The 144,179-nt window shown below is 39.9% G+C and overlaps 3 protein-coding genes across 3 annotated transcripts in view; 2 read left to right on the forward strand and 1 right to left on the reverse strand.

Moving 5' to 3' along the window:
- The first annotated feature begins 1,099 nt into the window (after positions 1-1,099).
- tspan14 (tetraspanin 14) lies at positions 1,100-51,075 on the forward strand. The gene is made up of 9 exons (XM_028795154.2): positions 1,100-1,212; positions 2,343-2,449; positions 27,935-27,985; positions 41,594-41,740; positions 42,082-42,252; positions 42,331-42,456; positions 42,601-42,645; positions 49,367-49,486; positions 49,653-51,075. The coding sequence occupies exons 2-9, from the start codon at positions 2,366-2,368 to the stop codon at positions 49,719-49,721; spliced, it is 813 nt and encodes a 270-aa protein (XP_028650987.2). The 5' UTR covers positions 1,100-1,212; positions 2,343-2,365; the 3' UTR covers positions 49,722-51,075.
- si:dkey-191g9.5 (rap1 GTPase-GDP dissociation stimulator 1) lies at positions 50,886-102,897 on the reverse strand. The gene is made up of 14 exons (XM_028795153.2): positions 102,764-102,897; positions 102,287-102,394; positions 94,215-94,337; positions 74,900-75,025; positions 71,354-71,482; positions 68,772-68,897; positions 61,176-61,331; positions 60,953-61,084; positions 57,091-57,225; positions 53,300-53,425; positions 53,016-53,155; positions 52,724-52,850; positions 52,135-52,263; positions 50,886-51,847 (listed from the first exon to the last, which is right to left on the reverse strand). The coding sequence occupies exons 1-14, from the start codon at positions 102,765-102,767 to the stop codon at positions 51,705-51,707; spliced, it is 1,704 nt and encodes a 567-aa protein (XP_028650986.2). The 5' UTR covers positions 102,768-102,897; the 3' UTR covers positions 50,886-51,704.
- A 37,993-nt stretch (positions 102,898-140,890) lies between these two features.
- The window catches only part of chchd1 (coiled-coil-helix-coiled-coil-helix domain containing 1), a 4,940-nt gene continuing 1,651 nt past the window's right edge, over positions 140,891-144,179 (forward strand). The window contains exons 1-2 of the mRNA XM_028795155.2: positions 140,891-141,065; positions 142,089-142,207. Coding sequence (XP_028650988.1) covers positions 140,924-141,065; positions 142,089-142,207 — 261 coding nt within the window. The 5' untranslated portion in view covers positions 140,891-140,923. The remainder of the gene's footprint in view (positions 141,066-142,088; positions 142,208-144,179) is intronic.

Below are 144,179 nucleotides of genomic sequence, written 5' to 3' on the forward strand. Positions count from 1 at the left end.
TTCTACGCGGTGGTGTGCTGGGGAGGCAGCATAAAGAAGAGGGATGCCTCACGCCTGGACAAACTGGTGAGGAAAGCAGGCTCTATTATAGGCACGGAGCTGGACAGTTTGACAACTGTGGCAGAGCGACGGGCACTGAGCAGGCTCCTGTCAATCATGGAGAATCCACTGGATCCACTAAACAGGATCATCTCCAGACAAAGGAGCAGCTTCAGCGACAGACTGCTGTCACTTTCCTGCTCCACTGACAGACTGAGGAGATGAGGAGATCCTACCTCCCGCACACTATGCGACTCTTCAATTCCACCCGGGAGGGGGGTGGGGGGAATTGGGGGGGGGGGGGGGGGGTAAACGTTAACATTATTCAAAGTTATGGTCTGTCTGTATACCTGCATTGTTATCACTCTTTAATATTTTCTTTATCAGCATGCTGCTGCTGGAGTATGTGAATTTCCCCTTGGGATTAATAAAGTATCTATCTATCTATCTATCTATCTATCTATCTATCTATCTATCTATCTATCTATCTATCTATCTATCTATCTGTCTACCTGGAATAGGTAAGCTCACAGACATTAGGTGCAGCCTCTTTAAACAGAGCGCCATCTCGCGTTTTTACTTGAGTCTTCTAAGCATTGTTGTGGGGTATTGAAATTTTATACACAAATTCTGCACCTTAGTAATTGAGTGCATTCCCCCCTTAAAATATCAGGACCCGCTCGGCTTCTTGTATAGGAGTTTCTGTTACGATCGTGTTTTATACTTTATACCCTGTGTAAATACGACTAGTGATTAGAGATTTTGAAAAGGGAGGCGATCGAAAAAAAGTAAGCGGGCAATAAAATGACGAGCTGGTTCAATGACCTTTTTTGTTATTGTAGACGGCAGAATACACTTATTTTTGATCACATAAGCATTATTAAAATGATGTTAAAATGTTTTCGTGTTCTCCTGAATTAGGGTTTCACTTCAGTGAGTTAACCCAACGATTACTGAGGTTCCACGACGAATCTTGAGACTCGTCATTAAGCATAAAAACATTTTCTCTGACTCCCGACTTTTTAGTGCTCTGTTGCACGAGATATTACGGTAAAAAAAGCGGGCGCGACCTTGGCGCGAGTAGCTACGTAACATCTCGAGAGGAAACGACAGAACGTAGAGGTGGGGTGAGTGCCGTGGTGGACCACAACAGAAACAGAGGCAAGATACTAGGTGAGTATACTCAGGGCTGTGTGTTAACTGTAACTCGCTCAATATAACCAGTTAAGTTGAGCTTATGTGGAGCAAGTTGTTTAAAAAAGATGCTGCGATGTGCTGAGTAGAGCGCCGTAACTCAGGCGTCTTTTTTGAATTGCTGAGAGCCATTGTTTGTTTGGTAAGTTCTTTACAGAAGTCTTTCTTATCACCGTTTCCGGGAAAGTTAAGCTGCAACGATATCATAAGTGTCAGTCACTCATTTAGGGTACACTAGCCTGACAGACGCTTCGGTGTCGGAGTTAAGACATGGTTAGTGGCTTGAAGGGGGAAGTCAACCCATTTCAAAATACTTAAGGCCAGCAGAGAATTGTCTGCGATTTGATGGAACAGAAGGAGAACTGGAACATTTGTTAAAGCGTTGGAGATGCTTTGGGGTTTGACAGGATAAGGGTGAATAGGAACTACTAGGAGAGTAGTGAGAAATATGGATTCTATAGGACGTGATCAGCCGTGTGGGTAGGGTCTGGTAATTGAACAATAGAATAAGGGGGGCAAGAGTGGAAGGATTCGTCAGCTGGACTGTAAAAATACGGATAGAAGGAGTGGAAGAATTGAGATATTGGACAGTAGCACGTAGAAAGCAGTAGTGGGAGACTTGGGGAATTGAACAGAAGGGAGGATTCTGAAGTAGAAGAGTTTCAAAATAAAGTGATGTCCAGGGGATTGGTAGAGGGAAAATGAATAAGTGTGCAAGAAAAGAAGAGGTGGTAAACCGGAGTATAGAATGTGAGATCTGACAATATGTTGAGAAAGAAAATATGTTTAGGAGCTAGAAGAGTGGATTGTTGGAAGTTCAGGATGAAGAGCTAGTACAGATTAGTAAGCAAGAAGATGGGTAAATGGAGAGGAGCAATTATAGAACAAGTAAGAGAAGAATTAAGAGTATTGTTACAAGACAAAACACTTAGTAATTTAAAGAACATTCTAGAATTAACAGCATGATTAAAATTTACTGTCCAGCTACTTTATGCACATCTACTTTGCAAAATTTTTATGGTCCTACACCTGTTTTGTCTTAATTTAGCACTATAATAATGCGTCTTCCGTTGTCTTCTCTCACTCGCCTGGTTTTCATTGTTTCCTAGCCTTTGGTTATTCACAGTCAAGCATGTACTACTACCGATATTCTCAACCTACCGAGGTCAGCTGCTGCTATAAATACATGATGTTCAGCTACAACATTGTCTTCTGGGTAAGTAACTACATAAGAATTGATGAAGTCTAGACAGTCATTTTAAAGATTATTCTTTTAGCCTGTTGATGTATTTGGGCAAGTATGTATTTATGATGGCTTGGTGCCCTGTGCTATGTGTTTCCTGCCTGGCGATCAGTGTTTCAGGGATAGTGACCCTGTAGTGGATAAGCTGGTGTGAAAGGATGGATGGGGGTGTGTATTTATGAACATGGGATTTTCAATTCTGGGGCTACTTTTCGTTTTATTTCTTGAGCCTCTTTCACAGTTATTGGTATGGCTATGAACCACATAACGTTTTGGAGGTTTTATTAAAAGAAATACTCCTCCCAAAATGTTTTTTATATGTTACCCCAAGAACTGGTATAATCATGTTTTGGGGGAGAAAGGACATAAGAAAGTTTCTGATGGAGTGGGATTAAATATTGACCAACTTTGGGTAATGGCAAACAATATAAAAAAATCCATTGCAAAAAAAAAAGCTCCTTATGCCAAAGAATTTTTGAATTGAAAACCTGCCTTTCCTCCTTAAGCGCCTTGGGCATGGGAAAGGCACTATATAGATAAAATGTTTTATTATTATTTTATTCATTAGTCAAGAGTCTTGTCTTCAGTTCAGAAAGCCTTTACAATGATGCTTAAGTTTCCTGTATATGATTTGTTCTTTTTATTCCAGAAGTTACTATTCCAACAATAATTTAGCAAAGAAGCATACTTTTTGTGTTCAGCATATGACTGTAAAACTGACATGTAGATTATGCAACTTGAGTCTTTTTTTCATGGACAATTTTCTTTTCATACCATTGTCCAGTGTTTTACACACTACTGGGACCTGTTCCATCAGAAACTTTATCCTTTCACCAAGAAAACATTAGTTTAAAATTTATTTTCAGCCACTACTTCAAACTAACATGAGGTAACACACCAAAAATATAATCTTTAGGGTGAATACTAGGGGGCTCCGCCCCCTGCTCGCTTCGCTCGCCAACCCCTGGTGTTGGGAATGACAAAGAGCGTGATGTATGAATGAGATATAGAATAGTGTGACGGTGTAGATGATGCAAATAGAAAGCAAACAATAAAGTGTGTGGCACAGTGTAAAGGTTTATTGGAAAATTTCTTTGTACACGCCGTTTAAGTGTAAAAGGTAATTCCAGGTCAGAACTTGTAGGTCAATGAAGATGGTCATTATCGTGATCAGAGTCAACTTTGTCAGAGCTTAGAAAGAGTTGTGTCTCTCCAGGAAGTAATGGAATGACTTGGGTATTTATGTTTTCCACATTAATATTTTTTTGGACATAATATAGTGCGTTGTGTTAAAAGGGGCATTTGGTCTAATGAGATTGCTGTTCCAATCTCTCTGTAACTAAGTCGTCGCAGATAAAGGCTTGAGGAATTGTAATAATATGTGGCTGAAGTCCATCTGTATTGGTGAGTGTACCATCTCTCAGTTGTAATAAGCAATTGTTATGATCTGGTTCTGGACATCGTATCTTTTTACTAACTGTATCTTTTGAAAGCAATGCCAATTGTCTGCGTATTTTAAGGTGCACTGAACAATAGCTGAGTGCATGGCATCTGGAAGAATAGCTAATCACTGTTTAAAATCTCCTCCTAATAAAAGTACCTTTCCTCCAAATCGAATATTATTATTCATAAACGTTTGTAGAAGTTTATGAATGGTGTTGAGTAAGTGACTTCATGCATTGTACATTCATCAATAAACAACATTTTTTGAAGACGGATGTCACGTGCAGTGCACCGTTAATGTTCATAGTGGATACCGATTTGTAGGATCTAATGCAGTTGATAAAGATTTCACTTTCAGGTACATCATCAGTTAGAATCTTCTGTAGATATTCAGTATATGAATGTAAAGAAGGCAGTCTAATTTGACCCTTTTGACAACAACGTCTAAATGTATTACTTGTATTGCCAGTTGTTTCTTCAGGGAAGTGAACTGAATGACAATGATTGCAAATGACATTCATTAATCCGAATGAATTTTCCCGGTGTATGTTTTGCTTGTGCCGTTTGAGAGGCGCGTTGTTGCATATGTAGTATTTGGGACGGGTTGTTTTTGAGCTGTAATCGATTTGCCTGTGCTGTGTGAGACGCCCGTTGTAGCCTTCCTTGCCGTTAACGTATGTCTGAGACGGGAGGTGTTTCGTTTTGAATCCGTGCCTGTTGCGATGCAGCACGTTGATTGATAGTTTGCGTCATGTGGATCCAGGATGTAGATTTGTGCATATTTGCGTTGTTGATTTGTTTCAGGGTGCACTGTTCCAATGCGATGCAGTATTTGTGCACATATGGGAAAGCAGTATGGGCCATTGCCTTTTGGTGGCCTGATATTTACTAAAAGCAAATGAACTATTGTAGGATCTAACGCAGTTCATAAAGTTTTTACTTTTAGGTACATCGTTAGTTAGAAGCTTTAGTTGAGCTTTGCGTTTTTGGAGTCGAGACATTTTTTCTTTTAGAAATATGGATAAGTAATAAGGAGTATTGCACTCACTGTTAATATGGAGACTTTTCTGCGGTTGAACGGTTAATAGTGCCTTATTGTAATGAGATCCACCCATGCTGCATAGCCGTGTATTTTGTTGTTTCTTTCGTGTTCGTGTGTTTGTTCCTGTTATCATTTCCTTTTCGTTTTGTACCTGTGACCGTGTATTCATGACTTGTTTCTTTCTCAGCATCCGAAATATGGATAAGTAATAAGGAGGGTCGCAGTCACTGTTAATATGTTTCCTTTTCTGCAGTTGAACGGTTAATAGTGCTTTATTGTAAGGAGATCCACCAATGCTGACACCTATGCTGTCTAGTGTGAAGGTGCTGACGTTCACTTTAGAATATGTGGCTTTGGGTGTGACTTCTTATGGATGTGGGGGGGGGGGGGGGGGGGATTGTTGAGGATTGTTGTTGCGCGAGCGTCTTCTTTCTTTTTGTGTTCCTGTGTCTTGTTGAATCCCCCTCTTTGTGTGTGTCCCGTCCCTCGCTTGTAGGGTCTGTGGGGTGGTTTTGTGTTCTTTTTTTTGTGTTCCATGGGCTTGTTGAATCCCCCTCTTGGTGTGTGTCCCGTCCGGTGCCTGTAGGGGGGGGAGGTGCCTTGCTGTTGTGCGCGAGCCTCTTTTTTTTTTTTTTCGGGTCTAGTTTCGTGTGCAATGTGTTTCGTGCTTTTCCTGCGTTTGACTTTGCGCCTCATTTCTCCTTTTTGTATGTGCTCACTCCTTTTTTCTGTGGTCTTGTCCGCCACTCGCGGCCCCTCATCCGCCTTTGTCGCCCTCTTTTCTCCGCCTTTCTCCGACTCTCGCGGACTCTTTTTGCGCCTGCGCCTCTCGCGGCCCCTCATCCGCCTCTCTCGCCCTCTTTTGTCCGCCTTTCTCGGCTCCTCAGCTGACTCTCGCGGACTCTTTTTGCGCCTGCGCAGTACATCTTTTTGCAGCTACGGCCCATGGCCGGATGTGCCTGCGTCCATCATCCGGTTTAGCATTCTCGGTTAGTAATATGGATTCCTTTAAGACCAAAAATGTACATGTGAGGATGTTTCATTTTTATGTGTTTATGCATGTTGCTGAAAAGATGACCTAAACTACATGCGTATTGGAAGTGTAAACATTTGAAATATTTCTAGAGTCAGACACGTAACAATTAAGAGATTTTAAATGTATGTACATTCACAAAACTATAAAATGCTAATAAACAGGATGGGAAGTTACAGCCTTGCAGTGCTGATTTAAGTGTACTTAAGTATTTAATTAATAAAGCCAAGAATGTCTTTTCTTATTTCATGTTTGGTGCATCCTGAGAGATACAGATATGCTATATGTACAGATTTATGCAAGCAGCAAACATATTGAAGTTTTTAGTGTTTGTAATTAAAACTGTACAACAAAGAGCATTGTAGGTAATACACTGGTTAATAATAAACTGATGGCTTGAAATCTGAAGATTCAATGTACCTAAACTAATGTACAAACACTACACAGTAAAATCATTTTAAATACACATCTTTAGTAACTTTGACAGTTTACACATCACAGATACTGCTACTTTTAAATTCTTGGGTTAATATGTGCAAAATAATTTAAACACCTTCCAGAGTCATTCCTATACAGCTGTTCTTGTGATGGCTTCCAGAGATTTGGTATAGTTATTTTATACTGCCTTGTTGTGTTTCAGTTTAGGTAGTTGGTACATTGAATGCTTACTGAAGTTGTTTGTATATGATCCTTTGTCATCCAGCCATTTAAAAAAACGCTGCAATCAGGTTGCTGAGTGAAATGTCCATTATTACAGAAGAAGATGGCTGCAAACTCGCAATGTTATTGTTTTAACAAGACATGTCAAAGTGGTAATAGGGTGAAGGGGCACATGCAAAGTTATATCTTGGCTTCTGGCGCTTTATTTGTGTTCTCAGTGTAATGACCTTTCGTTGGGGTGGCGTCTTGCTAATAATAGGGTGAGCTAAGCTACCATGTCATTCCTTCAAATTTCACACACATGTATTATTTAGTAAGCAGTCTTTCTTAGTTGTTGCAAAAATATTTAGTCTTTTTAAAATTACTATAATACAGTATAATCCCTTTTAACTGGCCAACGGATTAACCGGCCTGTTAAAATAAAATGTTTGGTTTTTTTTTAATCCTGAGTTGTTCTTTATATTAAATGTATGCACTTCTTTCCTGGAAGGTGAGAGCGTCCTACACTCAGAGTGATTTCCGTTTACATATTCCTTTATGAATTTTCCACGGTGCCTTCTTCTTTCTACCTGGTGGCTCCGCTGCTTCTCCCATCGGGCTTCGCAACAGGGGAGTCACCCTACCTGCAGGTGCAGCTGCCTTCCACACTGGTCCGGTAGCCCTCCGATCCCTGGCTACGTCGGGCTTCATCCGGACCGAGACTTGGGTTCTTTCCCCAGCGGCCAGGGCGCTCATGCTGGGGCTAAACCAGCCCAAAGCCTCCACGACTGCCGCTGCCTTTTGACGGCCAGTCATCTTCAATACCAGTCACTCCAGTTCCGTGATCGCTGAGCTGGGGCGACCGCTTTCTTCAGCCCCACTGACTGTCGGCCAAACACTCATCTGCAGGGGTTCACCTCCCAGCTGCCTGCCTTTGCTCCATCAAATCTGCTCTGTCTCTCTTGCTCGCTCTCCTGCACCGGCTTTTCTCTATCTGCTTCCTTCTCCATTAACCTCCCGTTCTTTCCTGTTCTCTCCTTAGCTGCCTCGCGCTTCTATTTATCACGGGGACGTAGATCAGATGTGGCAATTAGCAGTTCCCGGGAACAATTATGGATGCGGACGACTCCTCACCTGTGCATTTAAGCTAGGATCGTCCGCATCATGAATTCCCTGGGAACCGATCGGCCACACATACTCGCTAAGCCGTGAGTGTGGCGATTATTTATTTAAAAAGTGGCCTTTTTGACTTGAGCTGTGGACCCGTTACACTACACTGTCCAGTCGTTGTACGAGAAAAAAACCTGTATGCGAAATCATGGATGAAGCCTTGTGGATATGGTTTCTTCAGGAACGTTGAAGAGGTTCAGTACACACCTTAGAAATATTTTTCTACATGAAAATAGATATGCGTCGGATTAACCGGCCAAAATAGCAACCAGCCATGGTCCAGTCCTGAGGTGGTCGGTTAAGAGGGATTGTATTGTGTAGCTGTGTTTTTCCAAAGTTACCAAAGTTCAGCAGCTCTAACTCAAAAAATGGGATTCAGCAAAAGCCTGACTCATAGAAATGATTCCACAGACAAAATATCTTTGTTTTTAAAAGTTTTGTTAAAATTCAAAGTAAAACAGTTCACACAAAAAAGAAAATTAAGATGGCAAAAAAAAGAAAAATTCTTATTAAGAAAAGTTCTGTTCAAAGCTTAAATCTTGTTACATCTCAAATCGTTACTATTTGCTTAACATTTATGAACCATTTCAAAATGGTCAGAAAACTGTATGCCTATCCTATCTCTGAGTAGAAAATGGGTCTTTTAAGTCCCTATGTACTGAGACCTGTCCTAAACACAACTGAATCTATTATCACACTGTTTCTCAGTTATAGCAAGAAGGTTCTACTGTATCTCTTACTAACTTATAGGGGGAAAAGACTATGCAATTGTCTATGACTATGGAAGAAATTTATCTTCTATTCAAATTAAGCAAACATTAATATGAGTTTAACTCAAAACTTTAACTTTCTAAAATTGGCTCTTACATACTGTTACAATTTTTACAGTTGTGCCTGATTTGTTACTTATGAATTCATTTTTCATTGTGTATGTTTTATTAAACTCATGTGGATAGGATGTTAGCTTACCTGTTGCAGTTGTTCTTTGTTTGGCTGTGGAATATGGCGGTTTAGTAGAGTTGTGCAACTGCATGGAAATCAAGAATATGGTGCACGATGCCCTTGGTTTGGGAAAAACTTGACTAAACTTGCTTCAGCCTGTTTTTAGACAGTTTAACAATGTTCTTGTGCTAAATAATCCAAAAAACTTTTAGTGAATTTATATTCAGTTTTGCTCCCTTTTTTGACAAACTGACTACTGCCAATTTGTGGCTTCACTGAGACATGTAATTATCATTTCTTTAAAATATTTATGGTGGGCTAACTGCCTTTAAATCTGAACCTGAAAGTTAAATTCGGTGACAAATTCAAACAAATAAGAAGTAGTACTCAAGGATAACTTTCAAGAAAATGGGCAATAAGTATACCCACGGCTAAGGCAGCCACCTATCTCTGAAAAGGACATTTGAGCAGAAATATCAGGGCTTTCTATGATGCCTTTTCCTAGGTTAAACACAAATTCACTATTACTGTATTTTCTCTTATGGTGTTTAGAAATGCCCTTTGATTTTGGCAACAGTTCATGGTAATCTCAAGTAAATGTGTTATGTTCACTGGAATATGGCAAGCCAAATTAACATTTAGAGATATCTCAAAATGAATTTTATGATATCTGGAAATGCATTTTAGATATCTCAAATTGAATTATAGATATCTAAAAATACATCTATTTTAAGATATCTAAAAAGAATTGTATGATATCTCAAACAGATTTCAAGATATCTTGAAGTGATATGCGGTACATTTTCAGATATCTGAAATGCATTTCAAGATATCTTAAATGCAATTTGAGATATCTTGAAATATGTTCATGTGCATTTTGAGATACAACAACAACATTTATTTATATAGCACATTTTCATACAAAAAGTAGCTCAAAGTGCTTTACATAATGAAGAGAAGAAAAATAAAAGACAAAATAAGAAATTAAAATAAGACAACATTAGTTAACATAGAAAGGAGTAAGGTCCGATGGCCAGGGGGGACAGAAAAAACAAAAAAAAAACTCCAGAAGGCTGGAGAAAAAAATAAAATCTGTAGGGGTTCCAGGCCACAAGACCGCCCAGTCCCCTCTGCAGGCATTTTGAGATATCTGAAATACATTTTCAGATATCTTAAAGTAACTTCCTGCATATTTCAAGATATCTCAATTACATTTTCAGATATCTTAAAATCACTTCCTGTAAAATTTCTTATACTTTCAATGGAACTTCCTGCCTATTTTAAGATATCTTGAAATGCATTTAAGATATCTCGAAATGCACAGGAAGTGATTTTGAGATATCATGAAATGTGCAGGAAGTCATTTTAAGATATCTTGAAATGTATTTTAGATATCTTGAAATGTGCAGGAAGTCATTTTAAGATATCTGAAAATGCATTTCAGATATCTCAAAATGAATTTGGGATATCTTAAAATGAGAAGGAAGTTATTTTAAGATATCTCGAAATATAATTTAGATATCTTAAAAAGCATTTAAGATATCTTGAAATTCATTGTTGTTTCAGATATCTGAAATACATTTTTAGATATCTAAAATTAATTTCATGATATCTTAAAATGGGTCTCTGCTCTATTTCAGATATCTAACAATGTATTTCAAGATATCTAAAATTGTATTTCAAGATATCTAAAATGCATTTTAAGATATCTTTAAAAGGACACTCAATTATTTCAAGATATCTCAATAGCACTTTAAGATATCTACAATACAATTTAAGATATCTCAAATACATTTCCAGATATCTCAAAACAGCTTCCTGTCCATTTTCAGATATCTCAAATACATTTTCAGATATCTCAACATCACTTCCTGCTCATTTCAAGATATCTCAAATACATTTTAAGATATCTTATAATAAACAAGAAGTCCCATTGAAATAATAGGCAGTTTTACAGGAAATGACTTTGAGATATCTTGAAATGCATTTAAGATATCTTAAAATGCATGAAAGGTCAATTTAAGATATCTGAAAATTCATTTGAGATATCTTGAAATACAGACACAATTATTTTGAGATATCTGAAACTGTATTTGAGATATCTTGAAATGCATTTGAGATATCCCGAAATGTATTGCAGATATCTTAAAATGTAAAGGAAAGTATTTTAAGATATCTCAAAGTGAGTTTCAGATATCTTAAAAAGTAAATTACATTTTAAGATATCCGAAATTCATTTTGAGATATCTCTAAATGTTAATTTGGCTTGCCATACTGGAAAACTAATAATAGTCTGAGTCCGTTTCAAAACTGTTTACTCCATTTCAGAGGAGAAGGGAGCAAGAGCCTATCCTAGCAGCATTGGGCACAATGCAGGAAAAGGCACAGACAGTGGTACTAGTTTATCACAGGATCCACTTGCACACATACTCATGTTTGCAGTGGAGGCCACTTAACCAGAAGTGCACAGCTTTGAGAAATTAGGAGGAATACTGGCATACCCGGAAGAATAGCGCAGAGACACACAGAGAGAGCATACCAACACTCAGTTGCTGGATTTTTACGTCATATGCTTGATCTGTAAAGTGGTAATGCTAATCATCATATACTGGATCTGTAAAGTGGCAGTGCTAATCATTGTGCGCTACTGTGCTACCTAAACAGTGAATATGTTAACTATTATTTCAACTGAATATCTCAAATTTCTTTAATGAACAATATTCACATTTACAGCCTTATGACTACTCAGCTGTCTTAAAGCTACAGAAAATTATACTCTTGACAGGAAAAAACAGTATGGTATGGATGGAAAATGTTAAAAATACATTAACTTAGCATATTCTACTTTACATTCTGTAGATTGATTTGCATTACTCTTGTAATGTTTCCGTGGCAATCTGGCTTTTTGGCTAAATATACAGTTAGGTCCATAAATATTTGGACAGAGACACCTTTTTTCTAATTTTGGTTCTGTACATTACCACAATGAATTTTAAATGAAACCACTCCGATGCAGTTGAAGTGCAGACTTTCAGCTTTAATTCAGTGGGGTGAACAAAACGATTGCATAAAAATGTGAGGCAACTAAACCATTTTATAACACACTCCCTTCATTTCAGGGGCTCAAAAGTAATTGGACAAATTAAATAAATGGAAATAAAATGTTCATTTCTAATACTTGGTTGAAAACCCTTTGCTGGCAATGACAGCCTGAAGTCTTGAACTCATGGACATCACCAGATGCTGGGTTTCCTCCTTTTTAATGTTCTGCCAGGCCTTTACTGCAGCGGCTTTCAGTTGCTATTTGTTTGTGGGCCTTTCTGTCTGAAGTTTAGTCTTCAACAAGTGAAATGCATGCTCAATTGGGTTAAGATCAGGTGGCTGACTTGGCCATTCAAGAATTTTCCACTACTTTTCTTTAATAAACTCCTGGGTTGCTTTGGCTGTATGTTTTGGGTCATTGTCCATCTGTATCATGAAACGCCGCCCAATCAATTTGACTGCATTTAACTGAATTTGAGCAGACAGTAGGTCTCTGAACACCTCAGAATTCATTCGGCTGCTTCTGTCCTGTGCACATCATCAATTAACACTACTGTCCCAGTGCCACTGGCAGCCATGCATGCCCAAGCCATCACACTGCCTCCACCATGTTTTACAGATGATTTGGTATGCTTTGGATAATGAGCTGTTCCACACCTTCTCCATACTTTTTTCTTGCCATCATTCTGGTAGAAGTTGATCTTGGTTTCATCTGTCCAAAGAATGTTTTTCCAGAACTGTGCTGGCTTTTTTAGATGTTCTTTAGCAAAGTCCAATCTAGCCTTTCTATTCTTGAGGCTTATGAGTGGCTTGCACCTTGCAGTGCACCCTCTGTATTTACTTTCATGCAGTCTTCTCTTTATGGAAGACTTGGACATCGATACGCCTACCTCCTGGAGAGTGTTGATCACTTGGTTGGCTGTTGCGAAGGGGTTTCTCTTCACCATGGAAATGATTCTGTGATCATCCACCACTGTTGTCTTCCGTGGACGTCCAGGTCTGTTTGCGTTGCTGAGTTCACCAGTGCTTGCTTTCTTTCTCAGGATGTACCAAACTGTAGATTTTGCCACTCGTAATATTGTAGCAATTTCTTGGAAGGTCTTTTCTCTTTTCGCAGCTTAAGGATGGCTTCTTTCACCTGCATGGAGAGCTCCTTTGACCGCATGTTGTCTGTTCACAGCAAAATCTTCCAAATGCAAGCACCACACCTCAGATCAACTCCAGGCCTTTTATCTGCTTAATTGATAATGACATAACGACGGACTTGCCCACACCTGCCCATGAAATAGCCTTTGAGTCAATTGTCCAATTACTTTTGAGCCCCTGAAATGAAGGGATTGTGTTAAAAAAATGCTTTAGCTGCCTCACATTTTTATGCAATCGTTTTGTTCACCCCACTGAATTAAAGCTGAAAGTCTGCACTTCAACTGCATCTGAGTTGCTTCATTTAAAATTCATTGTGGTAATGTACAGAACCAAAATTAGAAAGAAGTTGTCTCTGTCCAAATATTTATGGACCTAACTCTAAGTGGAAAGGTCTGCATGCAAAATAAAATAATTATTTATTTAATGAAAAAGTAAAATAGCAGAAATGACAAATTTTTTAAAGACTGGATAGTAACTACTCAAAAATTTGAGTCTGAAATTAGTTTTAATTGTGCACAATTACAGTTGGTGTGGAGGCTGCACATTCCTCCTTTGTCCCTATGGGATTTTCTTTCAGATCTCGGACATGCGCATGTAAGGGTGAATGTTGACTGTGAATTCACCAGTATTCCCATATTGGACTAGTAGCCCTTAAAGAATTGGTTCCTGCTGGTGGTGTCAGGGTAGTTTGTGGCTCCCACAACCCTGAGTTATATTAAATGAAGTATAGAAAATAGATGCATATATTGTATTTTTATTTTTTTCCAGTTGTGCTGCCTTTTATGGTACCTCTTCATACATTCTGACTCGTATGTATGCCCTTCTGCAAACTAAATTGTTTTCCAGGTTTGAGTTAGGCCTGTACTTCCCTGAAAGATAACACTTTTAAGGTTTGTCTGCATCTGTTTCTGTGAAGATAGCATACAGGATATTACTTTTATTTCCTGTCAGTGTCAAGCTTAGCAAGCAACAGGATACTCTTCAGCTGAAAGACATAGGCTGGGTTTATTTAGTAGATCTCTTGTTATGCCATAAAAAGCTGACAATTTATGGATGTAATAATGTATGCTTTATTTGTTTTGAAAAATAGACAAATCTTACAGCTGCACAAGGAAGCATTTGTTCCTTTTGTATTTACTCAAACATATTCCAGATTGAATATCCCTAATCTGAAATTTGAAAATCCGAAATGTTTTGAGTATAGACATAGCACCAAAAGTGGAAAATTCCACACCTGACCTCACTTGTCCATGTGGGAGTCTAATTTGGCACTCTGTTGGAGGCACTTTATCAGCCATTGTCACAATCAGACCTACATGCATTAATCACTTGTGTTTTTTGCTTATTCTCCGTGTACAGTAAAGTTTTAATCAAAATACAGTACTGCCAGTGGGTACTGAAAGCCTGCTGTTGTTTGTTTGTGCTGTTCTTTAACAGCTGATACAGGTGTTCCGCTGATGCTACTATGCACAAACTGTTTCATGCACACAATTATTTTAAAAATTCAGGCTATGTATAAGTTGTATATGAAACATGAGTTTTGTGTTTAGACTTGGATTCCATCCCCTGCTATCTCGTTATGTATATGTAAATATTCCAATATCTGAAATGCAATATACTTCTGGTCCTATGTATTCTGAATTAGGGATGCTCAACCTTTATTGTCTTTGTTTTGAATTTTAACATAGCTTCTTAGCAGGTATTAATAATAAAAGGTACCTGAAGGAACAAATAACTCCAACTTTTCATACTTTTTTCAGATATAAGTATGTAATCAAATATACAGTGTCCTTTTTTTGAAAACAATGAACACCTCTAGTAATTAAAATAAAAAATGAATGCTTATTGAGCAATCAGGACCAGTTTAAGGGAATGTTACTTTTAAAAGTAACTTAGTTATGTTACTTGTTACTTTCAAAAAAAGTAACTAAATGGTTATACAGTTACTTATTGTAAAATTGAATGTGTTACAAATAGTACATTACTTTTGCTTTACTTTTTCTTCTTTTCTATTAAAAACTTTACTGCCCAGAATGTTATTAAATCCTAATCCCAGAGCCTGTTTATGCAAATGTTTTGTTGTGTGCAGGCAAAAAATCTGCACCTTCATATGTGGAAAGAAAGAAAAATATTTTTGATATTTTACATTGCCAAGGGATGAGTCACCCGTAGTGTGAGCTGGCATCTAATAGTGTAAATAGGCCACTTCAGTGGCAGCTGTGAAGGAGCCAACAGCAAGTGCGCTACCTGAAAGAGTGAAGTAAAAGAGCAATAATCCATCTGCACTTGTTGTCGGCAAGCACGAGTACAATATGAAGTAAGCCAATGGTAATGATTGTACCTTTGTCATGACGGTTTAAAGCAGCATGCTGTGTTAGTGTCTGAACAATTTAACATACAGGTGTCATTTTGATAATGATACACAGCCATAGACACATGTATAGAAAATGTAGTATTAATTAAAATGTTTGAAATGTAAAATATTGAAGGCACCTTTTTCAGTTTCCACCATTGGTCTTTGTGTGTCAAGCACCTTTGCACCCACCACAAACTGGTACTGCCTAGCCCCATATATTAACCTTCATGAAACTGTATGGAACCTCAGCCAATTTGGTTAATTTCTTTGCATTTTATGTACATATTTTTATTTTCATTCACCATAAAATAGAGATATGGAAGTCATAATCAAAGTAAATGTATTTCTTTGAACAAAGTGAAAAAGACTTATCATTGCTACTCCATTCAATGGAAGGATGATAGCATAAAGCAGGATCAAATGCTATTCATTTTATCATGCAGCTTTTAGTGCTACATATTTTAAGCCAAAATAAAATTAATATATCTACTTATTAAAAGCAATGCTACATTTAATTTATAGTGCTGCTGACATACTGTGTTACTTCAGGCAAATGCAGAAGAGTTCAAAAGGCATGGAGAGTTCTTTTCAATGTTAAAAAGAAAAACAAACAAAAAAGTAATGTTTTTTTTTGGTTTTGTTGTGTTTTTTTTTTTAATAAGGTAACAAAGGTATTTTTATTTAAATAAAATAAGTCTTGTTACTTTAAAAAGTAACATGACCATGTCACAAGTTACTCATAATGCAGAACTCTCAACACTGATCAGACCAATATTTTTCTATATAAACAGACAATACTAATGTTATGAATAAGTTCCATTCCTGACGATGCTCAAAATGCAATTTTGGATCTAAGCCGGAAAATGTCCAATAATGGAAACCCAAATATTTTTGGCTTTATTACACTTACTAATAAAATGACAGTTAAGCAATATTACTGTACTTATAATCACAAACCACAAATCAATTTAAACTAATATGAACCATAGGTATATACAGTTGTATTTCTACCAAATGCTTAAACATCCTGCAGTCTTTGATAATTATACAGTATCTCATAGTATTGAAAAAGGCATAATGATAGCATGAAATGCCACAACTAACAAAAGACTGATTACTCAGCAGAGATGTGGTGTCTTTACTGATTGGTCACTAAGGGAGTCACTCTTCCCTCCTAGCACCTGTATTCCCTGAAACAACATGGCTGCAAGGTGTCCGTAGGATGCTGGGAATTACAAGTATCAGGTTCTGTCTCTTCTCTGCTAAACAGACAGCTATCTGTCTAGTTGCTTACATGTGAAAGAGCTCATTGTGTTGCTGGTTACACTGAGTGATGTATGTTGTTTGCTGAGTGTTTGCAAAGAGTATCCCCTCCTTCTCCCAGCAGCTGTCATCCCTTACTCAGTACATCTGGGATGCATACTTGGGACGCTGAAAATCAGAGCCAGCAGCCAGTCAAGCTGTTTATCTGTGGCTGAACTTACTGCATGGCTGCACCTACTGCCAGTTACATTCTGTACTATGATTGCATGAAAAAAAAAAAAAACATTGAAAATGGTGCATAGTTATATTCCTTACCATTAGTGATGGCTGTTATTTCTTCATCTCCATAAAAAAGAAAAAAAAATAAGGCACTTTGTTAATAAGTATAAATCTGTAGTGTTGTAGAAGAAAGTCAGTTAGAATTTAGTAAAAAACAAAAATTCTCGGGTTTCAGTGTGGCAGTGATTACAATACCATTTCAAAAGCTGTGGAGCTCCAGTAATCTTGGGCCCATTACCACAGAGCAGTTAAAGCTGCTTCATTATTCATTTTCCTCGTTCCCTGTTTGAATTGTTCCCACATATTGTACGTCATATACCTGTGAACCTGTTTACTTACTGTAGGCAACATTTTTTGCCTGTGGAGCATTTAATTACATGAAAGACAAGTGTATCTAATAAAGTTGACTCTTAAAGTATTTTTACTCAACTGAACAGACACTAACAACTGCGGCTGGAGTTACTGACAGAGAATGCATACTCTTTTCAGATTTGTAGTACAGTTGTGTGTGCATAGCACTACGCTGATGCAGAAATGTTCCATGCATGTAGCACTGGCCTTCTTTTTGAATGCTTTGCTTAGCAGAATCACCATTGACACATACAGGACAGCACAGATACGAAAATCTGAAGGCACATGATTGCAAATGAGCATACCTATGCATATTGATGGCTAATGAAACTTACATTGAGTGCACACTACCTAGACATGCAATGGGTAAACTGGCTTTTAGCGTTTTATACTAGGTTTTTTTAAAAAAAAAAAAAAAAAAATGTTGTTTGGTGCCTCCTATGTACATTGAATACAACCAAATGCATGCAAGCAATATTAATACTAAAGCTTATGTTTGTTGGACATTAGGTACAAATAGCTATATGGAATGCTCAACAAATGATAAAGTGTAATATTTTGTCAGAATGTGTTTTTTTATTTTTATTAAGAGTATAAAGGATTTAAAGTGTTAATTTGTAAGATATTAAATGCATTCTGATCAGTCAGTAGTGGACTCAATTATAAGCAACTAATTTTTAGACTGATTCCTTAGTAGAGATGAATGTCCCTATAAACTCTTGAGTTTTCAGGCTTAAATCTAATTCCACAATACTTTTAAAGAGTTTTTGTCCTTATATTAGATGTGTTGTTTGAATAGTTGTCTCCTACAAGTAGTATTTAGGGCTGCGCTGTCTTCTGCACTTCGCTGCTTTGAGAGGTAATGCGGCTGAAAGATACATGCACTCCTTTCACTTCAATGTAGTGCATTATCAGTCTGGTGAGTGCCACACTAAAGTCATTTTGCAGTCCATTAAAAATGCAGAATGTTTGCAAGTAAAGTGAATGGAATAAAAAAAGAAAATGGGCAGCAAATTCAGAAACTGACCAAGATTATTTTTAGGATTTTATTAATCTACCACAGACTTTAAAGTAGTGAGAAAAACAGAAGAGGGTTAAAAAAAAAAAAAAAACCTTCAAAACTAGTACGTCATTACATTTTATTTTTTTTTTATAAATAAAATTGTTTTTCTTTAGTTTCTCATTGAAGGTGTTTATTTATTCCACAACTTGGACTATCGTGCCATTCACAGAATTACTTTTGAAAGCATGAGTCAAACATCAATCAAAGGTTGAATTACATGGTGGCACAGTGTCTCATACATCAGGCCACTTGGGTTAGAATCCAGTATAGTTGGATATTTCTAGTGTTACAGTCATTGCTGCCAGAACAGGCTTCAGTTTTCCATAGCTCAAAATGAAATTAAGTGGAACTGAGAAAGTTGCATTATCTTTGTATATAATACGCCACCGTGGCTGTTCGTTTGTCTGTCCAGGATTTAAAATCACCAGTAGCTTGCAAACTGTTTGACCTATTAACCTGAAATTTAGTACACATATACTAAGTGACATCTACTAACTACTTTTGGGGTGATGATTGACCTCCAAGGTTTTTGCTATTTTTATTTTTATTTTACTTTATTGTAGAATCAACCCTCAGCAGCAGCCAGCAGGGTGGCCGTGTGGTGCATGCATATGGGCGCCTTTCTCATCCCTACCACCTTCGCCTACACTTTCCGTACCTCTTCATATCTTAAATCACTAGGGGGATCCGCCCCCTGCTCGCTTCGCTCGCCAACCCCTGGTGTTGGGAATGACAAAGAGCGTGATGTATGAATGAGATATAGAATAGTGTGACGGTGTAGATGATGCAAATAGAAAGCAAACAATAAAGTGTGTGGCACAGTGTAAAGGTTTATTGGAAAATTTCTTTGTACACGCCGTTTAAGTGTAAAAGGTAATTCCAGGTCAGAACTTGTAAGGTCAATGAAGATGGTCATTATCGTGATCAGAGTCAACTTTGTCAGAGCTTAGAAAGAGTTGTGTCTCTCCAGGAAGTAATGGAATGACTTGGGTATTTATGTTTTCCACATTAATATTTTTTGGACATAATATAGTGCGTTGTGTTAAAAGGGGCATTTGGTCTAATGAGATTGCTGTTCCAAATCTCTCTGTAACTAAGTCGTCGCAGATAAAGGCTTGAGGAATTGTAATAATATGTGGCTGAAGTCCATCTGTATTGGTGAGTGTACCATCTCTCAGTTGTAATAAGCAATTGTTATGATCTGGTTCTGGACATCGTATCTTTTTTACTAACTGTATCTTTTGAAAGCAATGCCAATTGTCTGCGTATTTTAAGGTGCACTGAACAATAGCTGAGTGCATGGCATCTGGAAGAATAGCTAATCACTGTTTAAAATCTCCTCCTAATAAAAGTACATTTCCTCCAAATCGAATATTATTATTCATAAACGTTTGTAGAAGTTTATGAATGGTGTTGAGTAAGTGACTTCATGCCATTGTACATTCATCAATAAACAACATTTTTTGAAGACGGATGTCACGTGCAGTGCCACCGTTAATGTTCATAGTGGATACCGATTTGTAGGATCTAATGCAGTTAATAAAGATTTCACTTTCAGGTACATCATCAGTTAGAATCTTCTGTAGATATTCAGTATATGAATGTAAAGAAGGCAGTCTAATTTGACCCTTTTGACAACAACGTCTAAATGTATTACTTGTATTGCCAGTTGTTTCTTCAGGGAAGTGAACTGAATGACAATGATTGCAAATGACATTCATTAATCCGAATGAATTTTCCCGGTGTATGTTTTGCTTGTGCCGTTTGAGAGGCGCGTTGTTGCATATGTAGTATTTGGGACGTGTTGTTTTGGAGCTGTAATCGATTTGCCTGTGCTGTGTGAGAAGCCCGTTGTAGCCTTCCTTGCCGTTAACGTATGTCTGAGACGGGAGGTGTTTCGTTTTGAATCCGTGCCTGTTGCGATGCAGCACGTTGATTGATAGTTTGCGTCATGTGGATCCAGGATGTAGATTTGTGCATATTTGCGTTGTTGATTTGTTTCAGGGTGCACTGTTCCAATGCGATGCAGTATTTGTGCACATATGGGAAAGCAGTATGGGCCATTGCCTTATGGTGGCCTGATATTTACTAAAAGCAAATGAACTATTGTAGGATCTAACGCAGTTCATAAAGTTTTTACTTTTAGGTACATCGTTAGTTAGAAGCTTTAGTTGAGCTTTGCGTTTTTGGAGTCGAGACATTTTTTCTTTTAGAAATATGGATAAGTAATAAGGAGTATTGCACTCACTGTTAATATGGAGACTTTTCTGCGGTTGAACGGTTAATAGTGCCTTATTGTAATGAGATCCACCCATGCTGCATAGCCGTGTATTTTGTTGTTTCTTTCGTGTTCGTGTGTTTGTTCCTGTTATCATTTCCTTTTCGTTTTGTACCCGTGACCGTGTATTCATGACTTGTTTCTTTCTCAGCATCCGAAATATGGATAAGTAATAAGGAGGGTCGCAGTCACTGTTAATGTTTCCTTTTCTGCAGTTGAACGGTTAATAGTGCTTTATTGTAAGGAGATCCACCAATGCTGACACCTATGCTGTCTAGTGTGAAGGTGCTGACGTTCACTTTAGAATATGTGGCTTTGGGTGTGACTTCTTATGGATGTGGGTGGGGGGGGGGGGATTGTTGAGGATTGTTGTTGCGCGAGCGTCTTCTTTCTTTTTGTGTTCCTGTGTCTTGTTGAATCCCCCTCTTTGTGTGTGTCCCGTCCCTCGCTTGTAGGGTCTGTGGGGTGGTTTTGAGTTCTTTTTTTTGTGTTCCATGGGCTTGTTGAATCCCCCTCTTGGTGTGTGTCCCGTCCGGTGCCTGTAGGGGGGGGAGGTGCCTTGCTGTTGTGCGCGAGCCTCTTTTTTTTTTTTTTTTTTTTTTTTTTTCGGGTCTAGTTTCGTGTGCAATGTGTTTCGTGCTTTTCCTGCGTTTGACTTTGCGCCTCATTTCTCCTTTTTGTATGTGCTCACTCCTTTTTTCTGTGGTCTTGTCCGCCACTCGCGGCCCCTCATCCGCCTTTGTCGCCCTCTTTTCTCCGCCTTTCTCCGACTCTCGCGGACTCTTTTTGCGCCTGCGCCTCTCGCGGCCCCTCATCCGCCTCTCTCGCCCTCTTTTGTCCGCCTTTCTCGGCTCCTCAGCTGACTCTCGCGGACTCTTTTTGCGCCTGCGCAGTACGTCTTTTTGCAGCTACGGCCCATGGCCGGATGTGCCTGCGTCCATCATCCGGTTTAGCATTCTCGGTTAGTAATATGGATTCTTGAGGCAGATTGAAGACTTAAGTGCCAGCTTAAGTGAAAAATTAAAGAAACGTAGAGAGAAAGAGCATGTTCAAGTCAAGTGTATTCACTGCACAATCATTTATGTTAGGTGGAATGCCTAGAGGGGGCTGGGCGGTCTCGTGGCCTGGAACCCCTGCAGATTTTTTTTTTTTTTTCTCCAGCCATCTGAAGTTTTTTTTTTTTTGTTTTGTTTTTTCTATCCTCCCTGGCCATCGGACCTTACTTTTATTCTATGTTAATTAGTGTTCCCTTATATAATGATAGACAAATAGTTTAAGAAACTGTAAGTTTGTGGTATAACAGCAAAAATGCATTACATTGATGTGCTTCCTTTACAGTACAGTTCATGTTGGTTGGGAGCTCTTTTTTACAGCTTTGTTATTTTCCTTCCAAATGTAAACTTAATACATGCATTTAGTGGCAGTAGACCCATTAACCTAAAAGGAGTTACATTTTGGTATACCCATAAATTCATTTAGATAAGGTTGCTTGGGAATTGGAGTTTGAGTTTACTTTTATGATTAATACTGTATTGAAATTCTGTTTGCCTTCTAAGGCATCTTGCAATGGTGTATGGTGTTAAAAGCTTTAAAGAACAAATTAAGTGATGGCTTAGTTTATAAAATATATAAAAGCCAAGCAAAACGACACCTTTTATTGGCTAACTAAAAAGATTACAATATGCAAGCTTTCGAGGCAACTCAGGCCCCTTCTTCAGGCAATGGGGCCTGAGTTGCCTCGAAAGCTTGCATATTGTAATCTTTTTAGTTAGCCAATAAAAGGTGTCGTTTTGCTTGGCTTTTCCCTACATTCATAATGGCTAATACGGTACAACACCCTAGTACTACTAAAATATATAATAAATTGATTGCTTATTTATGCGAGATGTGACAATTTTTAATTCCCAGAATGCACCTTTAAAAAATATACATGTGGAACTGTACACTAGTGGTTACTGTCACCTTCAAAGTACTCCCATTGTGCATCTATACACTGACTTAAACGACGTTCCCTTTTGTGGAAGCAGGCCTGAAACTCATTTTCCGAAATACTGTTGTCTCACATTCTGTTGGATATCAGTTATATTAGAAAATCTTTGTCCTTTCAGAGCAGCTTTTAATTTTGGAAATAGCCAAAAATCACAGGGAGCTAAGTCAGGTGAATAGGCAGGATGATTTAATTGGATAATCACTTTTTTGGCCAGAAAGTCTTTCACAATGAGTGCACTGTGACTTGGCACATTGTCATGATGAATGATCCACTTGTCAGGCCACAATTCGGGTCTTTTTCTTCTAACAGAATCTTGTAATCTCTTCAGTACCTCTAAATAGCATTGTTGGTTGATTGTTTGTCCCTGTTAAGTAAATGCTTGGTGGACTGTTCCCTTGTGATTGAAGAAAAACGCCAGCATGGCTTTAAGCTGTGAGTGTGACATGCATGCTTTTTTAGGGCACCGTGAACCTGGGGATTTCCATTGCATGCTCTGTCACATTTTCTTGCCCATCTTTGAACCTCTTATGCCTCTCAAACACACTCGACTTTTTCAAAGCATCTTCACTATATGCCATTTGCAACAGTTGTAACGTTTCAGTAGCACATTTGCCGATTTTTCACACAAAATTTAATATTAATATTTTGCTCTAAATTTTGATCACTTATTTTTATGCCAAAGTGTACACACAGATAGCTATTGGGAAGGTAACAGATAACTAACAACTGACTCTATCAGCTTGCAATTTATGCATGTATTAGTTCAATCATGTTCAAACACGAATACTCGTGTCATTATAATACATTTACGTCATGAGTGACACTACATGACCATTCTGGGAATTAAATTGTTCAGGGATCAATTTATTAGGAAGACATGTACACCTGCTGCTTCTTCTTCTTCTTTCGGCTACTCCCGTTAGGGGTCATCACAGCGGATCATCATCTTCCATATCTTTCTGTCTTCTGTATCTTGTTCTGTCACACACATCACCTGCAAGTCCTCTCTCACCACATCCATAAACCTTCTCTTGGGCCTTCCTCTTTTTGTCTTGCCTGGCAGCTCTATCTTTAGCATCCTTCTCCCAATATACTCGGCATCTCTCCTCTGCACATGTCCAAACCAGCGCAATCTCACATCTCTGACTTTGTCTCCCAATCGTCCAATTGGATCTGACCCTCTAATGTACTCACTTCTAATCCTATCCATCCTCGTCACACTCAATGCAAATCTTAGCATCTTTAACTCTGCTACCTCCAGCTTTGTCTCCTGCTTTCTGGTCAGTGCCACTGCCTCCAACCCATATAACATAGCTGGTCTCACTACCGTCCTGTAGACCTTCCCTTTCACTCTTGCTGATATCCGTCTGTCACAAATCACTCCTGACACTCTTCTCCACCCATTCCACAAAGGGCTCAGAGCCGATCCCTGATGTAATCCCACCTCCACCTTGAATGCATCCGTCACTCCCACCGCAGACCTCACCACGGTCACACTTCCCTCGTACATATCCTGTACAACTCTTACGTACTTCTCTGCCACTCCTGACTTTCTCATACAATACCACAACTCCTCTCGAGGCACCCTGTCATATGCTTTCTCCTGGTCCACAAAGACGCAATGCAACTCCTTCTGGCCTTCTCTATACTTCTCCATCAACACCCTTGGAGCAACCATTGCATCTGTGGTGCTCTTTCTTGGCATGAAACCATACTGCTGCTCACTAATCATCACCTCACTTGTTAACCTAGCTTCCACTACTCTTTCCCATAACTTCATGCTGTGGTTCATCAATTTTATCCCCCTGTAGTTACTACAGTCCTCCACATCCCCCTTATATCGGCACCAGTACACTTCTGCTCCACTCCTCAGGCATCCTCTCACTTTCCAAGGCTTCATTAAACAATCTGGTTCGAAACTCCACTGCCATCTCTCCTAAACACCTCCATGCTTCCATAGGTATGTCATCTGGACCAATGGCTTTTCCATTCTTCATCCTCTTCATAGCTGTTTTTACTTCCTCCTTGCTAATCTGTTGCACTTCCTGATTCACTATCTCCACATCATCTTCTCTCTTCTCTTCTCTCTCTCTCTCGGTCTCTTCATTCATCAGCCTCTCAAAGTACTCTTTCCATCTGCTCAACACACTCTCCTTGCTTGTGAGTACGTTTCCATCTTTATCCTTTATCACCCTAACCTGCTGCACATCTCTCCCAGCTCGGTCCCTCTGTCTAGCCAATCGGTACAGGTCCATTTCTCCCTCCTTAGTGTCCAACCTCTCATACAACTCATCATACGCCTTTTCTTTAGCCTTCGCCATCTCTCTCTTCACCTTGTGCCTTATCTCCTTGTACTCTTGTCTACTTTCTGCATCTCTCGGACTTTCCCACTTCTTCTTTGCCATCTGCTTCCTCTGTATGCTCTCCTGTACTCCCCATTCCACCACCAGGTTTCCTTTTCCTCCTGCCTCTGTCCAGAAGTCACGCCAAGCACCCTTTTTTTTTTTTTTTTCTTCTGTCACCTTGCTGTCTTCCTTTTTCAACTTCCACCATTTGATCCTTCCACCTGGCCTTACTCCCCCTCCATTTAGTCTCTTGCACGCACAATATATCAACCTTCCTTCTCTCCATCATATCTGCTAACTCTCTCCCCTTACCAGTCATACTGCCAACATTCAAAGTTTCTACCCTCAGTTCCACTCTCTTTACCTTCCTCCTCTCCTCCTGCCTCCGGACACGTCTCCCCCCTCTTCTTCTCCTTCGGTCAACAGTAGCCCAATTTCCGCCAGCCCCTTGTTGACTAACAGTACTGGTGGCAGTCGTTGTTAACCTGGGGCTCGACCAATCTGGTATGGAAATTTGTATTGTTGTCCGCATGTTGATTTGGCAAAAATTTTACACCGGATGTCCTTTCTGACGTAACCCTCCCCATTTGTCCAGGCTTGGGACCGGCACGAAGAAACACACTGGTTTGTGCATCCTCTGTGGCTGGATTACATGTACACCTGCTTTTCCTTGCCATTATTTAACGAACCAATCATTGCAGCAGTATAATGCATAAAATCATACAGATACAGAATAGGAGCTTCGGTTAAAGATCACACCAAACACCAGAATGGGGAAAAAAAAAACAAGTGAACTCCGTGTTTTTGAGCGTGGAATGATTGTTGGTGACATACAAGCTGGTATGAGTATTTATCAAAATGTTGATCTTCTGGGATTTTTTCACACAGAGGTCTCTAGAGTTTACTCGGAATGGTGCAAAAAAACATCCAGTGAGTGACAGTTCTGTGGACAGAAACACTTTGTTGATGAGAGAGGTCAGAGGAGAATGGCTTGACTGGTTTTAGCTGATAGGAAAGTATTTGGCAACATAAATACCCACTCCTCTACAACTGTAGTCAGCAGAAAAGCACCTTGGAATACACAACACAGCCTACCTTGTGATGGATTGGCCACGATACCAGAAGACCATGTCCGGTTCCACTCCTGTCGGCCAAAAGCAGAAAGCTGAGGCTGCAGTGGGCTCAGACTGACAAAAAACTGGGTTTTCTAATGATTCCATCATTAGAAAGACATTGGGCAAAAATGGTATCCATGCCATATTCAACATACAGCATATCTTTTATCCTCGTGAGTGAAGAAATTAAATAATCATATTGCTTGAATAGTTTAAATATTAATCACACCAGTTAATAAATACCTTCTCAAGTGAGTTCTATAATGCGTAAAAATTATTACATATGAACAGGTAGTTATTGCATAATTATAAGTAGTGCTCACAGGGTCATGTAACTTAATATTTTTGCTCACGAAGAAAAATTTTTGCTCATGCCTACCTTGATCCTTAGAGAAAACTTTGGTCACATACAGAATCTACAAAAGCATCATTCTCATTTTAGTGATCGGTGAAGGTTAGCATGCCATCTTCTGATGCTAGTAGCTGAGAAATCTTGATAAGAAGTAGTCTTCATCATTATGCATCTAATAAGTGAAGGATATATGGCGGTAGACTGAAAATCTAATGGAATCCCAAGTACTGCTCCTTTGACCAATGTTTACCGTTTTTCAACTTGAGGACAAGGATTGTGCCAATGTAAGTCAAAGAAGCCATTATGAGGCTGAGAAACAAGAATAAAACCATTACAGACATCAGTAAAACCTTAGGAGTACCTAAATCAACTGTCTGGAACATAATTAAAAAGAAAGAACGCTTTGGGGAGCTCAGTCAACACCATGGAAGACCTCCACCGCTGATGACAGAAGTATCCCTACTATGGTGTAGAAAAAGCCCCAAATTCTTGTCCGCCAGATTACAGTTTGTGAAAAAGTGCTTAAAGGACCCAGAAGAATTCTGGAAAAAACGTTTTGTGGACAGACAAGAAAAAGATGAACTTGTATCAGAATGATGGCAAGAACAAAGTGTGGAGATAAAAAGGAACAAGATCCAAGGCGTATGGCTGCTACAGGTACTGGGCACACTTACTGTATCTTCATTGGCAATGGAACTGCTGACAGCAGTTGCACAATTAATTCTGAGGTTGCTGCTTAAGTTCAAGTAAAATCCTCCAAACCCATTGGACAGCACTTCATCCTACAACAAGATAATGATCTCAAACATACTGCTAAGGCAACACATGAGTTTTTCAAAGCTAAAAAATGGAAAATCCTTGAATCGCCAAGCCATTCACCCAGTTTAAATCCATTTGACCATGCCTTGCATATGCCGAAGAAAAAAAATTAAGGGGACAAGCCCCCAAAACATGCAGGACCTAAAGATGGCTGCATTAGAAGCTTGGCAGAACATCACCAGAGAAGATCCACAGCACCTAATAATGTCTATGAATCGCAGACTACTAGGTAGTCATTGCATTCAAGGGATATGCAACAAAGTACTAAATATGACTGCATTAATATACCTACCATTACTATGTGTCAGTATTATGGTGCCTTGAAATGAGTTGACCATATAAAAAAAATAGATGTAATTTCCACATGGTGTGAGTGATGTCTATGCAAATATCCTTAAATTAAAATCTGCAATGTGCACTTTAATCACATCTGAATTGTTTGACTTATAATTTTAAACTGTGGAGCATATGAGTAAATCAAGGAAAAATGTCATTGTCTCAAACATTATAGGGTACTGTACATGTCTATATAATGACGATCTTCAGTCTTACAGGTTATTTTGAGAACATAACGAGAAATTGGATATCTCATTTTGGGTTGAAATAACTGTAATATCAATATTAGTCCAAATACCAAGCCCTAAAAATAAAGTGACATCTTTTGTTTTTTTTTTTGTATTTGAATAGATGAATGATTTTGCAGGAGAGAAAGAGCCTTAAATGTAAATGAATTAATATTTGACAATTCAAGAAATTGAAGTTTAAATTGCTCTCTTGTTGCTTTTCACAGCTAGCTGGAGCAGCTTTCTTGGCAATTGGATTGTGGGCATGGAGTGAAAAGGTGAGATTATTATTAAAGATATGCAATTTTTGTGAAGAAGTCAGGCATGTTCTATTTCTTTGCATATGTCGTACTCTGGCATGGACAGTGTTAATGTGTGCTGGTGATTGCATTATGTTGTATTTGTCAGAAGAAATCATGATTACTCAGGGTGCAAGCATATTTTTTTTGAAGAATTATCTTGAGTATTTCACTAGAATTCTTTTGAATTTTGATTTGCTGTTTATTAACCTTTTTTCTTTCCTGCTTAATATCTAAACTTTTAGGGATGTCACACATACAGTATATTCAAATTCATTTTGCCTTTTTAAATATTCTGGATTGAGTGAAAAGTTTCAGATCTGTTCTCCTGTAATCATGTTGCGCTAGATCAGGGATTCTCAATTTGCTATTTTCCTCACTGTTGCAACTCGTATTTGTTAACACTGACTACAAGCAACCCTTCGTATCACATGTCTCAGTGTATACTTTCCCACTACAGCAACTCTAAGCTTTGGATGCCCATCATCTTTGTTGGACCCAATCTGTAATGCTTTTTTAGATTTATATCAAAAATAAAAATTTCAGATGTTGTGGAAGTCTTTACATGAGGAAGTTGCTCAACATTAGAATCACTTAATTTTTTGGAGTTGGTCTCGACCGTTATAGGAGATGGACGTGTGAAGCAGAGCTCTGCTTGCAGCGGCTTTAATTTCCCACGTATTTCACTTTGTTTAGAGGTATCCTGTATTTAACCCGACCAAGGAACTTCCACTACAATATACAAGCATGAGTAACAAGAAGAAAAGTCAGAAAGAACCGGAAAAGAAACTTAAAGCTGCTTCAAAGTCTGGACAGACATCCGGCCCGAGTGTAAGGTATGGCCTCTCGGAAAATGACTTGGAACAGTCAGACGAAGGCGCAGATCTCCTGGGACCCCGCTCCATTGTTTCGTCTCCAGTCGAGAGTGAAAACGGGAGCGAAGGTGCAGGTGATACAGGTCGTGCTGGATCGCCGATTTCTGAGGTTCATTCGAGACTAGAAAAGGCCCTGCGGGATGTGCTTTCATCTACTCATCGCGAGCCTGCAGCACCTGCCGTAACAGGAGATGCACTTCAACTCGCAGAGCATGAAATCCGAAGCAAACTGTCCGAACTGAAAGAGATGATTGCTACACTGGCTACGGCCATAAATGAGCTTAAGAAGGAAAACAAGAATGATCTTATGAAGTCTAACATTGAGCTTAAGAAGGATAACAAAGACCGGGAAACGCGTCTATTCAAACGTTTTGACGTGAACTTTAAAGGCATGTTTGAGAAATTAGAAGAACACATCGAAGAAAATAGATTCAACCTGAAAATGCTTACCGACCAGATTAAAGACGTTACAGATCAGCTGGATGACGTTAAGCAGGCATTCACAGCTCCAGTTGAAACAGCGGAACAATTGGCGTCTAACGCCGATGAAAAAGCCACATCTGCGAATTCCGAATGCAAAAAACTCGGAGACAGACTTGCGGCCCTGGAAGATGGGCACAGAAGAAATAATATAAGAATTGAGGGTATACCTGAGAAACGAGAAAGCTCAAGCCCAGTGAAATTTGCCGTAGAATTACTGTCTAAAATAATTGGAGATGATTTTAAACTCGACAGTGAGATAGCAACTGCTTATTGCACATACAGTTCTAGTACCTCTAAACCCAGGTCTTTTCTTGTCCGCTTCGAGCGACTATGATGTAAGCTTGATGTGATGGCACTTCTCAGACACAAGCAAGAAATTATATTTGAAAATAATCTTATTCGTATTTTCCCCGACTTCTCACCATCAACAGCTGCAAAATGTGCAGCCTACTCTGACATTAAAAAGTTGCTACGGGAAGCCGATATCAAATACAGCCTCTTGTATCCCGCCAAACTGAAAGTGGAAGTTCAAGATCAATATTATATTTTTTCAAGCAAAGAAGAAGCCAAAAAAGAATTAAAGAAGCTGTTTCCGACACTCTTTTGAAAGTTAATAAGGAGCCGTATTCTATCAAGGCATGGGAAGGACCTGTCATCTGCTCTCTGGATCCATATTTAAAGAGACTGGTATTATAACTATACATCCTTTTCCTTATCTGGACATTATATGTTTGTGTCTTAATAGACGTGAGTGTGGAAGTGTGGCAGTAATTAAAGTAGGATTTGTTTTTTTTATTACCTTAAAGTAGACTATTTAACATCATACACTTGGTTTATTGCTATTTATACTATTACATTATACTATTACAGTAGGAATTACCATGTTTATCCTAGACTACTTTTTAAAATCATTCCCAGGGTTCATTATTTTTTTTATCTTAATATTTTAATTTTTAAAATTGCTGAAGATTATTTTAAGCTTAGATTGTTATTGATTATATTTTCGGCAGATAGTATTAAGAATTCAGCTGCAATAGATATCTCTTTGTTTCAATTCTCTAAGGCCGCTGCGGGGTGGTGTTTGTTTTGTTTTGGACGTGCTCTGTTTCTTCGTATGTCAGAGGACCGGGATATCGTGAAGTGGGATCAAGCCTCATGTGGGGGGGGGGGGGGGATAAAGGGGGGAGAGAAGGAGAGCAGGCTATATCTAATCTATTCTTCTAATCCCTATAACTATAAATATCAATGCAACAATAGGCTAAAATGCAATAACTCATGGGGAAATTTTTAACAAAGATTGAAACTGCCTCATTACCAGTTAAAACTATAAAATGACATTAAAAACTCAGAATCAATGTCTCCATGATGGGACAATTAACTTTGTGAGCTGGAATGTTAAAGGCCTGAATCACGAATTAAAGAGAAAGAAAGTATGCTCTCACCTAAGAGGCTTAAACGCTAAAATAGTATTTTTACAGGAGACTGCTTACTAAGCAAGGATCAGTTCAGACTACAAAAAGACTGGACTGCCCAAATGTTCCATTCTAGCTTTATAAAGAAAACTAGAGGGGTGGGAATTCTCATACACAGAACAGTTCCATTTGTAGCATCAGATGTAGTATTGGACCCCGAAGGGAGATATGTGATGGTCATGGGCAACTTATATAACAGTAAAATGATTTTGATAAATGTTTATGCACCCAATGCTGATGATAAGGAATTCATGCAAAATCTATTTGCATCCATTCCCAATGTGAACACTCATAAAATTATAATGGCTGGGGACTTTAATTGTGTTTTAAATCCACTCTTAGATAGATATCGTCCCCCCTGACACAGGAGTCCTAATACTGCAAAGACAATTACACAGTTTTTAAATGATCACAACTTATCAGACCCCTGGAGGTTTCTTAACCCAAACTCAAGAACATATTTGTTCTACTCACCAGTGCATTATAGCTACTCAAGAATTGATTATTTTTTTATAGATAATAATTTCTTGTCTACAGTTAAATCATGCAAATACGACACAATTGTTATCTCTGACCATGCACCTCTAGTCTTGGAGCTAAAATCAATAAGCCCCTCACACTCACCTCGCAGATGGCGCCTTAACCCTCTTCTACTGGCAGACGAGAACTGCACAGAATTTATATCCAAACAAATCAGCTTCTTCCTAGAGACAAACACGCCCACAGAGGTCTCCGCAGGAACACTCTGGGAAACTCTAAAGGCCTTCTTAAGAGGACAGATTATTTCATTTGTTTCCCACAGAAATAAATTAGAAACCAAGAAAATATCAGAGCTAAGAAGCGAAATTACTAGAATAGATGAAGAACAAGCCAGGCGTCCAAGCGAAGCTCTCCACAGGAAAAGGCAGGCCCTGCATACAGAACTTAACATCTTAACAACTAAAGAAACTGAACAACTTATTTATAAGTCTAGACATCATTACTGTGAACACGGAGAAAAAGCTAATAAGCTTTCAGCTCAACAAATTCACAAACAAGAAGTTCGCAATGCAATATCAGTAATTACCAACACGAATGGAGAGGAAATTTTAGACCATAAAAATATAATGCACACATTTAGAGATTATTATAAATCCTTATATTCTACCGAGCTCAAAGAAGACAACACACAATCTAATGCATTTCTGGATACATTACAGACACCACAAATAGATGCTTTAAGTGCTGAGGAACTGGATAAACCTCTAACGCTAACAGAATTACTAGATGCTATAAAGTCACTACAAAGCGGGAAATCAGCAGGCCCTGATGGCTACCCCGTAGAATTTTATAAGAAATTCTCCACTCAGCTAGCTCCCCTCTTATTGGCAACATTTACAGAAGCTAGAGACAACCAAATACTACCTCAAACATTTCGACAAGCATTAATTACCGTCTTTCCTAAACAAAATAAGGACTTGTTACAATGTGCATCATACAGACCAATTTCACTCCTGAATAATGATGTTAAGATACTCTCAAAAATTCTAGCTAGAAGTATGGAGAAAGTGCTGCCCTCGGTAATATCACAGGATCAAACTGGATTTATTAAAGGCCGACATCTATCTTCCAATCTCCGACGCTTGTTTAATGTTATATATTCACCAGCAAAATCAAACACCCCAGAGATATTACTATCATTAGACACAGAAAAAGCATTTGATATGATTGAATGGAACTACCTTTTCACTGCATTGGAGAAATTTGGGTTTGGCCCAAATATTTGTGCATGGATCAAACTACTGTATACCAATCCAGAAGCTCCAGTTTGTATTAATAACATTTGCTCAGACTACTTTAAGCTAAAACGTGGCACCAGACAAGGATGTCCCTTGTCACCACTGCTGTTTGCAATCGCCATTGAACCACTGGCGGTTCACTGCCGAAATTCTTATCAGATAAAGGGGATTGTCAGAGAAGGACTGGAACAGAAAATTTCTCTATATGCAGATGATATGGTTTTATATATATCAGACCCAAAAACACTGTCCCTGCAGTTCTAACAGTACTAACAGAATTTCAAAAGATATCTGGTCTTAAAATTAATCTGAATAAAAGTATACTCTTTCCAGTGAATTCACAAGCATATAATATCAGATTGGACACCCTACCTTTTACCATAGCAGATCAGTTTAAATACCTAGGGGTAAATATCACAAGTAAACATAAAGCTCTTTATCAACAAAATTTTGCCGTCTGTATGGAAAAAATTAAGCAAGACTTAGATAGATGGTCAACCCTTCATCTCACTCTAGCCGGAAGAATTAACGTTGTTAAGATGAATATCCTTCCTAAACTTCTTTTTTTATTTCAAAACATTCCAATATATATCAATAAATCATTTTTTAAGCAATTAGATTCAACAATAACCTCGTTCATTTGGAACTCAAAACATCCACGTATCTGAACAGCAACCCTAAAAAGACCTCAGGCAGAAGGTGGCATGGCCCTACCTAATTTTCAGTTTTATTACTGGGCAGCAAACATACAAGCCATAAAAACCTGGACACAAATTAATGAGCATACACAGGACTGGTCCGCAGTAGAAATAAAATCCTGTAGTACTTCTTTATACTCCCTGCTCTGCTCTCCAATAAATGCAATAAAAGTTATCGCAAATATACTAATAACCCAATCGTGCTTTACTCACTTAGAATATGGAACCAACTTAGAAAGCATTTTAAGATGGAAAATCTTTTATCGGTGGCACCTCTGCAAGAAAATCACCTCTTTCAACCCTCGCAGACATATCCAGTATTTAATACCTGGAAAAGTTTTGGGATTAAAATGCTCAGAGATCTTTATATAGACAACATATTTGCATCTTTTGAACAATTACGTTCAAAATTCAACCTCCCAGCTACACATTTCTTTCACTATCTTCAAATTAGAAATTTTGTTAAACAGAAATTGCCCGATTTTCCCCACCTCGCACCCTCCACAATGCTGGAAAAAATACTGCTCATTGCCGAGGAATTAAACACCATTTCCGCATTATATAAAATCCTATTAGAGTCCCTACCTTTCAAAGATCCAAGAGGACATTGGGAAGAAGATCTCTTAATCAATATATCAGAAAAGGAGTGGAAGGTAGCAAAGCAGAGAATTCACTCGAGCTCCATATGCGCAAAGCATAGAATTATTCAGCTAACAATTATGTATCGAGCTCATCTCTCTCGCTTAAAACTGTCCAAAATGTTTCCAGGGCAAGATCCAACCTGCGAACGCTGCAACCAAGCTCCTGCCTCACTGGGTCACATGTTCTGGGTCTGCACCAAATTAACATCATTTTGGACAAAAATTTTTAAGTGCCTTTCAGACAGCCTTGGAGTCACAATCCCTCCTAACCCACTAACAGCTGTGTTCGGTGTTCTTCCAGACGGACTTGAAGTGGAAATGGACAAGCAAAAGGTGATTGCATTCACTACACTTTTGGCACGCAGACTTATTCTGTTAAATTGGAAGAATCCTAACTCTCCTCTGATAAGTCAGTGGGAAACCGATGTTTTATATTATTTGAAATTGGAAAAAATCAAATTCTCAGTTAGAGGATCTGTACAAAATTTTTTCAAAACCTGGCAGGATCTGATCAATATTATTTTAGAATAAGAGAAATAACTATTACCGCATTTAATTCCCTTCTCCATCTCTTATTTACATATATACTTATTTCTCCCTTTCCTTTGCTTATTGTTGTCTTATTAAAAAGCCCTAAGCAATTCTCCTTTAGCTAAAATCTCCTTCTCAGGGGTGGGGTTTGATTTGTCTTTAATTTGTTTGGTTATAAATTGATCTATTTGTATGGAATGATTACAATAAAATTAATAAAATAAAGATTAGAATAACTTAATTTACCAAGAAACAAGGATTACAGAAATAAACATATATGTAATAAAATGAGAGAGAGAAATACAAGACAGGACACAAAACAGACAATCATATACTAATTTATCTTGGCACAGATTAACTGTTTTTTGGTACCAAATCTTTAAGGATAATGTAAAGTTGCTGCTGTTTTTTGAACTGGGTTCAAGTGAAAGATTTGTCTTACTTTGGAGTGCACTCTTTCTCTTTGTGATATGGTCCATAGTTTGTGTTGTGCTGTGCTTTTCTCAGTTTGTCTTTTTACTGTGCCTTTGCAGTTTCACAGGGGAAAATATTATTCTTTCTGGGACAAGAAATTAGATGCTGAAATTCCCTTCTTGAAGTAATGGCTGCTTCTCAGACTAGGTTCAGTTACTGGCACACAGCTTGGCTTGGCATGCTGGCCAAGAGTGAATATCAGCTTTCAGGTCCACATAAACAAGAGATGGTTGGCTTTCAGCTCCCAAAAAAGGGAGCACACCATTAAGTTTTAGGTCACAGAGGAGTGGGTTTCAGAAAGTGCAAGAGGTCATTTCAGAGAGTGCTCAGGAGAGTTCTTCCAGAGCAACAGTTCTCAAACTGGGGTCCGCGGTCCCCTTTCGGTGGGACTGTGAGAAATGATTGCATATTTATACTATTTTTATAATTATTAACCTTTACCATCCGAGGGGAAGTAAGTGACTGAGCTCCGTCGTTACCCCCCCCCCCCCCCCCCCCACCTAGACCCGACAACTAATCCACTGTTCCGTTATTCGCTGTCACCTCATTGTTTTCCCACCGTTATCGCTCTTATTATTTTTATTATAATCAAAAATTACTGATTCTTTCATAGAATCAAAACACTCGCGAACAGTTTTCATATATTTTAGAAGCAAATAAGAGCGCTAAAGGTGGATACAGATAATTAACAAACAACATATTTTACATTTTTTGTGTTTTTAAGTGGTGAAATTGCCCGCTCAACGCAAATGGTTAAGGCAAAGCAGATGCATCCATCCCATTAAAATTTTAACTTAAATTTAATAACTAAGATGTACGTAAAGGGCAGCATGGTGGTGCGGTGGGTAGCGCTGCTGCCTCACAGTTAGGAGACCCGGGTTCGCTTCCCAGGTCCTCCCTGTATGGAGTTTGCATGTTCTCCCCGTGTCTGCGTGGGTTTCCACCAGGTACTCTGGTTTCCTCCCACAGTCCAAAGACATGCAGGTTAGGTGCATTGGCGATTCTAAATTGTCCCTAGTGGGTGGGTGTGTGTGTGTGCCCTGCCCGGGGTTTGTTTCCTGCCTTGCGCCCTTTGTTGCCTGGGATTGGCGCCAGCAGACTCCCGTGACCCTGTAGTTAAGATATAGCGGGTTGGATAATGGATGGATGGAAGATTTACGTAATATTTTCTGAATAAATAATTGTTTGTAAAAAAATGTTCTTTTCACAGCAGCCTGTACCTATGCAGTGCCACGCAGTGAGTATGTGGCACCCTTGTACAAAGTATTTGGTGCCCCCAATTTTCTTGAAATAATATTGATTTTTTAAATTTTTAATAAAAGGGTCCGCGAGCCATCGAACAATTTTTAAAGGGACCGCCACTCAAGAAATTCTAAAGAAGTTTGAGAACCGCTGTTCCAGAGTGATGAGTGCAGCTAGTTTTTGAAGGAAAATGTAACCTCTCATGATTGGGTTAAAGTCACTTCCAGTTACAGAACCAGTATATGCTTATAGGACCACTACTTTGTCCTTCACCGTTGTAACTTGTTAAATTGTAACTCTTTATTCAGACTGGGTTTCTGTTTGGCACCTTTAGGTCTGAAAGAGGCCTCTGCAAAGATGTTAGTTCAACCCTGCTTTACACCTTACTTTTCATATTAAGTCCAGCACTGAGACTGATACAAACTGTAATTCAGCCTCTTTTTGGAATGCAAGTAGGGGTTTGGTACAGATAGATGTACCATACAGGACTTCTGTGTCACTAAAGCCTAGCAGTATGGGCAATGCCCACTTTGTCCTACAGTGGTCTTGGGTTGTTGACAAATAGGGATGAGGACCTCATTTAAAAAAAAAAAAAAAAAGTGTGAGAACTAGTGCTGGGCGGTATACCGGTTCATACTGAAAACCATTTTTTATTTTTGTTATGATATGGATTTCTCTTATACCGCAACACCGGTTTAAATAGCCTAAACAACATTCGGAACGTGCCGCTGCGGGAAACTGTTTAAGGGAGACCTTTTTCACTGCTACACCGCTAAACACATGCAACGGAGTACATGTGTTAGTGGAGGTGTTGCGCGGGGGCTCTTTTTCACTGCTGCACCACTAAACATGTGCAACGGAGTATTACGCGGTGAAAATGGACAGAGAACATTCTGAAACTGAAGCAGACGATAAAGTTGAACATAACACAGAAGAACTTTTGCTGGAAAAAGGAGTCACGTGTGTTGTCTGGAGATACTTTGGATTTAAAAGGTCGGATGTGGACCATTATGTTCAAATGTGTGAATACTGTTTCTGTACTACTGGATAATACTACAAGCCAAGTTGTACTTGTTTTATTTTTTTCAATACTGTGTAATGTACCTGGGTACTGTGTAATGGTGTGATGACATGTTGACTTTATTCTCGATATTTCCACTTTAATCTCGACGCTTATGACGAGAATAAAGTCGACATGTTGACTTTATTCTCGACATTTCTACTTTATTTTTACCGTTTGTCGAGATCTTCTCGTAATTTGTCATTAAAGTAGAGCATCGTAAACTAAACTTCATCTTAAAATGAATATTTAATTTACTAGATTTTCTCAAACCCTGTCATAAGTTATGTAGCACATTAAATGCTTTGTGTTAAGTGTTCCCGGAGCCATGTTAATCGCTACATGCTTTTTAAACTAACTTCCTCTTGCACTAAGAGGAGGTGCAGGCAGCACGCAGAACACATTAATTTCATGATATTCCTGCTCCCTGAACATTTAGAATGCCAAGATAAATACTTGATATAATTTTCATGATGAAGTGCATTAAAGCATGTATTAATCATGTGGGGGCACGGTGGCGTGGTGGTTACACTGCTGCCTCGCAGCAATGGGGTCCCGTGTGTTCCCCACTTTGAATTTTCATGTTTTTCTGGTGGGTTTACTCGGCGTGCTTCCGTTTCCTTTCAAAGTCATGTAGGATGAGAGGTTTTGTTCTGCTATATTGACCCTGCTAGTATATGTGTTGCTCATATTCACCCTGCGATGTGCTGGCGCCACATTCAGGATATGCTCCTGCACACAATGCTTACTGGGATGGGCGCAACCCTGAATGGATGGCATAATTAAACATGTATATCGAAGATTTTTTTAAAGTTCTGAACACTCCGTGGCCTAAGTTTATAACTACGTTTAATTTCACAAAGACGTTTATCGTGTGGTGATTGGTTATGTGGAGAATGAAAAAGGAAAGATAGGAACTGCGGGTTTGGTACATCAGACAGAGACAGCACACATGCAATAAAGAAAGCCCACTCAGAAGAACATCCATTGAATTCTGTGTTCGTGTCTCCGACCACCAAATCACAAACCCAATATTTACACAATATTTAAGTTAAACCTGTGTGATACCCATTCATACATCCAGTTTTTTGGAGCCTCGTCACACCTGCCATAAAGTTCTCTACAATGAAAGACCTGCTTTAATGCATTTCATCATGAAAATTTATCTTAGCATTCTACATTTTCAGAGAGCAGGAATATCATGAAGTGAATGTGTTCTGTGCGGCGATCGCTGCAAGTGCGTCCTCTTAGTGCAGAGGAAGTCAGTTTAAGAAACGCACAGCGATTAACAACTGGGTCGGGGAACACAACACAAAGCATTTAATGTGCTACATTAACTTATGACGGGGTTTGAGAAAATCTAGTAAATTAAACATTGATTTTAGGATGAAGTTTAGTTTACGATATTCTACTTTAATAACAAAATAAACCATGAGAGTAAAGTGGAAATGTCGACTTTAATCTCGATATAGTTTTTTTGTTTTTTTTTTCTTCACTGTGTCCATTTTTTTTTTTTCTTTTTCTTCACTGTGGCCCTAATACGCTTCCGTAGGGCTATACCACAAATAGCATTATAAATGCAAGTTGCAGTTTTATTATCTCTATATATAATCTTCATTTGGATCTTGATCTTTGTTTGTCCGCGAATGAATTAGAAGAAGAAGCACTAGATGGCAGTAGAGAGACAGCTAAAACATAGACATTGCATTAAGAATCTCCTCCAGGCTTATACTACTGAAGATTGTAGTACTCCAGTCACACCTCAAAACACAGACATTCAAACTAAACAAATTGTTGTGCTTTAAATGAACTAATCTTTATATATAATCTTCATTTGGATCTTGATCTTTGTTTGTCCGCGAATTCCACGCATGCGTAGACCACCTTCCAGTTTAGTACGTTGTTGTTACTCACGGATGTCAACAATGTGCCAGAATAACGAAAGGGGTGGTGGACAGTGTTACGCTGGTTAGCTCCTGAGGCCTAGTTAGAGAATGAGATTGCCGAAGATAAAAGGTACATGCCTATGTAACATATGAATGAAAGAAAGACAGTGGGTAAAATGAATGAAAACGTAACAGCACGTTCCAGAAATTATTATTGTTACGTTGTAGCCGGCGAGTGCTGCGCGTCTCACAGTTGTACCGTGGCTTGCTCACATGTCAGTGAAGTGATCCCTATTTATGCTTTAAAGAGCCTGGGTATCTATGTGTCCCCCTTTTATAACCATTGCTCCGTGTATATTGCCTTACTCTTTGGATTGCCACAAAGCAACCTGCGAGATTGGAGAAAGGTTGAGAAGAGATCGTGAGAGGAAACGACAGCGTCGTGAAAATGAGACGGACTGTGAACGGAGAGAAGCAGAAATGCTCCTACACCACCACATAATTACTATTCAGACAGTGATTCCAAGTAGACCGTTCCTATCGAATCAATGTCCAAGGGTTTTCTTTTGTAATTTTGTTTCCCTTCTAAAAAATCATAATGCTGTTTGATGAAGGGCCCAGTTCACGACTGACAGCCGCGTTTAAACAGGGAGCCCTTCACAGACAACTAACACGTAGTTGGGCGCTCATGGCTAGTTTATGGATATAGCTTAGCTTGAAGCAAGGTCCATATTCATGCAGTTTGCCTTAATGATGGTTCAGTTGGTAAAAAGTCATCACCAAGTTGCACTTGTTTCATTTTATTTTATTTTATTTTAATTTGGTAAATACTGTGTAATGCACCTGGGCTTTGAAGTCTTGGAAGTAATAGTATTATTACTGGAAGTTGCACTATTATTTATTGTATTGTTATTATTTTTTAGTTTAAATATTACGCAGTTTAATGATGGTAAAGTTGTTAAAAAGTCACTTTATCGTGTCAGTGGACAGAGATTGTTAACATTAACGGAAAGTGTAGTTGGTTTACAAAAAATATTTATTCCTTTTCTAAGACATGTTCAGTGCAATACAACTTTTGACAAGCACCTCTGGATATTTTACTAAGTCTAAATGCCTCTTTGGATGGTTGAAAATATGTTGTCAAATTTTAGTTGTTTGCAAACTTTATTCAATAAAAAGGCTTTATATTTTGACTGCATCTGTCATGCAGTATGATTCCTTCTGTTCATTAGTGCCACCTCCTTGAAAACTTGATCACTTTATGGGGCCATGCAAACCTGTATTAATACTTGTATGCACATTAAAATGTTATTTTGTACAATGTACAATTCTCATGGCAGTGGAAAAGGTTGTTCTTAGCCAGTAATTGCAGTGGAAATGTGGTGAAAATCCACTCATGCATGGGAGAAAAATACCGTCCAATACCGTGAAACCACTATAATTTTGAAAAATACCGTGATATAGAATTTTGGTCATACCACCCAGCACTAGTGAGAACCACTGCTCTACATGCTGTTATTTGCCATTCTTTGGTGTATCAGCTTACCATATAACTTAACATTCAGTCATCACTCTAAAGAATATCCTATTGCTATTTTGGTTGAAAAGCTTCCATTGTCACCAATAGATCAGCCAGGCTTCTTTCCAGTGACAGTGAGATACCTTTTTCTTTTCAAATGCAAGGTGTCTTTATGACATGATAGATTGTGTGTGTGTGTGGGTTTTGACTTTAAACTAACTGGCACCCTGAAGGCCAAGTTACGTTTTTTTCCCCCCACTAAGATCGGTTCTTGTTTTATTTCCATTACTGTTTTCTCCTCAGACATTCTAGGAATCAGCCTGTCAAATTTGATTTTACTTCTTTCCTGCTGTGGATATGGAAACCATGTTCTTGGGAATACCTGGGTATGGTGATGTGATTACTTGAATGAGTTTTGGCCCATATTTTAACATCGACCACAGGACTGTACTTTACAAATAGTTGCTTAATGGTTTGATTTTAAACCCTTGCTCAAGTTGTTTAAATTAGTCATTGCACAGTACTTTCTTTTTATGTAATTTGGAGGCACATTTGCACTGGATCACATGTGAAGTGCAAACGGAAGTATATGCATCAGTGGTTTTCAAGTTCAGTCCTTTTGTGCCCCTGTGACTGCAGGTTTCATCACAACCAACTTCTCTTTTCAATTGGACTCCACCCTTAATGAAAAAACCTGTTAATTTGTGATGCTTATTATGAGAGGGCAGTGTGTCAGAAAATATGCAAATGATGCTTGGAATGCACCACTGATCTGCCTAAATGCACATAAATGCATGTGGAATTGTTAAAGTTTACAGTTGTAGTTAGCAAAGCTCTGAACAACCGAATATGGGAATACAATAAGTAAAAAATGAAGTGTTTTACCTGATTGTGATTTTTCACTTATTTTTCTCTTCCTTTCTATCAGGGGGTGCTTTCAGACATCTCTCAGGTTACACGTCTCCACGGTTTTGACCCTGTGTGGATAGTTCTAATTGTTGGAACAGTGACCTTCATCCTTGGATTTGCAGGATGTGTGGGGGCTCTGAGAGAGAACATCTGCCTTCTGAAGTTTGTAAGTCAAATTCTCTTTTGCTCTTCTAACAAAAGATAACATCCAATTCTTGCTAGTGGATAACCAACTCCTGCTTCATTATATGAGCTATTTTTTGGTTTCAGTAATTTCCCCACTGGAATCCTGATTTCTTATTTAGTGGACTAACAGCAGATTATTGACTGTAATTATTCTTTAAAATAACTGGTGCAATGTGCTCATTTATTGCAATCATTTTTTTGGAGTTTGAAATCACAGGATGTAGAGAATGTATGTCAGGAAAGATTCAAATTGTTTTGTGATGTCTGCAGGTGGGGAAAATACTTTTGTTAATGGATATCTTTTTTCTTTTCATTCCTAAGTTCTGTGGAGTGATTGGTTTAATCTTCTTCCTGGAACTGACAACTGGTGTGATGGCCTTCGTCTTTCAGGATCAGCTTAGAGAATGGGTTAAAGATTTTTTTCTGACCAATATAAAGGGCTACAGAGAAGACATTGACTTACAGAACTTGATTGATTCATTACAAAGAGCTGTAAGTGTTGAACATTAGAATATTTCCATGTCTGTCTCTATTTTAAACTAAGTCAGAATTTGTGCTTCTCTGTTTCAGAACCAGTGTTGTGGTGCCGACGGACCACAAAATTGGGATTTAAATGTCTATTTTAATTGCAGTAATAATAATCCCAGTAGAGAAAAATGTGGCGTGCCATTTTCCTGTTGCCTATATGATCCAGCTGTGAGTATTTTGCCTGTAAATATTTTCTTTCCATTCAGGTAGTAGCATGAAATGCTGTGTAACATACCAGTGACATTTTTATTGCACAAATCTTGCATGAAATTTGTACTCAGTTCATAAGTTTTTTTTATGTTTTTTTTGCAGGAAATTGTTGTTAATACACAATGTGGCTATGATGTCAGAAGTAAGGTCAGTGTGCTTGAGAATAAATTTAGTTTTTTTTTTTTGGTAAGATTTTAATCCACTGTGATGATTCTTTTAATAGGTCCAAAAATCATTCTTGGTTGCTGGCAAATATAGTGTTTTTGAGTACATTTTAAGCAAAAAGTCTGCTTCAAAAAGAGTAAATTGTTCTATGAATGTTCACTTTAAAAAACATATAGTTATATATTACTATATATACTCACGGATAAGCCGGCCACTAACTTCGTAACCAAAATGTCATGAAAAATTCGTCACTCACAAATAAGCCGAATGCTGTTCTAGAAAACACAATATTTTTTAAAGAAATAAGTAACCTTATATTTAATTGAAGTAAAAATACCTGCATTACCATGGAATCTTATGAAGCAAGAAATACTGTGATGTTGCATGCTTCTGTGTAACATAGTGCAAATGTGTGCTTGAGGATCCTTTGTGACCAAGACATTCCTGTATAGTTTTAAGTCAAATAAAAGTTATAGGCATACATTAAATCCTGCATGTGCTGATGGATGCATTTTATCTGCCCAGTTTACGGTTATAGTGATTATCACAGCAGAACTGACTGTAAGATGAGAAGCAAACTTGGTACGCCAGTCCATTTCAGGACACAATCATACAGCCAAGTAGAAAACGGTGTGTGGCATGCAGTCCATTAATGCTGGTTATACTCTGTGATTTTTAAATTTTTTTTGGCACAAATTTAAGCCTGATTTTCAGTCAATGATTTTTTTTTTCTTCCTTGAATCAGCCCAAATTTCAGCTTCTTCAGCCATCAGTTCACATGCAGTATGATAAGGCTTGCGATGCCCAGCTGTATCTTATGATTGGAATGTTGTACGACTGCAAGAATTTTTGTCATGTCATGTACTGTATTTCTGCTGGCTGTCTTTTAATATTTGCAGTCTCAAGACCTGATTTTCTTACATCACATTAAATTTAATTCTGCATTAATCATAATATTTTATACATTGGATTTTGCTATTGTCATGCTCATTTTCATATGTTTGATTTAAAAAATCTAAATTTCATGTAGCAACACGCATACAGCTAAACAGTCAATGACAAAAACATCTTGGGAAACCTTTACTGGATGAACCTGAAATAAACACACACAACGGTCAATTACACAGACGACATATCTCCAATTCTCTCTCTGTCTGTAAAACAGACTGACTGTCAATGCCTTAACCATCTGTGTGTCCAGTTATGCCCTTTTCTTTCCTACGGGTATCGTGAGCACCCACGTCATGGCATGTCAATTGGACCATATACAGAGGTGTGAAAAACTATTTGCCCCCTTCCTGATTTCTTATTCTTTCGCATGTTTGTCACACAAAATGTTTCTGATCATCAAACACATTTAACCATTATTAGTCAAATATAACACAAGTAAACACAAAATGCAGTTTGTAAATGGTGGTTTGTATTATTTAGGGAGAAAAAAAAATCCAAACCTACATGGCCCTGTGTGAAAAAGTAATTGCCCCCTGAACCTAATAACTGGTTGGGCCACCCTTAGCAGCAATAACTGCAATCAAGCGTTTGCGATAACTTGCAATGAGTCTTTTACAGCGCTCTGGAGGAATTTTGGCCCACTCATCTTTGCAAAATTGTTGTAATTCAGCTTTATTTGAGGGTTTTCTAGCATGAACCGCCTTTTTAAGGTCATGCCATAGCATCTCAATTGGATTCAGGTCAGGACTTTGACTAGGCCACTCCAAAGTCTTCATTTTGTTTTTCTTCAGCCATTCAGAGGTGGATTTGCTGGTGTGTTTTGGGTCATTGTCCTGTTGCAGCACCCAAGATCGCTGCAGCTTGAGTTGACGAACAGATGGCCGGACATTCTCCTTCAGGATTTTTTGGTAGACAGTAGAATTCATGGTTCCATCTATCACAGCAAGCCTTCCAGGTCCTGAAGCAGCAAAACAACCCCAGACCATCACACTACCACCACCATATTTTACTGTTGGTATGATGTTCTTTTTCTGAAATGCTGTGTTCCTTTTACGCCAGATGTAATGGGACATTTGCCTTCCAAAAAGTTCAACTTTTGTCTCATCAGTCCACAAGGTATTTTCCCAAAAGTCTTGGCAATCATTGAGATGTTTCTTAGCAAAATTGAGACGAGCCCTAATGTTCTTTTTGCTTAACAGTGGTTTGCGTTTTGGAAATCTGCCATGCAGGCCGTTTTTGCCCAGTCACTTCCTTATGGTGGAGTCGTGAACACTGACCTTAATTGAGGCAAGTGAGGCCTGCAGTTCTTTAGACGTTGTCCTGGGGTCTTTTGTGACCTCTCGGATGAGTCGTCTCTGCGCTCTTGGGGTAATTTTGGTCGGCCGGCCACTCCTGGGAAGGTTCACCACTGTTCCATGTTTTTGCCATTTGTGGATAATGGCTCTCACTGTGGTTCGCTGGAGTCCCAAAGCTTTAGAAATGGCTTTATAACCTTTACCAGACTGATAGATCTCAATTACTTCTGTTCTCATTTGTTCCTGAATTTCTTTGGATCTTGGCATGATGTCTAGCTTTTGAGGTGCTTTTGGTCTACTTCTCTGTGTCAGGCAGCTCCTATTTAAGTGATTTCTTGATTGAAACAGGTGTGGCAGTAATCAGGCCTGGGGGTGGCTACGGAAATTGAACTCAGGTGTGATACACCACAGTTAGGTTATTTTTTAACAAGGGGGCAATTACTTTTTCACACAGGGCCATGTAGGTTTGGATTTTTTTTCTCCCTAAATAATAAAAACCATCATTTAAAAACTGCATTTTGTGTTTACTTGTGTTATATTTGACTAATGGTTAAATGTGTTTGATGATCAGAAACATTTTGTGTGACAAACATGCAAAAGAATAAGAAATCAGGAAGGGGGCAAATAGTTTTTCACACCACTGTATATTCGTACAGTTTGAGCACAAATGCGACTGGCAATTCTATTGTGCAGTGTGAGTAGTCGCTTGCATAACAGAGATAGATAGATTCTAAAAATTACACAGTTTGTGCCTGTTGTAACAAAAACTTAAAGTGTCAGTCCAGTTTCAATCCAGCTATGTGTTACAGCTAGTTTGATACAGTTTGATCTGGTGATGAAGTGGTTAGTGTTCATTCTGTGAATATTCATGTGCTCATGTGTGTGGATGAAAAATTGGGATGGATGTTGTTTTTGCATTTATAAAACACAAGAAAATGATCAAATTCATGAAGGTTCCTGTATGGACTTAGGATTCAATAACAGATGATTGACAGTGAACTGTTTAGTTTTTCATACAAAAGAAGTAACACTCTAATACATTTTGTAATATGTAACTCTGTATCATAGTTACTTTTTTTTTAATTATTATTATTATAAGTAATGAATAATGTAACTAACTGATCCTTAACACTGATGCATGATGTATGCTATATAAATGAGATATGCAAGCAGGAGCAATGGTGGAGTATGAGCAGCTGGTACAAACTAGTGAGTGAAGGGAGGAGGCTGCCTGGATAGGGATGACAGAGAGGAGCAATGGGAAACTTGAAGCAGGAGTGTGGTAATGTGGTTGAGTATGGTTACTTGATAAAGTTGTCAAGAGAGAAACAGAAGTTTAAGTGTTGTCCTCTGGATCAGGGAAAAGGCCAAGAGCAATGTTAGCTAATGGACAAGGAAAGAGACTCTTGTTTTGTCTACCATTTAATAACAGTCCTTCCAATGGGAAGTAGCAGCAGCCAGTGCAGCTCTATGAATGGTGTTCCCCATGGCCAGAACAGTGTAGAAGACTGCATAGTTCAATATGCCATTTCTTTAAAATCAGTCCTGTTCCGCATCATCCTTGCTTCTTCCCCTTTTCGAACCCCCCACCATAATGAACTGTTTCTCTGGATCATGTGTTTCCTTTCCTTTACCCGCAAAGAAGTCACCACAATTTTTTGTCATAATTTGGCAATAACTTGAGCACAATCGCATTACCGTTACTCAAACCATGCATCTATTTCATCAGTTTTGCCTTTATTGCTAAGTATTCTTGCAGCCTTCCATATTAGCTCCACAGTTGACTAGTAAACATCACTTATGCATTGAGTCTGTAGTATTTTTGCAGTATTTATAAACTTTACTGATTTCTGTGAACTTTTCTTTACTCAATATTCAGAACAAGAGAAAACAGTTTGGGTCAGCTGCGATGTGCCATGAACAGGGGCTGAGAATGTGCTGATCTGTCTTTAGTACATATTTACAGTAACGAAACTAACTTTTGGGTTTAGTAGTGTTGCCATGTACTCTAGAGCTGTGGACTCTGCTGCACCCAACCAAGAATTAGACTTAAGTATAGTTGCAGTGTGCTTTTTGAAGCTGGAGAAGGGGAACGTAGTTGTGTACGGACTTGACACTCCTCAGGAGCAGTTTTAACAGGTTTAGTATGGTTGAGTGATGATGCGGGTTCGCTGCATGCTCCCATCTTGCGTTCGGGGAGCCCTTGAACTCTTCACCGTCGATAATGTTACCAATGAGCTTGGCAGTGAGGCATTACAAATGGAGCAAGGGGATGGTGTAGTAGTGCAAAAGTGCTTTTATTAAAATCAAATCAAAACAATATCCCAATAAATAGTGCAGTGCCTTCCAAAACATCATTAAATAAATAAATAATCCAGAATGGAGGTTAAAAACACATAAATAAATCCTTTAAAACGAGGTTAAAACAATGGCATGAAGCAGTCTCTTTAAAAACAAGCCCGGTGCATTCTTTAACTGGTGACCCCCCTGCTTCTCCCTATCCAGGCTTTGCAACAGGGGAGCCACTCTACCTGCAGCTGTCCTTCCTTCTGGTCTGGAGGCTTCCCGATCCCTGGCTTCGGTTCAGCACTCTACCCAGACCGAGACTTAGGTTCCCCAACGGCCAGGACTCCCACGCTGGGGAATCCATCTCCCAAGACTCCCGCTGCCTTCTCAGCCTTACGTAGCCAGCCATCCTTCTTCTGGTCACTCCAGCTCCTTGATCGCTCAGCTGGAGCGACCACTTCCTTCTGCCCCACCGAGTTTCGACCAAACACCCTTCTCAGGGGCTCACGTTCCAGCTGCCTGCCTGCGAACCTTCGCTCGCTCGCTCACCCGCACCAGCTCTCTCCACACTGCTTCCTGCTACCTGCTTCACCCCGCAACCTCTGTCTTTCTTTTCTTTTACTTTCCTTTTTTTTTTCCTTTCCTTTTACCCACCTCATGCTTCTGTTTATAAAGAGGAGGTGGCAGCTGTAGCAATCAGCAGTTTCTGGGAACAATTACAGATATGGGCTATTTCTCACCCGTGCACGAACTCCTCAGGAACCGCTTTGGCCACACACCACCACGCCCCCACGATAAGCCGCGAGTATGGTGATTATTTATTTAAATAATGGCCTTCCTGATGGGAGCTGTGGACCCGCAACACCACAGAGTGATATTACAAAATAAATTCCATACACATCAGACAGACTGTTGTGAACATGAAAATGCACTTATTTGCTTTTTAAAAATATGGGACCCATATTTTATGTTTATTATAGAAAAAGACAAGTGATGCTTGGAAATAATTATTTTACATGAAATATGAAATAGAAAAATATGGATCAACAAACATTTAACCATTTTCAGCAGTGTCTGAAGTGGAACAAACAAGTATCAGCACTCTTTTTTTTTTTTTTTTTTTTGTCTTGTTTCTTGGTCCTCCTCCCAATGTGTTAATTGAGTAATTGCCCCCCCCCCCCCCCTTGGATATTTGACCACTATGATATAGTACATAAGATCCAACAGGTTGGAGCTGGGGGTCCCCACAGGATCAGATCAGATGCTGAAAAACCATGGCAAAAAGTGGAATAAAGTTGGCATGCCGTACTTATGTATAACAGCCCACTTCAAGTCCTATCAGAATTGGTGTGCATTGAATGATTCTGGTAATTCCCTCCATACTGTAATCTTTCAGACTGTCGTAGAGGTATCTTTGCAAGTGTCCCCAGGCTCTGTGCGCTCTCACAGTATGTATTATATAGGATGTGCTCCACTGTGAAGATTGAACGGTGATTAGACATTTTTTCTGAATACTGTCTAGCCTGTGGTTAAGTATTTTATATGCTTTTTTGACTGGTTGATTAATTTCTTAGGCACATAATGAATGATAATTTCTGTTACCTACGTAATTGGGAAATGAGTTATGGTGAGAGAGTTACGTTTCACATATGATTACGTAATGTGTTCATTACCACTTATCGTCACAATTTTGAAAGGTCTGTAAATGTATCCTACATATATTGAACAAAGTAAATGTACTTTTCTGGAAAAGAAGAAACGAGGCAAGTGAATGCAGTTACCATTAAAGCTTACAGCAGGCATGTTTGAGAAAAATAATTGGAGACATCTATTGTAGTGGATTTTGAGTGTATTATTTGCACCTGTATTCTTATACTTCATGCAGTAATGTGATTTCTAAAACATTTTTTTTAAATCTTGGGGGAAATGTGTTCACTTTACCAGTGGAGTACCTTTTAGTTTACCATGTTTCTTTTCCTTAGTAATTTTTGACATCAAATTGTGAAAAACAAGACCATTTTCAAAAATGCCAAATGTTTCAAATATTGAAACTTATCGGTATAGGATTAGCACATGCAAGTACGAATTTCACTGTACTCTGTACATTTGACCATAATCACCATGTTTTGTCATACTAGTTTCTCATTTCATGTTTGTTTGTGTTTTGTTAGCCAGAAAAGCAATGGGAGTCAGTCATCTATACTAAGGGCTGTATTGCTGCATTAGAAGCGTGGTTACCTAGAAACATCTATATTGTGGCTGGAGTCTTCATAGTGATTTCACTCCTACAGGTAGGTTATCTGTGTCAAACAGTACAAGTAATGTCGCTGCATTTTATTTAATAAGTTTATAATTACAGTTGTGGTGGTAAATGGGTATTTTTCAGGATATGCACAAATATTTAACAATCTTTCAAACTGTAGTGCCAGCTAATTAACTTTATTTTATTACTTCTAGATGTTTGGCATCTATTTGGCTCGGACTCTCATTGGGGACATTGAGGCTGCTAAATTTACTTACCACTGAAGATCTACGCAAAAGCTGGTTCTGTGTTGATGTAGACATGCACATGCTCAAGCACTGATTGTTGTCTTGCTCTTTGGTGAGAAGTGTGCTGTTTTATGGCCTGCCCCTTCAACCTCAGAGCTAGGCCATCTGAACTATGGATTATTCTGGATTACCTTTTATTGCGTCAAATGTGTGTGCCACATTATGGAGCAGATCTGTCCCTGTACCATTATGGTTCAGCTGATTTGTTCCGCATAGCTTTTATGTCTGAGCCCTCTTTTGAAACTGTGATGTCACACACTGGTAGGCCTTATTGCCTGAAAGGATTGACTTCCTTTGTAGCATAAGAGATGGGGGGTACATCACTGTTTTTTAGGGCATTGACCTGTTCTGTTTTTTGTCTTATGACTTGGCTTTCTTTATTGACTGCCAAACCTTAATAGGATTTTCTTTCTTCCATCTTTAGCACGTATTTTGCCTTGCACTAATTTGTGGTCCTACATCTTCTAAATCAGTATTATACAAGTGCTGTACATGGTGGAATGGTATAGCTTAGAGACTGACTCAAGATAACAAGCAGTTTGATTCCAAGGGCTTCAGATAAAACATAGCAATATTCTTGCTATGTGACTTCCCTATTTTGATTTGCTTCAAAAGTGTTGAGTTGTGGTCTGTTTCAAGAGCAGCACTTGACACGTCCAGCTGTTGATGAGAGCTTTCAATGCTTTAAATTAAATGAAAGCTGGGCCTAACATGGCTGCATTTATAAAACAAAAGTATGTAAAGATATCTGTTTTCTTGATACCAAAGTGTCTTAATTGATTCTAGAAAAATTCAGGGAACAACATTTCATAGATTTGTAAGCTGATTTAAAACTGAAGTAACTTAAAAGTTGTGTATAAAAAAAGCATTTTTGAAACTGCAAAATCCAGTATGTAATATAAAGGTGACCCTTCAAAGACACATGTCCAGTTTATTACCTTTTATATATTTTGATTTTATTTTTAGAACACTCTACTTGAATGACATAAACAAGTTTCACAGAAATGTAAGAGTTGGAATTGCTTCTTTTATGCTTTGGCATCAAATATTCCACAAGCAATCATACTAAGCAGCTTAAAGTGCTGCCTGGTTTACAGACAGAAATGCTCACGTTTATTTGTACCATACATGTCACTAGCATTATTTTTTTTGCGTGTCAAAACCATTTTTAAATGTAATGTTTACTAATGAATGTTTTCAATAAAGCAGATTTACTTTTTTATCCTAAAAGTACATTAAATGTTCTTGTAACAGACTTTAGCATTTGTACTTTTATATTGTAAATTATACAGAATTCTAAATAATAAATAATATAGAATTCTATAAGCTTGGTCAGGCTTTCCTTTCAGAGATGTTTGCGAGGTGGCATTAGTATGCATGAATGTATTTCAGTTTTAGTTGATTATCATGTGGTACCATATTTCTAGTCCACTCCTCTTGATGAAATGTAGGTGTGACTTTGTTCATTTTATGTGGCTTGCTGCTCAGGTTTTACCTACCAGTAGGTATGACTATGCACATTGCTTTTAATTCCTGCTGATTTGATCCATGTGGAATTGTTGTTTGGAGAGGTGAATTGTGGAAAAGACCCTTGGGATGGATTGTTGTAGGGATTTTATAAGTGGATGTGGTTATCTTCATCTTCATTCTTCCTGTGGTTTATTAGGCCGTTGCCTGTTAAGTTCACGCAGTGTTATTGAAATCAATGTAACATTTTTGATTGACTAGGCTCTAGAGCTTGTCTTGTAGTCAGCTGGTGATGATGAAGGCAAAAATAAGGCTAATTCATTTTAGCTTGCTTTAACAATTTGGTCCAGGTTTACTTGTTCTGTGGTCACATTTTCATCATTTGGGTTAGTTCCTGCCTGTTAATGCACTCACACACATACACACAGACGGGAGTGGAAGGCAGAGATCTCCAAAAGGGCATGAGCCACAAAGTTTCTACTTGGGATAGTATCAACTCGCCGGATCAGTCACAGTCCCATTAAGAATCCCCAGTGCCACGTTGGCCTGTGATGCAAGTTTAGCATTGCCATGGTCGCATATGTTTTTAAGGTTTTCAGGCAATCCCTGTGCAATCATTTCTTCTCTTAATTCATCTGTAGAAGTAGTACAAAAAAAGACTTGGATCAGTAAGAAGAGCCTTACTTCTGGTTAAGCTAGTACAGAAGTTACTTCTAATTAAAAATCAAATCAGTTTACTAGTCCTTAGTGACATAAAGCATATCAGAAGCTTCATAAAGCAGTATTTTAACTCACTGGTATAACCTGTTTGCAAGTACTCATCTTGTGTAATTGAAGAGTTGGGACAATGGATCATTTTCAAGTTGGCATAAAATTGTGCATGCAGATCATCCATGACACCTACTACTCTAATCCCGCTAACCTGAATTAGCAAGGCTGCAAACCAGTCCCAAAGCACTGAATTTGACTTCTGATGCCACCATGGGATCATCCAGCATCTGTTGTAGAGTGGGAACTATACCGCCATCTTTGAAGGACCCCTCAACAGTCTCTGAAATGAACAAAGAAATCGTTACTGCAGTTGAGTGTGGAGTACAATATATTGCTGAAAGCCCAGTGCTGGTATACCATAACCTGTATCAGGATATGCATGGCATGAAGAGTGATTCTTTGGCTAGATCTGTGCCACTTAATTACCTTTTATGCAGAGCCTGATTTCTGAAATAAGTCTCTTTCGTCAGCAATAACATAAAATGCTGCACTTGTCTCTGAACTATGATTCTTTGCATGAATGTCAGTCTTGCGCCTTAACAGTTTGTTCAGAACTTGATACTGTCTTAGTCTGTGCCCCACCAGTATCAAGCCAGATACACCACTCTGGTTAAGTGTTTGACAGAATAAGTTTTTGTGCTGTTTAATATTACCTGCTTCTGGCCTGCTAGATCACAGTGCTCAATCCATACTGGTTTCTGTCGTCTTAAAGTCATACAGTATATTTACTTGTGTCTCACCTATGGTGACAGCTGAGGCAATGGCCAGTGCAATCAAAGCTTCATTCTGCATAATGACATGTTCACTTCTTGCCATGGATATTAAATGCTTCCCACCATTGGCCTGTATCACAGCATAAACAACTTCCTGGTAAAAGGAAAGACAAAGTCACTGCTGTATACTGTGAAGGGGACATAAAGTACTTTCAAATCTGCGGTTTTGAACTATCCATAAGATAAAATTCCAACACTAATTTGATTAGTTAATTAGCAAAAATGCGTTTTTAAAGGTCAGTTAAATGCGACCTCTCACCGGTGCTCGGCTGTGTCTGATTAGAGCAGCCAACAGTCTGTTTGCTTCTCCTCGGACACCAGCATGTTCTTGAGATCCACACCACTCTGTTATCTTGGACAGTAGAGCCTGGTCTGTCCCCAGCACTGCAGCTGCCTCTTCTAGTCATAACAGTTGTAGTATTGTTGTGTACAATATGTGTACAGAGTAGAGAAATGAACCACATATGATTTAATGAAGCGTAAGAATCCTTAGAGGTACCACAGTATGGGTTTAGGTTAGCAACAGAATGGCTTCTGCCTTACCTTGACCATCAACCATCATGCGTAGCATCCCCAGCAGCTTGAACTGGACTGGTGGCATCTCTGAGCAGAGAAGCATCCGAATACGCTCTAAAAGCCCATCTTCAAGCATTTGCACCTTGTTGGCAGCTGCAATCAGAAACATTCAAATCTCCATGACTCCCTCACTAACAGAAGTGAAAACAAAGTCTCCGATAAACTTCATCTTACTGTTGTGCAGCTTAAGTAAGAGTGGCCAAATTTGAATCTGTTTGTGGTGGGAGTGGAGGTTCTTGTATTTGGGGAAATCCTTGGGGTCAGTATGAGTCACCCTGGGAAAACTTAAGCATTGTGATTATTCTTTCTGGATAGTTTCCCCATGTCTGCGGGTATGTTCACATCCCTGAGTCGAGCGTTTCAGGTTACCTGTCCCCATTGTGGATGAATGCAGCCTGTGCACGACTTTCATGAACATTTGTTCAGTGTTGGTTCCTGCTTTCCACCTAGTGCTGCCAGGGTAGCCTCTGGTCCTCCATGATCCTAAAAGACTAAGACTGCTGCTTTTGATATTTGCAGGAGATCCAGCATGTAGCTAGTTTTTTATTTCTTTAAAGATTTCAAATAATTATTTAGTTAGTTATAACTGATTTAAAAAATTAAATTACAAGAGAGATATATTTTGGATTTCTTTGGGTTTAGGTTAGTTTACTTTCACTTTGGAGAGATTTACTTTCGTAAATACATTTTTCAGTGAAACCTCCTCAGAGCAAGGCTTTGGCATTGCACGAAACAAATCAATGTGTTCAGTTCACAAGTTCTTACTTTCTCGTGATTAGTGCTATCATGACTTTTACAACAGTATCCAATATTATGTGTGAAGTTTTTAAAAATGTCTTTTGAGCACAGTTAAAGGGATGAACTGCGCTGCAATAAATTTATTTATTTATTTACTTATTTATATTATTTGTGTTAATGTCTTTAGAATCTATTAAAACATTTTGAACTGCTTCCTGGTAGAAAGGAAGTAAATTGTCATCTTCTGCTATTTAAAGCATTTTGATCAGTGAAAGAGGAAACCAGAAGTTGTTGGTGTTCTGCAGGTGTATAGATTTCTTTGTGCTGGGCAGCCTGGTGGTGCTGTGGTTAGTGCTATGTCACCCTAGGTTTGAAACCTACACCCAGTCACTTTCTGTGTGAAGTTTCAATGTTCTGCCTATTGCTCCACAAATTTTTTTCCCCCTCTCTGGCTGCTGCAGATTTCCTCCCACATCTGAAAAATGCGCGTTAAGTTAATTGGTGGGTGAATGAGCCCTGTGATGGACTGCCATTCTGTCCAGAATTGGTTATTGCCTTGCACTCATTATGGGTTTTAGAATGTCATGTCATGTCTCAGTCATTTTTTGAAAGTTTGGGATGAAGTAAATAACACTTGATGATCTAATATATATTACCTTTATCTATCTGTCGGTCTGTCTAGGTCCTCACAGGAAATTCTCCTGGATGCCTTCAACATCTCGGTGATTTGTAGAATGACTGTGATGTTAAACTACCTGGGGATGAGTGAGTGAGTGAGTGTCCTGTGATAGACTGGCGTTCTGTCCAGCAGAGGACACTGCCTTAAATCCATTGCACCAGCTCAGAAGAGTCCAGAAGATATATGAATAAATGACATGAGTTTAAGTTATATGAAGGAAGCAATATTACATCTAGTCATTTGTATTGTGGGGAAAATGAAAATGCTAGGAATTGCAGTGGTCTTGTCAACTTCTGCACCTAGATGATACATAGAAGCAATTAAAATGTGTGATGGTTTGCTGGGTTTTATACACTACATTACCAAAATTATTAGCACACCCCTCCAAATCATTGAGTTCAGGGGTTCCAATCACTTCCTTGGCCACAGGTTTATAAAATCAAGCACCTAGGCATGCAGACGGCTCCTACAAACATTTGTGAAACAATGGGTTGGTCTCAGGGACTCCGTGAATTCAAGCGTGATGCCGTGAGAGGATGCCACCTGTGCAATAAGTCCATTTGTGAAATTTCCTCACTACTGAATATTCCACGGTCAACTATTAGTCGTATTATAACAAAGTGGAAGCAATTGGGAAAAACAGCCATGAAATGGTAGGCCATGTTAAATCACAGAGCGGGGACAACGCATGCTGAGGCACACAGTGTGCAGAAGTCACCAACTTTCTGCAGAGTCAATAGCTACAGACCTCTAAAAGCTCAAGAACAGAGCGTAGAGAGCTTAATGGGATGGGTTTCCATGGCCGAGCAGCTGCAGCCAAGCCTTACATCATCAAGAGTAATACAAAGCTTCAGATATAGAGGTGTAAAGCACACCGGTAGTGGACCAGAGTAGTGGAGACGTGTCCTCTGGAGTGACGAATCACACTTCTCTGTTTGGCAATCCGATGGACAAGTCTGAGTTTGGTGGTTGCCAGGAGGATGGTACTTGTCTGATTGCATTGTGCCAAGTGTAAAGTTTGGTGGAGGGGGGATTATGGTGTGGGGTTGTTTTTCAGGGGTTGGGCTTGGCCCCTTAGTTCCAGTGAAAGGAACTCTTAATGCTTCAGCATTCAAAGCCATTTTGGACAATTTCATGCTCCCAACTTTGTAGGAACAGTTTGAGGATGGCCCCTTCCTGTTCCAACATGGCTGTGCAGTGGTGCATAAAGTAAGGTCTATAAAGAAATGGATGAGCGAGTTTGGTGTGGAGGAACTTGACTGGCCTGCAAAGAGCCCCGACCTCAACCCAATAGAGCACCTTTAGGGTGCATTAGAGCGGAAACTGTGAGCCAGGCCTTCTCGTCCAACATCAGTGCCTGACCTCACAAATGCTTTCCTGAAAAATTGGTCAAAAATTCCCATAAACACACTCCTAAACTTTGTGGAAAGCCCAGAAGAGCTGAAACTGTTCTAGCTGCAAGGGTGGGCAACTCCATATTAAAGCCTATGTATTAAGAATGGGATGTCATTAAAGTTCATGTGTGCGTAAAGGCAGGCATCCCAGTACTTTTGGAAATATAGTGATGTATCTCATTGTGAGACACTGTGGATCACTGTGTTGTTATCTCACAAGGTAACGCAGTATTATCCATCCATCCATCCATTTTCCAACTCGCTGAATCCAAACAGGGTCACGGGGGTCTGCTGGAGCCAATCCCAGCCAACACAGGGCACAAGGCAGGGAACCAATCCCAGGCAGGGTGCCAACCCACCGCAGTAACGCAGTATTAGCACTAGTGAAACTGTGAGGTGTAGCTGCCAGGTTTCTACTTTGACTCATGGGTAAGATGGCAGGAGTTGAACAGTCAAACTGAGGACGGCACATGTACTACTTATGTGTTATATGGTTGCGGGTGACTGAAGCCTATCCTGAAAGCACTTGAAGAAAGACAGGAAAAGAGTCTGTGGCACTGCTTGTTTTTTTGAGAAGTGTCCACATAGGACACAGGGAGAACATACAAACTCCATACAGACCGATTTGGTCCCACGTCAAGCTGTGAGGAAGAAAACATTTTTCTCTGACCCGGCTACCGTAATTTTACAGAAATGTTAGAAGTCGTGTTTGCGTAACTTTTTATGGAAAAAATTTGCTGGCTCAATTGATAATAGCATTCTGAGGACCTATAAAATCAGTTCAAGGTGAGCAGGAATCGACTAAATGTTGGTCCTACTGTATATTTTTATCTGTGCTGGCCACTATTGGCTGAACATAGTTTAAGACTTTGGTCCTCACTTACTGAGTGGGTGAACTGAAATTTTATTTTTTTTTTAAATTATTTTATTATTTTTTGCATACTTACCTGGTATTGCAAGATTCCTGAGCGCACTTAGTGCTGCATGCTGGACTGCTACATCTCCGTCTTTTACGTGCCGCTCCAACAATGCCAAGATCTGAAAGACGGCACCCTGTGCCACCATCCGAGTACAGTTATTGTCTAAGGGAGAAATCAGGAAGAGAACGGACTCACTAATCCAGATAGCTTAGTAAATCCAAACCCGTGTCTAGTTTACATGTAGCTATATAGCATTTATGTGGTCCGTTGTTTGTTTTTGGTTTAGAAGTGCACCTCCTAATGCCTCAAGTCCTGAACATAAACTCTTATGCTTTCAGTTGTTTGCTGTAATGGCTTGCCAAGCCAGAGTGCTTAGTCAGTCACAAGCCCAAAATAATCAGGGCCATCGCCTCAATCCATTTTCTGTAATGTTTTAAGAAAAGATGTGAGATTTATAAGACAATGGAAAATTCAAACTAACATGGCCAAGCTCCAACTTGCTTCAGGATCCAAATTAATTTAGACTGGAGAAGTGAAGTGCCATCAGCTATTTGTATTGTTTTGGTTTCACCTCTTTGTGTGCAGTGCAGAAATGAATGCCTCCAGCTTTAGCGATGAGATTCTAGGAGTTGAGTTTCGTGGTTTTTAGGTAATCTTTATTCTGTAAGGAGTTAGCTGGAGACATTATAGAGCCTGGTATGATCTTCAGCAGCAGGATAAATGAATTTTAAGGAATAGAGTTTTCACAGACTTCTTCTTTTGGCTGCTCCCATTAGGGGTTGCCACAGCAGATCATCTTCTTCCATATCTTTCTGTCCTCTGCATCTTGTTCTGTTACACCCATAACCTACATGTCCTCTCTCACCACATCCATAAACCTTCGCTTAGGCCTTCCTCTTTCCCTCTTCCCTGGCACCTCTATCCTTAGCATCCTTTTCCCAATATACTCAGCATCTCTCCTCTGCACATGTCCAAACCAACATAATCTCGCCTCTCTGACTTTTTTGTCTCCCAACCGTCCAACTTGATCTGACCCTGTAATGTACTCATTTCTAATCCTATCTATCCTCGTCACACCCAATGCAAATCTTAGCATCTTTAACTCTGCCACCTCCAGCTCTGTCTCCTGCTTTCTGGTCAGTGCCACCGTCTCCAACCCATATAACATAGCTGGTCTCACTACCGTCCTGTAGACCTTCCCTTTCACTCTTGTAGATACCCGTCTGAATGCATCTGTCACTCCTACCGCAGACCTCACCACGGTCACACTTACCTCGTACATATCCTGTACAACTCTTACGTACTTCTCTGCCACTCCCGACATCCTCATACAATACCACAACTCCTCTCGAGGCACCCTGTCATATGCTTTCTCCAAGTCCACAAAGACGCAATGCAACTCCTTCTGGCCTTCTCTATACTTCTCCATCAACACCCTCAGAGCAAACATCACATCTGTGGTGCTCTTACTGTTAACAGTCTTAACAGACTGCAACATGTAAAATGAATTGTTCATATCCTGTAAAAGGTATTCTACTGCTTCAGGCATTCTGCTTTTTTATCATGTTCTAGGTTACGTATATAATACTGAAAAGAACTAAAATGGTGCTCTTAGAATGTGTTTCTTATTTTAAAGCAAAACAGCTTTTAATTTTTTACTGAAGCTTACAGTCATAAAAAACAGAGAAAAACCCTGGTTGACTTTTAAACAGAAGATGATGGGATTTACAAGAGAGAAGCCGCGATTTGAATTTAAACAAGAAATCTTAAGAACATGTCACGCAGACCGACTGGAAAATTGTTTTCCCATAAGTGGCTACATGTTCAGACATTCAGATACTGGAATACTGAAGAGTTTCAACATATGAGGCTCAGACCTGTCTCGTCTGACCACAGATTCAGAGAGCTGACCATGTTGGTAGGTCATATGCATGTGTGGGCACGACTGTTGCAGGAACTGCAGGCATACTAGTGTATCGATGGTGGGCTGTCACTCGAAAAGCCAGCACTCAGTCAGTGGTGGTCCTGTGTTTGAAAATGGGCTGACAAAACCTGAGTAGAGTAACTCGGTTAACAGTCAGACGAAAGGCAAAAGGAATGTCATGTCATGGCAAACCACTGTAGAGGATTTAGGGGTTTACGTGCTGTAAAAGGCGCTATACAGCGCCCGACCTGGCACAGACTGACGCAGAGGCATGTGAAAAATCAACAAGGCTTTCTTTATTTCTCTTCAGCCGTGGGGCACGCCTTCCCCGTGTCCCATAGGCCCAACACAGTCCCACAAGCACTTAATACAGCAAACAACACTCTTCCTCTAATACCACCACTCCTCCCAGGCCACCTCGTCCTCTTCCTCCCGATTCTGGCTCCTGAGTGGTGGATGCTGGCCCTTTTTATAGCCCACCCGGAAGTGCTCCAGGTACTTGATCACCTGTGACTAATTGCACTTCCGGGCGGGGTTGTAGAGATGTCCAGGTGGGCTCCGGGATCCATGCAGCACCCCCTGGCGGCCATCCTAGATCCCCACAGGGTTGTGGAGAACTCCATCTCCCATGAAACCCTGTGGGAAACTAAGGCACCATCATCAGCCAGGGAAGCTGCCACCAAGCGTCCCGGGGGAGGTAGTGAGGAGCCCATGGCTGCTCCCCTGGACCATATACAGCAGGGGCATCCCGACCGGGCATGGAACCCGATCGCCCATTACAGTGCACACAGTATTTTCATCATCTAAACAATGTGCAGAAGCAATTAAAAAGAATATGCTAGGAAATGACGCAGGTTAAAATGTTAGGTTGAAGGTAAACTGAGGGATAATGTTACGATTAGACCATAAATAATGCACTAGTGAGACCACAGCTGAAGTATTGTGTGCAGTTCTGGTCATAACAGCACTTGAAGCTGTGCGGAGGAGAGCAGCCTGGTGCATCTCAGAACTTAAGTCCATGTCACATGAGACAAATTTTCTGACATTGACTTCATTTACATAATCTTAAGACAGTCTGAGATAGTCGGTGGCGCACTCCCTTAAAGCTGGTCATCTAATGTGACATACAGACTGAAATCAACTAGTCTGCGATTGGCTAGGATAAAATTAAACATGTTTGATTTTCTCTTTGGTCGGATGGGTTGGACTCTTTGCATGCATGAGTTAGGAACCAAAGAGCATAATATGATAGTTATAATTTATTTGTTACTAACCCTCACCTATTCTGTTTCTCTTCTTGGTACTCAAATGTGGCACTTGGTGCCACTACCCACTTGCCAAGTTGTTTTGCCTGCCTAAGTTAAAGTCATCCCTGATGGAGGATTGCAGGAATCGTCTGGTAAGGGGGGGGGTCCTTTCATTGGATTGGCTGGCCCTGCGTTGTTTCAGCTGTGGAATGGCCAAATGGGGGAGGCAGCTTGATGGATGAGGTCTCCAGGACTCTAAACAAATCCAAATCATATTATGTGATATTGTCTACTGTTGAATTCTGCTCCATACTTGTAATATTTTTATTTTTATACTGTTTTGAGGATTACTTGTGTTTTGTTCTGTGTGTTGTATTTACCTCCTTCTTTTTGACACCCACTGCACACCCAACCTACCTGGAAAGGGGTCTGTCTTTGAACTGCCTATACAATATACTGTATGGGCTATACAAAAATAAATTGTATTCAGCCAGCAGGACAATAAATAGAAAATCGCGACAAGGAATAAGGAACATGCGTGTTTTGAACCTCACAAATAGAAGAGAAGTGTGTCTATCTGTCTGTCTTGTGTTTTACGTACTAAAACAGAATTGATGTAACAGATGTATGCCAATGCTCTCAAAACTCCCCTTGCAAAAAGCCCAAAGAAGCTGGCCAACACTGAGAGTGCCCCCGTGTATGTGGCCACAACCCTTACCATTTCGAGCAAAGTTAGCTATTGCCAGAGCTCCTGAACGCTGCAGGTCTGTGTTGTCTTCCTGTAACCAGGACAAGATGGCCTCATAGAGCTGACCAGTACCATCTCTAAAACATTTCTGCATGGGCTCATCTGCAAACAAAATGGAGGTAACTATCAATCTGAGATGAGGCTAAGCTTGTCACACAACACTCCCACTTGCTCCTCTGGTGTGTGTACTCACCTCCCAGCAGCAAAGTCACAAGGACTTTGGAAGCTGAACTGATGCTGCACAGGTCAGGAGCCTCAGGCGAGTCCTTCGACTGTTTTTGCAGTCTCTTAATCATTTCAGTCAGTGCCTCTGGAACTCCTGAGTCCACGAACTGCAGCTTCAGCACATCTGCCAAAAGTACATGCATTGTCATGTTCACCGCACATATGTACAACTCAGAACATTGCGCAAAGTATTGAAACGAGCCAAGAAATGATTTCAACATACACCGCACAGCGGAAGCCTTTGATGATAAGGGGAGGAATACAATCAGGAAATTAATCCAAAGTCACCTCCTTAGTCAGATGTTACATTTGTAACAAACTTTGATTGGATTGGACATTGGGGTGGGGTTACCCAGAGGAGAGCTAGCATCACAATGCAAATCATATACAGCTTAAATGACTTCTGATAGAGAAGGTGACATGGTGCGTCTGAGAAAAACAAAAGCTACAACGTGTGTTTCTATAGAACTTCAGCTTATACAAATAACAAAAGACTGGAGTGCTGTAGGCGTAACTAGCAGGCCACAAGGGCGGTGGTGTAAAGTAGGACCATGAGGGGATTAAAAAGTCAATATCAAAACAAATGCAACAAATTAAGATTCTAACTCCTTAAAGTGCTTTCCTCACTAGCCACACACAAGGGGTTTTATTACAAAGCTTGAGTAATGCCACAAATAGCGTAACACCATTTTAAATATCAGGTTGATGCTGTTACACGCCTCAACTTCCGGCCATAACGTGAGAACACGGCCATGACAGATCAAAAGTGTACAAAATGGCAGCCTGAAAACAATCAAAATAATGATATAAGAATATTCATATAAAATGAAAATGATATGTATGAAAAAATGCTTAACTTTGCAAAATATCAGAATTGTAATATAGACACGAGTCTATAATGGTTAGAGTTGATGTCAATCCGAAAATACACGTAAAATAACCAGAGAACAGTGGATAACAATAAACCTCTAGAGGTTCCAAGGCCTAAAGACCACCTCCCCTCCCTGGCATTCTAGAGTACTTAAATGTGACAAGGTTCTTCATTAATATGTGGATATGATCCCATCAGTATCGTAAATGACACGTGTTGGACACAAAATCAAAGTGCTGTCATTATAGATCATACTGCCCCATAACCATTGCCTTTGATTCTTGGATTATAAACCTCGTTGAACATTTCAGATATTGGAAATAACCTGAAGACGATCCATTTCCACAACCTGTTTATTCCCTGTAGGGTGGTAGGTGGCTACAGCCTAACCTGTGCAGCATAAAGTGCCAGGCTAGCCAATGGTACCAGTTTATTATGCGGGGCACACAGTCTTACAAAGTGAGTTCAGTGACCATTTACCTTGACACCCACATCTGTGAGTGAAAAAAAAGTGGGGATACAGGTAGAACATGCCAACTCTGCCCTGGGTGCCTAAATGTGTCTACTGTGCCAGCTTCCTTGCCATTGGTAATGTCATTATGAAGCATCAAGAATGAATTTCCCCCTGGGAAAATCAAAGTCAGAAAAGTTCAGAAAACTTCACAGATTTGAGGCCCACATGTGTTTGCCTTAACATATACAGTAGCTTATCAATCTGCTTTTATATTCTGTAGAAGCTGACTTTTGACAAAGAAGATAGAATATATGAAGTCTAATTATAATATAATAATAATTCTTTACATTTATACAGCACTTTTCTCACAACTCAAAGAGCTTCAGTGAGTGAGTAGGGACCCACTTCAGCCACCACTAATGTGTAGCATCTGCCTGTATGATTAGACAGCAGCCATTTTTGCACCAGTATGCTTACCACTCATTAGCTATTAGATGGTTAAGTTGTGAGAGAGATGACCAATTAGAGACAGGGGATGATTAGGGGGTCAGAATGACTTAGCTGTGGTGGGCAATTTAGCCTGGACATCAGGACACACCTTAGGGTTTTAGGAATAAAGGATGGATGGGTTTCAAATACCTTAAATAAACTATTATTTCCGGAACTAAGTGTGCCAGTGCACTGCCTCCCCAGGTTGTGATCCTCTAATCTAAACCTACTCTTTTTGAAGGATGCCTAGGGATCATTTATAACCACAAAGAGTCAGGACCTCGGATTTAAGACTCATCTGAAGGATGACGCCATATTTACAGCACAGTGTCCTCATCACTGCACTGAGGCATTTGGTTCCACATTCAGACCACGGGGAAAGTGGCCTCACCAACACCTCTTCCAGTAGTAACCCACGCTTTTTTGAAAAGAGTGGATACATTTAAGTGTCTAAGATCAGTGGTAGCTCAAGATGGAAAACTAGATGCAGAGATAACTCATAGAGTGCAGTGTGCAAGGAACAACTGAAAGGAAATGTCAGGAGTATTGTGTGATCTAAGAAGGCGAAGATTCAAAGTAAGGATTTTAAGACAATCATCCATCCATCCATTTTCCAACCCGCTGAATCCGAACACAGGGTCACGGGGGTCTGCTGGAGCCAATCCCAGCCAACACAGGGCACAAGGCAGGAACCAATCCCAGGCAGGGTGCCAACCCACCGCAGTAAGACAATCACAAGACCAGAAATGATATATGGAGGTGAAACATGGGCAGTAAATGGAGCTCAAGAGAAGAAGTTGGATGTGGCAGAAATGAGAATGTTGAGATGGATGTGTGCAGTTACAAAAAAATCGGGAATGGTCACTCCTAGACTTCTTGTATACTCAGATATCCAGCCATCCATTATCCAACCCGCTATATCCTAACTACAGGGTCACGGGGGTCTGCTGGAGCCAATCCCAGCCAATACAGGGCACAAGGCAGGAAACAATCCCTGGGCAGGGCGCCAGCCCACCGCAGATACTCAGATATGGAGATGGATATTTGACGAGTAAACTGTAAGACAATGATTATATTTTTATATTATGTACATTAAAGAACCATCAACAACAAATTGTACTGAGAAAAGCGCTATATAAATGTAATGAATTATTATTATTAAATCAAATGAATAATATATTTAACAATTATTATAAAAGTAAAGCTGAATAAATCGGACTCTGCAGCTGCATAAATAAAAGGTAAAGCACCACTTCTGGTTAGAGGAAATAGCTCAAAGTTGATAGAAATCTACAGTATGTTTTGTACCTAATACGTCTATGCCAAATTTGGTTGACCTAACTGAAAACATACTCAAGTTATCATGTTTACACATACACAGAGACAGACACACAGACATAATTCCAAAAATGCTATTTTCGGACTCATGGAGGTCTGAAATGTTGAGATTCATCAAAAACTTCAAAATGGAATTTTTGGAAAATTCCAATACTTTCTCTGTACTTTGTATACGAGAAAGTCAGGGAGGTCTAAAACAATGAGATTCATCAAAATCTCAGCATCATATTTTTGGATGATTACAATACTTTCCCTATACTTCGTATACGAGAAAGTAAAAAAGGAAAGAACAAGATTTGAGACAATCTGAGATATAGCAGAAGTGGAAGAGATCCATATTACTAACCGAGAATGCTAAACCGGATGATGGACGCAGGCACATCCGGCCATGGGCCGTAGCTGCAAAAAGACGTACTGCGCCGGCGCAACAAACAGTCCGCGAGAGTCGGCTGAGGACCCGAGAAAGGCGGACAAAAGAGGGCGAGAGAGGCGGATGAGGGTCCGCGAGAGACGCAGGCGCAAAAAGAGTCCGACAAGAGCACAGAAAACAGGAGTGAGCACATACAGAAAGGAGTCACAAAAATGAGGCCCAACAAGCACCAAAATAAGGAAAAAAAACATTAAAGAGTACTCAAACGAGGGGAAAGCACGAAACACATTGCACACGAAACTAAACACACCAAAAAAAAAAGAACAGACGAGCGCACAATAGCAAGGCACGACCATACCCCCGCCACCCTACAGGCACGGGACGGGACACACACCAAGAGGGGGATTCAACAAGCCCATGGAAGACCAAAAAAAAGAACACAAAACCACCCCACAGACCCTACAAGCAAGGGACGGGACACACACAAAGAGGGGGATTCAAACAAGACAAAGGAACACAAAAAGAAACAAAACGCTCGCGCAACAACGATCCCCCCCACACATCCATAAGAAAAAATGTCTCGACTCCAAAAACGCAAAGCTCAACTAAAGCTTCTAACTAACGATGTACCTAAAAGTAAAAACTTTATGAACTGCATTAGATCCTACAATAGTTCATTTGCTTTTGCATATACCGGAGTAAATATCAGGCCACCAAAAGGCAATGGACCATACTGCTTTCGCATATGTGCACAAATACTGCATCGCATTGGAACAGTGCACCCTGAAACAAATCAACAACGCAAATATGCACAAATCTACATCCTAGATCCACATTACGCAATCTATCAATCAAAGTGTTGCATCGCAACAGGCACGGATTCAAAACGAAACACCTCCCGTCTCAGACATACGTTAATGGCAGCGAAGGCTACAACGGGCTTCTCACACAGCACAGACAAATCGATTACAGCTCCATAACAACACGTCCCAAATACTACACATGCAACAACGCGCCTCTCAAACGGCACAAGGAAAACATACACCAGGAAAATTCATTCGGATTAATGAATGTCATTTGCAATCATTGTCATTCAGTTCACTTCCCTGAAGAAACAACTGGCAATACAAGTTATACATTTACACGTTGTTGTCAAAAGGGTCAAATTAGACTGCCTTCTTTACATTCATATACTGAATATCTACAGAAGCTTATAACTGACGATGTACCTGAGAGTTAAATCTTTATCAACTGCATTAGATCCTACAAATCGGTATCCACTATGAACATTAACGGTGGCACTGCACGTGACATCCGTCTTGAAAAAATGTTGTTTATTGATGAATGTTCAATGACATGAAGTCACTTACTCAACACCATTCATAAACTTCTACAAACGTTTATAAATAATAATATTCGATTTGGAGGAAAGGTACTTTTATGAGGAGGAGATTTTAGACAGTGATTAGCTATTTTTCCAGATGCCATGCACTCAGCTATTGTTCAGTGCACCTTAAAATACGCAGATAATTGGCATTACTTTCAAAAGATACAGTTAGTAAAAAAGATACGATGTCCAGAACCAGATCATAACAATTGCTTATTACAACTGAGAGATGGTACACTCACCAATACAGATGGACTTCAGCCACATATTATTACAATTCCTCAAGCCTTTATCTGCGACGACTTAGTTACAGAGAGATTTGGAACAGCAATCTCATTAGACCACATGCCCCTTTTAACACAACGCACTATATTATGTCCAAAAAATATTAATGTGGAAAACATAAATACCCAAGTCATTCCATTACTTCCTGGAGAGACACAACTCTTTCTAAGCTCTGACAAAGTTGACTCTGATCACAACAATAACCATCTTAAATGACCTTACAAGTTCTGAGCTGGAATTACCTTTTACACTTAAACGGCGTGTACAAAGAAATTTTCAAATAAACCTTTACACTGTGCCACACACTTTATTGTTTGATTTCTATTTGCATCATCTACACCGTCACACTATTCTATATCTCATTCATACATCACGCTCTTTGTCATTCCCAACACCAGGGGTTGGCGAGCGAAGCCCACCCCACAGACCCTACAAGCAACGGACGGGACACACACAAAGAGGGGGATTCAAACAAGACACAGGAACACAAAAAGAAAGAAGACGCTCGCGCAACAACAATCCTCAACACACACACACACACATCCATAAGAAGTGACACCCAAAGCCACATATTCTAAAGTGAACGTCAACACCTTCACACTAGACAGCATAGGTGTCAGCATAGGTGGATCTCCTTACAATAAAGCACTATTAACCGTTCAACTGCAGAAAAGGAAACATATTAACAGTGACTGCGATCCTCCGGAGTGGCAGCAAATCTGTTAATAAATGGTCGTACATGTCACTCAAAATTCAAAATACCGGTCCCAATCACAGAGACATCAGTATCCACTATGAACATTCACAGTAGCAATGCCCGAGACATCCGTCTTGCAAAACTGATAATTATTGATGAATGTACAATGGCATCCAGTCACTTACTCAACACCATTGATAAACTTCTACAAACGTTGATGAATAATAATATTCCCTTTGGAGGAAAAGTTCTTTTATTAGGAGGAGATTTTAGACAATGCTTAGCTATTGTTCCACATGCCATGCGCTCAGCTATTGTTCAGTCCACCTTAAAATACGCAGACAATTGGCATTGCTTTAAAACAATACAGTTGGTACAAAACATGCGATGTCCAGATCCAGAATATAACAGTTGGCTAATACAACTGGGAAATGGTACACTCACAAATACAGATGGACTTCACCCAGATATTATTTCCATTCCACAATCCTTTATCTCAGACGACTTAGTAAAAGAGATATTTGGAACAGCAATCACATTAGACCAAATACCCCTGTTAACACAACGCACTATATTATGTCCAAAAAATATTAATGTTAATCACATTAATAACCAAGTCATTTCATTACTTCCTGGAGAGACACAGATCTTTCTAAGCTCAGACAAAGTTGACTCTGATGACGACAATGAACATATAAATTTCCCCTTAGAATATTTGAACACTATTAACCCTGCCGGATTACCACAACACGACCTTGCCCTTAAAAACGGAACAATAATCATGCTATTAAGAAACCTTAACACAAAACAGGGTTTATGCAATGGCACACGGTTAGTCGTCAACACCATGACACGCAATGTTATTCAAGCGACAGTTCTTACAGGATCACATGCTAACAATACTGTTCTCATTCCTAGAATTGACCTTACAAGTTCTGAGCTAGAATTACCTTTTACATTGAAACGCCGACAGTTCCCCATTAAACCTGCATTTGCCATGACCATCAACAAATCACAAGGACAAACCATGGACAAGGTTGGCATCTACCTCTCTGAACCCGTTTTTGGACATGGACAACTTTATGTTGCCTTCTCACGTGTTCGCCGTTCATTTGACGTTAAAGTTAAAATTATAAATAATCCATGCCAAGGAAGACTCATTCAAGGACAAGACACCATCTTTACTACTAATGTTGTATACAAAGAAATATTCCAATAAAACATTAATATATGACAAACACTCTATTTGTTATTTCTATGGGCATCATCCAAAGCTGCACACTATTCTATATCTAATTCATACATCTGACTCTTTCTCATGTCCCAACGCCAGGGGTTGGCGAGCAGGGGGCAGAGCCCCCTAGTATCTAAGAAAGTACAAGAAAGTAGGTTGAAGTGGTATGGATATGTGGTGAGGAGAGAGAAGGAATATGTGAAAAAAGAGTGCTAGGAGTGGAAGTACAGGGGAAGAAAGTGAGACAGGCCAAAGCAGAGGTGGATGGATAAAGTAAAAGAAGATTTGAAGGAAAAGAGCTTGACTGGCGAGGAGGTGCAGCAGTATGGAGAAGATTGACCAAGCACATCAACTCCACATAGAAGCTGAAAAAGATGAAGAAGTTGACTGTACAATATGTGTCTGTAGATTTACAAGTCCCGAAATCCGCACAGCTCACCATTCTCAGATAGGGCTTCCAGAATCTCCAGGATGATATGCCTTCGTTCAGCATCGTTGGCCCGATGTAACTGCCTAATGAGGGCCTGGCCCACCACCACATCTTCTAGGGCTTCCTGCGCACAATCTGAAAGTGAAGGAGCGAGAATTCTACAGACAATATGCAAGTCTTGACCCTTCTAAAATACATGTGGCAAACTGGGTCTTTTAAGATTGCTATAAGCTATGCATCTGTGGACTAATAAATAATAAAGCCACACACTCTGGATTACTACTTGACTTTTGCATCCACTATACAGTTATAAGGACAGAATTGTTAACCATATTGTCCTCATCTCACAAGATCTTCATGTTAGACAAATCTCACCTAAGGTGACACAAAGCACAATACAGATTTTACACTGTTATAATTTATTTAACAAAAATAAAACACCAGAAGCCATTTGTGAAGAAGTAAGTACATCCCATGATTCGTTGCACTGAACTATTACCTTCCTATGACTTTTTCATTCTCTTAAATTACACTGCAGGATTTTGGATTATTCCTCCTTACTACAACAACAACAACATTTATTTATATAGCACATTTTCATACAAATGATGTAGCTCAAAGTGCTTTGCATGATGAAGAAAGAGAAACATGACAAAATAAATAAGAAAATAGAATTAGGGAACACTAAGGGAGGACAGAAAAAACAAAAAATCTGGACGGCTGGAGAAAAAAATAAAATCTGCAGGGGTTCCTAGGCCACGAGACCGCCCAGCCACCTCTAGGCATTCTACCTAACATAAATGACCTTACACCAACTGCTTCAGTTTATTGGGCATTTGTGTAAGGCCAGTTCTCTTAAAGAAGAGAGTGGGGTTGAGGTCTGGACAGTGACCTTGCTATTAGAAACCCCTTCAAAGTCTTGTCTTTTTCAGCCATTCCATTATAGATTGTCCTGGTGCAAGATCCTATTTTTAGCTACACTCTAGCTGTTGAACAGATCACCTTAGGCTTCCTTTGGAAGAGTCAGGTATAAAAAGAGGTGTTCATAGTGGACTCAATGATTCTGAGACATTCAGATCCAGTGACTGCACTACCAGTCCCAAGTATTCACCCCTCCATCATTGATGCTGGGTACAAAATTCAAAGTGTGATTGGGTTTTCAGCAAATATAGAATTGTGCGTGACAAAAGCACAAATCCAGTTTGGTCTTGTCTGCTTAGATGACATTTTTGTAAAAGTCTTTTAGTGCTTTCAGGTAGAGCCATGTTAACAAGTAGTTTTTTGGAGAAAACGGGGATTTCTCCTCAATAACCTTTCAATAAAGCCACTAGCTTTCAGTCTTCATCTGACAGTACACTCATGAGTAGTAACACTTAACATGGAGGCCTTGGATCTCTGGTTGTTGTTTGTGAGTTAAGTGGAAATTCTCAGATTATATACTCTGACTTGTTGAATTTTGGGTGAATTCACTGGGGCACACACTCATGAAATGTTCACCATTTATAAATACACCTTCTGACTGTTGAATGATTGACTTCAAATCATTTGGAAATGGATTTATAGCTCTTTCCAATTGCCTATATGAGATCTCCTTGGTTTGGTGCTCCAGGCTGAACTTTTAAAGGTCTGGTTTTATACTGAGGCAGTCGGACTTTCTGATCACCAACTAATCAAGTACACTTGATTAGCAAACTCTGGCTCTAATTACCTTCTCAACTGAGAAAGAACAAAAAAAAAAGGGGTGCACTTACTTTTTCACATCACTGTGTTTGTAAATGTGTAGAGCACACTGTATAGTATACGATGTAAGCTCTGAACTGCACAATGAAAAAAATTATGGGAGAACCCCTATCCTGTATGTACATGAAAATATCTTGTATGTGCCTGAAAATATCTCATACATACAGGGTAATTTCACGTACGTAGGGGATAATTTACATACTGTCACACACATGTGCATGAGAGACTGTCTAAGGGCTCAGCTGAGGGTAAGCAACAGACACTGGTGCTGATGAACAGCACTAATACCTTTTCTCCCTTTTCCACAGAGCTTAAGAAGGGAAGACCACTTAAAAAGCTCCACCCACTTCTGGCTCCAGACCACACCCCTCTACTGACCTCACTTCTCTTCCTATCCCGCCTCTTCCTGCCAAGAAAGTATAAGAATGAACCCACCATTCATTAGATCAGTTTCATGATTACTTGTGACCATTGTGTTGGTAGCGACAATATATGGGGTGGATTCCCCAAACCTTTATAATTGTTTTCTTGTTTACAATGTAAATGTACGAGATGTTTTCACATATGTACAGGATATTTAAAGCGCACTCATACATACGTGAAAGTATCCCATATATGCGAGATATTTTCACATACATACTAGATAAGGGCTATACCATAATTTTTTTCATTGTGTGGTTCAGAGCTTCCATAGTATATTCATTGTATGTAAGTCAACATTTATTTTGATTTGTTGTGCATGTATGTACTAAATCAAGTCTAGTCTGACATTGAATCATCTAATTTGGCAAACAAGTAAAAAAGAAAAGGATAAAGTGCCACATTTCCAAAATCTGTATGGAGGAACTCACCCAGATCTGCTAAGTTACAAAGGGCGAGGAGACACACGTTCACCAGTGGGTCATTTTCAGGGTACTGTTGCAAGATACCCATTAGCCTGGAGATGACACCTCTGCTAACTAGTGCCTCCTGCTGAACATCTGGAACAGAAAGAGTGAAAGGAGTGTAAGCCCAACCTCCAAATCCATCTCAAAGTAATAACAGAGCATAAAATTCTTAAACCTTCTTAATTCAATCCCTGTTTACAGGGCAGAGAGTCTATCTAGGCAGGTGTAATAATGTTACATAGGCGAGAAACGTAGCTATTATTATAACTTCACCATAAGGTAGTTTATTTCAGATAAGGAAGGCAGAAGTTTTGAATGTAAGCTTTGAAAAAAAGGAAGTTTTGAGACATAGGAAAAAAGAGGTTTGACAGTAGTGAAGACGAGTTTTGAAAGTAAGGAAGTTTCGAGGTCAGGAAGACAGAGGTTTTGAGGTAAGAAAGCCAGAAGTTTTATAATTGAGGAGGTTTCAAGGTAAGGAAGACAAGTTTTGAAGATATCGAAGTTTTGACGTAAAAAAAGACAGACGTTTCGAGGTGAAGAAGACAAGTTTTGACGGCAAATAGGATAGACATATTGAAGTAAAAAGAATAAAGTTTTGAAGTAGGGATGTTTTGTGGTAGAGAAGACAAGTTTTGAAGCTAACCAAGACAGATGTTTCTAAGTAAGGAAGATAGACATTTTGAGGTAAAGTAGTTTTGACATTAAAAAAGACAATTTTGCACGTTGATTCGCACATACAAGTAAGAATTTCACCATACTCTGTATACCTGACAATACTGGCCATAAGAAACCTAAGAAATAATCAAGGACAAAGTACCAATTCATCACAGGATCTGATTTGGAATGGCCAACCTAATGAGCACATCTTTGGGGATGTGTAAGGGAAACCCACTCAGAAATGGGGAGATCCATGAAGCGGCAATGCTACCCAGTGCACCAACATGCTGCCCTTACAGTAATTTAATGTATTAATAATAAAGTGTCCATTTCTACATTTTTCAAAGTTGTCTTCCCTTAGCCCATTTCCAAATTAAATGTGCTACACTGATTTTTTGACTTGAATTAGAGAGTGGCTACATGATGAATGTTGGTTGGACCCCTATACTCTGTACACATGACAATCCTACTATTATAACGATTATTACAATAAAAACAACAGACAATGAAGACAACATCAGGTGATATAGTAGAAACACTCATGAAGCTGTACAGTAAATATGAGCTGCTGAGTAGAGTTATGACCTGAGGATCATAACTGTGAATCTAGTGGTGCCAGGGCTGACAGTCCTGATTTGAAGTGGTAGAAGTGTGCCTATGTAGGGTGACTGAAGTCTTTAATAAACCAACTTTCCTTTTTTAAGGAGTTATGAACTTCCAGAACAGAAGGGAGTGATGTACTTGTGATATTCTATAGTGCTTTCACCACCTTCTATAGGGTTTAACGCTGTTGAGTTGAGTAGGTGCCATACCATGATGTGTTGCAGCCAATAAGGATGGACTTCCACATTGAAGTTTGTGAGAGCAGATGGAGAAATTTGCCATTTCTTCAGAGTCTGAGGAAGTAAAGGCTTGTCATGTGCCCTTCAGTTTATCAGTGATGGTCAGTGCAAGATGTTTAGAGCCACACCCCCCCCTCAACAGCATTCCCTGAAATGTATATGACAGTGTGGTCTGTTGCCGCTTCCTGAAGACCGTGACCAGCTATTGGATTTTGCTGCCATTAAGGGAGAAATGCTTATTATAGAACTGGCACCACTGAGTCAGAAGATAACTCTCTTCTGTTTAAACCATCTCATCACTGTTATGATCAGGCCTACAATGTTGGTGTCATCTGAAAACATAATGATAGAGAAGGAACTGTGTCTGACCACACAATCCGAGATAAACAGGGTGTACAAAAGGAGGCTCATCACATAGCTCAGTGGTCTGTATTAAGTTTCAGTATGGAGGAAGCTCTGCTGGCAGTCTGAACCTGTCAGGAAATCCAAAATCCAGCTTGGTGATTATCCTTCATGAGATGACAGTGCTGAGATGGAATTTTTAAACAGCACTTTATTATCCACATGTGCCAGAAAGTATAAGAGATAAAACTATGGACCAATAATATATCTCCTAGCTGTATCCCACCATTCTTTGTCTCAGGTAAGCTTCAAAAAATGGAAAATGCAGCAGCTTCCTATCTTTGAAGACAATCTTCCTGTGGTGTCATCTAAAGAATTCTGGACAGAGGATGGTGACCGACACAGTTTTACCTTCTCAGCTAGGCTCCTCTTCTTTGTGCTCATTTCTCAGATTTTTTTGTTGTGTCTTCACATATGACTCATGCTGGTTGTGTTGAATGTAGGTAACTGATGATGGTTGGTCTATATTTAAAAGACTAAAAATCAAATTGTGAATACTCCAATGTTTGAAATGAAATGGCCTCTTAACTGTAGAAACAGACTATACAAAACAGCAAAAACAAGATTATATACAGTAATGCATAAGAAGAGTTGTCATTCTAGAGCACTATGGTGGAGACAGCTTGATAATTTATACATGTCACTTGATCTCCTCCATACATTGAGTGCTTGAAGTGTGTTTTACTTCTCAACATTTTGTCAACCACAAAAATCCTCTGTATACCACACAATATGTCTGGTATAGTTTATCGATTATTATGTGCATTGTTCTTCAATCACCAATGTTTCCGAAATCAGTCTTTGAGGTGGTTTCTACCTTCTTCACTAATACACCCATATAGAGGTGTTTTCTGCCCTGGTTCTTCTAGGTCTACGCTTTGTACTGGAGCTGCAGCCCATCTTAATCACTTGGTCTATTGTGACAGGACAATATAGTTATCTAAGCGGTCACATAGTTGTTTAGGGTCCATATTAAATCTAGCATTCAACTTTAAAGTTGTATAAAGGGTTAAGCAAACTAATTAAGAAACCAGATTAAGGGTGTACAAGCAAAAAGAAGATCAGATGCTCAAGGTGTTCTTTCATGTACTCAGTAAGACTTGCCAGTTGTCCGGTACACAGTTTTTCATAAAAGAATAAGAGCTTAACTTAAGAGATATGGGTAAGACAAGTATGTAGTAGAATAAGATTTTTATTTTTGGAATGTAAGCTGACTATGATCTCTGCTGAAAAACATATCAAGTCATTTAACCAATCAGAGTAAATGTCAGGATTAATTCAGCATTATTATACACATTTAGTTGTCTATAATTTGTGTCTCTGCCTTTATTCTGTAAGCATTCTGTGACATCTCTGCTTGGGAACCATCCCTTAGTATACAATGTTAATGAGGTATTTCCCATTTCATGAAGATAAATTAAAAGAAACATTGAACAAGTTTCCTCCTGCCTGATTCCTGACTCAAAGATGTCCTTGTTGAGGATAAAGTTTCTTTTATTAATATATTTCCAATGTTTTTCTTCCACACTATGAAGGTGTCCAGCTCTAAACACCAGTTTGTCTGCTTCTAGAGTAACATTCAACCTAATTATGTCTCACTCTTACTTACTGTTATCAAAGCAGATTCTGCCGATGGCCCGGCCTGCGTGCAGAAGTAATTCTTGGTCTGAGCTCTCAAGGAGAGGAATCAGGGCAGAAATAAGTCCAGCATCTACACAAGGCTTCTTTGCGGCATCTAAATACAGAAAAGATTGTTCATGTTATTTGCATTACTTGATTAGGAGCAATGAATCTTCAATATGCATAAATAAGATGAGATGTTCTGAATTACCGAGAACAAATAATACTTGTGGTGAGCATTTTAGAATCAGTGGATTTATTGTATATATATATTGTGACAGAACTGATGTTTGAATGTATCAGAAAAAGGTAGTCCAACTGGATTCAAAGACACAGACCTGAACCGCTTGGAATATTAACATGTCTCTTACTTTGTTCTACCTGATTGGGTGTATGCTGGAAACTATCATGTTTAACATAACAGATTTAGCCACCTACAGCTTTAGAATTGATTGCAGTCAGACTGTATTTTTAGTAAAGAATGTCTCTAAATGGTAGGGACCCATCAGAAGTGCCATATAGGCCTAATAGGCGCAAAGGGTGCCCCTCATAACTGAACAAGTCTTTGGTGAAGAACTGTTGAATATTAGAGAGTGTTAGGGAAATGGCCACTACCATTCTCTGTCCCCAAGACCATTTGGTCCGAAAATTTGGTTTAAAGGTTTTGCAGACTTGAAAATTGATGTTACTGAGCCTGGAAGTAAGCCCGGGATATGATTTAAAGGCCATCTCCACTGATGTTCTAATAAGTCTAGACACATAAGGTGAGTTGGAGCAAAGGATAACTGAAAGAAAGATCAGAATAAGGAAGAGAGAATGAGAGAAACAGAGAGAGACAATTCCTTGTGGTATCTGGAAGTGCAAAAATGGAGAAACCACACCAATAGGCAGATAGGGCAATAGTCAGTTTAGGAAGTTCAAGAAGGAGAATAGATTTTTTCTATATTTCATTTGATACACTAGTAACACTTGGACTTTTAGTCCTTGAAAAAAGGTGGTGCATGAGCTTCTCATGAAAAACAGTACCCCTGGTTATTCCACCAAGATTGCTGCAATGTCCTTCACTACCATCCAATGTTCTGTGGTTCTTTTACTGACAACATGCTCACGTGACTGTTGTTTTCTTGTCAGCCAGGTTACTCGGCTGTGCCAACACTCTGCATGCGTAGGACCGAAGCCCAGTAATGTGGCGGAGGAAACCTACACCTCCAAATCTTTAGTTGTGAGAGACTTTCTGTTGCGCTGGATGACTGGTGGTTGCAATGAAAACAGTCAGTCGGTCCATGCAATGACCCTTACTGTTAGCAGGGTTCTCCACAGTTCTTTTTCTGTCAGCAATGCCGCATCCCCGTTTGTCATGAGAAACACTGGAAAAACAATTTTGTGGCAAAGTTAGCACTCACGTCCAATTCATGGAATGCTTAAGAAGTCATTAAATTTATATAGAGCTTTTTAAGACACTCAGAATGCAACAGGGGGTGGGAGACACTTCAACTAACACCAATCACAGCATAAGCTCTTGAACGAAACCAAGATCAAGGATCAAGACCCCGTTGGTTTGAGAGTGACGACCTTTAGTATCTATATATATAAAATCCCTATGTGCATCCAGGTGTCCGTGTGTGGGTGTCTTCTGATGAAGTGCGCATGCGCGGGGCACGGTGCGATGCGCGATATTACTGTCTGAGAAAGTTAGAGGCATTTTACGGAAATACAAACCAGTATTACTGCGAGAGGAAATTAAAGGTACACAATACAGTGACGCATATTACAGCCACATACAAGCCAGTATTACTGTCAGAGGAGATTAAAGGCATATTACCGACGCGCACGCCTGTATTACCGCCAGAGAAAATCAAAGGTATATTACGGACGTACAAGCCAGCGGACGTACAAGACGGTATCCTTCAATAAAGGCGCGCCCCGGCATCCTTCAATAAGGGTGCACACAAAAAGGCGAGCCTCAAAAGCGCGACCTCAATTGGGCGCAGCGAATAAAGGCGCGCATAAATAAAGATCTGCACCTTTGTTGCTCTTCACATATTCCAGAGCCATTTGAACTAAATTATCTACGAACGCCTTTATTCGCCACGTTCAATTGAGGTCGCCCTTTTGAAGCTCGCCTTTTTGTGCGCGCCCTTATTGAATAGAGCCGTACAAGACAGTATTACTGTCACAGAAATTAAAGACAAAAAATACACGGCGGCAGCCCACGAAGAACGGTCAGCTCAGCAAGTAAACATCAACAAAAGAAAGGCTGAAAGAAAGAAAAATACGACCAACAAAAAGAATGAGGTCAAAGTCCCTTGCCATTTAATATAGACTGTTCCTACTAATGTTTATGCACTACTGTTCTAGCGCCCGTTATTGTAACGGGCTAAATGACTAGTTTTATATAAATACAGGTAAATAGTGTTTTCTTTTTATTTACATCCCCCTTCTATTAATGTTATTCTTTCATTATCTATCTATCTATCTATCTATCTATCTATCTATCTATCTATCTATCTATCTATCTATCTATCTATCTATCTATCTATCTATCTATCTATCTATCTATCTATCTATCTCACTGCCTTATTAGGGTTAGGTTATGGCTAGGGTTCATATCTATTCATGAATCTATTCATTTTCTGAACCTCATTTGTCTAATTCATGATCACATAGGCCGGAGCCTAGGATTGATCTGGCTAAGTGGCGTCCCCCATCTCCTTCACCGTCCGGCATACGATCCTTCCACAACTCTACTTGAGGACACTTTAGCAATACTATAATGGGGTCATTCATAATGTGCTCCTAGTATATTATAGTAATAAATAGACATAACTTAATTAAAACATTTTGATGAAAGTCACCATCAAATTATTGGAAACCCTATCTATTGTTGGTGACCAGACTCGTACCGTTATGAAGTGTATCTCCACTAGAATGTTTGCTCCAAATCAAATGATATTGAAAATGTTTGAAATGCATTGTGAACCCTTGAGCTGCAGATCTACTCAGTCCAACACCCCAGACTGCCTGTCATCACTGATTGCCTTACATCAATCCATCTCACATATGAGATCTGCTGAATCCAGTCTTCTCTGGCTTCCAAAGCCCACCCAGAACTGCTTTAGCTTTGGGACTCCTATTGTTTAGAACTTTTCTTGCATGATCTGTTTTTGAAACTCCATCAATGATAACACTCTAATCACATGTAAAACTTTTTCTCTTTTGCCTTTTAATCAGCTACATCTATATCAAATATGCCGATCCTGATTTCATTGTATTGTCAATCTTCCCCAATTGTAAACCTTATGATTATTGTTCTGTGAAGGACACCCTATAAAATAAAGGTTAATTAATAGTTGGCAGCATGGTGGCACAGTTGTTAGTTCTGAATCTTCACGATTTACTGGGTTTGAATCAGCCCCCCGATCTCCTGTTGTCCTCTAAGATTCCAAAGACATGCATGTTAGGTTAACAGTCGACCCTAAACTGTCCAGATGTGAGCGAATGTGGCTGTGTATGCGAGTGTTGTTCAGATACGCTTTGGCCCTTGCGACCTTAAACTGGATGAAGTGAGTTTAGCAATACATGATTGACTGCCTAAGTGCCCTGCTAAATCACACCCAGGCAGACACACCAGAGCTCCTGACGAACACTTATTAGAACATAAGAACATAACAAATGTGACAAATGACAGGAGACCATTCAGTCTATCAAGTCCATTTGTTTAGCTAATAGCTAAGCTGTCCCAATATCTCATTCTGATTCTTCTTAATTCTTTTTAGGACTCTTATTAGTTAACTTAGATGATGGACAGCAGAATGAAATGATACACAGAATCAGTGGGGCAGGAGATGTGAAACAAGTTGTTCATTTTAAAAAATAAACTGCATGTTCTTAAGTACTTTTATTGAACTGCAGCTTTAAATGTAACACTTTCAGTGTTGTACCATTCATGGAGAATTTGCCAGTGCTATGAATAAATGTCAATTTTGCTATACAGATTATTTTTTTCCTAGCTAGGTTCTAACTTAGTAAATACTGAAAATAGTAAATAATCAAATTGGTTTTGAGTGACTTATTTTATCCATTTACCAAAGCATCCTAATTCACTTCTAGGCCAGGAGGCTCTGGCTCAGTGATGCATTTCGGGGCTGTCAGGTAATCGCACTCATGCACTCACATGGGTACAGGCCCAATGTGGAGATCACAATAAATATAATGGCACATCGCCAGTTGATGCCCATGCCACACACTTGTGCAATCATATAAGATTTCTGCCCTTCCATTGTCTTGGCTGCATCCACCATTTAAGGGATCGATAATCCTCAGGCGGTGAATTTGTCCTGAGATGGACTTGGAACCCTTCCAGGGCAAAATCCTACCTCGCTCCCATTGCAGTTCCAGAGAGCATCTGGCAACTGTAAAATGCTTTACATCAGTGCAGACAATGAATGAATACAAAATTAAATAATTCATGCAAGAATAATGTGAACAAAATAAGCAAACAAAGTTCCCGGGGCAAAGCAGAGGCGTGTCAAGCCCACCAATGGCAAATTATTATACTACACAAGTCCAATCAAACTGAGGCCTAGCATATATAATAAATCTTTGCATTTATATATCACTTTTTTCACTACTCAAAGCACTCAGCAATGGCAGGTTAAGGGCCTTGCTCAAGGGCCCAACAGAGCAAAGTCCCTGTTGGCATTTAGGGGATTTGAACCGGCAACCTTCTGATTACCAGTGCAGATCCCTAGCCTCAGAGCCACTACTCCGCCTAATTGGCATAACCCTTGAGAAGTTTGTGCCTGACAACATTCTAGATTCTCACTTACTCTTTAAGATATTATTGGATTTATTGATGGTTTCTCAATGTGAGGAATATTATGAACAAATTGTCATTTGAGACAAAGTATTTCAAACTGAGCTGATCTCAGGTAATAAACTGCCATTGGGAAAACATTTTACTAAAAAGTCTTTTTAATATATTTCAAGAGTTTTCAAGTTAAATCACTAAACAATAAATAAATAAAATAAAATAAAAAATATATACAGGCGCTGGTCATAAAATTTGAATATCATGACAAAGTTGATTTATTTCAGTAATTCCATTCAAAAAGTGAAACTTGTATATTAGATTCATTCATTACACACAGACTGATGTATTTCAAATGTTTATTTCTTTTAATTTTGATGATTATAACTGACAACTAATGAAAGTCCCAAATTCAGTATCTCGGAAAATTAGAATATTGTGAAAAGGTTCAATATTGAAGACACCTGGTGCCACACTCTAATCAGCTAATTAACTCAAAACACCTGCAAAAGCCTTTAAATGGTCTCTCAGTCTAGTTCTGTAGGCTACACAATCATGGGGAAGACTGCTGACTTGACAGTTGTCCAAAAGACGACCATTGACACCTTGCACAAGGAGGGCAAGACACAAAAGGTCATTGCTAAAGAGGCTGGCTGTTCACAGAGCTCTGTGTCCAAGCACATTAATAGACAGGCGAAGGGAAGGACAAGATGTGGTAGAAAAAAGTGTACAAGCAATAGGGATTACCGCACCCTGGAGAGGATTGTGAAACAAAACCCATTCAAAAATGTGGGGGAGATTCACAAAGAGTGGACTGCAGCTGGAGTCAGTGCTTCAAGAACCACCACACACAGACGTATGCAAGACATGGGTTTCAGCTGTCGCATTCCTTGTGTCAAGCCACTCTTGAACAAGAGACAGCGCCAGAAGCATCTCGCTTGGGCTAAAGACAAAAAGGTCCAAAGTTATGTTCTCTGATGAAAGTAAATTTTGCATTTTCTTTGGATATCAAGGTCCCAGAGTCTGGAGGAAGAGAGGAGAGGCACAGAATCCATGTTGCGTGAGGTCCAGTGTAAAGTTTCCACAGTCAGTGATGGTTTGGGGTGCCATGTCATCTGCTGGTGTTGGTTCATTGTGTTTTCTGAGGTCCAAGGTCAACGCAGCCGTCTACCAGGAAGTTTTAGAGCACTTCATGCTTCCTGCTGCTGGTGAACTTTATGGAAATGCAGATTTCATTTTCCAACAGGACCTGGCACCTGCACACAGTGCCAAAGCTACCAGTACCTGGTTTAAGGACCATGGTATCCCTGTTCTTGATTGGCCAGCAAACTCGCCTGACCTTAGCCCCATAGAAAATCTATGGGGTATTGTGAAGAGGAAGATGCAATACGTCAGACCCAACAATTCAGAAGAGCTGAAGGCCACTATCAGAGCAACATGGGCTCTCATAACACCTGAGCAGTGCCACAGACTGATCAACTCCATGCCACGCCGCATTGCTGCAGTAATCCAGGCCAAAGGAGCTCCAACTAAATATTGAGTGCTGAACATGCTCATACTTTTCATGTTCATACCTTTCAATTGGCCAACATTTCTAAAAATCCTTTTTTTGCATTGGTCTTAATTGATATTCTAATTTTCCGAGATATTGAATTTGGGACTTTCATTAGTTCTCAGTTATAATCATCAACATTAAAAGAAATAAACATTTGAAATACATCAGTCTGTGTGTAATGAATGAATCTAATATACAAGTTTCACTTTTTGAATGGAATTACTGAAATAAATCAACTTTGTCATGATATTCTAATTTTATGACCAGCACCTGTATATAGGAGGCAATACTGAACCCCAAACCCACACAAAACAGTCCCAGGTTTAAACAAAGGGGGGCTTAATACAAAATACCTTTTGTAAAAATAATTAACGTTTGTCTCTTCTTCTTTGGCTCTCCTCCACATTGCTCCTCCTCACATCTCTGACTCACCTGGAGAAGACAGTGCGGTCTCTTTTATTGAGGACCTGGGAGTACTTCCAGTGCTAAGGCTTCACCTGTTGGAAGCACTTCCAGGTCACACAGAACTCCCAAAGAATAGGAAGTGTAAGTACCTGCAGATCCCCCGGCATAACCTATGGACCCCAGTAGGGTTGCACTACGGAACTACAATTCCCTGCCATTGTCTGAATGGATGCTGCCATCTAGCATATGAGGGAGGGGGGACAATATGCAGAATATAATGTTCGTCCTTGTCCTTCCATGTTATTGGCATCCCAGCCAGGTAAGGATTCTTAACCAGTTCTGGCTGGGACGCTGGTCCCAGGGTATCGTCCCTTACAATACATACATGGGTGAGTCAAAAATTATCTGCACTCCGGCTATATTAAAACTTCTCTTGGCAGCACTGCTTTATCAATGCTTTCCATACGAGATCCCTGTCTCCCCAGTCACTGCTATGCAGTTGTGAACGTGTTACATTAGATCATTTGTAACTGCTGTGCAAGAAACACAGGCTGCCCCATTGCCCCAATGTGCAGTGATTCATTTTTTTGTGGTCTGAGAGTGTGCCTGGTGCCAATATTTATCGAAGAATTTGTGCACAGTATGAAGAAAGAGTTTTGTCGTAAAGAAGTGTGTATGAATGGATAGAGAAGTTCAAGGAAGATTGCACAAGTGTCGCACATGTGGCAAGTCATTTGCAAATCGGCCATGGCTCTGCCTATGCAATAATCCATGACAGACTTGGGTTTCGAAAGAAGCCGTACGAGGACGAAGATTGACGTCTGATGAAGAGGTGAAGACAGCAGTGCATTCGTGGCTCACAGCTCAGCCTAAAATATTTTTTAATGAAGGAATATGAAAGCATGTTGAAAGATGGACAAAGTATACTGAAAAGCAGGGAGATTATATTGAAAAATGATGTATTTGTCTTTCTGAAAGTTGATTAAAATTAATTCTATGGTCGCAGTGTGAATAAATTTTGACTCACCCTTGTACATACAAATTCACACCAGATTGGACTGTTGAGCACTCTTAGTATACATAAACTTCAAAGAATAAGGGGTAGTGGGGCTTGGTGCTAACATGCATGCAATATTTAGGAGAACAAGAGTGTCCTCCTAGAGGTCAGTCTGCAATAGGCTGCTATGCTCCATTCGCAAAGCAAAAACAAGGAACTGCTGGTACAACACATCAGCCCACTTCAATCCCAGGATGCAACACAAGCCAGAGGCGACAGCGTACCTTGATAAGACACTTGCACAGCTCGGTAAAGGAGAAGAAACACAGTGGAGGTGGACACCGTATGTATTTCTCCATATTATTTCTTTTTGTCCGTTGTTTTCTGTGAAGTAATTAAAACATTCAGTTTATTGCATGGGCCACGTAAATTTGAAGCCTATAAACGTCAAAGTTGTATGTAATAACTTAATGGAAACCCCAATTCAGTGTATATTGTTTTTGATCCAAACCCTCTAAACGTTTTAATTGTATACAGCATGATCAATGATAAGGATAGTACAGTGAGCTTATAATATTAGCTCCCCTGGGGGAAATATATAAAATGTCACCTTTTTTGTCACGCTTTAAATTCACGCTTTAAATTCACGCTTTAAATTCACACTTTAAATTGGGCTTAATTTAAAACCTACATATATATGTTTGGTATCATTCTTTTCAGCATTATTCTAACTTTAATGTGATGTTGTTAGATTTTCAGATTCTTATTCTGTTTTTAAATTATAAACTAAAAAATATCAAGAACTCATGTCCCGCGAGATGAGAGTTTGTGCCGAGAGATTTAACTATGCTCGGGCCGGAAATAAAAGACAAAGAGTAGGACAGCTGCTGTACAGGCTTTTAAATGTTTGTAGTACCGCACAAGATGTAGATTATGCAGCACAGCAGCAGCAGCAAGCCAGCAGCTGATTGAGCAAAGAGGAAGTAAAAAAAAACTGTATTTGTTACCCATTGTATCACCATTTAAGAGGGGGTTTATATTATATATATATATAATTATACTTTACATGTATGCAGAAAGGTACATATTTGCTTCCATAGTACTTCTGATACCTCTGGCTATCCCTCATTGCTAAAACCGAGACCCACATAATACAAAGAGTACATGACACAAAGTGTTACCATCCATTTCCCAACCCGCTGAATCCGAACACAGGGTCACGGTGGTCCGCTGGAGCCAATCCCAGCCAACACAGGGTGCAAGGCAGGAACCAATCCCAGGCAGGGCGCCAACCCACCGCAGTACCTGATAGGTGACCACCAAAATAATCAGATGGAGATCAGACTTATGGAAGTAATAATCTGATCTACATCCTGTCAAGTAAGTGAACCAGCCACTGTGGCTCAATGTCAGAGGTTTTGCCTCAGGCACTGATGTCTGATGTTTGATCACTTTAAAAGGAAGCAAAGGTGAGTACACTTGATGAGCCCCAATTAGGGCAAAACACGTGCCGTGTGCTCTTTGTATTATTTGCCAGGTACTCTATAACATGCCTGTGATCTGCTTCTTGTGACTGAGAGGGAGTGGCAGATGTTTGTCAGCTGGCCGACCAACCACAAGTGTTACCTGATAGGTGACCACCCACATAATTAGAGTGCGATCAGAACTATTGACGTAACACTCTGATCTGCACCCTGTCAAGTAAGCAAACCAGCCACTGTGGTCCGAGGTTTGAAGCAAGGGGAAGCAAAGATGCATATACCCGATGAGCTCATGTTGTGTACTCTTTGTATTATTTGACAGGTACTGTATATCATATATTTGTAAATATATTGTATTAAACAATATAGGTCAGTTGGCGTCTCGACTAGGATGCGTGGTTCCTTACCTGGCTGGAAGTTCTTTTTAATGTAAGGATGTGGCTGGACGGATATATCAACCAGGTTGGTTAGTTCCTTGTCCTTTCCCAGTCGGGAGGCCATTGCAATGGATGGACATGTGGAGACTGCTTCTTACGGCCATGTGCTTCCCCAGTACACTGGGTGATGACATCCCACTGGAGTGCATCCCATTTGGACACCTACAGGGCTCCATGGAAGTTATAGTTTTGATAGGCAGCCCTGTTGGGGTCCTCGGGTAACACTAAGGGGAGCTGCTGGAAGACGGTTCTCTTGTCACAGGGTTCTTCCACCTGATAGCACCAGAAGGACTCCCAGGTCTGGTATAAAGTAAGCTAATCGCTTCCCCAAGGGAGTCAGGGTCGGGATAGTAGTTGAATGAAGCTCACTCAGGATTAGTGGAGAAGGGAAGAGTCATATTGTTGGAGTTGTAGAGTGTGCATAAGGTATCTGTGGCAATAAATCTATTCATTGGCATCTGGAACCACGTCTGTGCTTTTGTGTCTGGGGTTTGGGGTGCCACAATGCCCCCTAGTAGTTCACAATATATATCTAGGTAATCATAACCCTAATGTATGAATTATTAAATTTTATATTTGCGATGCAATCGGGGGGAACCCTGCTCCGTACTTTATGTATGCATCAGTGTCCAATCCTAGAAATGAATTAAACAAATCAAATTAATTGATTCATTTAATTGGGTAGTTTCAAAGAATAGATTCAGTAAAATAAATCGAAATGCGCATCACTACGGTCTGTGCAAGGCATTTTGTGAGTTTTGTTCCAAGTTGACTGATGATATTCCACTGGATGGTGTGTTTGAATATGACTTGTGATGGACTGCTCTCCAGGATTGTTTCAAATTGCAGCCCAGTGGAATTCATTTGCTGCCTCCCTGTATATTTAGGTTGGGTCTTGGTTTTCCCCTCCCTCCCCTTCAAATTCCAAAGATTTAGAGCTGAGATTGACTGGTGACTCCAAATGAAAGTGCCCAGCAGTGGACTGCTGTCCCGTACATGGCTGCTCCCGGCCTTGTGTCTGATGTTGTATATAGCAACCTGGGAAGATTTATTATATTAAGAGAGTTAAACACACAAATGAAGAAATGGAAATATTCTAGTAATTAAAATATAAAGCATTTCAAATAGAATAACGGGTAGAAAACATTTTTTGAGGCACACCTAACTGGTAAAAGATGATATAGACTCCAGCCTCCAGCTTGAATTGGATTACACAGGTTTGGTAGTGTTAGGTTATGTTATACTGTTTTTGATGTATACAGAATGAATAAGTAACAACAAGGCATAGCCTTTTGAGTAGGACCAGTCATTGTCCTTGGCCCAAAGTGAATATAAACAGCAATAACTGTTTTTTTTTTTAAATCAAGCCTTTTGTGATGGTGGACTGGAATCACTAGAATCTTTCTTCAAGCCAAATCTACACATCTTTGGGGCGAGAAATGAAACCAGAAAGTACCTGCAAGTGCCAGGAGTGTGCAGACTCCACCTAAATAATGAGTAACTTGTGATTCAGAGATGTAAGGCAGCAGTCATGTACATTGTCTGTCTCCAAAGCATTGATATGCGATAAAAACAAAACTATTCTATTAATTTCTATTGTGATTTGTGAGTGGCTGCCTAAATAGTCTGCCTGTCTTTATTAAAGTCCTTTAATTCCTAAGAAAGAATACAAGCAAGAATACCAGGCCAGCCTTGCAAAGTTGATGTGCAACTCAGAATGATGGTATAATTACAATAAAGACAAATGGGGAAAATTATTTTCCACAGGTAAGGGTTACTGTGATGGCAATAAATGATGGCCTTGAGGGGGGCAGCACAGGACTCTGGGAGATCTGCCCACTTTTTGTTTTTCTTCAGGTGCTTCTGTTCCCTACCAATTTCCCCCAAATGCCCTAGCAACACATTGACAACTGACTGCTAAAAATGTCCGCAGTTCAGTTCTACCTTGTACTGTATTTAAGTCTGCATACAATGCACAGGGCAACTATGGAGCAGACTGTAATGTAAATTCAGTTTTTCTAATGGAGTAACATTTACGAAAATCTCAGAATTGTAAATCTGATATGCTGATTTGAATACTTTATAGATTAATCCTGGCAAATTTAAATCCACTGTGCTGCCTTTCTGTATTATTTTCTAACTCCTTCTCCTCTCGTCACAGTGTTTCATTTTTTTCACTCTTCCTCTTTTCCCATGGATGCTCTGGTTGTACTACAGCATTGCAGTTGGGTACTCTGAAGGGACAGATTGCAGTGCTCATGTTATTCTTTTAAACCTTACTAACTTCCTTAGATTTGCACCATCTAAAATCATTACGATCTGATCAAATGTCCAAGCTCTGTTTCCTGAATCTTACTAGGAATGCACATCGGTTGTCCACTGTAATGGTCAGCAGTTCTTTAAGGGGAACTGCAGTGGGTGGATCATCTTAGACAAGATGCCCAGGGGGACTTTGTCGACATAATGGAAAAAAGACTGGCGACCTTAAGATTCAGTAAGTTAGTCCCCCCAAACAACTAGTGGACAGCAGCTATACTGCTCCCAAGTAATCACAGAATGGATGCTGGGAAATCTAAATGTTGCACTCTTTACACAGGGTATCAGACTATAGATGTACACAGATAGATTCCAGAATGGCTACTTTTCCTAGTCCTATTTCATCCAACATATTGGAAAGGTCAGGATTTGCTTGTAAACATATAATAGTGTAGTGAGACATAGTGAGTTCTCATGCTAAAACCAGTTGTAACTTTCTTATTTATCAACAGATCTTCACAAAGTATATACTGTTACATTTGATTGACAGGTCTGCATGTTGAACACCAGTTTTCCAACTTAGGTGGTGCATTACTTGTAAAATATTTTGCAATGTCAACCGAGTGGACCTGCAGGAGACACAATTTGCTGAAGAGTCTTTGGACTATTAGAAGATGATAGAGCTACCTGGAGAAGCCGGCCACAGGAGGATACATGCAGCGTGTGGAGATATGTGGATAGTGTGAGAGAATAACTTTAAGGTAACATACTATAGCAGTCACATTAAAGAAATAGCATAAAGGGTTAATAAATGTCAGAAACCTGTTCAGGCATATCAGGAAACCAGAAAAAGGTCAAGTGAACAACAGAGACAAAAACGTAATACACAAAATGTATTGAAGGATGACCAAGAGATCAGATGTCCTGTATTCAACAAGATCGGACTGTTGTTATATTCACAGAAATTTCAAGGGTGGTGGGGCAACCCAAAGAATATAAGGATAATAAATATATAATAAAGTAGACTTTTATTTTATACAGATCATTTGGATGTAAACCAATGAACCAGTAAATGTATGCATTGATTGACACTGTTATGCCAATTCAGTTGCTTATAAAACATACCTACAGCTGTAAACTTTTGACCCTTCTGACCATTCTATAACAGACTACTGTACAGGATGCTCCCTCTTCATCATGGTGCCACAAGGGTAAATAAATGACACAGATTGACAAACTTTATCCTACTTGATTATTGACTCAAAAGGGTTTACCAGACTTCTCCTAGTAGATGATAAGTTTCTTTCTTTAATTAATATGTTTTAATTTCTACCCACCTAGATAGCACTTACCAGCAGATACTTTGGAGACACTTCCTTATTGTTAAAATCCATTGGCTTGGGGGTGTAGACCCCTGCAGGTTTAAAGAAGAATCCTGGCTAGGATTGGCTAAAGGACATGAAGAAAGTGAATGGTTCAAGGTGGAGCCAATGGTGTGAATGTGCAGGCATTTATTGAGGCAGATGAGAGAGCATGGAGCCATATGGAAGAAGCCATGGAAGACAGCAGCACTGTTTGAGAATAACTGAGGAAGGAGATATTAGTTTTGCTTGTGGAATACTAAACCTTTAAAGGCCCACCAACTGCCAGCCTGGTCGAAATGTTGAATCCATTACTCAGATCCTTATATTATTTCACTTGTGTCCGTCCGTGCTCGATACAAACATTAGTTGCCACAACTACTATATCCCTCCACAACAACAGCGAGGAATCCGTGTTCCTGGCAGAGTTTTGGTCTTGCACTTATGTTCAAGTCTTCAATTCTTCAATGTGACCGTTTATCGACTGTAGTATTTGACTGTTTATTTGGTGCATACTTTGTTACTGACCGAAACTGCAATATGACACTACCATTGTATACCTTCTTTTTCCTTCACTTCAACGTAAGCCTCCCGACAAAATGAAAAGGCACATACAGCCTAGCTGCGATCAACAGAAACTGTCTCGCCAGCCTATATACTTGCATCAACGGACAGAAGCAGAAACATCTACATCACGTCAGACCAACCAGCACAGGCAAGATGCCTTAGAATAACAAAGACAACATATGACAAACCATAGAGCGACATTATCCGAAGATCAGTGGCAGCAAGTCTTTCACCTAGACAGTGAACGAAAAACTAATTACACACACAACCTTTCCGAAGAGCAGCAGCAAACTGCCAGACAGCAAGAAACATTACGATGGAAAAACTGCAGGGATTCCATAGCAGTGACAACTCAAAAAAACATATTCCCTTTATATTATGGCGTAGGCAGTTCCCCGTTCGTTGAGCATATTGTATGACTATCACCAAGTCACAATGACAAACGTTTAATAACATCGAAGTTTATTTGTCAGGCCCTGTTTTTACCCATGGCTAGTTGTACACTACATTTTCCAGAGTTACATCAAAACCCGGGTTAAACGTACAGGTACTTACAGGTTACCCACAGGGGAATATTTTTGCTGACAATAACAATTAATCAACAAATTGCGTTTTCTGACAATTATTATAGATGTTGGTATACTACATTACCTGACGGCCATACTTCACACATACTGACTTACATGTGCCCTGCATTTCCCTTCTTATCCAATATGTTCTGTTAACCTTTATATTGTAAGTATTCATGCTGTTGTAAGTGACTAAAATAATATCCCATATTAATCATGTGACTATTCTAATATTGAGTCCTCTCACAAGTCACTACTTATTAAAATAATCTCCTTTCTTACTGTAATGTGTGATGTTCTTCTCTCCCTCGTCATCATTTCATTAACATCTTTATTCTTGAGAGACTTTCACAAGCACGATTTGCTTTTAGGTCATTAAAGTTCATTATTAAGAACTGTTGGAAGAAGTGATGATACCAGTCACAATAACTAAATCATAAGTATCTAATATGTTCCCTTTTATCAATAGAGGCAATAATAGAGCAACTCTTCTGCACAGAGAGCAGAAATTGATCTGATACACCTCAAATTCCACAGAAAACTGTCAAGTAATTCGATCATAACATGTATTTTCTATATCTATTAAAAACATACACATTTTATATATACATAAATGTTAAAATAAAAATGGCATATTACACCTAAACATTCAGTTTTGGGGGAAAACTGTGCAAAACACACAGATATGCAAATAACTCTAATGTCTGTTCAGAGATTCTTCTGGTAAGAAAGACAGAAGTTTCAAGTTAAGATAGATCATGGTGCCGGAGAGTGATGACTTGTTGCATGTTGATTAGCACAAGCCAGAAAGAATTGCACAATCCTCTGTACATGTGACAACAGTGACTATGTGAAAAGAGGTCTGTGGCAAAGAGTGATTTCTAAATAATCGGGAGTGTCTGAGCATGCAGGCTCCCAAGCTGGTGTAGGTGCAATTGTGAGCATTCATGTGCTTCTCTGAGGTTGATTAGGTTGCTTGGCTGATCACACATTCACATGTCAAGTGCATCATTCACACCTCAGAGCAAGTGGAGGGCAGTACCTGCACCCAAACGGGGATATAAAGGGAGACTATAAAAGGGACAAGAAGTAAAAGGAGGTTAAAGAAAGAAAGTGACATGACTGAGGAGGAGCCTGTGTGAGTGGAATGGAAGCAGATGGATGGGAAGATGAACCCAATAGCAGAGCATTTTCTGTGCTTGGGGGTCAGGGGTCACTCCTGCTGAGTGATCTGAGAGTAGGGGCGTCCCAACGCTCCATGTGGGCTCCCACCTTAAAGCTTTGCAGTGGCGGTGGGTAAGAGGTGGAGTAAGGCTCAGCATGGTACCCCACTGAATGCAGAGGGAATGGCAATGAGAACCCAATCCATGTTTTGGTTGACTGTGTCTGTTGGTGGACATCTCCTCTTGATGCAGAGATGTCATCTGGAGTAAGCAGAGGAGACATCAGTTTTTAGAAAGGAGGCATTGTGGCTCGGGATTGTGTTTAAGGGACAGATTCTGTTTGGGACATTTTAACTGACACTTTTTTAGCTCCTGGTTTTATAATGGATTATTTATTGTTGGAGCACTGCACTTTTGGACACTAAGCACCAACTCCTTGCTGACAGTGTGTGTCCTCATTTGCCTGACTCATCCTCAGGTACGTTATCAACAGTTCTAGGTTCAAATGGCTCCCTTGAAGCAGCCGTGGAGCGGGGAGCTGACCCAGACCACCACACCCTAGGAACCTATAAATATTAAAATGTCATATAAGACCTAGTCATAAATACAGCTTTATTCTCTTTCAAACTCAAGCATTCTGCATAGCAGTTGAGCTGTGTCCTCAACTGGATTTCTAGCTGGTAAAGTTTCATTTTGATAAAATGTTATAGTGTGTGTGAGTGCCATTGAGGACAGACAGGTATCACATTTGGATGATGGCATGACCTCAAGATAAAATGAAAGGTGCCAGGAGTTAGACAAGCATAAGCAGGAGGCCAGGAACAGCTCCATCTCCCATATGTTAGGCAGCAGTGGTCTGCTTGAGGCATCCCAGCTAGGGACACCCACAGAGGCTCATGGGAACTGCAGTCCAGGAGTGCTGTCCTGTCAGGGTCCCAGGGTGCTGCAAGGGGACTCTGTCAGAGGCGGACTACCCAGGTTCCCAACAACTCAGAAGTAGTCCCCACAAGTCATGCTGGGTCAACAGAAGCTGATCTTGGTTTAGTATAAAAGGAGCCCACTGCCTTAACTCTGGGAGTCAGAGTCTGGAGGCAGTGGGCAACACTCAAATGGAGGTGGAAGGAGAGGATAGAGGTTCATTGTTTGTATAATTATTGGCTGTATTGTATGGAATTTGATGTTTATTGGATTAATAATCCTTTATCTGAATCCATGGCTGTGTTGAACATTATTGAGGCTGGGGTTTAAAGCTTGGTGGCACCATCTACTGGTTACATGTGTTATAAAAATAGTTTTGGTCACTAATTAATATCACTTTTATACATCCAAAATAAAATCAGTGATGTTTATATAATACATGTTATTAATAGTCTGAGATGTAATTTCTGAAGATGTGCTGGAACTAGGCAGCTCCTTCTGTAATGAACATAATCAGCCCATTCCTGTTCAAATCAGCAGCCATAAAAACAGTATAGGACTTGAACACTAAAACCAAAAATGTTATTTTGTTTATGTCCACACAGCAAACAATAAATCATTAATAAATATTTCATCATAAATGCATTTACACAAATCAAAATATTGCTGTTTATACCTTTTTTTCAGTCTGACAGATTAAGTTAAGGCCCAGTTAAAGTCACATTACACAATTTTTCTAGCGACTTTCAATCACAGATGTCTTAACCTTTAGCACACTGGAGGCAGTCACAGCATACTTCCATGAATATGTCATATAGCCTGACATTCCCACTGACTCAGTCTGACCAGTCTGCAACCAGGGCCATCTTAACAGCATTATAGACCCCCGGGCACAGCAGTACACTAGGGCCCTTACCTACACAACCACTCAGCAAGTCACAACATACATAGATTAGCATGGGGTCCCTATGCTCGCGGGGTCCCCGGGCAACTGCCCAGCGTACCCATGCGTTAAGACAGCCTTGTCTGCAACCAGCCCTGTTTGGTCTAAAGCTGTGGGGGCAGGCTCTGCGTGTGTGAGGGCCGACCACCAATGAACGCATATAATCCAGCTGCATGGATATAAGAAACACAACAGAGGCTTATCTGTCGAACGTCTTGCATTTTACATACCACAACAGAATGAAAAACAGAAAAAAAAGCTAGAATTTGCGGCTGAACTTCCCATATCTGGAAAGCATTCATACAATTATTGGCTGTCAGAAAAGCAGGGCAAGCTTGAGATATTTTGGAAATGTGAAACCGTGCTGGAAAGCAGGGCCAGCTTAACATATGGGTACAATGGACACTGGCCAGTTGCCCCAGGACCATGGGGGTCCACGATGTTTCTGATGCTTATGTATGTTTCTGTTTTGCTATTAAAACAGGGGTCCCAGCATACTACTTTGCCTGGGGGCCTATGATGCTGGAAAGTCATCATGGAGTCATGTAATTTGAACTAACATTTTTAGTAGTGTAATTTAACATCCTCATCCAGCACAAACAGAAACTACAGTTATCAGGTTTGACTTGCTCTCTGAGTAAAAGTTATGTAATGCACCACCAGTATAAAAAACAAATTTTAATACAATTAAAACACGTATAATGTGAAAGAGCTCTCAGTGAAGTAACATGATCCATTCATGTCTTTCTAGTTGGATTCCCATCACCTTGTGGCCATCAGCTGCTAAATGTCCATCTAGCAGCTTAGTGTGAGAGTGTACAGTGTGGCAGAAAGGCACACCACAACAAACCACAATCACAGGTAGTGCAGTGGTAGTGCTGCTGTTTTGCAGTAAGGAGATTGTGGATTCGCTTCCTGGGTCCTCCCTGTGTGGAGAGTGCTTTGAGTAGTGAGAATAGCGCTATATAAATGTAAAGAATTATTATTATTATTTTATTATTACTCACAGAGTCCATTCTGCTATGGCAGAAATACATGTCCAAAATACCAGGAGAAGACTCGCTAATCACTGCACCATCCATAATAAGAGAATAGGAGGCAGCTAAAGGGCTTAGAGAATTATATTAACACATCTGCCCAGGGGGCGGCGGGGTGCACTGACTCTCTTTCTAAGTCTCTTGTAGACCTTTCCAGGGAAATGCCGCCAGGAGCCGGTGCAACAGCTCAGAGCACGTCACTTCTTGTCCCGACCCCAAGAACCATGTCACTTCCTGTCCCGGTCCAGAGAATGACATCACTTCCTCAGGTCTCAGTATAAAACCCCACTCCCCTCCTTCGGAGGACAGTTCTGTTGTGGGACTCTGTCTTGTTACACCACTCGCTTCTCAAACCTTTTTACTTTTGCAGCCAGGAACATATTATACGGGTGGCTGCCTCAAACCTTTGCGATGTCTGGTGTCTCTTTCTGTCACATAACATAATGATCCCCGACCTGCTTAATTCAATTCAGGGTCACAGGGAGCAGAGCGTATCCCAGTAGCATAGGGTGCAGGGCAAGAAATATCCCTGGACAGAGAACCAGTCCATCAGAGGGTGCACTCATGCGCACACCTACACTCAAACAACTTGGAATTGCCATTTCACCTAACTGGCACACGCTTGGGGAGGAAAATAGACAGAGACATGAAAGAACAATGATCAGGCTGCCACCCACTGTGCTACTCTATAGGGTAAAGTATAGTATGTGAGATATGAGTGAGCAGCCTACCATGAAAGACAGAAATGGCCAATACTAGATATTTTCATTTCTAACATATAACATTTGACTTTGAATGCTCTTACCTGCTTTTGCCAGTTCTGCAATGAACAGGGCACCCTGGGTACAGATCAAGCTGTTCCTCTGAAGACCCTCAGCCATGAAGGGTAGGATGCCACTTGTTATGATCAACTGAATGGCGCCCTCAGCTGCAAATGACAGAATTACACATTACTGCTTCATTTTTAGACAGCATCTTGTTAAGTCTCCAAACGCATTACAGCTTATGAGTTGTAGCAGGTCATGTTTTCAAAAGACTCAGCTAAATAACTGATTTGTTTTCAACTGTGCATTGTGAAAAAAATCTAATCATGATGAATTGTTTCTTCATCATTCGTTTTTTTAAATTAGCCAAACACTTTTTGGTCCCTACTGTGATATATCCAGCGGAATAACTCTTTCACAGATGTTGTGTTAAAAGCTCTAGAATATCACAAAACAAAATGACTCTCACATTCACACAGCCTAAAGCGTGGGAGCAGATTCAATCCCAGAATAGCAATATTCTGCTGTGATTGTGTTCTTGTGCTGCTGCCAGGACCGCCCTCTGAATGTGATGTCCTGACAAGTCCCTAAGTTGTCTTGGATCTCCCCAGGAGGTGATTAGTTGTACTTTCCAAAGACAACATTGGCAGACCAGTCACACTCTCAGCTACATAACAGATAATGATAATGGAATGTGCTAGCTTACTGAACCCACATTCTTTCATATTGAGGAGGTGGACTTCCATGGAAGAGCATCCTTCCGCAGAAGGCTGTCTGACTTGTGACACGGAAAATAGCAGTCTCTCGAGCAAGAACAGGATGTAATTAACACAATCACGTCTGCATCTGCTCCATGAGTGTTAATTATTAGACTAGCATTCAAATTGTCACTTACAGAATTAGCCAGAACCTGCCAAGATGGCATTCAAGTCAGTCAGATTTGGATTTCATAGTGATATTAATGAACCTCAGAGGGAGTAAGCTTTACAACTTTGGATTCAATGCAATCTGGGCGTACATTTTTTGATTTCTTTTTGTTGAAAGTATTGTCAAGTGGTTTTGAGAATGGTGCTATAAAAATTAAGATTAATTTATACTGTAATATCTGGCATTTCGCTGCCCACTCCCCAAAGGAAAACGTTAATGTTCAAAGGTTGATATTTGGTGGCTCAAGAGATTCTCATTCATATTTCATTAGCTTTATTACAGATGTGTCTCCTAAAATTCCTAGGAGAAACAGCTTTAGACCAAAATGAGATTCAACTGAGGTAAAAGGAGTCATGATTGAGAACTTGGTTAGAAAAGCATTGCACATTGCATTTATATGAGATCTCTTTCTAGTCTTGTTTTAATCTTTTTCAAGTCTTCATATTTTCATAGACTTCATCCATTGTGGCATTCAACATTTGATTACATTTGTTTTTTTCCAATTGGAGCACTGGCAGATGAAGTGGCTTTCTCATGGTCACACATTGGTGTCAGTAGTGGGATTAAAACTCACAGGCTCAGGGTGTGACGTCTAAAGTCTTAACCACTGTGCCACACACTTTTCTTCTAGAATGGGTAAGACCTAATTGAAGCACAACAATATAAATTAGAACATCTAATAGTATTATTCAGAAGCAAGGACTACAGTTTTTATAATCATAGTAACGTGTTTTAATACCACAAACAATGGTCCATACATTTAATCACATATTACTGAGCACACAATGCAAATACTTTCAGATTGCGAAAAACAAAATGGCAAGACACTATTTGAAAGATCTGAGCTCTTTGTGTGAATTTGCTGAGATCTCTGCTGAAACCCAAGAGGAGACACTTGTAAGAATGCCAATGTATTTAATGTTTTCCTCAGAAGAAAACCCTGAGAAGCATAACACAAAAGAACATGTCTCCATTTTATTTCTTTGTCATCTCATTGTTGTCCAGGAGAGACTCAAAGGATATTAAGGAGGTCTCTTTTTTGATTTTTCATTCCTATGGATCAAACTGGGGGAAAATTTAGAATTGTTATTTAACCCATTTAATCATGAGAGACATTCAGTATGAGATCAAAAAAAAAAAGAAAACGTTTAACCCAAGCAACGCCGAGTCAAAGATGCATGTGACTTGGACCGAATTTCTAAAGGTGAGGTTCAAGCTAAAAAGACTAAGACAGCTTCTACCCCCAGAAGAGAGACCTTAGTGAACCACCTCAGTCAGTCAAGCCCAGAATCAGGATGCCCATCAAACATGTAGGCTTACTTTAAGATTTTATCAATGAAGTTGTGTCTGCAGAAGGCGTTCTTCATGGTCCTGAACATTCACACATGGAGTTGCTCCAAGCCTTCACTTCTGCAAAAGCCTCCACTGTTTTCTTTTGCTCCATCCTTTTTTTCCGTTTCTATTCACATTTACTTATTTGACAATTAACAACATCTATGATACAATTGGTTATTTTTCTTTTGGTTTTCCAATTGGAACATAGGCAAGGCAAGTGCTTTGCTCATGGTCACACAGTGTCATAGTGGGACTTGAACCCACAACCTCAGGGTTTGAAGTCCCTAAGATCTCATTAAAGCTCCATCTCTCATTTTAGTTATTTTCCCTTACTTCTACCAAGCAATGAGCTTATTTTTATTGACTTGACATGAGTGTTGTGAACATTTCTAATTGTTTCATCTTTGAGTTCTGATAACTGATACCAGCCTCTATAATAGTCCTACCCGCATGTTCATCTTCACTCATTGTGAGCAGCGTCAGTCTTGATATTGCTCTTGCTTCCCAAACTCCCCCTCTGTGTGCTAACAGGTGGTGTCCACCTTTACAGTGGTCTCATCTGTGTGTGTACGCTAAGCACTCTCAATATTTATAGTATTCTGATGGATGATATTTTACTTTATAGCGTCCCCATGTTTGTTCTGATGATCAATATCAATCTTGATAGTGTTCTTTACCAAATGTTTTGAGACCTGCAATCCTCTTTTACAGTGGCCCCAGATGAGTCTTCTGAGCAAAATGTTATGGACAGCATGAACGGGCTGGCATCCCAGCTGGGATGGATGGATCCTTACCTGACTAGGAGGTCTTTTTAATGGAAGGATGTGGGCGGACCAAATTGGTTAGTGGTAGCCTTCCTGGTCAAGAGGCCATTATAAAGAATGGACAGGGGGAGACTGCTTCCCAGGTCAGTATGCTTCCCTGGGTGGTGACATTCCTTTGGTGTGTATCCCGTTTAGACACCCGCAGGGCTGTGTGGGAGTTGTAGTTTTGGTGGGCAGCCCTGTTGGGGCCCTCAGGTGCTGTTAGGTGGAGCTGCTGGAGGCAGACTCCCCAATCACAGGGAGATTCGGCCTGACCTGGATGCAATATGATAGTACCAGAAGCACTCCTGGGTTCAGGATACAGGAAGCTGCTCTGCTTAAGCTGGTGAGTCAGAGTGGGGAGAGTAGTCAGTCAAAGCTCACCTGGGTGGAGTGGAGAGTCATATTAATATATTAAGGTATTTGTGGCAATAAATGTCTTTATTAGAATCTGTAACTGTGCCTGTGCAGTTGTATCTGGGGTTTGGGGTGCTGCAATGCCCCTTTATGGCTCACAAATGTCAATTTTTACAGTCTTCTTGCCTGACTTAACTAAAGTTAAATATCCACCTTTCTAGTATTCCCAAATGTGTGCTCTGATGAGTGGTGTTCATTGTTACAGTGGTCACTGGATGATTAAAGTTCATTTTTATAGTATCATCATGTGTAATGTATAAGAGGTGATGTCCTCTTTTATAGAGCTCTTGTTTGGGCATTTTCATGAGTGATGTCTGTTTGTAGTGGTCCGGTGCCATTCAGATTCACATTCAACGTCGGTCCGACTTGCACCACTCACACACAGAAACACTAATTAACAGCAAATCGAATAAATAATTATGCGATATATTGAATGGCGAAGAAATACAAACAACTAATAAACAGGTAACCGTCTCCTTCCCCTACAGCAATAACAAATACTAACACACAACAATAAACAACTAACAATGAACACTCACGACAAAGTTTGCAGATGTCCACTCAGGGCAGCTAAGAAATGGAGTCCATTAATCTGTAGTGCTACTGACTTAACAGCATCATAGGCACCCGGGCAAAGTAGTGCACTGGGCCCTCTGTCTTGATAGCAAAATAGAAACATTGATAGGCGTCAGAAACATTGTGAGCCCCTTTGGTCCTGGGGCCCCCGGCCAGTGCCCATTGTGCCCATACGTTAAGACGGCCCTGTGTTCACCTTTAATATGCTCTCAATTGTGTGTTCTGATGGGATGTGTTCACCTTCACAGTGGGCCCATTTCTATATTTGGAGAATCAGTCTCAGTCTACAGAGCTCTCAAATGAGTGTTCTGACTGACATCCACTTTCAAACTGGTACCAATTGAGTGTTCTGATTTTTTGTTTTCAATCTTAATAGTACACAGGTAAGAGATGTGTACATTTATAGTGTTTTCTTTTGTATGCTTTGATGCCTGATATTTTTCTTCACAGTGGGCCCAAAATGTGAATTATGAGGATCAGCTATCATCTCTAATGTGTAATGGGTAATGTTCACCATTGTAGAGCTCTCACCAAGGAGTTTAAATATCAACATCTGCCTTAACAATATGTACTGCCAGAGCAGTTTAAAAGCAGGTTTAAAGCAAGACAAGGTGATGAAGAAAGAATGGTAGTTAAAAAACAGGCAGTGGTTAAAAGTTAGTAAGTCAAATATACCTAAAATGTCAAAGACTAAAACAAATGGCAAAATAAAAACCTTAAAAATAATATATGCAAAGCTCTTACTCCTTAAAAGAACTGTACAGAAGATTTTTAGCTACAAATACAAAATCATGGGTGCCACAGACAATTTGTCATCTTAATATTGTGATCTGTGTTTTGTATTAATTTTTTGTTGGTTTGCTTGAAAATATATGAATAAATTATACATCAATCTGGAAAGGTTTAAGGTCAGTGATTCCAAAAATATTATTAGTATTATGACTGAGATTCCCAAAGCACAACAGAGATCCAAGAACACTTCAAATAATGCTCACTAGAAGGGGGAAATCCCACCAAAAACCCTGGCTAAATTTGAAAAGGGCCACACAGAATCTTTATAAAATAACAATTCTCTGTTTGAAGCTCCAAAAGGCACAAAAGGCATAAAGAAGATTTCAGCAAAGGAAATTCAAGGCAAATAAAGACCCAGTATAGTAATCCAGGGCAAGGTCAGAAAACAGAGCATTTTGTGAGAATAAAACATTTTACTTTATAAAGAATCTACGTGGACCTTTTTTTTTATCTAGCTGGGGTTTTTGATAGTATTCCCTCTTTAGCAGGCATTATTGGAAATGTTTTTGACTCCTTTTAGTGTTTTGCGACTCTCAGTCATAACAAAATGAATGACCCGAAACATAATAAATACAAAAAAATAATATATTTAAAATAATAATATAATATAATATAATATAATATAATATAATATAATATAATATAATATAATATAATATAATATAGTAAAAAAACTGTCTCCTTTGCAGAAAGAGCTGCAGTTTTTGAAACAGTGGATGGCTCTTTTCGTAAATGTTTGTGAATGCGCTGTGGATTTTTGGATTTCTGGATTTTTGACCTTTCGCTCTGTTTTTTGACCTTTCTTTAGATTCTGTGTTGGGTTTGCTAACCTTGGATTGCATTGCTGTCACCTCCTTTGTGCCTTTTGTGCTCTTCAGAACTTCACAGTGTGAAAGAGGATTTTTTTGTGAAAATCAACTTTTATTTTATGAGGGTCATGTGTTTGCCCTCACTACTAGTCAGGGGTTGAGGGTAAATCCTCCACTAGTCAGCATTTTTGGAGGTTCTTGGGACTCTCAGGTCATAACAAGTAGTTTCCAGTTTGAGGATGTTTTAAAACATTATTACTGTTATGCTGAAACACAATCTTTAATTTATTAGAACATTAGAACAATCTGGATGGGAACAGGTCATTCAGCCCAACAAAGCCCACCAGTCCTATCCACTTACTTCTTCCAAAAAAACATCCAGTCTAGTTTTGAAGGTCCCTAAAGTTCTATTATCTACCACAGTACTTGGTGACTTATGTGGGGAATCACCAGTCTGGAACTTCAGTGTTGGGTGTTCCCATGGTGACCACCTCCCAGAATTCTCCAAGTAGCATGACACATGTAAGCTCGACCATATTTAGGACAGCAGCGACATTTCTTCTATATCCAGGATTGAAGGATATAAATTTTGAAAGACATGTTAAAAACCCTTTCTTAATCCTCCTGGTGCTTAGGTTCTTTTCTTCTGTTATTGATCTTTGATTTTTGGTTTAAAATTTCAGTTTAGTCCTGCTGATTGGTTTGATTTTTGGTTTTAACCGGGGTTTGCTCTGACTAAGTTTATCTATTCCTTAAACATATACTGTCTCACTCTGAGTCAGAATACTTGATGATGTCACATGCTACCACCTCCTAGCAATGAGAGTTTGTTGCTTGCAACAACATGGCCGTATGATGGTCCGGGTTAACTCCACCCTCCCTCGTTGCATCCAGGATCCTTTTCAATCTGTAAGTGTTGATAGTCATGTACCGAGATGAGTTGGGCAAATGTGGAGACACAAATTCAGCAAGGGTTGGTGCAAAAAGTGCCAGTGCTTTTATTAAAGCAAAACAAAAAAGTGTCCAAAAGTGCATTGGTTTAAATCATTCCAATAAATGAATAATCCATAAAATTAATGAAAAGTATAGAAGTTAAAATATCCAAATACATTGTAAATATTTCCATAAAATGAGGTTAAAACACAAGGGCAAGCATTTTCTTTAAAAACCATGAGCCTCGGTGCTGCTTTCTAAATTTGACGGCACACGCTCCATCCTCAGGGCTCTACTTCCTTGTACCCACTCCATCCTGTTCCTGCCTTTGTCTCTTTTCCCTTTAACCTACGTATGTTCCTTTTAATCAATATTCCTTTCTGATCCCCACCCCCGCCATACAGGCTACTTTTTATCCTATTACGAGGTGTGACTGATCCACTCGCATTTACAAATGTAAGCACAATCAGCCAAGCACCCCAAACAACTCTGGAGTGAAACGCAGTCACACATCCAATCAGAGTCTGCTTTATTTATTTTAAAACACCACTGTGCCACAGGCCTCTCATCACAGGCCACTTGAAAGAATTGCTGTAAGCACAAATATAACACATAATAGAAGCAAAGAAGCACTAATAAATAAATGAAAATGAGAACAAATGTACAAAATATGCATAAAAAAAACATTCAGCACATTCCAAAATGTCAGAATCATAACACAGTTATCCCATGTGAGTGTCTTCAGTTGTTAATTTTCAATCTTTATAATAGCCTGGTGGAAGATATTCATATTTATAATGCTCTCAGTTTTGTGTTTTGATGAGTGATGCGCACATTTGCACTGTTCCCAGCAGATTGTTCTGATGGCTAACGTTCCACATCATGGTGAGTGATGATCACCTGTACAGTAGTCCCGAATGTGTGTTCTGATGACAATCTATATATTGCTGTCACCAGTGTGCTCCAATAGATGATGACGATGAGTAATGACAGCCTCTCCAGTACTCTGACAGGAGGTGCCCCCCACCCTTGATGAGTGATGCCCATTTTTGCAGCAGCGCCGGAGTGTTCTGATGATCACTGTCAGTCTTGATAGTGTGTTCTCTAACTGATGATGCTAAAGTGTTCCTAACCGTGTGTTCTGATGAGCAACTTTCATAATTAGTAGGCTCTCGCCTGCATGTGTTGATGAGCGCACTTGTTCCAATAAGAGCAGTGTTCTACCTGTTTTGTTGGGTGATACTTGTATACCCACAGTGCTCTTATTATCATAGGCTGACGAATGACGATAAATTCTATAAAGGCCAGGTGAATTACGTGAACATGTTCTGTATTCTTATGCTGTGTGTTCTGACAGGTGGGTAACACCTAAATGTTGTCCTCACTTGCGTGTTGCATGGACATATCCTGTCTAATGTTTTTTGATGAGAGGTTCACTTCTGGAGTAGACATACTCTGACTATTAATGTTTCACCACTTGATTATGTATAATCTTTGAATATAACTCTGTAAAGTACTCACGTTTTTCTTTGACCGCTGTCAGCAGAATTTCAAACTGTTCCATTATATGCTCCTCATTATCGCTCCATTCTGTGTTCTTTATTGTTTCCAAAGCTTTACTCAGAGATTCTAAAATGAGACCCAGTGGAAAAGCTATCAACACTATGTCACCCCCACTACCTACAGAACTAAAAATATAAGTGCTTAAGAAACAGATGAAACAGCTCCACAAGGCAGCAGGTCTCTGGGGAGGGAGACCAAAACAATCTGAAAGCAGGACTAATATTTTGGTCCTTGACTGGGAATAGCTTTCCTAAACATAATAAACAGCAGTTTACAAGTAAATACCCTGTAAGTACAAGTTGCAAACCTCTGTATTAATGTATTGCTGAAGTGTAGTTCTATATTGTAGCCTCTTATCACATCACCAGCTGACCTTGCTTTTTAAAATCTCAACATTCAGAGAGATCTACAAGTATAGAGAAGTCGGACACTCACCCATCGTCACTGGGGATCTCTGCTGTGCTGTTCCTGTAGTTTGAGCAGCAAGTCAGAAAATAGCAGGGAGCTCAGCGCTGATTACAGACAAAAATTCCACTTTCCTTTTCTCTCTCTCTCTCTCTCTCTTGCCTTGTCTTCCTGTCTTCCTCCCCGCCCCCTTCTTCTCTCTTATACTTAAACTCTAATTCGCTCTAATTCCTAATCTGTTGAAAGCTTCTAAGCAAAACTGTATTTCCCTCATCACTTAGATCCTCCAGGATGCAAATACATTCCATGTCCTCTGACTTATCTAGACAAGCATATTCTAATTTTTCAGAAAATTTCTAATTGGGCTTTTACACTCCATTTAATAACTGACAGGCACATCTAATCCATTAAAGTGATTGACTGTCTTCATTTTATTCCACATTAAATGCAAGGATATATGAAAATGAAGCCAACTACACTGAAATCCCTAATAATTAATTTTATGTCATTTCCCTCCACAGACTCGTTTTAATCCTTATGAATTTTTATTTTTATTTTTTTTTTGTACGAGTTATCCCTGAATCTCAAAAAATCATTTTAGTTAAACTCCAAAAGAGTTTCACTTCTACCTTATCTTATACAAGGCAAACATAGTTTGCACTGAGTGGCCCATATTTGCTGGCTTCATTCCAGTTGACTCCTCAGAGACCAGTTTCAGAAATTAACTGTATTAGTTAGTTGAAGAACTCTATATACATTAGATCAGTGCATCCAAAGCTTTTTTTTGTGGTGGTACACTTTTTATATCCAAAAACATCCCAAGGCACACCATTATTCTACTTACCACAAACACATTACATCTCATACATATGCTCAACTGTCCGAAGGGGTTGGACTACCAGAGAAGCCAATAAAAAAGCAGCTATCAGCATTCATACACACAGAACTTAGTGAGCAATTTGCTGGCATCTCCCAGCTGCTTTGTCTCTCTGCCCACTCCTTTCTGCCACAAAGGCAACTTGTGCACCCTGCGAGACTTGCTGGTGACCACACACCTAGGCAGATGGACTCTAGCACCCAGGAGATGCGTCCGAAGTGCTCTAAGTGTTGTGTCTTCCAAACAGTGATTGAGGAGCTGATTTTATGCCAGCTTCTCCAGGTAGTCCTGTCCTCCTTAGACAAGCCTCGACCATCTGAGTATCTTGTACTACTCAGGTTTTGACCCAAGTGTTCTACACTATTATTTCTATAGCTCACCTAGGTAGCTCTCATGGCACACTGGTTGACAAACACTGAATTAGAAATACATGAATATGTTTAATAGGGGCAAATGCTCCCGGAAAACTGTAATGCTAGACCTAAAATACTCACATACACATCCTGAAGCAGGTAATGGTGGCTAAAACACGAACATTTGTGAAAACCTTTGCTTTTGATTCAAGATTCAAGATTCAAGAGTATTTATTGTCATTTCATCCATATACAGTAGTACAGCATACAGTGAAACGAAACAACGTTCCTCCAGGACCATGGTGCTACATAAAACACAGGACAATGAAGAATCCACGACACATAACATAAAGACACATAATATATAACAAAGTGCATGTGAGTCAAATGTGCAAACTTGTGCAACCATGTGCAACACTGCAGAACAGAACACATATATCAGATATCAGACCGGTTCATGAGTGTTCAGGAGTCTGACTGCTTGGGGGAAGAAACTGTTACACATCCTGGTGGTGAGGGCCCGAATGCTTCAGCACCTTTTTCCCAATGGCAGGAGTGTAAACAGTGAATGTGAAGGGTGTGTTAGATCATTCACAATGCTGGTGGCTTTTCAGATGCAGCATGTGGTGTAAATGGCCATGATGGAGGGAAGAGAGACACAGATGATCTTCTCAGCTGTCTTCACTATCTGTTGTAGGGCTTTGCGATCCCTGACCGTGCAATTTCCAAACCAGACAGTGATGCAGTTACTCAGGATGCTCTCTATGGTTCCTCTGTAGAATGTTGTTAGAGTAGCTGGTGGAAGATGGGCTTCCCTCAGCCTTCACAGGAAGTAGAGCTGCTGCTGGGCTTTCTTGGCTAAAGAGCTGGTGTTGTGGGACCAGGCGAGGTTCTCTGCCAGGTGGACACCCAGGAATTTGGTGCTATTGATGACTTTCACAGTTGAGCCGTCAATGTTCAGTGGCAAATGGTCACTCTTAGTCTTCTTAAAGTCAGCAATCATCTCTTTTGTTTTGTCTACATTCAGAGACAGGTTATTGGCTTTACACCAGTCCGTTAACCGCTGCACCTCCTCTCTGTATGCTGACTCATTGTTGTTGTTGATGAGACCCACCACAGTCGTGTCATCGGCGAATTTTATGATGTGATTAGAGCTGTGCGTTGCTGCACAGTCATGAGTCAGCAGTGTGAACAGTAATGGACTGAGCACACAGCCTTGAGGGGCTCCAGTGCACAGTGTGGTGGTTCTGGAGACGTTGTTTCCAATCCTGACTGACTGAGGTCTTTCAGTCAGGAAGTTCAGAATCCAGTTACAGAGGGAGGTGTCCAGTCCCAGCAGGTTCAGCTTTTCCGTCAGCTGCTGAGGAATGATCGTGTTGAATGCTGAGCTGAAGTCGATAAACAGCATTTGAACGTATGTGTCCTTATTGTCCAGATGAGCGAGTGCCAGATGGAGAGTGGTGGCTATTGCATCATCTGTTGAATGGTTCCAGCGGTAAGCAAACTGCAGGGGGTCCAGTGAGGGGGGCAGTAGAGTTTTGATGTGCCGCATGATAAGCTTCTCGAAGCACTTCACAATGACGCAACGGGAAGGTAGTCATTGAGGCTGGACACTTGTGACTTTTTTGGCACGAGAACTATCGTGGTGGTTTTGAAGCAGGTTGGGACGATGGTGGTTTAATTAAGATATAAGCAGGTATAGGGGCAGGAGGATATCATTATCATCATTGTCTCCATGTCCTGGCACCACAGGAACGTGGGAAGGTTTCTTGTCCGTTATTGAGTTCTTGGCTCATCAGTTCTGTTTCAGAAAAAAAGGTGCCCAAAAGCTGGATAGCTTGATGACTTCCAACAAGACAGACTCAGATATTAAAGGATAAAATTTGATATTTTTCAAGACAAAATATTTTTTCACAATTATGGTATACATTAATTTGACACTGAAAATGGTGTTGTAAAATTAATCATTTTTTAAAAATAATTTAAAAAAATGCTCTTCTTGTTCTTGTGATTAAAAATATTGAACTTAATGTGAAAGCAAAAGCCTTAAAATGTGCCAAACACATCCCAATTTGTTCATTCACTTATGTACCTGAGTATTGATCCATGTCTTGGGATTGCATACATATTGTAAAAATAGTTTATGTTGTCCTGCGGTGGGTTGGCACCCTGCCCGGGATTGGTTCCTGCCTTGTGCCCTGTGTTGGCTGGGATTGGCTCCAGCAGACCCATGTGACCCTGTGTTCGGATGCAGCGGGTTGGATAATGGATGGATAGTTTATGTTGTTTTAGGGTAAAATAATTCTTTTAAAAGAAGTTTGGCCTTCAACCCAGAATGGTATATTTTCCGGTAGCTCATTTTCTTAATGTTATTTTTAAAATGATGTAAGGACTTAGGTAAGAGCTACCTCAGGATTTAGCCTAAGCAGCGGTCATTTGATACCCACTCACACACATACCCATCCACACTCTCAGTCATACATTTGGAATTATCAGTTCATCTAACAGCATTTATTTGAAGGTGTGAGAGGAAACCCCATGCTAGCTCAAAGAGGACATGCAAGCTCCACACAAGATTCAGACCCAGAACACTAGATTCATACAGCAGCCGCATTACATACTGTAAGACTTAGTCATCAATACAGTATTTAGTAGCACTTGTTCTGTCAGCCAACTGGCAGATAAGCTTTTGAGCAAAAACTGGGAGATGTGCGTAAAAACAAACATCAAAATAAAATAAAAGATATAAAGCAAAATGAACCAGAAGTGCAAAAATGAGAGACAATAATCATCCGAAAGTAAATGTGAGAAAAGAGTACAAAGATCTTCTTCTTCTTTTGGCTGCTCCCATTAGGGGTTGCCGTAGCGGATCATCTTCTTCCATATCTTTCTGTCCTCTGCATCTTGCTCTGTTACACCCATCACCTGCATGTCCTCTCTCACCACATCCATAAACCTTCTCTTAGGCCTTCCTCTTTTTCTCTTGCCTGGCAGCTCTATCCTTAGCATCCTTCTCCTAATATACTCAGCATCTCTCCTCTGCATATATCCAAACCAACGCAATCTCGCCTCTCTAGCCTTGTCTCCAAACCGTCCAACTTGAGCTGACCCTCTAAAAGACCCTCACCTATTTTGTTTCTCTTCTCGGTACTCAAATGTGGCACTTGGTGCCACAGCCCACCTGCCAAGTTGTTTTGCCTGCCTAAGGTAAAGTCATCCCTGATGGAGGATCGCAGGAATCGTGAGAAAGAGGGGTCCTTTCATAGGATTGGCTGGCCCAACACTGTTTCAGCCGTGGAATGGCCAAATGGGGGAGGCAGCTTGATGGATGAGGTCTCCAGGAGTCTAAAATTATCCAAATCTTATTATGTGATATCATCTACTGTTAAATTCTGCTCTGTACTTCTAAAAAATTTTTATTTTTTATTTTTTATTGAAGATTTGTTCTGTTCTGTGTATTGTATTGTATTGACCCCCTTCTTTTGACACCCACTGCATGCCCAACCTACCTGGAAAGGGGTCTCTCTTTGAAATGCCTTTGCCAAGGTTTCTTCCATTTTTCACTACTAGGTTTTTTTGGGAGTTTTTTCTTGTCTTCTTAGAGAGTCAAGGCTGGTGGGCTGTCAAGAGGCAGGGCCTGTTAAAGCCCATTGCGGCACGTCCTGTGTGATTTTGGGCTATACAAAAATAAACTGTATTGTATTATAAAAGAGCACAAAGATAACCTTTGAATACTTCAGAGATTTGGTATCCATACTCATAGCTGTCCTTTTATCCTGTTGCGTCGATTATGCATGGGCCCCGAACCTCAGAGGCCACGGTCCTAGCAACACTGGAAGCAGACCTAATGAGAGAAGTTAACACTGGTGACTTTGGAGAACCCAAAATTATACCAAATCATGACAACACTGGTGAACAACATTTCACTTAATAATACTATTCAGCTCTTTCACCCTGTTTCATATTCACATGCTGTGTAGTGTAAACAGAAATGTTTGGAACTGCTGTAAACTCCAGAAATGCGTAATCGAATATGACGTCTTATTCCCTTAGGATGAAATAAGTCCTTGGAAAAGTGTCAGCCACAACCTCATAAAACAGGTCTCCAAAGGGGTGTACACATCTAACCCAAGCATAACACGTCATAACTTCAAGGTATCATAATCACCATTACTAAAGTCAATGGAAGCTGCAATTTTTAATTTAATTTTCATATCCTAAATATAAGTATTTTAGAATCATTTTAATAGAAAGACAATTTTAATCAAATATTTTTAATCAATACAAAGTAATTTTTACAATTTAATAAAAAGCATATACTTAAATGAAGTTATGTCAATGGATCATTAAAAGCGTAAAGAAGAGGACTGAAGGTAACTAAAGGATTAACTAAATGTGGCTTAAAGCTTGAACACGTGAGGTTTGCCTCATCTTAAGAGGAACCATCAAAGTAATTAATGAGGTTAAAATGAAGTAAATGAGTAATAAACACCCTCCTAAAAAGATGTAACAGATAGAGGCGTTGTCCACCTCTTGAACCCTCAGGTACCACTCTAAACACCAGGTAAAAGTATAACAACTCTTTATTTTACTATTACGTGCACAAAGCACTCTCCACATCACACTACTCATCTACTACACAATTCTCTATAAACAATACTCTCTCCTCCTTGCCCAGACACTTGCCACCCTACCTCCCAGCTCAGCTCAGTGTACTGGGCTTCCCACAGTCCTTTTATATCCCCTGACCCGGAAGTGGTTCCTGGCCAAACCCACAGTTCCTTTTTCCTTCCGGGTCAGGGTAAACAGTCCTTTCTTCAGCCCGGGAGCACGTCGTTCCTTCCTGTCACGTGATGATGACGCACTCCCGGGTTATAGGGCACATAAGAGCCCACTAGCCCCCCTACAGCGACTCCCGGTGGCCCCCAAGGTATCCAGCAGGGCTGTGTATACAAACTACAAAGTCCATGAGGCCCTGCTGGAACTCGGGGCACCATCATGCTGTCCGGAGGGCTCCTCCTGGCGGCCTGGGGTTGGCGACCGGAGTCTGTAGCCGGTCGTCCATCACAAAGAGAAAAAACTAGTGAGAAAGCCCAAACACCCCTATTATGAAGTGGTGATAAGTTCAATGGGAAAACCTGTAGGACACCACTATTAACAAACTGGTGCTTAGAGTAATAGAAGAATCGACATACTGTATATGAAGTTACTGGTGGCTGTGGTTGATTGGCTAAGATGATACAATTCTGCATATTAAGAGTCAGATGACATGATGTGTTAGATAAGGTAATGGTAATGGAAAAGTATAAAAGTATAACATTGTTTTACTGACTGCTCACTCCATGGACTGAGACATTTGTTCATATAATATGTGCAAATAAGGAATTATTCTACATTTTCAACTGGTCTCCGAGAAGGACTTCTCTGAAAACAGAGGAAAGTTTTGTTTTTTTCGCAAAATCACAAGGATTACTTTGTGTTATTTTTTTTTAATCTTATTGAATTTATTAACATCAAATAACACTCCATACACATAACTTGAGTTTTAACAAAAGAAAAATAAAGGTTTGAAACAAATCAACCCCCATCCCTGAGAAAGAGAGATAGACCAGCAGTGTAAAATTTTATGCTAGTAAAGACAAATGAATAGATAAAATAATAAATGAATAAAGATAACTGGAGTAAAAGACAGGAGAGAACCTGTTTCCTCAATTTAAATGCTTATTCTAAAATGTTATTGATTAGTTCCTGCCAGGTTTTGAAAAAGTTTTGTACAAATCCTCTAAGTGCAAATTAGATTTTTTCCAGTTTCAAATAGTATATAACATCACTTACCCACTGACTTAGAATAGGTGGGTTAGGATTCTTCCAATTGAACAAGATAAGTCTACGTGGAAAATTGGACAGGTTCTGTTTAACAAAGTTTCGAATTTGAAGGTAGTGAAAGAAACGTGTTGCTGGTAAGTTACATTTAGAATGTAATTGTTCGTAGGATGCAAAAACGTTGTCTATTTACAGATTTTTAAGTGATTTAATCCCGGATATGTATAGAGTTTTTTAATTTGCACATACAGTAGATTCAGAAAGTATTCAGACCCCTTCACTTTCTGCACACATTTCTATGCTGCAGACATAATGCAACATTGTTTTATGATAGAAATATATTTTAAGACAAAAAAAGGAAATCTACTGTTCAAGCATTCAATCCTTGTGTTGTGGTGATGGCACAGATGGAAAACAGTTGTCTACAAAGGACACAATTTGCCCTCAATCAGTAAAGCATTAAAAAGAATGCCACATGTTCTGTATACAAAAAAAAAACTCACAGTTAAGGTGTCTGGGATTATTCAGATTATGAATTTGATGGAGAGATCTGAAAATGAGGACTACAGAATATTCTGGAGAAGTCAGAGATACAATATTGTAAATGAATACATTTGGGGAAGGGTATAAAACAGCAGCCAATTTTATAGGTGACCTAGTTGGCGCTGTTGGTTTAATTATCAGGAACTCTCCGGCCAATAAAGGGGTCTTGAAAGAAGCCACTGAGGTTCCAGCAAACATTTTGAAGGAGCTACAGAGTCCAGTAGAACATTCAGCCATTCTGCTCCCAAGCTCTGGAACTCACTACCTACTGAATCATTTTCAACTTTCCAATGTAAACTTAAAACCCATCTGTTTAAAATGGCTTTTTCTTTATGATTACAGCGGCTTTCTTTGGTTTTAACTTTTATATTTTCTTTATTTTCTGATGTTTTTGTTTTGTTTATAATGTGCTTTTTTGTTTATTTATTGTTTGTTTGGTGCCCTTGAGTGTTTAGAAAGGTGCCTTGTATAAATAACATTTATTATTATCATTATTATTAGTAGTAGCTGAGATTGGAGTAAAGGTGCACCAGTCAACATACTAAAAGCTCTAGACAATGCTGTGTTGGGAGGGTGGTACTAAAGAAAGCATTACTAAGAAAGAATCATGGGAAAGCACATCTGGAGTTTACCAAAAATTGTTGTATGTTGTAATTGCAATGTGGGAAAAGGTTTTGTGGTCAGATAAGACCAAGGTGGAGCTTTTTGTCCAGTGTTCAAAGAGACATGTGTAGTGCAAATTAACTCTGGTCACATTGCGGAAAACGCCATACCTATAGTAAAGTATGAGGGTGGCAGCATTACAGCATATCATGGTGTCAGGTTTAGCTTCAGACCAGAATGGTAAGGGGAGCATGTGAAATGCAAGGGTAGGGGTGTGCTGTAATAAACTCTCCAAAATCTAACAAGTAAGAAAACCTGTCTGCATGGTTCAGGGGCTTTACATGATATTGGGGGTATTGGGGCTTAGCCCATCTAAATGACCCTCTGATTTTCCTCAGCACAGACTGGGCATCAGGTTACAACAGAAGGAAAAGTGGATCAAAAAATACAATCAAACAGTTCAACAGAAACAATTTCTGTCTGCTAAAAACCTGAAGCTTGGGTGAAAGTTCATATTTTGGCAGGAAATGAACCCAAACATAAGGTCAGAGTAACCTTAGAGAGGCTCAAGGTACCAAAAGAGGAATATCCTACATTGGGCCAGTTTAATCCCTGATCTCAGCTCATTTGATATTCTGTAGCACTATTTAAATATTTCAGTGGAAAAGCATCATCCACATAACCTGAACAGCTGGGAGCAAATCTGTCTGGAAGAATGAGCCAAAAGACTGTTGCTGTTAAAAAGTGGCTCTACAAAACATTAAAGTGTGGGGTTTAAATACTTATTCAAATAGCGCATTTCCTTTTATTCTTAAGATTTTTTTTCTGTCTAAAGCAAAGTCACATTTAAAAAAATTCCATTTCAGTGTTTTGAAACAGAATAAAATTTTAATGTACTATTTTTTCAGTAAATTTAGAGAATTGGTCAAGGGTCTGAATACTTTTGAACACTAAATTGAATGAGTGGCTGTGTGTTTCTGCTTGCATGTTTTAAGAAATACTAGGGGGCTTTGTCCCCTGCTCGCTTCGCTCGCCAACCCCCTTGGCCTGCGTTACGTGCCAGCCACTTCATATTTCTGCCGCTCACGTTGTGTAGAGGGGGGCTGAACACACCCCAAGGAGACACGGTCGCTCCTCTGAAACCCTTCTTAAACGGTGATACAATGAAAAACAAATAAAGCTTTTTTTTACCTCCTCTTTGCTCGATCAGCTGCTGGCTTGCTGCTGCTGAGTGCTGTATGATCTGCATCTAGCATGGCGTTTCTTACACTTAAAAGCCTGTACAGCACCTGAGTATTCGATCTTTTTTCGCTGTTCTGTTATTTCACTGAGTAATACTTTCAGTTTGCTTGGTGCTAATGCAATCTCTACTCTCATTTTTTGAGACTTTTGAATTTTCCTACTTCCATTATCTCTAACCTGCTCCACATGCGTATCACGGAACTTGCTTCCAAAGATTATAAGTATGACATGACTTGTCTGTCTCGCGGGAAGTGAAAGTGTCTATCCATCTCTCTTCAAAAGATCATGTCTCATCGCAAGATTTTTTTTATAATAAAGAGACATGTAAGTACAGATGACATTGAATTAGTGACATTTGTGTAGAGTACTTTAATTTGCACATACAGTGAATTTAAGAAAGTATTCAGATCTTTTCACTTTCTACACACTTTTTTGTGTTGTAAATTTAATTTTAAATAAATATATTTGTAATTTTTGCATTTCTAGCTATACTCAATAATCCGTAAAGCGCAAAGATCTTTAGAGAAGGTTTGTAAATTTACTAAAAATTGAAAACTGAAATCTCTTATGTATATAAATATTTAGGGTCTTTGCTACCCCTCCTCGAACCGCCACCTTATCGTGGTGGAGGGGTTTGCGTGTCCCAGTGATCCTAGGAGCTCTGTTGTATGGGGCTTTATGCCCCTGGTAGGGCCACCCAAGGCAAACTGGTCCTAGGTGAGGGATGAGACAAAGTGCGGTTCAAAACAACCTCCTATGATGAATAAAAATTTTGGACGGCGTTTTCCCTTGCCCGGACGCGGGTCACCGGGGCCCCCCTCTGGAGCCAGGCCTGGAGGTGGGGCTCGATGGCGAGCGCCTGGTGGCCGGGCTTGCACCCATGGGGCTTGGCCAGGCACAGCCCGAAGAGGCAACGTGGGTCCCCCTTCCCATGGTCTCACCACCTATGGGAGGGGTCAAGGAGGTCGGGTGCAGTGTGAATTGGGTGGTGGCCGAAGGTGGGGACCTTGGCGGTCCGATCCTTGGCTACAGAAGCTGGCTCTTGGGACGTGGAATGTTACCTCTCTGAAGGGGAAGGAGCCTGAGCTATTGGGCGAGGTTGAGAGGTTCCGGCTAGATATAGTCGGGCTCACCTCGACGCACAGCTTGGACTCTGGAACCAATCTCCTTGAGAGGGGCTGGACTCTCTACCACTCTGGAGTTGCCCCCAGTGAGAGGCGCCGAGCGGGTGTGGGCATACTTATTGCCCCCCGACTTGGAGCCTGTACATTGGGGTTTACCCCGGTGGACGAGAGGGTAGCCTCCCTTCGCCTTCGGGTGGGGGGACGGGTCCTAACTGTTGTTTGTGCGTATGCACAGAACAGCAGTTCGGAGTACCCACCCTTTTTGGAGTCCCTAGATGGGGTGCTAGATGGCATACCTTCTGGAGACTCCCTCGTACTGCTGGGAGACTTCAATGCTCACGTGGGCAATGACAGTGAAACCTGGAAGGGCGTGATTGGGAGGAATGGCCCCCCCGATCTGAACTCGAGTGGTGTTTTGTTATTGGACTTCTGTGCTCGTCACGGATTGTCCATAACAAACACCATGTTCAAGCATAGGGGTGTTCATATGTGCACTTGGTATCAGGACACCCTAGGCCTCAGTTCGATGATCGACTTTGTGGTCATGTCGTCGGACTTGCGGCCACATGTCTTGGACACTCGGGAGAAGAGAGGGGTGGAGCTGTCAACTGATCACCACCTGGTGGTGAGTTGGCCTCGATGGTGGGGGAGGATGCCGGTCAGGCCATGGTAGGCCCAAACGTGTTGTGATGGTCTGCTGGGAATGTCTGGCAGAGCCCCCTGTCAGAAGTAGCTTCAACTCCCACCTCCGGCAGAACTTCGACCATGTCCCGAGGGAGGTGGGGGACATTGAGTCCGAATGGGCCATGTTCCGTGCCTCTATTGTTGAGGCAGCTGACCGGAGCTGTGGCCGTAAGGTGGTCGGTGCCTGTCGTGGCGGCAATCCCAGAACCCGTTGGTGGACACCGGCAGTGAGGGATGCTGTCAAGCTGAAGAAGGAGTCCTACCGGTCCCATTTGTCCTGTGGGACCCTGGAGGCAGCTGATAGGTACCGGCAGGCCAAGCGGAATGCGGCTTCAGTGGTTGCTGAGGCAAAAACTCGGGCATGGGAGGAGTTTGGGGAGGCCATGGAGAACGACTTTCAGACGACTTCGAGGAGATTCTGGTCCACCGTCTGGCGTCTCAGGAGGGGGAAGCAGTGCAGTGTCAACACTGCATATGGTGGGGATGGTGCGCTGCTGATCTCGACTCTGGACGTTGTGGGTCGGTGGGGGGAGTACTTCAAAGACCTCCTCAATCCCACTAACATGCCTTCCAATGAGGAAGCAGAGCCTGGGGACTCGGAGGTGGGCTCCCCCATCTCTGGGTCTGAGGTCACCAAGGTGGTCAAAAAACTCCTTGGTAGCAGGGCCCCGGGGGTGGATGAGATACGCCCGGAGTTCCTCAAGGCTCTGGATGTTGTAGAGCTGTCTTGGTTGACACGTCTCTGCAACATCGCATGGACATCAGGGACAGTGCCTCTGGATTGGCAGACCGGGGTGGTGGTCCCCCTCTTTAAGAAAGGGGACCGGAGGGTGTGTTCCAACTACAGAGGGATCACACTCCTCAGCCTCCCTGGAAAAGTCTATTCAAGGGTTCTGGAGAGGAGGGTCCGTCGGATAGTTGAACCTCGGATTCACGAGGAACAGTGTGGTTTTCGTCCTGGTCGCGGAACAGTGGACCAGCTCTACACCCTTAGCAGAATCCTGGAGGGTGCATGGGAGTTCGCCCAACCAGTCTACATGTGTTTTGTGGACTTGGAAAAGGCGTTCGACCGTGTCCCTTGGGGAATCCTGTGGGGGGTGCGCCGGGATTCGGGGGTGTTCGGTCCCTGTACAACCAGTGTCAGAGCTTGGTCCGCATTGCTGGCAGTAAGTCAAACCCGTTTCCAGTGAGAGTTGGACTCCGCCAGGGCTGCCCTTTGTCACCGATTCTGTTCATAACTTTTATGGACAGAATTTCTAGGCACAGCCAGGGTGTTGAGGGGATCCGGTTTGGTGGACTCAGGATTGGGTCACTGCTTTTTGCAGATGATGTTGTCCTGTTTGCTTCATCAGGCCGTGATCTTCAGCTCTCTCTGGATCGGTTCGCAGCTGAGTGTGAAGCGGCTGGGATGGGAATCAGCACCTCCAAATCTGAGACCATGGTCCTCAGTCGGAAAAGGGTGGAGTGCCCTCTTAGGGTTGGGAGTGAGATCCTGCCTCAAGTGGAGGATATCAAATATCTCGGGGTCTTGTTCACGAGTGACGGAAGAATGGAGCGTGAGATCGATAGGCGGATCGGTGCGGCGTCCGCAGTGATGCGGGCTCTGCATCGGTCTGTCGTGGTGAAAAAGGAGCTGAGCCGTAAGGCAAAGCTCTCAATTTACCAGTCGATCTATGTTCCTACCCTCACCTATGGTCATGAGCTATGGGTAGTGACCGAAAGAACGGGATCGTGAATACAAGCGGCTGAAATGAGTTTCCTCCGTAGGGTGTCTGGGCTTTCCCTTAAAGATAGGGTGAGAAGCTCAGTCATCCGGGAGGGGCTCAGAGTAGAGCCGCTGCTCCTCCGCATCGAGAGGAGTCAGATGAGGTGGCTCGGGCATCTGATCAGGATGCCTCCTGGACGCCTCCCTGGTGAGGTGTTCCAGGCACGTCTAACCGGGAGGAGGCCCCGGGGAAGACCCAGGACACGCTGGAGGGACTATGACTCCCGGCTGGCCTGGGAACGCCTCGGGATTCTCCCGGAAGAGCTAGAAGAAGTGGCCAGGGAGAGGGAAGTCTGGGTATCTCTGCTCAAGCTGCTGCCCCTGCGAGCCGACCTCGGATAAGTGGAAGAGGATGGATGGATGGATGGATGGGTCTTTGCTATAGCACTCTGAATTGTGGTTAGGTTCATCCTTGAAATGTGTCTAGAACTAGATTGCAGTCCACATTTGACAAATTCAATTGACTGGACATCATTTAGAAAGGCACACACACACAATTCACACTGTATGTCAGGACAAAAACCAACTCATGAAGTCCATGGAACTCTCTGAAAATATCCATGATGAAATTATAGTGAAGCACAGATCAGAATATATATCCATTTCTAACGCCTTGAGTGCTTCAGTGAGCAGAGTGGCCTCAATAATTGTGAAACTGAAGAAGCTTATAACTAACAAGACTCTTCCCAGAGTTGGCCATCTGGATAACCTGAATAACTGGTCAAGAAGTGCCTTGGTCCGGGAGGTGAAAAAGAATCAGAAGCTCTTGGCTGAGATGGAAGAGCCTATTGAAAGGATAACCATCTCAGCAGTACTCTATCAATCAGGTGTTTATGGTAGAGTGGCTAGACTGAAGCATAAAAAGGCATAAATGGCACAGAACAGTTTAAACCACTCTGAGAACAAGCGGAAGAAGATTCCCTGGTTTGACAACACAAAAATTAAACTACTTGGGATGAACTCCAAGCACTATGTTTGTTGATGACCAGGCACTACTCAACACCTGCCTTATACCACGCCTAAGGTGAGGCATAGTGGTGGCAGCATCATGCTAAGGGGGAGCTTATAAGTGGCAGGGACATCAAGATGGTCAGAACTGAGGGGAGGATGAATGCAGCCAAATACAGTACAGAGATGTCCTTGAAGAGAACCTACTCCAGAGTGCATGCAATCTCAGACTTCAGTGATGCTTCTTCGTTCAGGGCAACAATGACCTGAAGCATACAGCCAAGACAACACTGGAGTGGCTTCAGGACAGGTCTCTGACTAAACTTGAGTGGTCCAGCAAAAGCCCAGACTTAAACTCCATAGAACATCTGTGGAGAGACCTTAGGATGGGAGTTTACAGATGTTTCCCAATCAATCTAATGGAGGTTGAGAGGATCTGCAAAAAAGAATGGGATAAACATTCCAAATCCAGTTGTGCAAAGCTTGTAGAGACTTACCCCAAGAAAAAAGGCTTGAAGACATAATTGCTGTGGATTCTACACAGTACTGGATGAAGGGTCTGAATACTTATATGAATGAGAGATTTCAGTTTTTCATTTTTAAAAATTTCTAAACTTTTCTGAAAACAAGCTTTCACTTTGTCATTGTGGGTTGAGTCTAGATTGATGACAAATTTATGTAGTTAAAATTAATCTCCAACACAAAGTGTGAAGGGGTCTAAGTCCCTTCTGAATCCATTGTATGCCTGGTCATCTTTAATTACAATTTCTAAAATAAAGTATGATAGAAAACAATTGACAAGAAGATAGATGTCTGATAAAGAAAATTAAAAGAGATAATGAATGTTCTCAATTGAATTATGGCTAAGGAAACACATGGTCCACAAAACTAAATATTGATGCACCAGCCAGGTCACCCCTTTTAATATATACAGTATAATGTTCCCAAAATAAACACTTGATGGCACATAAAGGTGTATCAGAATTATGAGCAGCAAAATAATGCAGTTTAATACTCTGTCAAGAGGTCAATATTTGGATGGGAGCTTCATTCCAGAATGAGACAACCCCTGCTGGGGGCATCTCAGCTTTATAGCGTCCTGACTAGAAGGTCATGGAGTCAGTTGTCCTAATTAGGCACTCTCATGGCTGTGGGAGATGGAAGAGAAGATATCGTCAGTGACATTGCCCCCTCGTATCCCAGAATGGCAGGGCTTACCTTTAATGAGCCCATTAGGTGAACCTCAGGCATGGATGTATGACACCTGCAAAACTAAAAACAAGCTTCATAATGAAATGGTTTCAGCTAAAGGCAGCAATGGAGTCTAATTTAAAAAGGGACTGTAAAGGTCTGTGCTCACTCACTCATTGAGTAAGTCACTCATGTGCATTTTCACTTACTTGCTCTCTCTTTCTTCCTTGCTCACTTACTCAATCATCCATTCACTCAAGGAACTTGTTCACCCACTCAGTCCATCATACACTTGCTCGCCTGTTCATTCTCTCTGTCTTGCTTGGTCCTTCTCTCACTCAATCATCCAAAAACACTATGAAAACTGCATGTTGTACTGTGGCATAGTTGCTTCGAGAATTCAGCATCATGGGATCCAAACCTGCACCCAGTCCCTTTCTCCTTATATCTGTATTGGCAATCCAATGGGTACTTTAGTTTTGCTTCCAAAACTCAAAGATACACATGTTAGGCTAACTGCTAACCGTGTGGACCTTGAGATGGACTGGTGAACCCCTCCAGGATTGGTTTCTGCCTTGTGTCTAGTACTGTGGAGACAGGCTATGGCTATCTGTGATGCTGAATTGGATTAACTGGGCTTGAGCATGTTTATGTTTACTGAATCCAGAGAGCACTTTGAACTATTAGTGATAGCAATTTAAAGGTATTTTTACAGATTAATCAATAAATAAATCAAAGTATGAAGCCTATAAGCCTACAGCTACCTGTTCTACTATGGCTTCTGCACTTATCTTTTCTGACAAGTATTGACATACACTGAAACCCGTGGGAAGATAATCTTGACCAGGTAAACATCAAAGTTCTTTTCCTGTCAGGTCAGTGCTTGTTCCTGCCTGCAGGTGACACTGTACCCTTAGTAAAGATTTCCTTTGTGGACGATTGAAGCTTTTTAACTTAGAGTTACTGTTTATGGACCCAGCCAAACAAAGATTAACTCTGGATCATTGACATATTAAGCAATATAAAATTAATCCAAAAATCTGCTTTACTTATAACACGAATAGCATCCAAGTGGCATTTTGCATTCTTGCACGGTTTTAAAATGTGTGTAGATAGACATGAATTTGCTTGTTGTTGTGCCATTGTTTGTAAAAAATAAAATGCATACACTCAGTATTTTCAACAATTGTAAAAATTATAAATCTGGCCATGTACAGCAGCAGTGTTGATCATTTTTCCTTAAGGACAGCCTGTATTCTCTCCATTGTTCAAAAAGCCCGTCATTATCATGTCAACAAAAATAGCTCTTCTAACAATGCTTAAGAACACAGTCCACTTTCAGCTGTGCATAAATTCATGTCAAATCTTTTGGGTCCATTGTGGTACTGTGGAGTCACTAACATGGTCTAAGATGCACCAAACTTCTCCTTCTTGGTCTCCTTCTCCCTTTTGGAACAATTTCGACAAGGACAGGCCATTGTTCACATGCAACAAATTGGTCTCCCATATTTAGTTTTTCCTTCACTTGCTTACCATTCCAACCCATATGCTTGAAAGTTGGTTAATAAAAAGGTAAAAAAAACAACAATATGTCTCTAAACACTTGAGTCTAAAACAGAACTGAGGTACATTGGAAAATATGGAGAACATATAGCTGACTAACAGGAAGAGGTGGGTTTGGATGCAGAAATGATGTCATAGAGAGGCAGGTTCTGAGGGACCGGAGGTGTAAATAACATCACAGGGAGGCAGGTTCTAAAGGAAGCAGAGGTGGAAATGACATTTGTAGTAGGCAGGTTCTGTGGGACCAGAGGTGGAAGTGACGTTTTTATGAGGTGGGTTCTTCTGATGGTCTGCAGAGGGTAAGAGAAGAGTTAGAGTTATAGCACCATCCCCCTGTCCAGTGGCGGAACACATTTATTAGAGCCCATAAACTGTTTCCCATGTGCATGTGTGACAGGGGATATCATTGAAAATCTTGCCTCCCAAGGTAAAAATGATTTATTTTGCCATTTACTTGTGCCTTGTTATTATTGTGCCACTGTTTGATATTCTTGCCGGTTACACCACAGAAATGGCACGAAAAAAGATAGTGGACGCATTCTGCAGCCTGAAAGCACGACAGTGGGGGTTTTAAACCCAAAACTGTGACACAATAAAAGATGACATTAAACTTTTTCCAAATTGCTTTGGAAAATTGGCTTGGTCTCCATTTTAACTTAAGTAATGTAAATAATGTCTCATTGCTTTAAACAAAATTAAGTGCAATTTTGCAAAGCAGTCCTCTGCAAAAATCACAAAGCAGAGCAATTTCAAGACAAACTGAAACGTTTAGTCATTAGCTATGCTAATTACTTCCATGAATGTGAGCATCTTTTTCATTAACACAATTGTTCAGTTGCCAATCACTCCATAATTATGTAAAAAGAAGGTCTGTGCTAAGTTGCTGTTTGTGAAAGTGGACAAAAGAAGAGGCCAAAGGTGAAGGTGAGGGCAGAGGTGAAGGCAAGGATAAGAGAGAGATAGTGGGGGTATAGCAGAGGAAACTGCAATACAAAGTGTTAAGTTTGCATGATTCTAAGACTGAAAGGAAAGATTGATGGAGTTGAACCTTTTAAGTTTAACCAAATGGAGAATAATAGGTGACCTGACTGTAGTGTTTAAAATTATAAATGGAATCAGTAAGATGGTTCCAAGTTATTAGTTTAAAATGAGTTCTTCAACAAGAACATGGGAACATGGAATGAAACTAGATATGAAAAAAGTTTGTAGAAATGTTAGAAAGTTTTTATTCACAAAGAAAACCATAAATAATTGGAATAAATTAGCAAGTAGTAAAAAAAGTAGGATTTTAGGGACCTTCAAAACTCATCTTGATGTCGTTTTGGAGAAATTAGATGAATAGGATTGACTGGATGGTTGGGCTGAATTGTCTGTTCTCTGCAAGATTGCTCTTGTAAGATGTCTATGCCAGTCATTGAACATTTTGTCAGTTATGACCTTTCAGTAAGACAGGTTGAGCACTATGTTTCACATTACAACGTTATTTATACCCAGGGTGCTTAAGCATTAAGCAGTGTTAGGCAAGACTTTATTTTCTGGTACTGCAAGTCAGACCTTCTTTTAAGACAAAGGCCTACAAACTGAAATCTGTGCTGCACATTTAACATCAACTCTCAACTCAGTCAAAGTTAATTGTTTGAGAAGCTAAAAAAGCAAGATTTCCATATGAAGAGCTGCTAAAATGTGCCTCTCGGTATGTATGGGCAGAGCCAAAATCTGGCAGCACCCGTGCATCTAATGTCATGCACAGCACTGGACATTTGCATACCCAAGAACCCCATAGGAAATGTTACCTCCTCTGTGTATAATGAAGTAAAACAACTGATTTCTTTACTGTATGCATCAACCCCACTCTTCACATTCTGTTCTGCAGGAAGACTGCTTCTTGTCTAGGGTGCTGCCCTCAATGAAGGCTTCAGCACTCTTTCTCTCTAAAGTGGAATTTAGGCATGGTTCAGTATTACTAAAGGGAAACGAGGATTATGAAATGGAACCTTTTAAAAATTCTTTCCTTGATTATTCCATATACTTTTATTCGGTTTGAGGGTTTTTGAATGTGGAATCAAATTATTTAATTAGTTTTGTCATTTCAGATTGTTTTGTAGCACTTAAAAATATTTGGCGTCTTAGCATGCCATCATTTTGTTTTTCAATGAGTGCTGCCATTGTGAGGCGCGTTTGTATGTAGTTTTCATCCCTGCTACTATCACGTGTCAACTGAAAGTCGTGGCATATGACGTCAACACCATGTTGGTATAAAGGTGAGTCGTGTGCACTTATTGGTTGTCCGAGATTCTGCATTCTCGCAAAAAATCTTTCAAAATTGTAATCAGAGTATGTTTTGTCTTAGTAGAGTAATATATATTGCTCTACTTTCCCCTATTGTATTATTAATATGTAGCCTTAGAATGCCTAATCTCACAGACTTACCACTGTTTATTAGGTACTAGCAAAATACCCGCGCTTCACAGCGCAGAAGTAGTGTGTTAAAGAGGTTATGAAAAAAAAAAAAGGAAACATTTTAAAAATAACGTAACATGATTGTCAATGTAATTGTGTTGTCATTGTTATGAGTGTTGCTGTCTTTTATATATATAATATACACACACAGACACACATAAACATATATATACATATACATATATATATACATATCTACATATACACATATCTACATATACATACGTATATACACATATACACATCCACATAAACATATATATACATATACAAATTTACATATCTACATATATATATATATAGACATACATATATACATACATACATTCACATATATATATATATATATATATATATATATATATATATATATATACTGTATATAAACATATGTACTTATTGGCTCCTGTATTTAGGATATAGCAGGTTGGATAATGGACGGATGGACATCTGTATGCATAGCCGTATTTGCCCGTTTTCGTTTTTTTTCTTTCTTCAGTAATATTTCAGTAAACCCGGAGCTTGTCAGTTCAAATCCTGGTTCTGACACCACTGTGTGACCCTGAGGAAGTCACTTCACCTGCCTGTGCTGCAAAAAACAAAAGTAATGTAACAAATTGTACCTCAGATGTTGTAAGTTGGTGGAATAAAGGCATAAGTCAAATAGATAAATATGTATTATACACATAGGAACTATTCATTTATTTTCAGTTAAGTCATCTGCAGCAAACTTTTATAAATGAGGGTTTCTGATTTTTAGATAGTGCAAACTGTTTCTTCTTCATTGACGTTTTCTCTTGGAGAGCTTTTTTCATTTCATTGAAAATGAAAGCAGCAGCTGCCAAAATATGTAGCTTTCTTATTAATTTTTCAACATTGTGTAAAATAAATGTATAAAGTAACATAAAAGGTTTAAATACTGGTTATCCTTTTACACTAAAATATTACTAAAGAGATACAAAAAAAGTAAAATGGATATGTTCTTTTTCTTTAAGGAGATTAAATATTACTGAAGAAAGAAAAAAAAAAATTAAACAGCCAAATGGGGCTATGCATACGAACTTAAAAGGTTTAAATAAAACAGAAATATATATTTTATTTTTACTTGCTTAACTTGTGGAGGGTGTATCCTGTAGCAAAGAACTATCTTTTTTCGTGAAAGCCCGTTTCAGTAAATAAGTGTTAAAAACAGGTGTAAAGATATTGACAATAAGCTACGCAAACCCAGGAAGACATGGAATCGTTTAAATCAAGTATCATTACATTTTCCTTTCTTAAAGAGAAGTAAGGCAGTACTTATAAGCTTACATATTTATATATAGACATACATATATATATACATATATATCTGAAGCCGTGCAAGCACACTCTTGAGAATGCAACGTATAGTTGTACAGAAGAAAAGCAATCTTGCCTCAAATGAATGGCAACCTTTTGTAGGTCTATGAACTTAATTTAAACTTTAGGTTTACACGGTGCTTTCTTTCCGAAGTACCTGCACTCATGAGTATGTCTGTATGTGCCAGTCGGTCAAATCCACGCGCTTCGCACCGGCGAAGTACCGCTTTTAAATTTTTATTAAGAAGAAAATAAAACGTTTTTAAATTGAGGGAAAATATACTAATAACAGTTTGTTAAGGATCTGTTTTTTTTGTGAAGCTGCCTTTACTCGAGTGATCACTTCGACCTGACTTGATGGCCAAGTATAAGCGTTACCTCGTAGGTAACCACCCATACAATCAGATTGTGAATCAGACTACGAATGCCGTGAATGTAATTACACACTCACTGCACTTGCTTACGGTAATCGAACCTCGGACGTCAGCGCTAAAGGGGCTTAGCAGCAGTGAAGTATTGCTTTTAAATTTTAATTAAGAACAAAAGAAAACCTCAGAGCTTCGATTCCCGAAAGGGAGTGAAGTGAGTGTCCGGTTACCTACCAGGTAACGCTTATGGTTGGACAGCAAGTGATGTAACATCAGCCACGGTGCCTTCAGTTGTGAGAAGCAGATCATAGAATGATTGAAAATAGTTTTGCATTTACCTTTTTAGTAAAAGGCGAGCTTTTAAGCCTGAGAAATCACCCCGTAAATGCACACGTTTAATTGCAAATGTGTTAATATGTATGGTTACACAGTATTAAAAGACAGTGAAGAACGTGATTTACCTTTGTTCCTGCGTTTGATAAAAGGCGAGCTTTTAAGCCTGAGAAATCACCCCGTAAATGCACACGTTTAATTGCACGTGTTAATATGTATGCTTACACAGTATTAAAAGACACTCAAAAATTAACGTCATTTACCATCAGCCACGGTGCCTTCAGTTGTGAGAAGCAGATCATAGAATGATTGAAAATAGTTTTGCATTTACCTTTTTAGTAAAAGGCGAGCTTTTAAGCCTGAGAAATCACCCCGTAAATGCACACATTTAATTGCACATGTGTAAATATGTATGGTTACACAGTATTAAAAGACAGTGAACAACGTCAGTTACCTTTGTTCCCGCGTTTGATAAAAGGCGAGCTTTTAAGCCTGAGAAATCACCCCGTAAATGCACACGTTTAATTGCACGTGTTAATATGTATGCTTACACAGTATTAAAAGACACTCAAAAATTAACGTCATTTACCATCAGCCACGGTGCCTTCAGTTGTGAGAAGCAGATCATAGAATGATTGAAAATAGTTTTGCATTTACCTTTTTAGTAAAAGGCGAGCTTTTAAGCCTGAGAAATCACCCCGTAAATGCACACATTTAATTGCACATGTGTAAATATGTATGGTTACACAGTATTAAAAGACAGTGAACAACGTCAGTTACCTTTGTTCCCGCGTTTGATAAAAGGCGAGCTTTTAAGCCTGAGAAATCACCCCGTAAATGCACACATTTAATTGCACATGTGTTAATATGTATGCTTACACAGTATTAAAAGACAGTCAAAAATTAACGTCATTTACCTTCGTTCCCGTGTTTGACTCATGCTGTAAATCTCTTCCTTGTTTTTAGTTCACGTGATTACGTAGGAGGTGTGATGACGCGATACGTGACTCCGCCTCCTCCATTAGAGTATATGGACAAAAAATATGTTCCAGTTATGACCATTACGCGTAGAATTTCGAAATGAAACCTGCCTAACTTTTGTAAGTAAGCTGTAAGGAATGAGCCTGCCAAATTTCAGCCTTCCACCTACACGGGAAGTTCAAGAATTAGTGATGAGTCAGTCAGTCAGTCAGTCAGTCAGTGAGTCAGTGAGGGCTTTGCCTTTTATTAATATGTATAGATTATTGTATATAATTTATCCCCACCTTCCCTTCTATATCTATAACCTCAGGCAATTAGATGCAGTAAAAAGACAAGCAGAAGTTAAGTTACAGTTTAAACAATGTATTATTGATAATATTCATAAATAATAACAAAATGCAAAGTATATTTGAATATTGGAAACCATACAACCTGATTAAATGGTGATATGTAGTTCAGGCGGCACACAGACTTGTAGTTACTTAAATGTCTCTAGTTAAGGCATCATTGGTGCTCAGCTTTCTGCCACATGTCTGTCCAATATGGCCGCTGAGCTATGCTCTTCATTGTGTTGTCTTCATCATCACAGGTTAGCAAAAGAGATGCTTCTTTCAGATGTTGGTTAGTAAGAGAGATAGGTTGTGAGGTTGTGATAGGTTGAGCACATATATTTATAAATGTTCTGTCCAACCCCTAGAGCCAATAGGACATCATGGTACTTAAAAGCTTCTGATCCAAGCCAATTCCAAACAGCCATACTTCAGACCAATGGGGGAAATAGAACATCTTAACACCTGCCCCCAAACCATATGTTAAGGTAACCTAGGTTTCTTGCGGGGGATGAAAGACTTTAGCAAAGAAACACTCCCCAAATTGGTTTAAGGCAGATCCTCTCCCATCCTGTCGTAAAATTCAAAGAGATCCATTCCTTGGGTTGTAAACATGAATGCTTCTCACTAAATTACATTGCGTTGCCTAAATTACAAATAAAGACATACAAAATATTTATCAAGTTATATACAAAATCTCACATCACAACAGAGTATAAAAAGATCTATAGGTTTAGAAACTGTTGTGCATTTCCTAAATGATAATTTTTGGTTTATGTTTTGTAGTTTGATTAAACTTTTGACTTCAGTAATAACATTCCCTAGAATTTGACTTGATTATTGTCTTGTTCATTTCCCAGTCCGACTAATAAATTACCTTTAGTCTATTTAACAGCCAAGTATAACTGTAGGGTGCGCAAGAAAAGGAACCCACAAATAAAAGCAATGTGCTTGTAATACAGAAGATAAAAATTAAGTGATTCCTACTTCTCAGTACATGTATTTAATGCTAACAAGACAAGATTATCCTGTGAGGGCTGGTAAGACTGTAATGACAGTACCGATAAATACAACAAGGTGCACAGAAATCAAGATACCTGCAGAGCATAATACAAAAGTGTTCTCCTTCCAAGTGTACCAATGAAATTCTCTATGGTACATGGACTTCAAGACAATACATTGCCACCTCATCCTGATCATGAGATAACAGGAACTGGTAAAAAAACAATGCAGCATTACAGCTTTTTGCAGTTCCAAAGCTAAAACTATGTGCAGTCTACTAGTTAGGGTTGTCACAAGTGTGGACATACCATAAACCATATGGGGACCGACATCAAATGACTACTAGGTGTTAATAAACCATTTGTACTCTTTCTATACAGCCAACAAGAAAAAATGTAGGCCTGCCTCCAACCTCCCTGAAGTTCCACCCCTTTGTGCTCAAGGTGTTATAGCTCCAAAGAAAAGATGTTGTTTAGTTGTGCCAGCAATTGACCAATGCACACTAGTACAGCAGAAACACAAAACCCATTTTGTATTACTTTTTTGTGACCAGTGGAACTTTATATTTCTTTGGAGCAACAAATGGGGAATTCCATGTTGGACCCCTACCCTTTTTTGAAATCTTGGCTCTTTTCTTCTATTATGTGGTATTAGCATTTGTTATTTGTGGAGCAGCCCTACTGCTTCTCCAATGCCATGTCATAGTTTTGAGTCCCATAGCAAGAGTTTGCATGTTCCCCATGTGTATGCGTCAGTTTCCTCCAGATGCTCCTATTTTCTTTCCCCATCCCAAAGACGTGAGTGTATGGTCAATTGCAGATTGTCGCTTGTTCCTGTATAAGTGGACCATATGATGGACTGGCACCTTGTCCTTTTGCCTTACTCCCAAAGATGCTGGAACAGGCTTCAACCCCAATGACCATGAATCAGATTAAACAGATTTTAGAATCCATTGTGATAGACGTCCAAGGACCTTGCTCCACCGGGACGCCTGGAGACGGGAAGGACCGGGATGTATGGGGTCCACAGAGCTTGGAGGCGCAACCTTATGGGAGGATCTGGCCACCACCAGGGGGCACCTGAACAGCTCCGGAACTGTGGTTCGCAGTACTTCTGTTACCAGAAGAGGAGCTGGATGCCTATGCAGCACTTCCGCTACACCCGGAAGTGCTGCCGGTTGTTAATTGTGAAGCACCTGGAGTACTTCCAAGGGCCTATAAAAGCGGCCACCTCACTCCATTCCAGGGGCCGGAGTTGGGTGGAAGAGGACAGAGCTTGCCTGGGAGGAGTTGGAGGTGGTAGTGAGGGAAGAAAGGAGTCTAATGACTATTTGATGGTGATTGGTGCACTGTGTATTTGTATAGTGTAGTAAACATGTATTTTGGGACATTCTGTGTCTGCCTGTTCGTGTCCGGGTCCGAATATTTCCACACCATATAATATAAGATGATTTTTGCCTACCTAGAAGTTACACTCTGTAGGACATATTCAGCATTAACATTTGTGACGTACCATCTATTGGAATGTATTTTGTAATGCATGAAACAAAATAGTGCATTTCATTTTTTATTCTAACAGATGGTTCATCACAAACATTAGCACTGCTGTTGACAATCCTATACCAAGAAGCATATAATGAAGGCAGCAGATAAACTGATACTATAACCTAATACAAAAATTCCAAATAGAAAAAAAGAGGGATAATGGACAGGAGTACAGATTAGAGAAGAATGCTGCACGTGAAGTGAAATCATCAGTGGAGTACCTCAGGGGTCTGTCCCGGGACTGTTACTTCTTCTGATTTAGATTATTTATAAGATTAGATTAAACATACTTTTTTTGTGGCCAAGGGAAACTAAAATATACAGTATATACAGGGGTGGGCAAAAGTAGGTATACAGTTGTGAGTACACAAGGCTGGCAGTTTGAGCACTTACGAGATTGTAATTAAGTGCACTGTGCCATTGTGACATTCTTTTGAGTTAATAAAGCTATTGTAGTAATTATAAGCTGCCTGTCTTTTTCTGTACAAACAACTGTAAACCTACTTTTGCCCCCCCTGTATATGGGAGGCAGTTAAAGGGCTTGAGTGACGGCAGTTCTGAGACATGCCGGGAGGTGGCAGAGTGCACTGACTCTTTTTCTTTCTTGCCTGCAGACCATTCCCGGGAGATTCCACCTGGCTCTCGTGACATCATTTCCGGGACCGAGCCAATGGAAGGAGTCTTTACTGGCTCCGGCCCCTCTGACGTCACGTCCGGGCCCGAACCAATGGAGAACGAACACGTCCCTGATCCTTATGACCTCACTTCCTGTCTCCCCCTTTAAAACCCTGCCCTTTGTCTTAATTCCTCAGTCTTGTTTTGGACTCAGTTTTATGCACACCAGTGCTGTTTATTCACATAAAACGACTTTTGCAGCCAGGTTACCAGATTATATGGGTGGCTGCCCCAAACCTTTATTTGAGTATGTATACTGTATATACTGTATATGGTGGTGCAGAGAATGTGAATAAGAGATACTGGCAGGCTTATAAAAAGTGGTAAAGTGAAGACCCATGTCGGAGGATGGAGTTGGGTGAGAACAAGAAGAATAGCTTTATTGATGGCCATTCTGACAAACCATTCAATGAAGCATAAAGGGTGGGTGGACCGTTATCAGCAATGGTGGGAAGCTTAGACTTTTACTTGGGATATTCTTGAGTGGTAGAAAGTCCGCTTTGAAGAACTTCTCAATTCGGTGGATATGTCCTCCTCAGAGGCAGCAGTGGCAGAAGTGATGGCTGGGATTGGATCCATGTATGTGGCCGAGATCAAAAGACCTCTAAATTCTATTCCTTAGTTTTTGCAACATTTAAGACTGCTTTTAACTAGCCATTCTGAGATTCTTAGAATTATGGCTGCCCTGTATGTTGTCCTTTAACTAGTTTTCATTTACTACCTTTTCCCAGTTTCATCATGGTTTGGCATCCAAGAGTGATACACCTTGAAACCACCAACATGAATCTACATATTAGAAGAAGCTTTCCATCAGATTTTATTTGGCTCACCCAGTACTTTGATATGAATGACTTTAACTTTCGGGATGCAGACATAACTCGTATATATAGGATTTGCATGACAAATTCTGACATGATTTGCACCTAAAAAATGTAGTAACTTAAATACTAGCATGTGAAGGTTCCCAGATGCTGTATATGTTTTAAAAAATGATGCCAAACTCTTCATTTAAGTAAGGAATGTAAATAATGGATTATGAAATTCATAGCTTTTGAGATAGCATTGCAGAGAGAACTATGTTTCTTACTTTTATGTATTAAATTTGGTGGAACACCGTGGTCCAGGGTACTGCTAAATTTAATGGAAATTACATTTTGTTTCCAGACAGTTAACTATTGGAACACGTAGTCCTAAATGGAATAAGTAGGTTTCGGCATTGAGCGAGTGGTTACTCATCCAGTATGAGGCTTTGTACGGGACAGTTGTTTCTGTTCTGGTAGTCGACCCAAAAAAAAGTCAGGAGAGTAGTGCCTAAATCATAAGAATAACCACTGAGTCACATGCATTTCCTCACATTTCTCTTACGTCTGGGTGAGATAAGGTACACTGCAAAGATGGCAGGGTGGGGGATTGTTGGGCATAATTTGCTGTTTCTGCTGTTGCTGTTTCCTGATTATATGTGACACCTGGTAAGGGGGTTGCTTCCAAGTATAGCAGTTTGCATGAACAATGTGAAGAGGAGCTGCAGGAGGTGGCATAGATAGATTTGACATTTACACATAGCACTGGTGCTCATGCTGTACATTTGATGGACTATAATATGTGCCATCCACCCTCAGGACATTCAGCATCAGACAGCAACGGATGGAAACTAGATAATATGTGGAAGAACATTAACAGTTATTAAAATCATGTTTAGGCAGAATTAGACTATAACTATTTTCGATGAATATGTGAGTTTAGTTAAGGTAAATGCACTGTTAGTGTAGAAAATTTTAACTGTGAACAGGTAACCACTATGTGACATTGTACAGTTAAGGTCACTTACATTCATCCTTGATTTTATTTCTAAATGCCTTCCCAATTTACTGCTCCGAATGTGTAGTCAGATTGATTACAGTTAGGGTCAGAGACACACACCAACAGCTAACATACAGTATGTAAGAGAAGCAGACCAACCTCCAGTGTAGAGCTTCAATCTTCATAACATTTCATCATTAATATTAGAATGCTGCCAAATGTTCTGTTGATCAGACGTGTTTAGAGTAGCTCTATGAAGACCATGCAAACAAAAAAGGTCAACCAAAATCTAGAATGGATCATTGTATTTCATAAGTGCTACAACCCTGGAAAGCAGAATTAAAACAATGCGAGGTAAAGAGACCATGTAATTTTAGCAAGTTGTCTGTAAAATGTAAACCATTACCATTACATTTATTTGAAACACATATGACTAAATTAATTTCCCCTTGCAGGATAATAAAGTTACCCTTTTCAGCCAAGCTCTCCTTCTCAGGGGTGGGGTTTGATTTGTCTTCAATTTTGTTGGGTTATAAATTGATCTATTTGTATGGAATGATTACAATGAAAATTAATAAAATAAAAATATAAAAAAATCAAAAAATAAATAAAAAAAATAAAGTTACCCTTTTCGATCTACAATGACTATAACTACACCTCAGAAGGGTTAATTATTAAATCTGTCTTCTTTGTGATCTTATGATCTTGAAACTTGGTCCACATTCAGACACATTAGCTAATAGCTTTGTCCTAGACAAATTAATTCAATGCCCCAGACAGCTTGCTGGGGGTAGGCATACATTGTGAAAGATTATCAGCTCAGAACAAGCCTGTAGGCACTTATTGTAAGCACTAAAAAATTAGTTTCTGTCTGAAGAGACAAAAGCAAAGAAAGCCATTTTATTACACAAAATAATTACTTCAGCGCTAATGCAGTAGTGCACAGTGGTGACGTTTGTAAGGTGCATGTGTGCAGCGGGGGCCAACAGCTTAGCTGCATCTTTATGAGACATGTTGCACTCTACAGGGAATAAGCTGTGCTGGATCAGTGTGTGGCATACTGTAATCCAAAGTGTAAGTGTGTGGATATGCATATTAGATTGTTTCTGTCTCTCTCCATCTTGTAATGGCACTTTACAGAGAATCTTTCTGTAGAGGTGAGCAATAAGGAAGGGGTATGATTGAGTGTATTTGTAACTGGCACATTGCCATCTGTCAAATCTGAGGGTATAATATATGCAGTGTAAATCATCTTTTACAAAGGTGTTGTGGTGTTGCATTTGATCTCCTGCTTATATTATTTTTCTAATACCTCAAATGAAATCAATCTACCTACAGCATGTGTTTATATGTTGCTAAAAATAAGATAGCTGATTTCTCTGGTAATTAATGGATATGTATCATCTATATCTCAAAAATGTAGAGGCAATGTTAGCTGTTAGTGTCTTATACATAGGACTGGTGAATTATTCAGAGCTCTGTAGGCTTTTAGCACAGCACTAGGAGTGGAGACCAGTGCTGTATAGCCAAGAATGGATCTGGAGAATCACTTCAGTTAGATGACCCCCTAAAATATTTAGCAACTCCAATTGTGGGTGAATTCCAGTTTTGCAGAAACATACACATTTATTGAATACAAACAGATTAACTTAATATTATTTTATTATTTTACCATTTTCCCTATTTTACATAAAGTTATGAGATTTTTTTTCACTTATTCAAAATAAGTAGTTTCTACTCCAAACACAGCAGTTATTCTTTCTAAGATCAATATGTGGACAAAGTATTGTCATCTGCATACGGAAACACAAGAAATGCAATAAAAGACAACTAAGTGACAAGCAGCAACCCTGGTTACAAGAAATACATAATTCAAACACCATTTAGGGTTTGTTTGTAATTATTGCAGAGAACCTCAACAAAAATCACCAAAAATGTGTATCTTTCTTTGGTTGAAGATTATTTTATTTCTGAGCTGAGTCTGAATCACAGTCCAAGTTTTTCTGTATGGAATCTGCATGTTCTCTCTGTGTCATTTCTTAATTATACTTGTTGACTGTCTGGTTTCATACTCAGTATTTGCATTTAAAACTGGGGTGTCATACTTGCTTCTCTTCATGAGCTCTCATAAATGTAGGATTTCTTTCCATTCATACTCAATAATAAAAGTCTCTGCCATGGCTTTAATATGAATGCTTGATTGTTTAAGTTACTCCTTTCATCATTTCCACATATTCATTCACGTCAGGTTTGCCTTTGTGCTTAGTTTAATGAAGACATGCCCCGATGTTATAAATGCTCAAATGTGGAGCTACCCCAGGCTTCCTTTATATGCTCACTATCATTTCTAAAGACTCCCTGACTTCAAACACCTTCCTTAGCAATGCTTAAAAGCAAATAAAAGAGTTGTTAACGCATATAAAGCAGGGCAACGTGAAAATGGGGCTATTCAAATCATTCCAGAGGACATAAGTGCAATACATTCTATTACATGAAATGGTAAATCTCCCAGTATTAATGGAATCCCACTTGAACTCTTTATGTATTCTGGGAGATGCTATCATAATTTCTGCTATAACTAGTCCAAGCTTCTTTTACATGCTCACTATTATAATGCAGCTTAATACACTCTTGTTTATTATGGCACTATAGAATGATGATGTGTTACATGTTGGTCCGACCTTCAAGAAAGAGTTTCACCATACTCTGTACACTTTACAATACTATTACCACTATTACTAGATCTAGTTCCAGATAATCATTATGTCACATCACACATTCCCATTCCCAACACAAACATGGTTGCATTTGCAGAGCAGTTCCCTGTTGCCCTACACCTCTAGTCCTGGGTGCTTTGGGTATTCTCAAACAAGTGCTAGTCACTGTCCGTTCAGATCTGTATGCTCTTTTCATTTCTGCATAGCTTTTCTCCAGGTTGTCCAGTGTTCTTTTAGATCTGAAAGTTATTAAATTGGCCTACCTGGATTAAATTTAAAGGTGTGATTGACTGTATCCATGCAATGGATTGGTGAACTGTCTATGGTTGGTTTTTACATAGTGCCTAAATTCTTCCGGAAAAGCCTCCCTGGAATCCAGTGACCTTTTACTGAAATTAGAAACCCAGAAGGTTTGTCCTACTTTGAAATAGTATATGCATGTTCAGTGGTTTGTGGTTTCCTTTATCAAAATCTTTGCTTGCTCAAGAAAGCAAGTTGTGTGATTTTGAACTTTATTCAACCCTCAGCTACTCAGAGGAAACAACGTTTATATGATCTTCACACTACAGGAAATGATAATACAGTTTTTAGTTAAATTATTCAAAATATGGACAATGCGGGCTTTAATAATTATGCATAAACAGGTATCTTTTTTAGCATTCTAGTTAAACATCCTGCTGGTCTGTATGTCCTCTAGCAGCCATACCACATGCATTTCAGAACAGGTAATCCACCAGAAGCTAAGAATGTTTGTGCCCATCCAGTATTTGGATGGGATACCATCTAAGAAAAAGCTTGGATTGCTGCTGGAAGAGGGGTTGGTTAGGGCAACAAGGGGTGTTTACCCTGCGGTCTGAATGTGAATCCCAATGCCCCAGTGCAGTGATAGGAAAACTGTGCTGTAAAAAATAGTGCTGTTCTTTGGATGAGATAGAAAACCACTGTTTGTGGTCATAAAAGATCCTTGGGCATCTTTTGTAAAGAGTAGGGCATTTCTTGATATCCAAACTAAGTTGCTCATCAAGGCCTGGTCATTACGGCCTCCTAATCATCCCCTGTCTTTAAATGTCTAACTATCTCTCCTCTTTATGACCAAATAATAAAATGTATGGTGAGTGCAACGGGACAAAATGGCTCCCACTGCATCATCCAGGTGGATGGTGCATATTGGTGGTGATTGAAGTGGCTTCCCCTTTCTATGTAAAGGGCTCTGAGAGTCTTGAAAAGTGCTATATAAATGCAAAGTCTTCTTCTTCTAGATATGTGGCTTAGGTTAATCTAAGACATAAATTCCATGCAGGTTCTACTCAGAATCAAAAAGTCTAACATACCTTCATGTGTAATAAAGCCGCAAACATCACACTCCTGTGGTTTCATTACTCAAGCATGGTGCATCACTTCTTAGCTCAGGGTGACTTTGTACCTTCATTTTTTTTTGTTGTTCTTCTGTATGATTAATGGGATTAGTGTCTGATAAAGCTTTCCATGTTCATTCAAATAAGTACTGTTTTAGAGCTGCCAAGGTATTGACAACACTCATCTTTAACCCACACAAGACTCTAAGAATGTGACAGATATTAATGGTTTTCTATTAACATATTAAATAACTAATTTGACAACCAGGAGATCATTCGCTGTCTCAGGCTTCGCTGATTACCTGATAATTGACATTACAGTATGTCATAAAATCCTTTCAACATGCTTGTAAAAAGACTTCAAGATTTCTGCTTTTACTACGTGACTCTGTAGTTTATTTTCTATTACCACAACTCTTTATGTGAAGAATTGCTTCCTGCCTTCCATTTTGAATATACTTTTTTTGATTTCCACTGATTATGAATTAAGTGTTTGTTCAGGCTACTCTGTTCAGAACTAAAGTGTTCTTCTTTTGTATAGCTGCTAGAGTTGCTATGTTTTTTTTTTGTAGTATGGAGAGCAAATTTGCACATAGTACTCCAGATGCAATTATACTTTTATAGTCTGAGCATAACAACCCACATTTGCATTTGTCATGTCATGACATTGTCCAACCTGCTATATCCTAACACAGGGTCATGGGGGTCTGCTCCAGCCAATCCCAGCCAACACAGGGCACAAGGCAGGAACAAAACCCGGGCAGGGCGCCATCCCACCGCAGGGCACACACACACACCAAGCACAATTTAGGATCGCCAATGCACCTAACCTGCATGTCTTTGAACTGTGGGAGGAAACCAGAGCAACCGGAGGAAACCCACTCAGACACGGGGAGAACATGCAAACTCCATGCAGGGAGGACCCGGGAAGCGAACCCAGGTCTCCTTACTGCGAGGCGGCAGTGCTACCACTTTGCCACCTTGCTGCCCCTTGTATTTGTTTCTTTTTTTAATATTACAAATTACATGGTATTAAGGATAACAATGTTCCATCAACTAAACCTTCTAAACCTTTTTCAGAGCTTGCTTCCAGCAGATCTGCTTTACCCATCTTGTATTTATAACTAATGTTCTTATTGCCTGCTTGTGGAACTTTTCACTCATCTACATAATAAGCATCTTTCAAATTTTTGCTAACTTCAAAGATGTCAAAATCAATCTTAATAACATAACTTAGAAAGGGTAACAAACTAAAGACATAACTCTGGGGGAGTCCAGTGATAACCTCACTCCTCTTCTTATGCATACTTTTAGTCTCTCACCGATTAACCAACTTGATTCCATTTTTAAGTTACATTGTCTTTTAGTTTAAGAATTAATCTTCACTGTTGCAGGCTGTCTGAAAACTTTGAGCTCTACATAATATGCGATTTTAAGAAACATTATGCTGGAATAAATGTAAAAGATTGCCTGGTGTTACTTCACACAATCTGAAAAAAACTAGGTAATGTGGGACATTTATAATGTTAATGTTCAATGCAAAGCCAGTACCAGAAAACTTTTTAAACATTATCATCACCATCACCATTTCCATTCAGGTTTTGCTGGTACTAAGCTGGGCATCCATATCCCCAGTAACTTCCAGCAGCACTTCTTTGAGAATCACCAAAGCATCCAGGACTTTCAAGAGATACCTTTTAGTCTTCTCCTGGCAGGTTGTACCTGGTATGTGCCTTTTAGGAAGTGCACAAGGGTATTCTAACTCCAAGTCCAAACCATCTCAACTGGCTCCTCTCAGTTTGGAGAGAAAATTATTCTGTTTAAGGGTCCTCACATACTACTGAGCTCCTCACCCCATCATGGTGAGCTCCAGCCACCCTACCTATTGCTCATGTGTATAGGTAAGGATGTTAAAAGAAGCTGAAGGTAATTTCCACACTGGAAAGGAAAAAAAAAGATTAAAGACACCATATGTCGGCTGTATAGCCTTCATCAGGAAAAGGAAAAAAAGCAGGTAACACATGTAAGGAGGGCAAGGGGTGGGGGGGACAAAAGCATGGCAGATGAAAAGAAAAAAGTGATAGTAGGTGTGAAAACACTGCCATTAGAGATGATGAAGGGAGAGATTAAAAAGTTGTTTTTTTTTGTAAAAAAAAGTGTCTTTAAAGAACACAAACAAAGAGATCAGTGTGGCTATGATCAAGGATATGAAGTGTTCTACAATTGGGTATGTAAGGTTTTTAATCTTAACAGCTTGAGCAAACTTCTTGAAATGGTCTGCAAGTGATCTCCCCATTTCATGATTGTAGATGTGTGGACACTTCTCACAAAAAAATGCAGTAAATGAAATTGGCGAGTGGCCAAATGTTTCATATTGAATTCACCAGAGGGAACAGATACAAGGGTACTGTTGGACAGCAACTCCTGTTACAGTTCAAAGCACCTGGTGAGGAATGTGGCTCTCCTCTGTAGAGCGAGCTACAGACAAGAAGTTTGCATAGGTTATGTGTTTGACAGGAGATCAAGGAAGTATTAAGAGCAAGGATCCTGAGGAAAAATGAGGAAATTTTGTTTGATGACCTGTGAGAGTGATGGAGTGTTAGGTTGGAATGAGAGGACTAGGGGGATGCAGATTTTGTTAATGAGGTTCCTCTTGGAGTGATGTTATGAAGTTGAGGGCTCAGTCCACAATATAAAAAGATATCCTTTATCAATGAAGAAACTCCTTATTCTGAGTGGTTCATCACAGAAGTCAACCTCATCACATGAAAGAGACTGAAAGTTTTTAGTATGCCAGGGATGGAAGAAGCTGTAGAGAAGGTAACTGTGTGAGTCAACTAGCTTGTAAGATACATAACATTTGAGTCTTAGAAAGCTAATAGATTGCTATCTAATAATGTTAAGGTTGTGGTGGAAACACTAACTGTAAACCTGTGATATGGGTGGAAACTAGTGAAATCAATAATGAATTCCTGTAGCTGGCTTCTGGTGCAAGGTGCAGCACCAACACAATCACTGATATATCTTTTGTACAGGTCCGATACAAAGCCCAGATAGGAAGAAAAGAAACACTCTTCCACCCAACTGATAAAGATGGTGGCATAGCTAGGTCCCATTCTAGTACCCACTGCAAGTCCAGTGACCTGCTGAAAAGAGTTGTTATGAAAACAGAAAGGATTAAGGGTCAGAACAGGTTCTGACAGTTTAATGCGGATGTTTGTAGAAGGGTGTTGGACTGAATGTCTGTTAAATGTTTATCTGAGGGCAATAAGACCTTAACTGTGAGGAATAACTGGGAGGTGATGTCCAGGGTAAAGATAAAGCAGTCAAGACTAAGAAACTTAAAGCTGTCAAAAAACGGACATCATAATTAGTATCTCTTAAGCATAAAAGGAGACTTTCAACCAGTGGTCTCATAAGACTGTCCAGGAAAGATAAAACATGATTACTGGGACAATTGCATGCAGAAACAATAGGGCGTCCATGATTGTCCAGTTTGTCGATTTTGCGGAGAAGGTAAAACTGAAATATCTGTGGGTTTTCAACAATGAGGTATTTGGCATTAGGAAGCAATTCCTTTCTGCGGATGAGAAAAGAAATGGTAGAACTTAACTCCTGCTGGTCATCATCTGTTGGATCCTAAGTAAGGGGAAAATAGATGGCTGTACTAGAGAAGAATTAGGCAAAGATGTTGTTTGACTAACAAATAGAAACTTTGTCTGTGATCTTGGCTTTTGTTTCATCACCATCTTCTAGTACATTGTTCATAAAATTACACTACTGATTCATTAGTCAATCTGACAATTACTTTTGCCCTCACACATGAACATGACCCAAAGGTACTTGAACTCCTCTTTAGCTGCTCAATTCTTGCATTTGGCCTGTCGCTCTAACGTCACATGTGATGAAGACCATGGAGCGGCTGCTGCTTCACCACCTAAGGCCACAGGTCCGCCATGCCCTCGACCCTCTGCAGTTCACATACCAGGAGAAGGTGGGAACGGAGGATGCCATCATCTACATGCTACACCGATCCCTCTCCCACTTGGACAGAGGCAGTGGTGCTGTAAGAATTATATTTCTAGACTTCTCTAGCGCCTTCAACACCATCCAACCTATGCTCCTTAGGGACAAGCTGACAGAGATGGGAGTAGATTCATGCCTGGTGGCATGGATCGTGAACTATCTTACACACAGACCTCAGTATGTGCATCTTGGGAACTGCAGGTCTGACATTGTGGTCAGCAACACAGGAGCGCCACAGGGGACTGTACTTTCTCCGGTCCTGTTCAGCCTATATACATCGGACTTCCAATACAACTCGGAGTCCTGCCATGTGCAAAAGAACACCAGCAAAACCAAGGAGCTGGTGGTGGATTTTAGGAGGACCAGACCCCTCATGGACCCTGTGATCATCAGGGGTGACTGTGTGCAGAGGGTGCAAACCTATAAATACATGGGAGTGCAGCTGGATGATAAATTGGACTGGACTGCCAATACTGATGCTCTGTGTAAGAAAGGACAGAGTTGACTATACTTCCTTAGAAGGCTGGCGTCCTTCAACATCTGCAATAAGATGCTGCAGATGTTCTATCAGACAGTTGTGGCGAGCGCCCTCTTCTACGCAATGGTGTGCTGGGGAAGTAGCATAAAGAAGAGGGACGCCTCACGCCTGGACAAACTGGTGAGGAAGGCAGGCTCTATTGTAGGCACGGAGCTGGACAGTTTGACATCCGAGGTAGAGCGATGGGCACTGAGCAGGCTCGTGTCAATAATGGAGAATCCACTGCATCCACTGAACAGTATCATCTCCAGACAGAGGAGCAGCTTCAGTGACAGACTGCTGTCACTGTCCTGCTCCACTGACAGACTGAGGAGATCGTTCCTCCCCCACACTATGCGACTCTTCAATTCCACCCGGGGGGGTAAATGTTAAAATTATACAAAGTTATTGTCTGTCTGTATACCTGCATTGTTATTACTCTTTAATTTAATATTGTTCTTTATCAGTATGCTGCTGCTGGAGTATGTGAATTTCCCCTTGGGATTAATAAAGTACCTATCTATCTATGTATCTATCTTACATGCAGGTAACCAGACACTGTTTTTTGGGAGAAGGCCATAACCTCTGAATTGGTAATAATTTGTATCTCAAATATATCACACTCATTTGGGAAACATTCCAGTGCAACAAAATCCACATTTCCCCCTATTAATCTGGTATGTGTATTAGACAGTGTCTCTGTTCTAGCACCTCCACATAGGTTTGACCAGAAAGGCTGAAGAATGTGACCCCTTGTAATTGGAAAACAACCTCTTGTCTCCCTTTTTAAAAACGGAGACGACTACCCAAGTCTAACAATGTGTTTCAGCATTTCTATCTGGACCACATCCACCTCTTTGGCTTTGCCACTGTGTAATTGTTTATACCGTATATTACCTCAGTCACTGAGATGGACGTAACCCTAACCAACACTTCCCCCTGGGTTTAGGAGTTCCTTAAACTGCACCTTCCACCTCCTAAAACTATCCATATTTGTCGCCAACATTTCTCACCCTTGCTGAGAATAGGGTGAGCAAAGTCCTGTCCATGCTTCATCAATCAATCATCAAATGGTCTCCTACACACATTTTTTCCTGTCTGAAGCTGTTTGAAAATCATTCTCCATGCCCTCACTAAACTCCAGACATGGGCTTTCAGTTTGGCCACTGCTTGGTTTCCACCATTTCAGCCTGCTAGTACTCTCATCTGTTAAGATTGCGTGAAAGATGTCTTTCGTCGGCTTCTCTTACTGCTGGTATCTAGCACCAGATCCTAGGATTGCCACAGTGACAGGCACTGATATGATTTGGCCATAGCTCCTTCCAAGCTGCCTTTATTACTGAGGTGATGGCCACAGTCCATTCATGCTCTATGTCCTAATTCTCTTCCAAGATACAAAAAATACGCTTTCGGGGTAAGAACTGACCTACAGACCCAGTAATCATCCTTCCATTCTCTTAATCTGCTTATCCAGGGTGGGGTCACAGGGAAGCTGGAGTCTATCCCAGCAATCACCAGGTGCAAGGCACGTGCAATCCCTGGACACTATGCCAGTCCATAGCAGATCATTCCCAGCAAATCTTCACTACACGTCTTTCCAGGTCTGTTCGGTCTGAACTGGGTGTACAATGTATCTTCTAATTAAATTCTGATTGGTATTTTCTACCAATACAAGAATACCTAAAAATATATATGAACCCATGTACTGTTAGCAACAAAACGCAGAATACTGCCTGTTAGTACAGCTACTTTATCAACAATCCTAATCGCGGGTTACAGAAGTTTAACAAATGGGAGTACAATTGTCGATGATACTGCTGCTTTAACGTGCGATGGCAACTTTCGAAGTTCCTACTTTTGACTTATCATACTCCCACTTCGCCGTATAATAAATAAAATAAAGACACGACTGCCCTTCCCCTTCACCGCATCGGAAGCCCAGAACTAAAGCCACGAAAAGACGACGCACGCGTGCAATTACGTCATGACGCACGATACGTAGGAAACGCTACAGATTGCCCTTCCAAAGATGGCCGGTCAAGGAGGCAGCAGTAGGGTACTTGACAAGGTGGCGAATCTTTTAAGTAGAGAGAGCAAAAAGCCGGTGCTGAAACCTAACAAACCTCTGGTGCTGCAGGATAGGGTCGCCGAAAGACGGCCCCGCCGTGGAGGTGAGATTGTAATGTTTGCTGTTGTTTTACTTGCGTAGTGATGTAGCCCCACCGATCACATTTCAGGGTCATAAGAGCAAGAAGGTGAAAGGCTTGATGTAGAAAAATTATATTTCTAGTGAGGTTTTGGATTTTTGTATCTCTTGTTTCTAAAACCTGTACAGGATAGACGGGCTTAGAAAAAGATGGAAGAAAGTGTTCCCAGTTCCCTGTTGGCCGGCATAGTGTTGTTTTTGGTTAGAAACTAAAACGAACCATGCATATCAGTGCGAATTGCCATAAAATTTAAATTTCTAGAAATTGATGGATATACTTTAATAAGATGAAATAGCACGATACACAATGAAGGCACCCTACAGACCCAGAAGACTTGGTTCTTTTCCCCTTCATGGTTATTGTCCGAGTTGAATTAGCATGTTCTCTCCGTGTTCGTGTGGGTTTTGTCCAGGTACTCTGATTCCCCAATGTGTTAGAGTAATTAGTGACATCATATTGTCCACATATGAGTGAGGGAATACTCGCACTCACATGGAGAGAATGTGCAAACATCACACAGTTAGTACGCCGTCGGAGATTTGAACCTGGGACTGTTAGACAGTGAGACAGCGACACTAACCATTTCACAACTTGTTACCGTGGTTAGTAAGGAAGAAAGAATTACGTCATTTTGGATGAAAAGCATTAACAAAATAATATTCTTAGTCATTTTTATCATTAAACTTGCTGTATGTATGTGCTTAAATGAGACATGTGATGGACATTTTTCTGTCCAGGGGTGGCTACTTCATTGCAATTGATGGCATGATGTCACCTAGCAGCCCTGAATGGGATGTCATGTTATGTTAACTTGTTTCACATAAATATGTGAGCTATGAAGATAGCATTGAAGCAATTAACTCTTTTAGTATTTCTATATATTCCACTAATTGATTAAGGTGTGCTCAGTACAAGGCAAGGTAAATTCCAGTTTTTATATGGATGAGCTAATATACATTTTCCTCTGCTATCTTGTTTCTTTTTCAGAAGTTGCATGCATCACAGAAATGTCCGTGATGATGGCCTGTTGGAAGCAAAATAACTTCAGCAACGCCGCCTGTGCCAGTGAGGTGCAATCTTTCTTCCAGTGTACAGCCCAGGCAGAGGTAATGAATGTTGTGCCTATTATGTACTTTCTTTTTCATGTACACTTGTAGTTGAGCATACATATAAGAGAACTGGTAACCAGGGAGTGTTTGTCAGTGTAAATTGAGCCTCTCTTTTTAAGAGGTCTTAAAAGTTGATTTGATTAGTGGTTGCAATTACATTTTTGTAAGCTCATCTTAAGTGATTGTTGTATTTTGCTTTGTAAACACCTTGGAATGTACACAGATTTGTACTTTGTAGATGGGCAGCTTTCTTAATAGGCCTCTTAACTTGCAGTTTCAGCAACATTTGTATTGCCTGTGCAATTGAACAGCTATAAACAACACTTGCTCACAAAGTACAAGGTAAACAAAATAATACGATTTATAATAATGCTGATTCAGATTTTATTTTCAAAGTAAAATAGCATTTTAAAAAGAGTCTCTCTGTAAATATGCCTTTGCATTGAATCATCAAATTTTGAACCCAACAGCACAAGTCTATGGTTTGGACTGAATACCACAACATTGCAGGTATAAATAATGCATTTGCTCAAATTGCAAAAATATATACATGACCTAAGACCAGTTTCGCAATTCTAACATCACCAAATTTAGTCCACCTTTACAATATTTCCCAGTCAGTGCAAAGCAAACATGAAATTCAGACTTAATAAAATTTGACATCTTAATAGAAATATACCAAATGATTTGAAGTTATATAAAGCTCGAATGAATATGATGTTATACAGTAGCAGTAATAGAAATCTGTAGATTTTTTTTACTCACTGCCTTGCCTGGAAATATTGCAGCAGAGTGCAGAAAGCTCTTCAAAGGCACGACTGGAAATCTGCAGTCAGCAAGTGCTTCATAGGTTGGACGGGACTAGATACTTGAGTGACAACAACTTGTCTGACTAGAAAGAAAAGTGCTACGTTTAAATCAGGTGAATTCAAGAAAGAAGATAGAGATTTTCATAGGAAACAAAGCCACTGGAACCCCTCACAGACATTACTGCCTATGACAGGGGTGTCCAACTCCAGTCCTGGTGGGCTGCAGTGGCTACAGGTTTTCATTCCAATCCTTTTCCTAATCAGCAAGCAGTTTTCATTACTAATTAACGCCTTTTCCTTTATTTTAACAGCTCTGTTTTTAAAGATTCTGTACTCTGAATTGGTTCGTTTCTTCATTAAACGGAAATGAGCCAATTGATGACCAGCTAAATTGGGATTTCAAACTCCAGCCAATTTCACTCCAACCAGTTGCTTAATGAGAAGCCAATTCTTGCTGTTAATTAAAACCGTTATTGAATATTATGACTTGTTGCTGCTCTCATTCTGCCACAGCAGACTGCTGATTTTCTGTTTTTTCTAAGACCACCGTCAAGATGTTTTGGTGACCTGAGCAGACCAACATGACCAAGACCTTCACTTTTCTTTATTTTCAGGTTAGCTGGTCATGTTGTGGCTTGTTTTATGTCTCATTGTTGTTTGGCTGCTCATTAAGGAAAAAGAAACAACTAAGGGGTCAGAATCACATCAGTTAAAACTAAGGCAAAACATGGTAATCAGGAGCAAAAATGGCTCACTAATTAAGAAGATGGTTAGAATGAAAACCTGCGGCCCAACAGGACCAGAGCTGGTCACCCCTGATCTAGGACATTATCTTACTGATGACAGTGTGATGGAAATTAACACTGGCAGTGTTTAGGCTGCGCCAATTGTGAGGCTAGCTGACTCTTGTTTCCAGTTCATTTTTGTTTTTTCTGTCCCATAAAAATTTAGAAAGTGAAGTCGTCAGTCTTGTTAGGCTCTTATAGTGCAGTGTTGCTGTTTATTGTTGCTCAATAAATAAGCCTGTTTTTTGGGTGAACCTGTGGCAGTACTACTGAGAGTAGTTCAGTTCCCAGTAGTCAGCAGGAGTGTTCAGGGGCCAGTGGGAAAAGTCCTTGATCAGCATGCATTTTATAATGAATCAACATTCAGAGGGAGCA

This window comes from Erpetoichthys calabaricus, chromosome 2, assembly GCF_900747795.2.
Source record: "Erpetoichthys calabaricus chromosome 2, fErpCal1.3, whole genome shotgun sequence".
Taxonomy (NCBI): domain Eukaryota; kingdom Metazoa; phylum Chordata; class Cladistia; order Polypteriformes; family Polypteridae; genus Erpetoichthys; species Erpetoichthys calabaricus.

Coding starts and splice junctions, on each gene's coding strand:
- tspan14 (XM_028795154.2), top strand. CDS start 2,366: ATGTACTACTACCGATATTCTCAACCTACCGAGGTCAGCTGCTGCTAT. Junction 27,986..41,593: donor TGTGGGCATGGAGTGAAAAG/GTGAGATTATTA, acceptor CCTTTCTATCAG/GGGGTGCTTTCAGACATCTC. Junction 42,253..42,330: donor TTGATTCATTACAAAGAGCT/GTAAGTGTTGAA, acceptor TCTCTGTTTCAG/AACCAGTGTTGTGGTGCCGA.
- si:dkey-191g9.5 (XM_028795153.2), bottom strand. Junction 75,026..94,214: donor TGCAGAACTGGCAAAAGCAG/GTAAGAGCATTC, acceptor TTCTGTATTTAG/ATGCCGCAAAGAAGCCTTGT. Junction 57,226..60,952: donor AGCTAACTTTGCTCGAAATG/GTAAGGGTTGTG, acceptor TTTCTCCCTTAG/ACAATAACTGTACTCGGATG.